Source organism: Haliotis rubra, unplaced genomic scaffold (assembly GCF_003918875.1).
Source record: "Haliotis rubra isolate DU_JTF1 unplaced genomic scaffold, ASM391887v1 Scf549, whole genome shotgun sequence".
Classification (NCBI taxonomy): domain Eukaryota; kingdom Metazoa; phylum Mollusca; class Gastropoda; order Lepetellida; family Haliotidae; genus Haliotis; species Haliotis rubra.
In genome coordinates this window covers 356,255-485,197 of record NW_025767245.1, presented here as the reverse complement: position 1 = coordinate 485,197, position 128,943 = coordinate 356,255, and the positions used below count along the sequence as shown (strand labels likewise).

At 41.3% G+C, this 128,943-nt stretch overlaps 5 protein-coding genes across 7 annotated transcripts; 2 read left to right on the top strand and 3 right to left on the bottom strand.

Moving 5' to 3' along the window:
- Nucleotides 1-8,148: 8,148 nt before the first annotated feature.
- On the bottom strand, nt 8,149-19,606 carry LOC124253664. The gene is made up of 8 exons (XM_046687476.1): nt 19,518-19,606; nt 17,719-17,767; nt 15,327-15,412; nt 13,670-13,741; nt 12,903-13,011; nt 12,079-12,170; nt 9,813-9,887; nt 8,149-8,431 (listed from the first exon to the last, which is right to left on the bottom strand). Exons 1-8 carry the CDS (start codon nt 19,530-19,532, stop codon nt 8,270-8,272), a joined length of 660 nt encoding a protein of 219 aa, XP_046543432.1. The 5' UTR covers nt 19,533-19,606; the 3' UTR covers nt 8,149-8,269.
- Nucleotides 19,607-22,826: 3,220 nt separating this feature from the next.
- On the bottom strand, nt 22,827-47,776 carry LOC124253659. The gene is given in 13 exon segments (XM_046687471.1): nt 22,827-25,202; nt 31,246-31,370; nt 31,866-31,942; nt 32,599-32,652; nt 32,654-32,730; nt 33,661-33,783; nt 34,487-34,610; nt 35,637-35,725; nt 39,727-39,756; nt 42,466-42,523; nt 43,685-44,266; nt 45,097-45,595; nt 47,497-47,776. Coding segments are annotated over 12 exon segments (1,959 nt in total). The 5' UTR covers nt 45,571-45,595; nt 47,497-47,776; the 3' UTR covers nt 22,827-25,056.
- Nucleotides 47,777-47,843: 67 nt separating this feature from the next.
- LOC124253660 lies at nt 47,844-52,140 on the top strand. Its single transcript, XM_046687473.1, has 5 exons — nt 47,844-47,978; nt 48,374-48,540; nt 49,538-49,621; nt 51,182-51,308; nt 51,947-52,140. Exons 1-5 carry the CDS (start codon nt 47,870-47,872, stop codon nt 52,027-52,029), a joined length of 570 nt encoding a protein of 189 aa, XP_046543429.1. The 5' UTR covers nt 47,844-47,869; the 3' UTR covers nt 52,030-52,140.
- Nucleotides 52,141-53,457: 1,317 nt separating this feature from the next.
- LOC124253671 lies at nt 53,458-78,266 on the bottom strand. Of its 3 annotated transcripts, none has more exons than XM_046687485.1 (14): nt 78,200-78,266; nt 75,882-76,019; nt 74,951-75,028; nt 73,379-73,556; nt 70,971-71,035; nt 69,162-69,312; nt 67,640-67,704; nt 60,690-60,815; nt 60,124-60,195; nt 59,392-59,421; nt 57,615-57,820; nt 56,405-56,677; nt 55,163-55,232; nt 53,458-54,014 (listed from the first exon to the last, which is right to left on the bottom strand). In XM_046687485.1, the coding sequence occupies exons 1-14, from the start codon at nt 78,254-78,256 to the stop codon at nt 53,562-53,564; spliced, it is 1,962 nt and encodes a 653-aa protein (XP_046543441.1). In that variant the 5' UTR covers nt 78,257-78,266; the 3' UTR covers nt 53,458-53,561. The 3 variants fall into 3 exon arrangements, with proteins under 3 accessions (XP_046543441.1, XP_046543442.1, XP_046543443.1); XM_046687486.1 differs by having other exon boundaries at nt 78,180-78,247; XM_046687487.1 differs by lacking the exon at nt 75,882-76,019 and having other exon boundaries at nt 78,200-78,246.
- A 284-nt stretch (nt 78,267-78,550) lies between these two features.
- On the top strand, nt 78,551-124,917 carry LOC124253668 (helicase POLQ-like). Its single transcript, XM_046687481.1, is given in 21 exon segments — nt 78,551-78,761; nt 81,516-81,752; nt 82,475-82,940; nt 87,065-87,243; nt 87,818-88,018; nt 88,907-88,982; nt 91,342-91,436; nt 91,934-92,047; nt 95,543-95,697; nt 96,383-96,622; nt 106,953-107,094; nt 107,728-107,832; nt 108,574-108,741; nt 117,949-118,222; nt 118,444-118,601; nt 118,935-119,033; nt 119,297-119,384; nt 119,387-119,469; nt 120,592-120,705; nt 121,574-121,708; nt 123,275-124,917. Coding segments are annotated over 20 exon segments (3,231 nt in total). The 5' UTR covers nt 78,551-78,761; the 3' UTR covers nt 123,377-124,917.
- The last annotated feature ends 4,026 nt before the right edge of the window (nt 124,918-128,943 follow it).

Genomic DNA, 128,943 nt, shown 5'->3' with positions numbered 1-128,943 from the left:
CGACTTTACTTCCAATACATCAGACATTAGTTTTATAATTAAGATAATTAAGTATAACACTCAATGTTTACATTTTTCATGGTCATGTAATACTATATATACATAATAAAGCCGTAGCAAAAAACAAGTTATCCAAGTGTTCATAATTCTATGTACCAATATAAGAAGTAAGTAAAACCACTATTCATCCCTGCAATAAACTCCTACTCATGTTTATGTTTTAATTCTTATTATGACATTACACATACCTAGGCCTGCTTTATGTAATAAAGCAAAAAGTGGTAAAATCAGATACAAAGAATAGTATTGACAAGCATAAAGACGATGAACGTTTACATGATAAACATTATCAATGTTCATGATACATTTGCATACTTTTACATAGTCTCATCATAAACACCTATAGTTAACTCCGACTTTGCATCGTTTGAAATCTTCCAAAAAGGATATAAGTTTGTACATTTTAGCCAGCAGTCAAGCAAATGTGCGTTCCATTAATGCCATTAGATGCTAAACACGGAGTTGAGCGCTCAAGATATTAACTTGTGCCTCAAGATACTAACTTGTGCGCTCAATATAACTAACTTGAGCGCTCAAGATATTAACTTGTGCGCTCAAGATAATTTTTATTTTATGAGGTGCCTTCAGCGCTTCCGAAGAAATTGGGTTTAACGCCGTGCTTGAGAATATTTCGCTCATATGACGACGTGCATGCGTGTGTATGTGTATGTGCGGCTGTTTGTACTAGCCCAGACTGAAGCTGGTTTTATAGTGCTAGCCCACTGAGATACCATGCCGCAGTGAAGCATGACTCAGACACATTATACTGACTCCGAGCCGACCAGTATTTTGGTATGACGCGGTCGGGGATCGAACCCGCGACCTTCCGCTCTCTAAATTCTAGGTACTGCAGTAGCGATAAAAATGAATAAATGTACTGTATATATTATATATCGAACCAATTATTTCACTAATCCAACCACTGAACATACACAGAATCTAGAGGAGGAGTAGCAGACATATTATTAAAATATCAGCATGGTAGAGTGCAACTGGCTGTTATTTTTCACAAGCATTTTCAGATATTAATTAAGGATTCTCATAATGTTGCCGTTCCTTGGAAAACCTCTAAAATTGTTCCATTGCCAGAAAAGAAAAATCCCTCTGTTAATAATGACTTCAGGCCAGTGGCCCTGACCTCTATGGCCATTAAATGTTTAGAACACATTGTTATAAGACCTTATTGTTGAATGAAGTCAGCCATGTTCTTGACCCATTACAATTTGCATACAGAACAAGGAGTGGGGTAGATGATGTATCAATCACTCTGTTAAACAATACACACACACGCACGTACACACACACACACACACACACATATATATATATATATATACATATATGCCATATAAGCATTTAGAAAACAATGGTACTTATGTGAGAATAATGTTTAGCTGATTTTTCATCTGCCATTAATACTATTCAACCTCATGTTGATAAACTTTTCAGAATGAATGTTAATTCTAACATCATCAAATGGATTAATTCATTTCTAGTTAACAGACAACAGTTTGTACAGGTTAATAATGTGAAATCATCAATTGTAAACACATCAACTGGCGCTCCACATGGTTGCGATATTTCACCGATTTTGTTTATATTGTACACCAATGACTGTGTATCCAACGCAGAAACATGTTTTACAATTAAATTAGCTGATGATGCTGCATTAGTAGGCCTTGTTAGGGAATCAGAATTAGTTACAGACCTGAAATTTCAAAATTTGTAGAAAAACAAAGAAATGATAATAGATTTTAGAAAAGCTAAGTCAACAATAAATGCTGTAAGTATTGAAGATAATGAAATAGAAAGAGTAACTGAATACAAATATTTGGGCACTGTCTTCGATTCAAAACTGTCCTGGAACGAAAACACTGAGAAAATATATAAGAAAGGACAACAACACTTGCATTTTTTGTGGAAGTTGAAACATTTCAAAATCGACCCAACTATCATGATGTTATTTTACAAAACATTTATTCAAAGTGTCAATACCTTTAATTTCTTGAGTTGGTTCTGTCCAGAATAAAAGCAAACTCTCAAAAATCGTAAACACTGCGTCTAAAATTTTGAGCTTCCTATCGAAAGTATTGGCAGTTGTTATGAGCAGCAAATTTAAAAGTAGGCAAACAAAATTTTAAGTGATCCTACTCACATACTTTTTTCGGAATATTCATCATTACCTTCTGGGCGCAGGCTGCGTATGCCGACTTTTAGAACAAACAGGGTTCGCCACTCATTTGTTCCAGCTAGTATTAGATGGATAACAACAAACTCAATGAATAACTTGTCCTCCATCTGTCCAAATTCTAGTCAATATCAATGTTTGTGTAGTAAATTGATGTATTTATATCCTGATTATTTTTAACAATAGTTTTATGATTATCATTTGCAATGTTATATATGGCTGCCTTATGAAAGAAAAACTAGAGAACTGCATATGATGCAAAACACATTTTACCTTGGGATAATAAAGGAATTATATTATCTTATCTTGACCGCCTCCGTGGTGTAGTGGTTAGAGCGTCCGCCCGGAGAGCGGAAGGTCGCGGTTTGATCCCCGACCGCGTCATACCAAAAGACGTTAAAATATGGTACTTGTTGGTCCCTGCCCGGCGCTCCGTATTACTGGGTACAACAAGGTCTGGTCGGCTCGGAGTCAGTATAATGTGTCTGAGTGGGGTATTGATGCTTCACTGCGGCATGGTATCTCGGTGTGCTAGCACTATAAAACCAGCTTCAGTCTGGGCTAGTACAAGCAGCCGCAGATACACACACACACGCATGCACGTCGTCATATGAGCGAAATATTCTCAAGCACGACGTTAAACCCAATTTCACCTCACCTATCTTATCTTATCTCATCTTAGTGTAACGACGTAAAAACGCGAACCATGCCTCACAAATTAGGGTTTTGTTAACAGTGAACAATTTGAATAATGAATATGAAGTCATTTTAAACGAATAGAAATTATCGTTTTTAAACAAAAACTTTCGCTCGTTTGATACCAAATCATGAACTCGTTTAATAAAAATGGGATTTCACAGAAGCGAGTTTACTATTCTATTTATTACTCTCCAACATAAATTGATAGAAATTGTCTACGGTGTGATGACTCAGCTTTCCGCGTGTCAAGGAAGGGCTAAAGCGGCCTTCACACGGCAAACTAACGTTTGTCAACACATGTCAAACTCGAGTTTAAGAGTGTGAACATTCCAACAATGTGCCAATTTCAGAGTAGTCAAACTGTTGTCGAAGTATTAAAAAAACTCGTGTTGTTCAGAAACAACGAATCGCAGTCAACGAAATTGTCACGTGACAGCACCGATATAGTCATGGCGGTCAAATGACACGAAAGTTTGACAACATGCGTTGGACGTGTGAAATTGCAAGTTTGACAACTTTTAAAATTTCAAAAATATCTTTTGTCAAACTTTAGTTAGCCGTGTGAAAGCCGCTCAATATTCGACAACAACCGTTGTTGAAATTTTAAAAGTTGTGGTTCAAAGTGGATTGTGGACTCCTGTATCTAATTGGCAAGCGTCTCTCCTTATCTTAAGGGATAATGCGACATATCTGGCATCTTTACCAACCCTTTAAGATCCTTTCTATCATCAATGAGCACAGATTGCAAACAAAATGCGCAAAATCTGCAGCAAAGACGGCAGACCGATCCCTACAGACGAAAAGCACCAGACGAACACAGATATTTAGAGCAATCTGTCCTTCACTAGTTTGAAATGGCATTCATATGTACAACTGAACGCTTCCAAACACTCTCAAACACCGTGGTAACATCCTTGTAAATGAGGCGAAGACCCAATAACATACAACATCTTACCTCTTTCAACCTAAGATTTACTGATGGTACCAAATCAGTTTCACGCCATACCTACGTCTGCGACTTGCTAATATATATTTTTAAAGCAAAGGAAATGGTTTCGAATGAACGAATGTAGCCCCAGACCTATCCCTGCCTAATTCCGTTCCTGTAACATCAAATCCTGCTTTTTGTGCTACATCCCAAACGCAACACACCCTCCGGCCGACTTCACTGCCCACAGTCTCTTTGTCTATGTCGTCAGCTGATTGTTGACGTATTCTGTCTATGATGTCATTACTTATGGGGACACAATAACGATGACGTGGCTCCATTGTTGACGCCACAAATTCCCGCTTGGCGCCATCACCACTGTGTTCCATACCGTTTGTGGACTCCTGTATCTAATTGGCAAGCGTCTCTCCTTATTTTAAGGGATAATGCGACATATCTGGCATCTTTTACCAACCCTTTAAGATCCTTTCTATCATCAGCGAGCACAGATTGCATACAAAATGCGCAAAATCTGCAGCAAAGACGGCAGACCGATCCCTACAGACGAAAAGCACCAGACGAGCACAGATATTTTAGAGCAATCCGTCCATCACTAGTTTGAAATGGCATTCATATGTACAACTGAACGCTTTCCAAACACTCTCAAACACCGTGGTAACATCCGTGTATATGAGGCGAAGACCCAATAGCATACAACATCTTACCTCTTTCAACCTAAGATTTACTGATGGTACAAAACCAGTCTCACGCCATACCTACGTCTGCGACTTGCTGATTTATTTTTAAAGCAAAGGAAATGGTTTCGAATGAACGAAGGTAGCCCCTAGACTTACCTCTGCCTAATTCCGTTCCTGTAACATCAAATCCTGCTTTTGTGCTACATCCCAAACGCAACACACCCTCCGGCCGACTTCACTGCCCACAGTCTCTTTGTCTATGACGTCAGCTGATTGTTGACGTATTCTGTCTATGATGTCATTACTTATGGGGACACAAAAAACAATGACGTGGCTCCATTGTTGACGCCACAAATTCCCGCTTGCCGACATCACCACTGTGATCCATACCCTTTGTGGACTCCTGTATCTAATCGGCAAGCGTCTCTCCTTATTTTAAGGGATAATGCGACATATCTGGCATCTTTGCCAACCCTTTAAGATCCTTTCTATCATCAATGAGCACAGACTGCAAACAAAATGCGCAAAATCTGCAGCAAAAACGGCAGACCGATCCCTACACACGAAAAGCACCAGACGAGCACAGATATTTAGAGCAATCTGTCCATCACTAGTTTGAAATGGCCTTCATGTGTACAACTGAACGCTTTCCAAACACTCTCAAACACCGTGGTAACATCCTTGTAAATGAGGCGAAGACCCAATAACATACAACATCTTACCTCTTTCAAGCTAAGATTTACTGATGGTACCACATCAGTCTCACGCCATACCTACGTCTGCGACTTGCTGATTTATTTTTAAAGGAAAGGAAATGGTTTCGAATGAACGAATGTAGCCCCCAGACTTACCTCTGCCTAATTCCGTTCCTGTAACATCAAATCCTGCTTTTGTGCTACATCCCAAACGCAACACACCCTCCGGCCGACATCACTGCCCACAGTGTCTTTGTCTATGACGTCAGCTGATTGTAGACGTTTTCTATCTATGATGTCATTACTTATGGGGACACAAAAAACAATGACGTGGCTCCATTGTTGACGCCACACACTCCAGCTTGGGCGACATCACCACTATGATCCATGTTCTTTCTGGACGCCTCTTTCTATTTGGCAAGCGTCTCTCTTTAGTTTAAGGGATAAGGCGACAGATCTGGCATCTTTACCAACCCTTTAAGATCCTTTCTATCATCAATGAGCACAGATTGCATACAAAATGCGCAAAATCTGCAGCAAAGACGGCAGACCGATCCCTACACACGAAATGCACCAGACGAGCACAGATATTTAGAGCAATCTGTCCTTCACTAGTTTGAAATGGCCTTCATGTGTACAACTGAACGCTTTCCAAACACTCTCAAACACCGTGGTAACATCCTTGTAAATGAGGCGAAGACCCAATAACATACAACATCTTACCTCTTTCAACCTAAGATTTACTGATGGTACCAAATCAGTTTCACGCCATACCTACGTCTGCGACTTGCTAATATATATTTTTAAAGCAAAGGAAATGGTTTCGAATGAACGAAGGTAGCCCCCAGACTTATCTCTGCCTAATTCCGTTCCTGTAACATCAAATCCTGCTTTTGTGCTACATCCCAAACGCAACACACCCTCCGGCCGACTTCACTGCCCACAGTCTCTTTGTCTATGTCGTCAGCTGATTGTTGACGTATTCTGTCTATGATGTCATTACTTATGGGGACACAAAAAACAATGACGTGGCTCCATTGTTGACGCCACACACTCCAGCTTGGGCGACATCACCAGTATGATCCATGTTCTTTCTGGACGCCTCTTTCTATTTGGCAAACGTCTCTCTTTAGTTTAAGGGATAAGGCGACAGATCTGGCATCTTTGCCAACCCTTTAAGATCCTTTCTATCATCAGTGAGCACAGATTGCATACAAAATGCGCAAAATCTGCAGCAAAGACGGCAGACCGATCCCTACAGACGAAAAGCACCAGACGAGCACAGATATTTTAGAGCAATTTTGTCCTTCACTAGTTTGAAATGGCCTTCATGTGTACAACTGAACACTTTCCAAACACTCTCAAACACCGTGGTAACATCAATGAGCACAGATTGCAAACAAAATACGCAAAATCTGCAGCAAAGAAGGCAGATCGATCCCTACAGACGAAGAGAACACCTGAAGAGCACAAACATTTCAAAGCAATTTGTTCCTATTGGAAATGGCTTTCGTTCGTGCAACCAAAATCCAAGCACTCCTTTCTTGTGCTACTTGTATCCGATATATGTTTGGATCCGATAAATGTCGTTTTTTCTACCATGATTATCATGTGTTTAACTACATGTATAGAGCTGATGGTTTTTTTTAACCCTTTGCTGAGTCTGGATATTCTAATCGTTAGTTCAAATCCGACGTGACTATGATCCTTGCCGTGTTCGTGGTTCATTAGGAGAGAGGTTGCTTTCACAAGATTATCGTTAATCAGTTGTCGACATAAATGGCTTGAATTAGAAGGTAATGCCTTGATGTTTTGGTAATCCTTGTCAGATTGTCACTGTTTCATTTCACCCCTACATCAAGCCCCGTCACCATAGCGTGTCATCGGGCAGTGATATTTCACATGACAGCATACAGGAATATTTACCTTCTTATACAATACAGTATTATTTGATTTTTTCAAATTAAGATGAAAATGCAGGGGGAGAGATTTCGGGTGATCCTGGCACAGTCAGGCTGGTAAAGCTCATTATCAGCTCAGGGCCTTTGCCTCCCTCTGCACGCAGCCCAGACAGCGAGTGGGACTTCTCCCAGGAAGGGCTGTCTAGTCGAACCCGCCAAGAATTTTCCGGAGAACATGAAGGCTCCCACAACACTGCAAGCTTTTGCATTACCCAGAGTGTCAGAAGTGCTGTGCTCCCGGTGGAGAACCCGACGAAAGTGTACATGGGATGCAAGCAAGACATTTCAAAAGCGAGGTCTGCATATTTAACATGCTTTTCCTGAATCTAGCCAATCACGTTGCTGTCAAAAGGGACAGAAAATTCAATGATAAAAATAAATTCATTGGCTTTATGCAAAGGACAAGATCAAGTCTGTTGACTGGAATTCTTTTGAGGCTGTATGTGGGCCTATTCTAAGAAGTTTAAAGCTGTCATTTTCCATGACGCCCTGGACATGTTCAGGGTCATACCATGGATAGACCTCGGAGTCTCAAAGCCACAGGCATGGCGATGACAGTAGTAGAAGCAACTAGCCATGCCATCATGTCGTTAAGATATGCTGTTTGTGCCAAGGAAGGGCATCCACTCACAAGCTGTTTGACAGTCTCTGTAAATTCATTACATAATCGTTTCATGTTAATACTTTCTTTAAAAATCACATTTAGGTGATTAGGTGACAGCAAAAAGAAAGCCCCCAGTTTCACATTTAAGACCAGCCGACTTCATCCAGGGGAAGGAAGATTATTAAACAGAATGTCATAACTAACACTACCTTAATACACATGAGCGCAGGAGAGTGAGGTCAATCTTTTTTTTTCTTTTTTTTGTGTGTAACCCAATACATCTGACATCGTTAATTCAGACACGAAATACTCATCTCCATTGTTTCAGTTTATGTATACTGTTAAGGGTTAATTTAAAACAACTCAAAACGTAAATGCTAAAAACAACAACGAGGCTGAGTGACGTGAAGACAGAGGTAACATCATGTTCGCGTGTTTAGGTTGACGTTGACGGTGTCGCTGTTGCTGTCGCCATCAGTGCCGTGCCATCATTACACATATAGCCGTCGCAGCACGTAGTGTTGTACCAAGCCTGGTGTTGAAACAGGAACCCGCCTTGGTGGGGGGTAGATGCTGACAGAGCAAGCGCATCGCAACGCTGTAACCAAAAAAGAACAACTGGAGTCTGGACTGGGTGGGTATAAAACCTGTGTAGTCAAATGCCTTGGTCTATGTGGGTGTTAAGCACATTCCATTCCATGGGCGCCAAGCTGTGTATCTGTTGTCGTTCTTGTGAAAAAAAACCCAAAACAATCATATGCCCCCTCATCACAGTTTTCCATAATAAATAAATTCCGATGCTCAGTGATAACTTCTGACGATATTGCGTCAGGGAAACACTTTTTATGCAGCCTTAGCTATATGCATGTATATACTTCCTAGGTTATTTTACTTCTTTAGGCCAGATTCTGAAATATTTAACACTGAGTGGTACTGTCCAGTAATTTATTTAATTGGATTAGTCTGAGGTACAAACAGTGGTTTATAACATGATAACGTGCCAAGTCTGTCGAGTACATTGAGGCATAATCAGAAAAATTACATGACAAATATTCCCTTGATAATATACCCTCCTGCGTGTAGATGTCATGGCGCTCAGAAACGATACGATACATACCGTGATATATGGCAAGTAACGTTTTAACGTGAATACGCCTAAATACTGGCGCTAACTGGTGAATGACACGCAAGGACCGGGTTACTTGAACTATCCATTTTATCGACTACCATGATCGGGTGTTGAGGTGAGGTGAGGTGAAATTGGGTTTAACGTCGTGCTTGAGAATATTTCGACGTGCATGCGTGTGTGTGTATGTGTATGTGCGGCTGCTTGTACTAGCCCAGACTGAAGCCGGTTTTATAGTGCTAGCCCATTGAGATACCATGGCGCAGTGAAGCATGAATACCCCACTCAGACACATTATACTGACTCCGAGCCGACCAGTCCTTGATGTACCCATTAATGCCGAGCGTCAGGCAGGGACCAACAAGTACCATATTTTAACGTCTTTTGGTATGACGCGGTCGGGGATCGAACCCGCGACCTTCCGCACTCCGGGCGGACGCTCTAACCACTACATCGCGGAGGCGGTCGATCAGGTGGTGAAGCTTGGTGACTTTGTTGATGCACGTTATCTTATTCAATTTGCGGGTGGTGGGGTAGCCTTGAGGTTAAGCGTTCGCTCGCCACGCCGAAGACCCGGGTTCGATTCCCCGCGTTCGTACATTGTGTGAGGCACATTTCTGGTGTCCCCCGCCGTGATATTGCTAGAATAGTGTTAAAAGCGGCGTAAAACTAAACTCACTCTCTAGCTATTCCAGTTGTGCAAAACTATGCTCATAAAGTCCATCATTCGATTGTTCGATTTGACTATTATGTCCAGACCGACATCTTATAATTGCAATATTGGCGTGTGTGTGGTGTTCAACTAGAAAGAAACAAACACTAAACGTTATCGGAAACATAATTGTTTACAGACCTGTTTTGTTGAACACCCCTGGTAGTACATGATTTGGTTAGTTTGAGGAACATGGTAGCTGTATTCGACACATTTCTGAAAGAGAACATATTCATTAGTCAACAATCTTGCGTCTTTGGACGGTGTGTGTTACTCATGACAAGTTCTGTTCAACGGACATACTGGTATAACATTAAAAACTCTCAAATCCAACAAACAGAAACCCGGTCATACAGGGTCTTAATTATAGAATAATCCTTGAGGTTCGAGTGAGCTGTCAAAAGTATCTGGGTGTCTGTAAATGGTTTGTTTACTCTCGTTAAGTCCTTGGAATATCAACATTTAATCATGTCGAGTTACATGTACTTCGGCACCTTGAATCAAAGATATTTTAGAGCATAGCGTAGATGCGAATTCTGACGAACCCGCATATATCGTCTTATACGGTTATCGGGAGTTTGCTATGTAAATATAACATCATGATGGTATGGGAAGCGAATCTTTACAGAACAGTCGTTTTAAAGGGTGGCCAGTTTGTAGTCGTTGCCAGTTTAATTCAATTCTTTTGAATACCATTTTTGTTTAAAGTATATATGATATGCCACGGTGAAGGAATGTGTTTTACGCCGTTTTCAACATTATAGCTGTAATATCACGACGGAGACACCAGAACTGGGCTTCACACATTGTACTCATGTGGTCTTCCGTTAATACATAATAAATATGTAAAATGTACGATTCTCGTATTTTCAAGTCTGTGATTTTGTGAAATTGTGCAAAGTGTCGAACACCTTATAAGGTGTGGCAGGAAACGATCTTACTTATTTATTTGAAAAATCAGACCCTCAATTCGACTATCTTTGTACATTCGTTATTTGTAGGGTCAACAGATATAATCCGTATAGGAGAACAATCTATTGTATCAGGTACCAAAGCCCAGTATAATTGTATCTGTTTCGTATGGAATCCGAGAAGGGACATTGTCGCGTTGTCGCATTGTCGCCCTCTCAAAAACAAATAAAATGAGGCAAAATAAACCAAAATGCGACACGCGACATCGCGACAATGCGACAAATGGGCAAAATGTAGCGTGTCGCGTTTTGGTTAGTTTTGCCTCATTTTGCTTGTATTTGAGAGGGCGACAACGCGACAATGCGACAACGCGACAATGTCCCTTCCAGGATTCCATAGTTTCGTCGAAGTAAAGACGAGATTATCCTGTTAGTTGTTGGGATTCCCCCGGGTGCGAAGTAGATGTCGTGACTGTGAGGTATCGCAGATGTCGTGACTGTGAGGTGTGGCAGATGTCGTGACTGTGAGGTGTCGCAGATGTCGTGACTGTGAGGTGTGGCAGATGTCGTGACTGTGAGGTGTGGCAGATGTCGTGACTGTGAGGTGTCGCAGATGTCGTGACTGTGAGGTGTCGCAGATGTCGTGACTGTGAGGTGTCGCAGATGTCGTGACTGTGAGGTGTCGCAGATGTCGTGACTGTAAGGTGTCGCAGATGTCGTGACTGTGAGGGGTGGCAGATGTCGTGACTGTGAGGTGTCGCAGATGTCGTGACTGTGAGGTGTCGCAGATGTCGTGACTGTGAGGGGTGGCAGATGTCGTGACTGTGAGGTGTCGCAGATGTCGTGACTGTGAGGTGTGGCAGATGTCGTGACTGTGAGGTGTCGCAGATGTCGTGACTGTGAGGTGTGGCAGATGTCGTGACTGTGAGGTGTGGCAGATGTCGTGACTGTGAGGTGTGGCAGATGTCGTGACTGTGAGGTGTCGCAGATGTCGTGACTGTGAGGTGTCGCAGATGTCGTGACTGTGAGGTGTCGCAGATGTCGTGAGAGGTGTCGCAGATGTCGTGACTGTGAGGGGTGGCAGATGACGTGACTGTGAGGTGTCGCAGATGTCGTGACTGTGAGGTGTCGCAGATGTCGTGACTGTGAGGTGTCGCAGATGTCGTGACTGTGAGGTGTCGCAGATGTCGTGACTGTGAGGGGTGGCAGATGTCGTGACTGTGAGGTGTCGCAGATGTCGTGACTGTGAGGTGTCGCAGATGTCGTGACTGTGAGGGGTGGCAGATGTCGTGACTGTGAGGTGTCGCAGATGTCGTGACTGTGAGGTGTCGCAGATGTCGTGACTGTGAGGTGTGGCAGATGTCGTGACTGTGAGGTGTCGCAGATGTCGTGACTGTGAGGTGTCGCAGATGTCGTGACTGTGAGGGGTGGCAGATGTCGTGACTGTGAGGTGTCGCAGATGTCGTGACTGTGAGGTGTCGCTAATATGTACGTACATCGTATCGTCCACAATGACTGGCTGCCTTACACTGCGTGGGGTCAGAGGTCGCAGGGCATGCGTAACACACCGTAGTTGGAAATAGATTTGCTGGGAATAAATAATTGGTTAAATAAGTCATGTGATATTTGTTTACATTTGTTTTGTATCAACATCAGTTTGCGAGCTAGTATATGTAATGATGGATACTTGACACAGAAATAAATATTTATGCTGTTTCATCCTAGAAAGTATATAATTGGGTGAGAGAAGGCTTTCTGAAGATTGATAATGACAGCATCATTCCATTCTGTGCAAAAATAAACTACATTGAAATAATAATTTCAAATTGCATCACCCATTACAAAGGGTCTGTGTTACAAAAGGTCTGTGTTACAAAGGGTCTGAGTTACAAAGGGTCTGTGTTACAAAGGGTCTGAGTTACAGAGGGTCTGTGTTAAAAAGGGTCTGAGTTACAAAGGGTCTCTGTTACAAAAGATCTGAGTTACAAAGGATCTGTGATACAAAGTGTCTGTGTTACTGTGTGTTACAAAGGGTCTGAGTTCGGGATACAGGATATTCATTTTCAGGAACTTCGAGTAAAGTTATTGACATAAAATCTCAGAGCTTTTTCGTTTCGTTTCGACTAAAATATAGAGCAAGTGTCCAAAACATTCGTTATATCTGTTCGTAATGCCCTATTACTCTATTAAACGCAGTATCTTCGACAATTGCTAATCTTGGAACGAATGGTCACACTTAGTATGTATATTTTAAAATTCACTTCAAAATATTATCATTGCTGACAAGAAAGTCGGCTAGTTATGCATGTGATCCCCTCACATTTGTCGCCGCAGAGACGACTGTTGCATCTGTCGTGATCACAGCAGGCTTCACAGACAACAGGGTCAACACCGACGGTGGCCTTCCGTTTGGAATAGGAATTGCATATCTGGAAGCAAAGTACATAATTTAATATCTCAATACTAACAATTTTCAATATTTTAAGACATCATCTTTGTAATTTATCGATTAAGTTAGAGGAATCATTATTTTTTAGATGAGACAGAAAAGGGTAAAGCAAATTGTAAGCTGAGTATTATATTACGCCGCTCTGAGCATTATTTCTGTTCTAGTGCGTCGCTCTGAACATTATTTCTGTTCCAAGGCGTCGTGTCAGATTGACGTGTCATGGTAACCATGACGACGTGGATACGTGGACATCCCTGAGGACGAGGCGGAGTGGGAATGGTCAGTAGGGCAATGTGTGAGTGAGTGAATTTGATTTACGCCAGGCTGAACAATATTTCTGGTCTACTGCGTCGTGTCAGCTAAATATGGAAAGGTCAAAAGGAGTCATGTTTTCGACATTACCACCTACGAGCACAGATAAATACTGACAGACCTAGAAGCATAATGTCGAACTTTTGTTTGTTGTTTAACGCGGTTTTTAGCAATATATCAGCAACATCAAGACAGGGGACACCAGAAACGGGCTTCACAAATTATACACAATGTGGGGCATCGAACCCGGGTCTTCGGGGTGACGAGCGAGCGCTTTAACCATTATTCGACCCAACTGTCCCATTGGAGAAATCAGTACAACTTACTGTCTTGTTCTGACAACCAGATCGGTAGCCTGTCTGACCTTTAACGGTAATGTATTTCTGAAGATAGCACATCTGTAAAAAGACAATAATACCTTAACAATAATATAGGCTATACAGCGTGTAGACAATACTGTGGTTTGTGATGTATATATATGTTACAGTCAATGTCTACAATCAGGCAATGTGTACAATGACTGAAATAACCAGTCAATGTGTATGATGTCTTTCAGTGGCATTTAGAAGTTGTACATTGATGTCCAAGATATTTTTTATGGATTAAACTTCTTTTTTTAATTTCTCTCACAACGTTTCGAGACCATTCCAGGTCCCTTCATCAGTCACAGTGTACATTGCCTGATTCCCTCAGTGAGTGTGTACATTGTCGAAAATTTCCACGCATTTTGTACATTGCCTGATTAATTAGTGCTTCAATTAATGAATTTGTTAGATATTCGCCACATATTTATTCAAACAGAACGAAACCCATGCTAATCTTGTCTTCACAATAATCCCTGTTCAACAATCAGTCAAGCTGATCAGTCAACACACTGTTCAGTTCAGTTTTTTACATACACCAGTCTAAGTAAACTTAGGCTCAGTATTATTTGTTACACTGCTTAATAGCAGTGTAACGAATAATACTGAATCTAAGTTTACTTAGACTGTGAGATACACTGCAGTTTAACCATGAAATATGGCATTGTAGATATTGGTAACATGTATACCTAAACCCGAATTTGTTTTAATTTAACGCCATATTCATATGCAGATAATCAGCAGACTATTGTGCATGTAACTGGATGGCTCACGTCGAAAAAATACAAATATATATTTTAGAGCCTAATTACACATTTTAGCTGAATAAATGAATGATTTGGGTTTTACGCCACTTTTAGCAATATTCCAGCAATATTACGACAGTGGATACCAGAAATGGGCTCCACACGTTGTACACATATCGAACTAGGGCCTTCAGCGTGAAAAGCGAATGGTTTAACCATTAGGCTACCCCACTGCCCCTCAAGTCGAGTAACTTAGTCGCGTTTAACGCTGCTATGAACAGTGAGTGAGTGAGTATGGTTTTACGCCGCTTTTAGCAATATTCCAGCAATATCACGGCGGTGGACACCAGAAATGGGCTTCACACATTGTCCCCATGTGGGGAATCGAACCCGGGTCTTCAGCGTGACAGGCCTACCACCGCCCCTGCCATGAACTTTATCTCAGTTATGTGATGTTTCAATTTGGGAGGAAATCCCATAGCAATACAGGTCTATCACAACAAAGCTCCTGACAAACTTCGAAACATACCTGTAATCAGGGCTAACCGGGATTTGAACACAGAATCAAAGGTGGCCTTGGTTTAATGTTTTGGGACAGCAGGATACCTAGGTACGACAGGTAAAAGTGGCAGTAGCTTTAGAAGTACACAGAGCGCCGTGTTGAGAGCCTTATCGTTCCAGTTAAAGACTAGGGGGCGGTGTGGTAGCCTAGTGGTTAAAGCGTTCGCTCGTCACGCCGAAGACCCGGGTTCGATTCCCAACATGGGTGCAATGTGTGAAGCCCATTTCTGGTGTCCCCCCGCCGTGATATTGCTGGAATATTGCTAAAAGCGGTGTAAATCTAAACTCACTCACTCACTTGATTGAAAGACTACCTGGTGATCGGGGCACTTGATTATGGACGGACAGGCGGTGTCGCCAGAACTTGGGATGTCACAGACGTAGCACCACGTAGTGTCAGCTGAAACCAACATGTATCAAAGAATGAGCGCTAACACGTATTTCTGTAATAAGTAATCTCCATCTTAGATTATCCTTTCTATCATATGTCCAGAATTTGATGATATACTCATGGAAACAAATAAGGGAACACATGAAAGTACAAGTGTTCCTTTATTCTTATCCAGCTTTCTTCACAATGTTTGCATTGCACTGTGGGTGAAATTCTGGAAATAAATAAAGTAATACTTGTACTTTCATGTGTTCCCTTATTTGTTTCCATGAGATGAGTATATATACCGTTGACTACATCCCAAAATACTCCCTAGTTTACTACCGTTACCATTGCTCTCCAATGCATGATTGTTGCCAATTCGTCGTTGGAGCGAGCCGATTGGGAAGCCTAGTTGTTAAAGTGTTAATTCGTTACGCCGAAGACACGGGTTCGATACCCCACATGGGTACAATGTGTGAAGCCCATGTCCAGTCTTCCCAGGCGTGATATTGGTGAAATATTGCTCAAGGCGGCGAAAACTAAACGGAGCCATGAGGTTTAAAGCATTTCGTGGTCTTTATACCAACCATTGATGATAATTTTTACTTTGTATTTTAATATAACCAAATCTATGGAGAGTGAATTGGTTTAAGCCTTCGTGTACAGCCCTGCCATGTCAGCTGAGTACGGGATTTAAGTGACAAGGCCGAGGGCCTGACACGACAAAGGGATGTAACTCTTGTGACTTGAGACACCACTGCGGGATGTTCTTGTTCTTGTATTTCCAGGAACCAAACCGCCGAGCACTGACGAAGGGGTATCAAGCATTCCTTCCTGTTCTCATTTCCTTTGTTACAGGAGGTCGCGTCATTGGATTGATTTCGATTCCCCACAAATATTGGTACAATGTATGTAGTCAGTCTATAGTGGCCCCACGGTGAGATAGCTGGAATACTGATAAATAATAATAATCACTCTCCAACCTATACCAATGAAACCTGGGACGGCGGGGGGTAGTCTGATTGTTAGGCCGAAGACCCGGGTTCTACCCCCTATGGGTACAATGTGTGAAGCACATTTCTGGTGTCCCCCCGCGGTGATATAGCTGGAATAATACTAAAAGCGGTGTAAAATCACACTCTTTTTGTACATAGCACTGACTGGGGATCGTAACGCTAGGGTATATAATTCTTGTACACATCATTGGTGTAGCGAGGGCAATACTGTCAATATAATAATTTACCTACCTTTCGTTTTCAAGTTAACAAACAGGTGTATGTAAATAATAAATAAAAAACAGACGCAGACCTACAGACATATCACCGTATTAAATCAAGGATTCAGGTAGATATTACTTTCAGACCTTGAATTTAATCTTGTATCAGGATTGTACAAGCCAAGTGAAAAAGTATATGAGAAAATGAGACAACCATGGTTCGCCATAACATAACAGATGACCTTGACGTTTGACCAACATATATGCATTTGACGCATGGTGTTGGAATTCTGATGATACGTACATGTGAAGTTTCATAACTGCAAAGATGTATGCATGCCTCGAAAACTGTTATTAAAAGATCGACTTAACCTTTGTCCTATATTATTAACCTTTTCAAATCAATGGCGCATTCTAAACAAGATAAAATAACTAGCACATTTTAGATACATGAATACGTTTTGAGAGGGAGAGGGCTCCTTTTTTGTACTTCTGCAGATACAAGTTTTAAATAGTGCCAGTTTAACACGCTCGAGTCTCATACTAGTCGGGTTTAGCATAGGTCCTTGGCACATGCTCTGTTTCACATTCCACACGGGGTACACCAGTAGACACAACATTCTCAGGACGCACTCAGCAATATTTCAGCTGATTGACGGCGGCTTGTCAACAATCAAGTCTTGACGAGACAATCAAATGACTGTTGTTGAGGACAACGATTCAGATAGCGGGCTACGATGGAAAGCTTTCTGCTTCGACACCAGGGGCTCCTTTCACGAAGCAACCTTTACTAAGGTTAACCTTAACTCCCATTCTTTAACATTGCACTAAGGTTACCTTGGTGACTTACGATCACCTTAGTGCTTTGTGAAAGAAGGCCCAGGGCCCCGATCCACAAAGCGTTCGTAACGCTACGACCTGTCGTAACTCTATAGTTTATCATAGACTTACGAACTCTTTGGGGATCGGGACCCTGATCCAGTTTGCCACCTCGTACATCCACCAAATGTTGCTGGAGAACGTTTGTCACCCGGAATGGCCATGGCATCAGTGTTCTGTTGTTCTATCATTCAATAAGATATAACCTGTAGGTTCAAAATAATAAATGATTACTTACTGATTTGGAAGAGCGCAGTTAATCCAATGAAATGCAGCAGCCATGGATTCTGCGTGAAGATGTTAAAATTAATCCCTTGCCCACCACATATATACATTTGTAGGCGTTTACTTCAGTGAGTCTAACGAGGTTGGTTATAAGGCAAACATACTCATCGCAGTTGGGGAGACCTTGACCACAGAACTATCCCAAATGAGCTCTTTACCAACACTTTGTGATTTGGTTCTTCGCATCGGATACAGATTCACCTTCTGTCTCTGATTATGTATAATTTTGATAGAATTTGTAAAAGTTCCATTAAAACTGAAAACGAATGAGAGAGGGGAATCAGAACCTGGTATGCGAGGTATGGGATGGATGTTTGATTGAACAATCTAATAGATTAGAAAAACTTCAACTTGAAGCAGCTCGCATAGTTATTGGTCTTCCAAGATATGCATCTTCCAGTTCATTGTATTATGAAATGGGATGGGATCTACTTTCTGAGAGAAGAACATTCAAAAAGGTCTGACACCAGTTTTTCTTCAGGATTTACTCCCACCCAGTAGGCAACCAGACAAGTCAACCATATACAAGACTGAGGTACTCAACGTCATCTTTTATTCCATCAAAAGTTAAAGTGTGGAATAATATTCCCTTAGCTATTAGAAATTGCGACTCTGTTCCATCGTTTAAATCTTATATCCACGTGAAGGAAAAATGCGCACCTATATATTATTCATATGGAATAAGGGAGTTCAATGTTATGCACACTAGATTAAGATATATGACGAGTACACTTAATCATGATTTATATAGAATAATGTGAAAAATGACGCATCATGTCAATGTGGCCATAGATGTGAGAATGTTTTTCATTACTTCCTTGAATGTCAATTGTATACTATTCAAAGACATAAACTGTTAAAATCTTTAGAAGATATTGTCAAAAATAGAACACTGATTGATATTAATCTTATCTTACATGGTAATCACTGAAAACCAGAATGTTTTCAAATATGTACATATCTATATCTCTCAAACAAAACGCTTTCTCAGTTAACATCTGTTGTACATATCCTAGACTATGTCTGCCACTTGTGTACTTTGTTGTAAGATGAATTGTGTAATTATCCGGAGAGGGCTTTTCTAAGACGGATGACTTGTGCCCAATCCTTCTCTTGAATGAATAAAATATGTTTTTAAAAAACCCCAAAAAAACAAAACAAACCTAGACTTGCTTAATTTAGTGCTGCAGAAAGGGTTGGCGGAAGGTAAAATAATGTGTTTCTGGGAATATGAGAGACTACATCGAGTACATAAGAAGTTCTTTCTTATTAAGTAGGTGAGTGAGTTTAGTTTTACGCCACACTCAGCAATATTCCAGCTACATGGCAGCTCTTGTTAAGAGCTTGAGTAGTAGAGATAGCAGGTAAATGTTTGTTACCATGCTACTGTGACAAGGGTTTGGAACTGGTTATGATAAGAGGTCAATGCGCCCAAAGATCTTTCACAAAGTATCACTTAATAATGACAATGACTGCTTCTCATTGGCGGATCCAGAGGGTGGGTGGGGGTGGTCGACCCCCACCCTTTGAATATGACTTAAGACCACATTGATAATTATAATTTGCTTTGGCGGAGCCAATGGGGGTTCAGGATTACAAGCGCCCCCAAAAAAAAAAATAAATAAATAAAATAAAATAAAATAAAATAAAATAAAATAAAATAAAAAATAAAACATTCCTGAACCCGCCCATGCTTCTGACAGATGGTTTCTCCTGCATGTTCACCTCAAAGTACTGACATAACTCACTAACCTTCACAGGATTCATTGTGAACTGTTGTGTTCTCCTGGTGTCATGAATGTTCCCAGATAAAGTCACAGCTGCCTAGGTCACATGATTACTTCCCTGTGCTGTATAGTTGAAGATAAACTTCAAGAATATCAGTCATATAAATAGGTCACGATAAATGTACATCTACACTAGAAACAAATTATCCAGGAGCACATAATTCTAAATTAATAGTTTCAACTGAACAAATATTTGATATATTGATATATTTACACTGTATGAGGTTTTCATTACAGCACCCTACAGCTCAGTGAAATGTTCGTGGTACAAGCAAGATGTCCTGGGACCAACGAGTGTGTCATAAATCAGTATACAGGTCTGGTCCTGGCTTTGAACAATATTTCAGTTCTATTTAAGTGATAGGGTTTGGTTTTCATAACTTTTAAGTAATATTCCTTCAAAATTATGGACCCTTGAAGATCCAGGTAAGAATTAGTCGACAAGATGACAAGATCGGGTGGTCCGGCTCGCTGACCCATGTCAACGTCTCCCAGTTGCGTAGATCGATGTTATGCTGTTGATCACTGGATTGTCTGGTCCAGACTGGATTAATTCTAGACCGACGCCATATGACTGGAATATTGCTGAGTGCAGCGTTAAACAACAAACCAAGCAACCAATCAAATGATGATAAGGGACACTAGAATCAAGTTTCCCACGTTGTACCCATGTTGGGAATCAAACCCAGACCTTTGGCTTGACAAGCAAGCTCTTGAACCCGAGACTGTACCACTCATTGTTCTCCTCTCCAAGTTAGCTGACACCAAGTGATTCAGGTCTCGGATGTTTACCAAATGGTGAGGCAGAGGGGCAGGCTGATAATCTTGATATACACGTATTAAAGATTCAGGACCGCCTACGTGATGTAGTGGTTAGAGCGTCCGCCCGGAGAGCGGAAGGTCGCGGGTTCGATCCCCGACCGCGTCATACCAAAAACACGTTAAAATATGGTACTTGTTGGTCCTGCCTGGCGCTCAGCATTAATGGGTACAAGGACTCGGAGTCAGTATAATGTGTCTGAGTGGGGTATTGATGCTTCACTGCGGCGTGGTATCTCAGTGGGCTAGCACTATAAAACCAGCTTAAGTCTGGGCTAGTGCAAGCAGCCGCACCTACACATACACATGCATGCACGTCGTCATATGAGCGAAATATTCTCAAGCACGACGTAAAACCTCACCTCACCTCACCAAAGATTCAGCCATAGAATCATGACATGTCTGAGGGACACATCATCTCATGGGGCGGTGTGGTGTCTTAAATAACTGGACCCATCACGATCCCGGTTAGCATTGATCTTCAGTCACCCATGCTTGTCGCAAGAGGTGACTAACGGGATCAGGTGGTCAGGCTCGCCGACTTGGTTGACACGATCCTATCCCAATTGCTCAGATCGATGCTTATGCTGTTGATCACTGGATTGTCTGGTCCAGATTATATTATTAACAGACTGTCGTCATATAGCTGGAATAATACTGAGTGCGGCGTAAAACTAAACTCACTCACTCACTCTTAAATGACTGACAAATGACGATACAGCCAATGAAATGATTGTTCCAACCTCATTACATCACTGGTAACAAACAGTGGACCTCACACTTTGTACCCATGTTGGGAGTCCAACTTAGACCAATGGCATCAGGAGGCAATACTTTATCCCAGCTCCACTCTTAGCCTTGATAGTTTCAATATATCAACTGTTTAACATACAAAATACACATCTGAGATATATACAGTTTATTTAAACAGTAACACAAACTTGCCGACATTAATGTGCAGCCTGTGCACATAAAGTACATGGTACAAACATTTACTATGAAACAAACTAACAACAGTAACAGATAACAGAATATACAGGTCTATGTGAAGGAAAACTTTCATTTCAAGACACTGGTGATGATGACTAAATAGTACCCTGTGTTTGCTGTATATCAGCAATCAGTCCAAGGCTATAGCATGCATCAACTTCACTGGATTAACAGCAGCATTATCGATCAATATTCCAGTGACATACTGTTGGTAGAAAAAAATCAGCCCTCCATTGGCCTTTTTATGTCTTCATCTCCCACAGTTCCTAAATAACTGTTTCAAATATATGAATTGTTTTCTTATCTACCCATGTAGAAGTAAAGGCTACATATTTTTACAGATGACAATTTCTTTATTCTAAGCTTGACAACAGTATAAAGATCTTCATTGAAATGTCACATCACAACAGAATAAAGAAGCTGTCATCCATGAAAGTATCTTGCCCCAACAGTTACTTAACAACTTCTAACTTGCAAATCAAACAGTTCCTATCCTATTTACCAGCATGAACAAATTTGATACCTTCTTTGAAAAAGGTACGCAGCTCTTCTGTTTCATAAAACTGATCACATGATGTATCTTACTGTTAAGGTATTTGAGAAACAGAAGTGACTCTGCGTATTGCTTTTCCTCTTTTAAAGCTGTAGGCTTTTTATTGTTAATTTGAATATAGGGTGTAGGACACCCTATTGTGAATCATTTTTGCAATGATGTTTAATAACAAACAAAATACTCTCAGCCATCGGAAGTTGGTGATTACATATTGTTTTGTTTCCTTGTGAGTCTGTGGTTTAACATTGCTTTGAACTCTATTTCAGTTATATACTATTCACACTTTGCTAAGGATCAAATCATGGATTCAACAGAAAAGTATGATCTGGGGTCACATTTGGTTTAAGTATCTAAGCTTATTGTAAGCATGGATCCTAGCTATCAGTTTGACATTTCATCTTGTGGATCCCATACCTGATATTGACAGGTGTTGTGTACTTGTCAATGACTCGTTCCATGATTTGCAAAATGGTGCCATGAAAACCATTTTTATGGTTACTCATGTATCAAGTGCATAAGGTTAGATTAAAGTGACTGTGTGCCTAAAGAGGGGTTACCATATTATTATTTATCCTGTTTCAAATGGATACCATTTCAAAATATAAATCTATGTTTAAGTAAAGTTGTGAATTCTTGTGATCCTTAGCAAAGTGTGAGTAGTATATTATGCTATGTCAATTTGAAGTGGGAGGCAATCTCGAAGTGGTTGAACATGGGTGAACAGCCCTACATCACTTAAATCTTTCCACCATCCAGCTGACAGTCTGTGAAGTCACTGAGATACTGTTCAAAGTGGAAAAAACAACCTCACTCAGTGCATGAAATAAGGCCTGTCCGACCACCCGAGACAGGCTAGATTTCTGATGGACGGTCTAAATTTACAGCTAGCCCTCCCAATGGTCAAAATTTTAGATAACTTGTCCCATACATCTGAGTAATATTCTTTGGGCTGGTGACATTTTGAAGTTACCAGCCCTGATGCCTGGTTTTGGGGTATATTTCATACACTGCCTCACTCACTCCTCCACTGGTGCATAACTAGCCTTTGTCTCTGGTAGATACAGCATCACATGATGTTGGCTTGTCCGATATTAACGAGTAGTATTGACATCAAACACTGACTTTTTATGTAATGTCTATGGGATGAATTTTTTCATCTAAACAACAAAATAATGTTTTTAAATTTTACATGATGATAATTTACATACCAGTGGTGGGAAACAAACACAATTTCACATATTAAACAGTAGTAACTAATCTTTTAAGCAGCCTGTTAAGTTTTCTTGGAACATTTCATTGAACATGTTGGAAGTAATTTCACAAATTTTTTAAATCTTACAACCTTACAAATTTAAATTAAAATGGAATTTATTTCTATCATGTATCACAAAAGATTTAATTTCGCCCACTGAAATGATAATATTTGAAAGCTAAATGGACATATGAAAAATACACTTGGACAGCCCTAAAATATGGAGCTATAATATTATTTTAACATGTTTTTCAAGATCTGTGTCCTTTTTTGCCATATATAAATAAATGTTTATAGTACACAAAACATGCCTCTCCTGGTTTTGGCCATCCAAACTGTGTTAATCTGTATGAGGAAAAAACATTATGCCCTTACAATGCTTTAATACACAATACCAACAATACTTGTCCAAAGTTTTATATGGTAACAGAGCTGTTGTACATAAATATCAGCTAGTCTGATGAGACAATATGTTTGCATATAAAAGCATAATTATGACACATATCTTATCACCAGGGGAGTTTGAACAGGTCCATAATAACATATCACAAAGCCATTACAGTCAATATATCACCTGAGTTGGACATAGGTTTTCAGGCAGGTTCCTTGTTCAGATCTTGTACTTTGATACAAGACCTCCCCATCAAGATCTATGGACACATTTATATCAGGTCGCGTAAGGTGAACTTTCTAATTAGCCAATGCGTCTAAGAGTCTTCTGACCACCCAGTCTGAATGAAGGATGGGTTTAGGAGCCAGTTTAATGTCAGCTTTCAAAATGATGCTCTTTCATATATCACCTCAAGGCTGATAATTCTCTCTGTGGACATGAATTACCAAACACAACACAAATATTCCTTCAACTGTATTCCTTTTGAGATTAGTTTTAATGACACTGGGGAAGTTGAAAATAAAAAATTGTTGAGGTCTGATGATGAAGATATAGATGCTCTCTGTATAAACATATTGGCAGGAAATATCATCTTTGGTACAGGAAACACTGTATGTACTCTTTGCCTCCAGAGCATCAGACTGTTCTATATTCTACAACTGATGGCAAGGGCACCATGACACCCCCTCATCTCCCAGATAAAAACATCACAACATAAATGCATATCACCCAGAATCACAGTTCCACTGAATCATCCCCAATACGTACAACATCCACATGACATACAACACAACTACAGTATGCATTGATACAATCTTTAGTAACTATGATATTCATTCCTCCATAAGAACATCGGCTACAGCACATCCTTCAAAACATACAGAATCACATCTACTGGACGGAAACATGAATTACACAAATGGTCCTCTAGAATTTTGTCAATGAACAGTAAAGTGTTCTGCCCCAGAACCTTGTCAGGTGCCTAACACATACACAGTGTGTCCCTTGCCATGTCTGTTTTGTAGAGGACATTGCTACCATGATTTCAGTTTTAAATACAATAATATACCAAAAGGAACAAACAAAGTTAATACACAAAGAAAAACATTCAATATGAACGTAATAATCTTTCCATCTGTTGTTGATCAAAGACTACTTGCATCATACATAACAATAAACTTGAACAAATTATAACAAAGGTAGGCATTTGACATTATATATGTTTTTCAAACAATCTTCTTTAAATTTTACTTCTTCTATATTTAAGACGTCTGTATTTAAAAATACAAAGTGTAAACATTTACAATAATCACACTGAGAAACTTTTCCTCCATTAATGATGTGGTAATATATCTGACCCTCTCACACACCCCTTCATTCATCTTCCTACACACACTGAGGAGTTCTTCCCTTAGTTGCTTCACCTTAAGTACAACACCCCATCATGCCAGCAGCCACCCACTCATCCACCCAGGGGAACCCCAGGTACCCCTCACTTCTCAATCATCAGCCTCTACCTTGCACACACTGAGGAACTCCTCTCTGCTGTCTTCCACAGCTACATCAGCTGATGGCTTCTTCTTTAAATATTCTTCCAGGTTCTTAAACACACCCTTTGTATTCTTCTTGGCAAGGCCTTCAACTTCTACAAAAATACAAATTCGCAAAAAATCACAAAGTCTCTTAGAAAAAACATTCATATGGAGAAGGTTTAAATTCTTTTTAGCTAAACCTGTAGAGGTTTCCAATTCTTTGAAGAGAATCATCCTTGGGGTACATATCTGCATTTTCTGCAGCTGAAAATGTCATGTGACAGTTGTATCAATGTTTAAATAAAAATATTGTACAATAAATAAAAATCTTTTTTATCTATTATACGGCCCACACCACGTGGAGTTACCTCCCGCTACGCATGCGCAGCCAACCAGGTAAGCACCAAGGCCCGTATCATCATTTCTTCTGCTGAATAAATCAATGAACAGAATTGCGGGAGGTGGGTGGCCCTACCCCAAGGACGATTCTCTTCAAAGAATTGGAAACCTCTACAGGTTTAGCTAAGTCTGTTTCATAGAGATCATCCTTGGGGTACATATATGCATTAACGCAGACTCCCAAAGACCGGAGGCTAGGGAGGAGGTAATTCTGTCAAAGTACACATAAATAGCGATCGTTAGGAAGAATGTAACAGACGCCACAACACTCACCTGTCACATGTCCTGAAGCTATATGATAACAGTGGATATATCAATTATACACAATTGAAAGCAGTGTCATCTGTCCAAATAACCAAGACTCGGTCAGGGTCAGAGCTGATAGTGCCTGATAAAAGTGCTAGGCCTGCTCCAAATAGCGACAGAGCATATCTCTTCAATGGGCAGTGCCGATGCAAAAGTCTTTGAAGTGGCCACTGCCCTGACCGAGTGAGCCTTCAAAACCTCAGGGGGAAGCTTGCCCATAGCCTGATAAGCAGCACAAATGACCGATACAAGCCAGCGAGATAGGGTCTGTTTGCTAGCCAGCATGCCAGCCTTCCCACCATAACAGCAGAACAGATGGGTACCCGTACAGATACCTTGTGTTCGTTTGATATAGAACTTGAGGGTCTTACGGACATCCAACGGGTGAGTGCTCGTTGCAGAGGTCCCCGAAGTGGAAGGCTGGGTAAGAGTAGGAAGTTTGATAGGAGCTTTCACATGGTACGCGTGATTGATCTTCGGACGGTAAGTATCCGGGAGGCGAATACTGATGTGATGATGGATGGAACACAGTCAGCGCCGGGTCTGCCGACATAGCATGTAAGTCGCCGACCCTTCGCCCAGATGTTACCGCCACCAGAAATACGGCCTTCCATGTTAACAGCTGAATGCAAATAGCTGATAGACGTGAGAACGTAGGACCGGACAGCCAATCTAGCACGATTGACAAATCCCAAAGGTGGGCTGGTTCGCCTTACAGCAGGTCGAAGCCGATCCTCGCCAGCTAAAAAGCGCTGCATAAGAGCGTGCTGACCCAGAAGAGCACCATCGACAGGGGTGTGGAAAGTGGAAATAGCGTCGGAGTAGCCACGAATGGTTGAAGCCGCCAAGCCTTCTTCCAAACGAGCTTGCAAAAACTCCAATACTCGGACTTAATCCGCAGAAAAGGGATCTGCAATCCCCCCATCTGAACACCAGCCCGCATAGCGGGACCACCTATCCTCATATTGAACGTTTGTCGAATCCCGCCACGAAGCCAGAATTGTGTCTGCAACTGCTGCAGGAATTCCGTGTGCTTCGAGGCTAGACCTGACAGAGGCCAAGCCACCCACTGAATCCTTGGATTGGGGTATGGCGCGCCGTTCTGAGGGAGAATATCCGGTCGCAAAGGTAATAGATCAGGAGGCTGAGCCAGAAACCTGAGAATTACCGGAAACCAGCTCTGTGACGGCTATAGCGGTGCCAGTAGCACAAGTAGCCGAGCTGGCTGGGTGAACAGCTGGGAGAGGACCTTGCCCGTCCAATCCAGCAGGAAGGCGTCGGAAGCCAACGCCCTCTGGTCTGGCATTCAAGAGCAGAACACGGGTATCTGATTCGTCCCGCCGGACGCAAACAGATCCACCTGGAATGATCCGTACAACTGGGAGATAACTCCGAATATCTGCCAGTCGAGCATCCACTCGTGCAGGGCCAGGATCCGGCGAGAGAGAGCGTCTGCTCGCATGTTCTCCAGCCCCAGGAGATAAACAGGAAGCACCTGACAGTCGTACTGGTCGCACCAGAGGAGAAATTCCCACGTCTCCCGAAAGAGCGCTAGGGACACCGTGCCGCCTTGCTTCAGGATGTACGTCATGGCCGTACGGTTGTCCAACTGAAGACGAACCACCTGGCCCCGAACATGCTCCCAGAAGCGCTCGAAAACCAACCGCACAGCTCTCAGTTCTAAGACATATTGATGTGAAGGTGGGCCTCGGACACCGACAGACTGCCCAGCAAACCACCCCCCACCCCCCGTGAGGGACGCATCGGTTTGAACTGTAAGAGCTGGCGTCGGGATTTTCAAAGGGACCCTCTTGGAGAGATTCCCTACATTGGTCCACCACTGAAGGTGAGGAGACAACCACCCGGGGACTGTGAGACACTTCTCCAGTTCCTCCGAGTGAGCCCACAGACTCGCCAAATCTTGCTGTATAGGGCGCATCCTCAACCGCGCCCGCCACATGACAGAGATAGTTGCCGCCATATGACCCAGTAGACGGAGCCAAGTCCATGCTGGTGCCTGGGGCCGGGAGAGGTACGAGGACACAATCTCCCGTACTCTGGTGACAAAGAGACAAGACCCTGTTGAGTTGTGAACCACGCCCCGAGAAACCAAGTCCTGGGTGGGTACCAGGTCAGATTTCTTGAGGTTTATGATCCACCCCAGTCGAACTAGAATGTCTATCACCGTGTGGGTAGAATCTAGGCACGCTGATGAATTAGAGCGCTGAGCAACCAGTCGTCGAGGTAAGGGTAACAACGCCTTCCTTGCGACCTTGCGTGGGTAGCCGGCACTAACATGAGCTTGGTGAACACCCTGGGGGCAGTGGATATGCCGAAGGGGAGCACCGTGAATTGGTAACACATCCCGTCGTAAGACAACCGATGGTACTGCTTGAACGAGGAATGAATTGGCACATGTAGATACGCAACCTTTAGGTCGATCGACGTAAGCCAATCACCGGGCTGAACAGAGGAGATCACCGAGCGAAGTGTCTCCATCTTGAAGGATGGAACTCTAACATGCGATTCGACCCCTTGAGGTTGAGAATGGGACGGAACCCGCCGTCCTTCTTCGGATCAAGGAAGTATGTGGAATAAAACCCTGCCTGTTCCTTGCCCGGTGGTATGCGCTCTATTGCGGACTTGTCCAGCAAAGCCTGAACTTCGCCGCGCAGTATACCCGCTTTGACCGGACATGACGGCACCTGAGTGTGCGGAGAGTAGCTTCTGCAGCAGCCTCCCGAATGACCTGCTGGGCCCCCGGAAACAACGTCACTCCCTGCTGAAACGGAAGGGCCAGCAAAGTCTGCTGTGTTGCTGCCGAATAATGGGATGTAGATAGCCACAGCTTGCGCATCCCCATGACTGCGCACATCACCATAGATGCGGCAGACCATAAAGAGTCTCGCGTCAGGTGGGCCTGTACTTCGGATAGTTGGCGGAGCAGAACAACCTCCATAGACTCGGCACCCGAGCCCAAGTCTCCGGGGCAGCCGAGGCGTCCGGACCCGAAGCCAAAGGCAAAGAATCGACAGACGCCTCTAGGCCAAGGGATCGAGCTGAGCTCAGCGATCCCACCCCCAGACTTTCGGCCCCCCAATCAGAGTGGGCGAGGAACTCCTGCCAGAGACCTCCAACAGACTCGTGAACGAGGGACTTTACAGAGTCCATATGCTGCTGAAACAATTGTGTGATAACGGACATATCAAAACCACTGGATGGATGGCGACCTATGCGAAGTAGACTTAGATTTAGTTTGCGTAGCCATTTTGGCCTTGGACGGGGGAACCTCCTGGGTCAAGTCCCCTCCTGCCTCACACAATTCCTTATAAAAAAAGGAAGTCAGCCGCCCGTCTCTTCTGGGCCCAGGGGGAGAAGCCCATGCACAACTCACAGATGTCAGGGTTATGCCCTGCCTTCTCCAGGCAGCATAAGCATTTGTCATGCTTATCAGAACGGGGAATATTTTGCCCGCAGGCAGCACACCCCGTAAACGCCTGAAAGCAAACACGCAAGCATGTAGCTAACGGAATAATACAACAGCATAAATATACACGTACAAAACATTGAAAATTACGTGAATGCCACAATGCGACATGAAATACTTGGTTAATAATGCAATATTTCAACCACTCGACATGCTAAACTTCCCGCCATGGAATAGCAACATGTGCGTAAACCACGGGAAAGCTAGCGTAAAAGTTTAATACAAAGTCACATAAATGAGAAATAACAGACTGCTAAGTCCATAAAACGTTTCTCAAAATGAATAAAGACCATACATACAGTTGTTGAAGTCTCAGACATTCTTCTACAAGAAGTAAATCAGCTAGTAACTCTTGGGTAAATACGTGTGAATGCTAGAGTGACAGCAGAAGGAATGATGATACGGGCCTAGGTGCTTACCTGGTTGGCTGCGCATGCGTAGCAGGGAGGTAACTCAGCGTGGTGGGGGTCGTATAATAGATAAAAAAGATTTTTATTTACTGTACAATATTTTTATTAAAACATTGATACAACTGTCACATGACATTTTCAGCTGCAGAAAATGCATATATGTACCCCAAGGACGATCTCTATGAAAAAGATCTAATGATTTGTTTGGTGTTAAGAACTACTGTTACTTGACTTACTTATCCACTTAGAAATGATTTGGTAAATATCCTTTCAGAAAACTGAACATAACATAACAATGCACAGCAAAGGTATCAATGACTAACAAACACTGATCACATGATATGAAGTAACTAGAGCTTATAAAGTTTGAATGTAAACACTGCAATGTATGTAGCACAATGAAGTTTCCAGAACACATACAGCCACCTAACGACTGTTTCAACTTTAAGTTACTCTCTTTCATTGAATATACACAGAGAGATCATTAATACCTGCAAAAAATATATAGTGTCACATAGCAAACAGACTGCAAAACACACCAGAGAAAAACAGTACAGAAGTTTACTTTTATTCAGTGATGGGTGAGGATGCAAAAACTAAACAGTTACAAGAATGTGAGAATGATCTTCAGCAAATTGAAGTTGTATAATCATGATAATGTCATGTTCAGAAGTTGACATTGTTTTTATTTATGTCACCAGTCATGTCAGTAGAACTTAAATTTGATTAAAGATTCATTGTTCATGGATATATATTAAACCCAAAACAAAGCATTTAAACAAGTTATGTTAACTTTATCATGTTCATGATATGTTTCTCATACCACCTAATCACAAATGAGTCCTACTATTTTGTTTTCTTTACATAAATTATTCAAAAGACACTGATGTTCAATTCTTTGATGGTAGCCTGTTTAAATAATGGTGTCTAGACGTTCCACAAATGTCATTCATTCAACTGTAAGCTGTGACTAGGAGTTCAAATGTTTCTTGCCAAGTGAATCTAACATTTGAATTTTTGGTGAATTTAAGAAAATTGAGTGCTGACATTAAAATTATTGACCTTGACTTTCAAAGTAAACAAATCATTTTAAAACATATTCACTTGCTTCAGAGGATATTAGGTGAGGTGAAATTGGGTTTTACGTCGTGCTTGAGAATATTTCGCTCATATGCCGATGTGCATGCGTGTGTATGCGTATGTGAGGCTGCTTGTACTAGCCCAGACTGAAGCTGGTTTTATAGTGCTAGCCCACTGAGATACCATGCCGCAGTGAAGCACGAATACCCCACTCAGACACATTATACTGACTCCGAATCGACCAGTCCTTGTTGTACCCATTAATGCCGAGCATCGGGCAGGGACCAACCAGTACCATATTTTAACGTGTTTTTGGTATGACGCGGTCGGGGATCGAACCCGCGACCTTCCGCTCTCCGGGCAGACGCTCTAACCACTACACCACGGAGGCGGTCAGAGGATATTAACTCATATAAAGTAACGATGTTTAAAAAAAAGATTTTCCCGAAATTGTACCTCTATTGCGAATCTTACCCTTAATGACATGCCCTGAGTCGGAGATAGACTTCCCCTTCCGCCAGATCTGATAAAGGTGCAAGTACGTCCCAACATAGAACTCATTCACGACTTCCATCACTTGCCTTCTCCTATTGCACTCCCTGATCAAAAGCAGAGAAAATAGCTAGTGATAAATTCTTGTGGGAGTCAGTTGGGGGTCACACTGTTTGCATTTCAGTGTCATTTGGAAGTAGGACATCATGATGCAAGTCATATTAGCTGCCATGACAAAACCTGCACGCCTGAAAATAGTACTGACAAATCGAGGATCATAATCAGGGAAAATTATTAATTAACAAAGCATACGATAATGAAGCATACAACTGTATGGATAACAGCTTCTTGTTTACTATATAGAGCGAAGTTGTTATCCATAAAGTTATATGCATTGCTATTGACTCATTAACTTCTAGAAAGCCGATAATACAACATTTTGGAATTCTTAGCAAAGAGGACCTGGGGAATTTCGGCATTTATTTGCAGTTATAGGTAATGTAATTAAGACCCCAAAACGTTTCTGTTACATCTGGATCACGGCACAGATGCAGACTTCCACCCTTGATGTAGAAGATGCTAATGTTAAGTCTATTACTCACTTGTTGAGAAGCGCCTCCCGTAGTGACTGGATACATATCCTGGACATGTTGATGCCCATCACACAGAACGGGAAGTTCTGAACACAACACAAGTACATACATCAGAACAGTGCAGTAGGGAATTCATCACACCAATTATGCAGTCTGTTTGTCTCCAAATAAGAACTTCCCCCATACAATTGTGATCTAAACCCAATTGAGTTCATATGGGATATCTATAAACGTGATGTCAGATGATTGAGCACAAACATCATTGGGATGTAAAAAGCTAACATATGAATCCTTTGGTCAGGTAATAGTGTTGACATGGCAGCGTTATGCTACCAAAGTCAACAATGAGATAGAGTCGAGATACTGGTCACATGATGGACTTCAACAATGAGTGAGTCAGACTGTGACAAAATGTATTATGAGACGACCCCTTCTTTGCTGTCATACCTTGTACTGTTGTATGCATGTGCAGTAAGTGTTTGTGCTGTTCCTGTTTAGATACCATTATGGCTATTAAAGCCTATTGACTTTTAAATACTATCAGCCATGGAAAAGTGAAACGGCAATCATGAATGAAATTGTCTCTATTTGAACAGCACCACACAGTTTAACTCTCATAATTAATTATTATATTCATCAGGCCATGATGAATGTATATATTAATTAAAATCATTTTCAAAATCAAGACAAATTTTGCTTTTTGTTTGTGTTTTTCGAGAAGATTCATTACAACAAGTCAAACCTGTGTGGGATGAAGAGACAGTTTATACACGTCCCGGGCGAGCGCCAGCAGTTTTCGGGTTACGCAGGAAGTACAGAAGCTGCAACAATCCCAGCATTCCTACACCACGCAGATCAGTGCTAGGGTCACGACCTGAGATGAACATAAAGAAATCCATGTCTTTATAGTGAATACACTTCCTGACCTTAAAGTTAATTCGTAATAGTCTTCTGATTTGATTGAATATACCAAGAGCTCCCCTGTATGAGGGTGTCTGAATAATGAAATATGCCTATCATGAGGCATTGTGATGGGTGTTTCCTGGACAATTCCTGTGATTGGCGAGGTGAGGTGAGGTGAGGTGAAATTGGGTTTTATGTCGTGCTTGAGAATATTTCACTCATATGACGACGTGCATGCGTGTGTATGTGTATGTGCAGCTGCTTGTACTAGCCCAGACTTAAGCTGGTTTTATAGTGAGAGGCCACTGAGATACCATGCCGCAGTGAAGCATGAATACCCCACTCAGACACATTATACTGACTCCGAGCCGACCAGTCCTTGTTGTACCCATTAATGCCGAGCGCCAGGCAGGGACCAACCAGTACCATATTTTAACGTCTTTTGGTATGACGCGGCCGGGGATTGAACCCGCGACCTTCCACTCTCCGGGCGGATGCTCTAACCACTACACCACGGAGGGGGGCTCCTGTGATTGGTCAGTGGTTGGTTTATTGTTTATTGTCTAACGCTGCACCCAACAATATTCCAGCTATATGGCGGTGGGTTGTAAATAATTGAGTCTGGACCAGACAGTCCAGTGATCAACAGCATGAGCATCAATCTACGCAATTGGGATACGGTGACGTGTCAACCAAGTCAGTGAGCCTGATCACCCAATCCAGTTAGTTGCCTCTTACAAGCATGGGTTACTGAAGACAAATTCTGTGGTGGCTAATGGTCGTTTCTAGTGAAATGGAGGATGCTATGGTGACTAATGGATCTATGTTACACATCATAATAAAACTGAATATATTTTCAATTAATCAAGGGTGACTTTATAAGCAGACAAGAGTCTACAACCTTGAAATCCTATCTCCTCCCAGTGACTCCCGAAGCGTTGACAATCGAAGCGAGATCCTGTGAGCGTGCGGTAGATAGATTGAAGGATTTGTACATGGGTTCTGTCCTCATTGTCCAGCTGAGCTACAATATAAAGGATACAAATGTCAATGGCTCTCTGTGTTAAATAGGCTTCTTCCAGGAGAGCACATTTCTATAAAGTAACTGATCTGAGAGTGTTACACCAGAACCATCTGATCTAACTCAGTTTTATAGTTACAACAAGCAGAGGGTTCTAGGTTTTCAGCAACAGAACACTTTATATAAAACACACACCATATTTGGATATACACGAGTGTATGTATCCTTCAAAGCAAACACGGCTGTACATAAACCATATGCACTAAATGTGCAGACGTTACTTGCATGTAATATCTGACTGGGAATCCATTCATTAGCCTGACATAGGAGAGTCAAACTCTTATCTAATCTTGGTGTGTTTTCAGGCTAACAATAAAATCGATATTTATAGGATATGAAACAGTGTTTTGATTAGCTGCTATGCCTTTCAGTGTCAAAAGTGTAAGGTTTTCTTCAGTTTGTTTACAAGTCCTATGCCAGAGTTCGAAATACCTGCCTGTCTGACCACCCGGGACGGGTTATTTTCAACACGGACTGCCAGATTCTCAAATTCACCTGCCTGACGGTCGGGTTAAAATTTAGACATGTATATGAAGATATATTGTGGGCAGGTAAGTTTTGGTCAGGACTGGCAAGTTTTACATCTAACCAGCCCTGTGGTCTGGCTGAAATTTTTGGGAGTTTCATACCCCGCCTATAAACTCACATCCAGCCACGCAGAAGATCATGTCTCTCTCAGGCAGCAAGTCTCTGTGTATCTTGGGAGGGCCAAACAGGAAGTGTGTCAATGCTGACAACCCACGCCTTTCAATGGATGTCCGCACGTTTGGCTGTAACAAGTATATGAATACATTTCTTTGAGTGTCATTTTAGAAGTTAGGATGTATAATATTGAAGAAACTATGGAAACCAACTTCTTTTATTTCGAAATAAAAGAAGTTGGTTTCCATAAAGTTTGTTCAATATTATATGAAGACATGTTGAACAAGAAAGATACACATGCTTCTGTGTCATAACACTGAAGTCTACTCCTTCACAAAGATTTTCAATACATTTCAGTCATAAAGGAAAACCAAGTTCTATGGATAGTCAACTTCTTTATTGCAATGGGTGCGATGTTTCGGTGTAGGTACTAACACCGTTATCAAGCAAGTGAGCGAGTGAGTGAGTGAGTGAGTGAGTGAGTGAGTTTAGTCATCACTTGCTTGATAACGGTGTTAGTACCTACACCGAAACGTCGCACCGAATGCAATAAAGAAGTTGACTATCCATAGATATTGGTTTTCCTTCATCTATAAAACTTCTAAAATGCCTCTCAAAGCAATTTCAGCTATAGTTTACAGACAGTGTGGACTGTCATCATTACTGCGGGTATGGTACCCAACATCCATTCGTCGTATGTTTTGGTGTATCTGGGTACCAGTATTATGAATTGTGCACGCAGTATTTAGTTTTCTCCTCGGTAGTCAAAGACAATAGGAAAAAGGTGGCCCTGGATTGTCCGGTCCAGACTTGATTATTTACAGACCACCGCCATATAGCTGGAATATTGTTGCGTACGGTAAGCGTACGGCGAAAAATAAACTCACTCACTCACTGTCCTCATATCCTTAATGAGAGGTAGTGTATCAGAAGTCAGTTACTCAGTATTACCATGTATTTGTACAAACAGTAGATGATTTTGGAAACTTAATCAGTTTTCTTTTCTTGGATCATTTCTAATTTAGAACAAATTCATGCAATCTTACTTGGGAATACATATCATGTCATGTGATACATATCATGAACAAAGTATTAGGATATGCACCAGTTCAAGACTTCAGTGAAAATACAATTGCTGGTTTATGTTCTCTAACCTTAACAGCAGACAGATCCGAGTTCTTGAAATGGTCAACCGCCTCCTTGACAGAGAGCAGGGGAGAAGGGTAGGACTGTGCTGTGCTGTCTGGAAGTGTGAAGCAGATTCACAAACCTATCAGTAGTTTGGCATTACTTGCAGGTTGCAAAGTACTTTTACTATTTGGTACCAATAAATTCACACCTCGAAGAACTGGTAATTATCACAAATCCTTCCTCATAAACAAGATCATCATAAAGAAATGTATCTCTGTGCTATTTGTAAGCGGCGACTAACGGGATCGGGTGGTCAGGCTCGCTGACTTGGTAGACACATGTCATCGGTTCCCATTTGCGCTGATTGATGCTCATGCTGTTGATCACTGGATTGTCTGGTCCAGACTCAATTATTTACAGACCACTTCCATACAACTGGAATATTGCTGAGTGCGGCGTAAAACTAAACTCACTCACTGTGCTATTTGAGCAACAATGAAACATCCTAAGAATGCTTAACCAAAATTCCAAGACAGATATTTTAGAATATGGAGAAACATGTAATTTTCTGACTAAAATTGATTTTTTATACTTATCCTGACTCATGCTTAATATGCTTGTCTCCTTCCTCTTGCGAATGATAGTGGAACACCTGAAATCCCTTGAAGTTCCCTTTTAAAAAGCGGACGTAAAATCACTCACCCATGAGTAGCGTCCCTTTCCTCCCTTTGGCGTCCAAATGGTCACATGATCGGTCATATTTGTCACTATCTCCGTATGTAAGCCTGACACCCGGATTTACAGGGAAATCGAGAGTGCCATAAGAGGGGAGGTTGGGAGGGCTAACCTCATGAGTCAGGATAAGTATAAAATATCAATTTTAGTCAGAAAATTACATATTTTTCCTTATCCTGACTCATGCTTGCAGAATCTGTCGGAAACGGTGGTGGGTCAAGCCACGTTCTGGAGTCCCTGGTTGTAGATTTACGTCCTGTATTACCCCCCTTGGGAACTTATGACGGCATTGTTGAAGATTCTTTCTACTTCTCTCTGATGAGTCTGGGGGGAACCACAACTTGTCAGATTTCTTCCGAAACTTCTCCTGACATTTTCATGTGGATTTTAGATATACTAATATTCCATTAGTTATCTATTGCAACTCCATCTCTTGATGCACGCATCAAGTGGAGATGCGACCCTTCTTCATATACGAGTATGTCCTATACAAGTACAGGGTCTATCACTCATGCTAGTCCGTCCTTGATGTGTGCATGGACTTTAACCATTTGCTCTTCAGAGCGTTGGTTTTCACAAGTCACGTGATAAAAAGGGTGAGATTTTCTCAGCGCCTTTGTGGAACCGTTAGTTGTTGTGCTACAACCAGTGGCCCAAACTGGTGAATGCTTGAGACGTCTTCGGTGGCAATGTCTCTGAGGTAGTGGTTGGCAAACACCGTGTTCGATCTCCAAAAGCAGCCCTCCATTATACTTGTAATCGAGCAGTTTCCATGCAGAGCAAGTGTTGATGCCAGGGTTCTGACTTCATGTGGATTGGAGGCTTGTGGAGGCTCAAGTCCTGCTGCTTTAAAGGCTCTTAGTATAATGGCTCTAATCCAGATAGATATTGTTGTCCGAGAGACTTCCGTGGGCGTCTCAGTGGATAAGGGGATGAATATGTGCTTGAATTTTCGTCCCCTTATTTTGTCCTTTGTAGATGATTCAAATAATGTTCGTTCGAAGTCCAGAGCATGTATTTCTGACATCCGGGCTGCTCTTGCTAGGGCGATCAGAAACAGCATTTTCTGAGTCAATAGTTCAAAGGATGTCCGATCTAGAGGCTCGTAGGCATCACTGGTGAGATGTAGAACTTATGTTGAGATCCCAGGCAGGAGCCTTGAATTTCTTTTGTTGGTCTTCCAACTTGAACTAGCGTAGTAGTGCCAGTATCTCTGGTACTTTGGTCAGCTTGACACCCGCCTTCATGGTGATAACTGTGCTGAGAGCAGCTAAGTACGTTGAGAGTGTTGAACCTTTTAAGTGTCTTGTCTGTCGCAGATGACACAGGTATTCCGCCACTTGAGGATGGGTTGCTTTACTGCTGTAAAGCCTTTCCTAGCTGCATACTGTTCAAATCTCTGCCACTTGTCGTTGTACAAGTTGCGAGCTGATCTGCGTAGAGCTAGTGTTACTGCTTTCACTGCTCTGGCGGGGTACCCTCTAGTCTTCAGGCAAGCTTTGATACGATCCACACGTGTAGCTGGAACAATGCCGGTTTCCCGTGAGCTTGCTTGGTGTGTGGATGGACGAGCAGGTTCGACCACTCTTGTAGTTTCAGGGTTGGACTTCCGAGTTCTTGTATGAGGACGGGAAACCATACCCTCGCTGGCCAATAGGGCACGACCAAAATCAGTTGCAGCGTTGTTGTCTGCTTGATTTTCTGTATTACTTGTGGGTAGTGCTGGAGGTGGACACGCGTAAGCGTTTAGTCCTTTCCATGAGAAGCTTAAAGCATCTGTTGCCCATGCCTGAGGATCCGGAATCGGTGAGACGAATGTTGGTAGTTGCTTGTTAACTTTGTTGCAAACAGGTCTACCAGTGGAGATCCTATTGTCTGTATGACGAACCGGAATGCTTCTGGGTGTAACATCAACTCCATAAGAGATGGTTGTAGTGGACGAGATAGGGCATCTGCTATGACATTCTTTGCTCCTGGAATGTGGCCTGCCTTCATGTAGATATTCAGGTCGTCCACGATGCTGAACAGGAGAAAGCTGAGTTGTAGCAGACTTGTTGATCTTGTTGATCCTTGTTTGTTGATATAGAACGCTACTGTGGAGTTGTCCGTTAGACATTTCCCTATCTGAAGATCCATAATGACGTGAGTCTCTGTATGTAGATCTGTATGTAGAGCTGCGTACAGGTGAACGGTCCTGGTGTGACTGTGCATTCCTCCTGGAGTCTTGAATATCTTTCTAAGCCTTCACGAAGGCTGATTGACGTAATCTCCCCTCTCTCTATGGGATGATCTGTATGAAGAGCAGGCGTTTGATCCCGATGCGATCTTGAATCCTTCCGAAGGTGGATTCCTGGACGTAGCTTCCCCTCTGTAGGAGTGCCTTCGCACAGGTTCTTGATGGGCATCAGAGTCCGATGGAGATGACGACTTATATCTGCGATGTCTGTAGGGTTCAGGAGAACGCCTCGATTCCTTCCTGCGTGGAGACTTCTTAGCAACACTCTCTGGGGCGTCTACTTCAGATGGGGAAGATCGTCGTGTCCGTGAGCCCTCGCGCAGGCTTCCCTCTTCATCCAGATGTGGTGGGGAGACTGTAGAGCCTTCACGCAGGCTAGTAGACGTAGCAGTCTTCATAGCAGCCTTCTCCTGAGCGAAGCGATGTTCCATCATCGACATCATCTGGTCTGTAAACTGTTGCATGAACAGTCCCGGGTTGAAGTTCTGCGTTGTCTGAAGAGACTGCTGCAGGGATGATGCATCTGATACTGAAGAGACGTCATCTAAGGCTCGCTGCACTCATGAAGAGTTGACGCTGCTGCTATCGCTGGTACCCGATGTCTGCGTTGATAGCAGGTCTTTTGTCAATGTCTGCGCTGATACCAATGCCGATGTAGCTGTAGAAGCAGGCTTTGTATTCTTACTGACGATGGTGACTGCAGGTATGAGGATGGGTAGATCATCATAAACATCTGCTTCTTCCGGAGGAACAATCTCGGCCGAGAAAGACCTTGTCTTCTGTGTAGAGCTGATCATGTGACCATTTGGGAGGAAAGGGACGCAAGAGGAAGGAGACAAGCATAATTAGCATGAGTCAGGATAAGGAAAAAAAATAATTAAATTCTCCACACAAAAATTCCCATAGGGTTTCTTAAAACAATTCTTCCCAAATTGTTTTGTGTTTTTTTCTGCATCTTTTAGCCAACAAAGATGTGTTCAGCATTTCAGCATTACTTTACATAGCCAGAAACAACCGGGAATGCAAATAAGGTATCTCAAAACAACACTTCGCAAATTGTTTTGTGATTTTTCTGCACCTTTCAGCCTACAAAGATGTGTTCAATAACAGCATTACCTTACATAGCCAGAAACATTAACTACCTTTTGTTGCACTCTTGTTCTCTGCAAACTCTGAAAACACAAAAGGATACAGTGATCAGGGTTTCACACTTGGGTTGAACTGCATTACCGGTGTGCTGGAATATGTTTAAAACGATATGCATCAAATATGCCTTCTGTGTTCATGTATAGTGGGTAAAACATTACAATGAGTGAGTGAGTTGGGTTTTATGCCGCTTATAGCAATATTCCAGCAATATCATGGCAGGGGACACCAGAAATGGGCTTCACACATTGTACCCATGTGGGGAATTGACCCCGGGCCTTCACTGTGATGAGTGAATGCTTTAACCACTAGGCTACCCCACTACCCGGTAAAATATAACCAACAATCTTCACAGAAATTTGGGGCGGTGGGGTAGCCTAGCGGTTAAAGCGTCAGCTAGTCACGTATAAGACCCGGGTTCAATTCCCCACATGGGCACAATGTGGGAAGCCCATTTCTGGTGTCCCTCACCATGATATTGCTGAAATATTGCTAAAAGCGGCGTAAAATCCAACTCACTCACTCGCTACACAGAAATTCATCCACAAATGATATTTTCCTTCAAAAAGGCCTTATTTCTCATAGCTGTTAAGCCAAAGACTACGATGACTGACATTGTAATGTTTACTGTTGTACGTAGAAGAAGACTAGTCCTTCATGCACAAACAGTATCATCATTAAAAACTTAAGCTCCCTGTACATCAAAACATTCATCACAATACATATATCTGTATAACAATATATTGATATGCAATTTGGGGGCCAATACACAGCCTATAATTAAGTGGACCATCTTACACTTCTAGCAGAATACTACATCATGTATGTGCTACAGGTATTCTAGATGAGTACTTAATAGGGGTGTCGCGATACGCGAATGTATCGATCCATCGATACATTTTTACTGACGATACGATACGCGATACATGCTTGCGTGTATCGATTCCTATTTTAAAACTTTATCGATTCAAATTTTTATGCTATATCCATCTCCTTCAAAGTCTTGATAGTAAAATTGTACAAGATCGCTCCGATAAATAGATGTAGCTAGCTTTACTTAAAAAATAGGTTGGAAACTAACAGCTTTTGTGACTGGCTAGACTATTTTGATGGACCAATCAGCAAGCGCGTACGTTGCCGGTAAGGTAATGCTATAAAAAGGCGCGAAAATTATATATCGCGATACGTATCGTATCGTGACCTTAAAATCGTGATACGTATCGTATCGTGAGATTGGTGTATCGTGACACCCCTAGTACTTAAGTACTTTATGAAAGAAAAATGTAAATATTGTATTCATTCGGTGTTTTCCTTCAACAATATCAATAACCAGACCTCACTCCCCTGGCCTGTGTGATCATGTTATCTATACATCCAAACAGAGGTCTTCCTAACACTGTCATTTTTATTTCATTAAGACCCAGGACTCACAAATATATAGACTTCAGTTATTCCGTTAATGATCAGTATGAGGTTCATTTTTTAAAATATCCTGATTTAACAATGAAAACATATTTAATTGAAAGCAGTCATTATAATCCACAGACATGACAAACTATAGTACTGTCGGAAAAAGAAAAAAACTGTATTTTCTCATTTATCTCTACAATTTATGTAGTTGATATGTGCAAGTGTGAAATATCTCTTAAACTAAGTTCGGCCTAACTACAGTCTCAGTGGTAGGGACACAAGAAACGTAGAAAAAGGACTTTACTGAGGAGAGATTAGTGCAGAATGAGCAATGCGATATTTTTCTAAGTCCAAAACGAATTATTTGGAACAGACCATGGCTGTATGCAAATTAGTGTGCGACGAAATTGTATTATAAAGGACACTTTTTAAGTGACCAATTTGAAATTAGACATAGCTTCATTATAAACGATAGCTGGCGTAAAAATAATAACTTTCATGCTGAAACTATTAAGGATGTAGCTACCATGGAGTCTCACTGTCACTATAAAAGAAACAGATAGGAGGGTTCGTCTCAAAAGCAAAACCTGGACGGGTGTAATGCAGACAATCGTTGGGGTCGGGCTTGGGGATAGAGATATCAGCTAAGATACGATAATCCTTTAGGGCAATTATACTGGGGAAGTACACACGGCATGTCATAACAATTTACAAATAATATCAATCCAGTCCTGTCGATCTTCGCGATCGGGTGGTCATGCCACCTATATATTTTGAGACATTTAATACGATGCGTTTCTATGGTTATCAGGTATCAAACTCTTTTACATATCTCAACATAAACTTTATGAAAGAGAGACACTTAAGCTGTTAATCAATAGATGAGGCATAGTCAAAGCACAAAATATCTTTGAGATGACCCCTTGGGCGCCTGGAGGCAGCACATGCATTTCATGCCAGGTGAGTCGACGGTCCGTCGTCATACCTGGCTGAGCGACCTAATTGCCATCTATAGTCTGATCTATTGTTTTCAGCAGCTATTCGTATTTTTTCTAAGTTTTGCCCGATTTTACGAGTAAACATGCTTTTCTGGATATCCTATTACGCATCCCACTGAATGCCAAGTTAGGCCCGAAGTGGGTTATTTCGACATATGCTATTTGCAGTTGTGTAAATTTTAGGGATACAGAGTAAGAGCCTAAAAACAGTTTTTTTCTATTTCCGACAGTACTATAGTATTTCATTTAGCAATGATAAATATATCCGAACACACACACACACACACACACACTGCATTCACTGTGATCCATAAGTGATAAACTCACCAGCTTGTATTGTGGTAACATTCTCCCAGTCATCAGAATTCTGAAGTTCAGGAACTCTCTGGCAAATAGAAAACAAAGCGGAATTTAACTTTAGCATTTAAGGTTTCATACTTAAACACTAACAACTTCAATAAAAGTTAATTAATCTACTTAAAATCAGGTCCTTTGCTAAGTAACCAAGTGCATTTCACATGAACATGGGGAAAAAGTGATATTTTGTAATTTTGTAATTGGGATTACATATTATAACCCTAATTACCTTTTCTACTGCCATTTTAACTCTGCATTAAAATGCATTTCATGAAATAATGTATTGTATGGGTGTATGCATCCGTTATTTAAAGCTGTCCCACAGTGATATATTTTATAACTGTCACTGACATCAGTCTAGTCACAGGGTTTCAGGTCTACTAAGTCACCTCGTACAAGCCAGCATACACTCTCACCCAGAATCCCAATGGGTTTCCAACTATGTCTCATCTTACAACATTCTACTCCCACTTTCAGCAGAATTTAATTTGCATCACAGATATGAAAGGCCTGTCACAGACATATAAACCTAGGAACACCGTCAGTGGATGCTGGGAGATTCCCACTGGCCTAGTTAAACAACAGCAGCACAATATCTGATGTCTTTACCTATCTTGCAAAGGAACCGTAGCATTGCATTTCAGAATGGGAAATCAGGGCTCCAGATAAGGGCTGTATCGGCGTATGTACGGATATAAAATAAGCACGATACTGTAGGAAATAACTTTAAAAACATAGCAGATATGCACCACAGCAATGGTGTACGGTCTTAGAATCATTTACAGATGTATTTATCTGAAAAAGTATTGTTTTATTGTTTATTGACCTATTTACACAAGAGTAGCAATGTTGTGGTGCATATATGAAACGAAACACAAAATTACTGATACTCCATTAAATTCCATTCAGTACTCTAAATGTACTCTTAAGGTTTTCCAGTACTTTTATGTTGAAAATATAAGGAGTACATACTCCTGATGTTGGAAAATTATCTGGAGCCCTGGGAAATAATTAAACAATATTACACCCTGTCATTTTTCATTGCATCTCAATTGCATTTCATCATACAACATGCACTGCAGATAGCATTAATCTCTGGTCCAGAGAGGCTGTCATATAGCAAGAATATTGGTCCAGCATTATACAACTAACATATAAAAACTCATGTTACAAGCCCCACAAAACTTACTTTCAGCTTTTCCTTCGTGGCGTCCAACACAGGCAGCGGAGATGAAGAACTGGCCATACTGGAGGAGATGGACGGTAGCCCTGATGATACAGAGGGGTCGGTTTCCCTCACTTGGGCTACAGGAGTTGGGCCAACACCCCCTGTGACTGAAGGCAAGGTGGTGGAGATGTCTCCTTGAGGTGGAGGTGTAACACTGGGCAGCTGTGGTGCAGGCTGGGATGGCACTTCGGGACAGATGACTGATGACGGAGATGATCCTGATACAGGTTGTGAAGGCAGAGCAGTTTGATCTTGGGACATTTTTGACAGACTTGGAGGGATAATTTCTTTGGACAAATCAATGCCAGTGTTTTCATTTGGACGATCAGGAACCTCGAACTCAGAATCAGATTCAGACTCCTCTTTCTGGATAACTTCCTGTTCTGCATATTCATCTTCGAACTCTGAATCAGAGTCTTCACCTTCACCAGAGTCCCTAGGCTTCTTCGTAGATGACAAAATATCAGGACGGGTATTCTCTGGGATTGGGCCAGATTCAACAATCACATCTGTCGAAGATCGCACACTCTCTCTCAGTAAATTCTGAAAGTAGAAAATACTAAATGATCATAGCAATCATTGTCATTTCTTTGCAGAACTACATTCTGATGAACCATTACTTCAAATTCCACTTAAAATGTTGTCAAATTGGCAGAAGACAGAAACCATCTTCTACACTGAATACTTCAACGTTTGTTCTCGCCTAAATCTTCTAAATTCTGATATTAGTAAAATGTGGATACTAACTGCTAAGTTTCATCCATAGTTTAAAATCAATCCTTCATTAAAATGTCTACTTTCTGTTAAGTGGGTCAATTTGAGTATGTCCACTGTGATCTATATTCTTTTCTGGGCTGGAATATATCCAAGCTAGGCAGGATAATCGCCAACACTCTTATATATATAATTTTACAAAAATGTTGTCACTGGTTATTGTCATGACAAATTAACAATATCAATATGGTCAAAACATGCCAAAACATATTCTGTTAATATTTTACTGAACACATTGAACAATACTTTAACTGCTGACTTAGTATTGTATTCTTTACCCAATATCCATATTTGTTACCCAATATTCATGGGCAGATCCAGGAATTTGGGGGTGGGGGTGATGGGGTGGGGTGTGTTTTCAAGGGGTTCGAACCCCTGAATTCCCCCCATTGGCTCGCTCAACGCAAAAGAAATCTTCAATGTGGTCTTAAGTCATTTTCAAAAAGGGGGGTTCGAACCCCCCAACCCCTCTGGAACCGCCAGTGATATTTGATGCCCAATATTCAAATTTGTTGCCTAATATTCATATTTGATGCCAAATCTTCATTATATGTAGTATATCCGTCTCACAGTGGATTTTTTGCAGCCCAACTATTTACCTGATCTTTATCCTGTACCTGAGAATTCTCATCTTTCACCATGGCTTCTTCACCCTGTCCACTGTGCACACCATTCTGACTATCTGCTGATGAATCAACAGATTCATTCTGCTCCATCACTTTCTCATCAATCAGGATGTTGGTGAATGCATGTGCATCACCAGCATGATGTCCATTCAGTTGTGCTTTCTGGTCTTGTGCAGCATCCTCTTGCTGCTCTGTCCCCTCCTCCTCATGCACCTTGACATGATTCTGTTCATCTACGAGACCCCCGGGAAATGCATCATTGTTCATACTGACTGGGATGAGGTCTATGAGTGCTGACTGTTCTCTCGAACTGTCATTGTTTTCTTCGATCACATCACCGCTGAGAACTATGTCTGCATCTGATTTACCACTGAAGTCAAACTGAAGTTGGTCTAACTCTACTGGGCCTGACATACTCAGTTCAGTGGGACCCGTATCTCCAGACATTTTGCTGTTTTAGTAATTCAATCAGCTGAAATGAAACATAAATTATTAATGTGTTGATAGACCTGCAATATAATCATTATCTACTAAACAATTAGATTAGAGCTGTTTCAGTCAAAACCTATTTGTTATTTAATGCCTGTCTGCTTATCAGTGTCACTGAGAAGATATCATCCTCAAAATAGTAATAAAATAACAACTGTCATTAATGTTAACTTTCATGCATATAAGAGATAAACTTAGTTGTATTATAATATATTATCAATATGGTACACTGTATACTGGGCAATTTTTGCCCACAGTCGTTTGATGCTTCTGACTTTGTACCAAGAATATGCCAATTCTTAAAACATGTTCCTGAGCTCAACAATAGTGAACATCTCAAAATTTACTTGAAAATTAGTCTCATTGACAAAAATATGACAATGATGCAGAAGTGAAGAGCTCTCATTACTTTAATAATTGGAGATGAAAAATACAGTTGTACTTGTAGAGGTATAAAAAACGCTACATCAAAATAATTGGGTGCAAACTAGCAAAGGCTAAAGAGAGAGTACTGCAGTGTACTGGCTACACTTTTTCAGATTTCACTTGCCACTACTTTGGGAAGCGAACTTACTCATATAATTAGCTCATAGGCGCCCGACTCTGAAATACACTCACATGCCAAATGCCAAAACTTTGTCAACATTCTCGACTTGGCCGCAATAACGTGTGATGTTTCGGTATTTCAAACGCGTCACGTTGAGCGAGTTGGAAACGTATCGCACTAAAACCTAGCATGAAAACACACTAGAGGTAGAGGTAGACACAATGGGTCGTAGGGGTAAAGATCTGTCGATGTCTGTGAAAACAAGCATCGTATCGCTAACTGAGAGTGGATTAAAACAGTCAGAAATTTGTAAAATATTGGATTTGTCCAAGGGCACAATCAGTAAGTTTTTGAAACGTTATCGCGACAGGAAAAATATAAATAACTCTGCTCAAAGCGGAAGACCGAAAGTCATTGGGATTCGTTGCCAGACACCATTATCAAGGATTGTTAAGAAAGGAAGGCGCAAATGTTTGTCTGACATTACTAGTGAATATAATACTTCAGTACCTGTACCTGCTTCAACTAGATCCATTTCGACGATTGCATTGCTCGCGCTATATCGGGTGAGTACGTGTGCGATCGGAGTGCACAAGCAGTTTCATCGGTAGGGCGGGTGCCCAGTCACCGTCGTGAGAAGTTTTATTGACAATGGAAATCTGGAAGTTAAGTTATTTAAAAAGCAAACAAACATCAATATTATTTACCTGAGATTGTTAATACCACTTCAGATGCAAAATCAATTGACAATATAACAAAAAATAGCAAGCGAAACTTCAGTAAGATCAGTCGTCTGCTAGTGACAGGCAATATATAAAAATAGGAAGCCACGTGATCACAACACTCCCTCGCAGTGTGGAGCGAAAAGTATGGCTCATCGTCGAAAACCTCTACAAAATACCTGGATGTGGAGAGCGGCAACAATTTCGTCGATATGATGTCATGAACGCTATTTTTGTAGGCAACACTTGATATTTTTGCGTGAAATAGATGAATATATCCTTTATCACTCAGGGTTAGTAAAATAAAAACTTTAAATGATATTAAAGATAAAAAATACGTTTTTGGGTAAGAGTTCCGCCCGTAACCCCCGCTTGACATGTTTGCTATTTATTATGATTATTTCTAGGGGTTAGGATTTAGGATAAGGGTTTAGATTTAGCATTATGTCAGATTTAGGGTACGGTTTAGGGTTAGGGTCTGGGTAGGCTTTCGATAAAAAACATCTTTTCTTAGGTATAGAGTTATTTAAAAAAACGGGGTTACGGGCGGAAATCTTTCCGGAGAGTTGCTGTCATCGTATAACAAAATGTGTTGATGATCACGCCTTAACTTGCCCAGTCGAGAATGTTCCTGTACTTGTAATCAGTGACTACATCGATGACAGTTTAGAGCTAGATTTCGATGCGTCTTCTACAATCAAACTGACATTGATAGCTACCTTTGATCATCTGTCAGTGTCACTGACAAAATATTCACAGCAAGTTGGTTGGATGCAGATTATGACAACATTCGCCATTTGTAAACACAACAGAACCGCAGTGACCGCTTTCGGGCGAACAGATTAAATTAGGACCACATACAAACAACCAATTATTTTTTCAGGTATTTTTAACATCGCTCTGTGGTTTGCGGGAGGTCATTTATGAAATACTGTAGATATCGAGCAAGTTTAATTTGGTTCAATTATATTTACCGCGTGACAGTGTCATGGCCGCGCACATGGCCTCAAGACAAACCATGAGCGTGCCGTTGAAAGTACATCGTGTTCTCAAGTTAGGGGGCTTCACAAATTTATCTCATACACAAAATGTCCAAGGTGAGGATGTTGGTTCCGATCTTCGTATCGTGCAATTATATATGAAATCGTGATGCCGTGTCAGCAAGTCATTAACATTGGTTATAGTCAGGCTTTGACAGATGCTTGCTTTCACCCCCTTGGTCTGCAGCAATCCATGCTTGTCATGAGAGGCGACTAACGGGATCGGGTAGACAACCGCAATGGATGGAATGGCACCGCAAGAATATTGCTAATATTTATATAGCAGACGGTGGACAATATTAAGGGGCCGTTCATAATTTATGGCTGAGGGTGGGGGCGTGATGATGATTCCACCCATTTTGTTCTTGGGAGGTAGGGGTACACATAAATAAACTAGGGGGTGTCATTCACATTGTACATGCTTTTCAATAAAAATCATTCTCTTTGCTTAGGTGTGATATTTTCACGACTGTTCTGTGCACAAAGCCAGCAACCTACTGCCGCATCAAAACAGAAGGCCACTGTGACTGAAGAAAAGAAAGATCCAAGTCTCAAATACGTCCAGCAGTTCAATCCACAGCTTGTCAAGCAGCTCAGTGAACAAGTTGAAAATGACATGGTTTGACTTATACGTTACTTAGCATGCTTTAACAGTTTAGTGTTCTGAGTTTTACAGCTTAACAGAGATGAGTTTATTGTACATGAAAAGACAAAATGATTTTTTTCTGCCATCTTTGAGCAGATTAGGACATTTTATTTGACAGTTAGTTCCCAAGATGAGTACAATTTGCAGAGGCAGTCATAATGATGTGGAAGTGATATGACTGGAAGTTGGTATGTTGCTCTATGTGGTGTAAACCATACCCTCACTCTCATCAAAATGTTTGAACTTTACTTACAGTTGTGACCGCCTCCGTGATGTAGTGGTTAGAGCGTCCGGCCGGAGAGCGGATGGTCGGGGGTTCGATCCTCGACCGCGTCATACCAAAAGACGTTAAAATATGGTACTTGTTGGTCCCTTCCTGGCGCTCGGCATTAATGGGTACAACAAGGACTGGTCGGCTCGGAGTCAGTATAATGTGTCTGAGTGGGGTATTCATGCTTCACTGCGGCATGGTATCTCAGTGGGCTAGCACTATAAAACCAGCTTCAGTCTGGGCTAGTACAAGCAGCCGCACATACACATGTACACGCATGCACATCGTCATATGAGCGAAATATTCTCAAGCACGACGTTAAACCAAATTTCACCTCACCTCACTTACAGTTGTATTGATGAGCATTAAGAAAAATATGACATGATCATTATGATACATGAATGTCGACGATAACAGTTTACCTGCATTCAGGTAACTTCATGCTTGAAACCTGGGATTGTGGGCTCAACTCACAGTTTCCACCAGTTACGTTTCTAAGTTTGTCAACACCATACCTGTGCCTTTCATGAGTGTAAATGTCCAAGAAATGCTTCACATAGACCCATGAACAACATAATTTTTTTTACCCAGGTAGGTGTCTTTGAACTCAACTCAAACTTTTTTTCACTCATTCATTTGCAAGTTCATCTAATCTCAGGACAGTAGAATGGAAAATGATGTGAACTTGTCATTTTTCAGCCTCTGCATCGGATGCCAGACCCTTTTGAAAAGAACTTTAGAAAATGTCTGCTGTGTGAGAAGGATATAGATTTGGATTGGAAGGTATGGTGTAATAAGTTACTAAAATGTTTTAAGGTAACCATAAATATTTGGAAAAACTTGGCCATGTTGCCCAAGATAACACATAGTGTACCCTGGTGCACCGCTGCCTGTACCATCCTAATGTAGATGACCGCCTCCGTGGTGTAGTGCTTAGAGCGTCCGCCCGGAGAACGGAAGGTCTCGGGTTCGATCCTCGACTCGTCATACAAAAGGCGTTAAAATATGGTACTTGTTGGTCCCTGCCTGGCGTTCGGCATTAATGGGTACAACAAGGACTGGTCAACTTCGAGTCAGTATAATGTGTCTGAGTGGGGTATTCATGCTTCACTGCGGCATGGTATCTCAGTGGGCTAGCACTATAAAACCAGCTTAAGTCTGGGCTAGTACAAGCAGCCGCACATACACATACAGTGTACGCGCATGCACGCGTCATGTGAGCGAAATATTCTCAAGCATGGCGTTAAACCCTATTTCACCTCACCTCACACGTTTCTAAGTTTGTCAACACCATACCTGTGCCTTTCATGAGTGTAAATGTCCAAGAAATGCTTCACATAGACCCATGAACAACATAATTTTTTTTACCCAGGTAGGTGTCTTTGAACTCAACTCAAACTTTTTTTCACTCATTCATTTGCAAGTTCATCTAATCTCAGGACAGTAGAATGGAAAATGATGTGAACTTGTCATTTTTCAGCCTCTGCATCGGATGCCAGACCCTTTTGAAAAGAACTTTAGAAAATGTCTGCTGTGTGAGAAGGATATAGATTTGGATTGGAAGGTATGGTGTAATAAGTTACTAAAATGTTTTAAGGTAACCATAAATATTTGGAAAAACTTGGCCATGTTGCCCAAGATAACACATAGTGTACCCTGGTGCACCGCTGCCTGTACCATCCTAATGTAGATGACCGCCTCCGTGGTGTAGTGCTTAGAGCGTCCGCCCGGAGAACGGAAGGTCTCGGGTTCGATCCTCGACTGCGTCATACCAAAAGACGTTAAAATATGGTACTTGTTGGTCCCTGCCTGGCGTTTGGCATTAATGGGTACAACAAGGACTGGTCGGCTCGGAGTCAGTATAATGTGTCTGAGTGGGGTATTCATGCTTCACTGCGGCATGGTATCTCAGTGGGCTAGCACTATAAAAAACCAGCTTAAGTCTGGGCTAGTACAAGCAGCCGCACATACACATACAGTGATACACATGCATGCACGTCATGTGAGCGAAATATTCTCAAGCATGGCGTTAAACCCTATTTCACCTCACCTCATCCAATGTAGATGACCCTTTCTTTGTTGAAGGGTTAATGACATACCTTGAAAAGGTTGATACACCTGAATGTCGACAGGAGAGTCGTCTCATGTCTGTTCCTGATAATGCAGTGCCCCATCCTGTTTTCACCAGCACCTTTTATCACATTATGCATATATGATATAGGGAATAATTTACTTACAGCACATCAGATCTGGTTAATTGATTCACATTTTCAGTATTTAATCTTTATGAAATATTTGATTCTATTACTTTGTGATAATTGAAAAGGTGTCTTTATGTTTCAGAATGTGCGTCTCTTGAGTCAGTTTGTATCACCTTTCACGGGACGAATATATGGCCGCCATATTACACAGCTGTGCATTCCCATGCAGAAACGGGTGGCCAAACTTATCAAACGGGCTCGAGTGCTGGGTAAGTCAATACCAGATCATAAATACTGATGTGAAGATATCCTACAAGACTTTTGATAGGGATATTGAAATATGTAAACATAGGTGACTACACTTAGTGTTTCATTTAATGTCGCTTTGAACTTGTTATGGCATGTTAGCTTTGACATGTAAATACCATAAAATTAGAATTTAGAATAATGGTCAAAACATTGTAACCTATAATTTGTATTTTTTCGAATACCAAATTTCATTACAATGTTTCAGTTTTCAGAAATGCAAAGTTCAATTCAAAGGCAAAATTTGAAAATTCTGTAAAAACAGAAAAACATGTTCAACTACCATTTTCCCTGCCAACCTTGATAAAGACTTGTAAGAATCTACTTTGAACTAGATGTTGACAAATGTGTCAAGGGTGATCAAAAAGGGATGTTCGTACTGGTGGTTCATTTGTAATGGGTGCTTAAACTTTGTGATAATAATGGGGTGTTTGTTTGGAAACGAGATCAGTGGATAGAGTTGTGGATAACCAAACTGAATCTGAAGGATCGAGGAAACATGTGAGAAAAGTCACAGCTGGAACACTAGAATTGCTGCATCACGCAAACTGCAGTACTTTGTGATATCCTTTAGATATTCATAAATATGTATTGTTTTCAGGTTATATGGCCTACATGAATAAAGACCCTCATTATCTGAATGACCCCAGGCTGTTCGACCCACTTCGTCGGCATAACAAATAGACCAAGTCCAGTTCATAACAGACTTCAGCAGAGTATGCATTTGTATGTGTGTGAGTGAACCCAGAGATGTGTATATATGTAGTTGTTACTAGTAAACAAATCTATGAAGGTCTTGTTTGTTGTCACTGCTTGTCAGGGAATAAAGTTTTTCAGGAGATATACAGTACCCGGTATGTGTTTCCATATTTGTATTGGAATACCCAGCAAATTTCATTGTGCATCATGCACTCAATAACAGGTGGTAAGACTCACGGACTTGGTTGATGCATGTCACCGTATTCCAATGTTCAGGAATATCGGTGCTATCACACCTGATAACCAAGCATGTTCCAGCACCCTTGGTCCGATTCCTCATATTTTCTAGGCTAGGCTACTGCAATAGTTTATTGTCTGGAATATCACAAGAATCCATTTCAAGACTTCAACGCCTACAAAACACTGCAGCACGCATAGTGACTCTTACACAAGTTCTCCCACATACAGCCAGTTCTAAAGACTACATTGAATTCTATCCTGGCTTGAATAGGCAACCAAAGTACTACCACTCACATATAGATGTCTACATGGTAAAGCACCACCGTACCACTGAGCTGATATCACCCAACATTATGATCTGAAACTCAGTTTCTCTTTATTGTCCTTAAGTGGTGACTTGAAGGATTTGGCTACAGACGATATTCCACTCAAGCTGCAATCATCTTCCAGAAGAGTTGAAAAGAGCGGGAAGTCTTGATGTTTTCAAGTCAGATGAGTGAACTAGTCAAATATGTAGCGCTATGAGCATACCTTCTTGCATGAAGTTATTATTATAATGCTCATGTCAGTCACTGGATTATGTACATGCCACCATCATTGCTGGAAAATCACTGAACCAGCCCTGAAAATGGATGGCACTAGAGCGTCGGGCCTATACTGGACCGTTGCGGCACTAAAGAACCCCTCGAGGGGAGTCACGCCGCAACGTGTAGGAGGGTCGCGTGGAAGCTTGGGGCTCACGCCTAAGTGGAGCCGCCTCGGGTGCAGATCTTGGTGGTAGTAGCAAATATGCTGTATTTTGGGTTGACTCCACTCAGTCTGAGCACACACTCTCCATTTTGGTTAGAGGGGGCCTATTGCAGTTGTGAATCAACAGGCAGAATATGAAGTAAATCTTTTATCTCAAATGCTTTTTCAGCTTGTATGTTAGATGATCATGCCAAAAGATTTGGGTTCAGATCCCCCATGTGGGTATAATGCCTGAAGCTCATCTGTGTTGTGATATTGGTTGACATGGCCTCAACCCAATATCTGTCCAGGTTGCCTGAACCATTCTCATTCACACTCAAGCCTGATATGATCTACCCATTGATACATCAAGGTTAATAAACCTGAAAAAAAAACGGTGCAAAGAGAAAGCAGTAGTTTGAGAAAAACAAAATGAAACCTTCCCATTGTTAATGATATTTAATCATACAATTTCAACATCAATTTCAGATATATAGAACAGTATTTGTATAGAAAATATAGCACCATTTATTACAAAGATTTGTCATTCAGTCAAAGATTGAGTTCAGCACATCACTTACACACTTCCTTGACCTGAGGTGAGATTCCTCTGTATCACCTTCCCCTTGAACCCCACTCCTTCCCTCCTCCCCGCTGTTTTCTTCAGAACCCCCGACCACATCCTCGACCAGTGCAGGAGACTCCGGCTGTCTCCTCCTCCCCAGTCCAGGAGATGCAGCCTCCACAGTCCTCATCTTTGCTGGAGATGGAAGACCGGTGGATTCACCTGCAGAATGTTCTGGGGCAGGCATCCGTCTTTTTCTGGGGGAGGCAAGATCAGTGGACAGTGTTGGGACAGCCAGCATGTCTTCAAACTCTTCCTCCGGTACAACCTTTGACTTGTGTGTTTGGTCCTTGTTTGGAGTAGGAACACCAGCAGCTATACCTGTCTCCTCCTTTGCTTGTTTTTCAAAAACCTCAAGCAGATCTTCTCGCCCACCCTGTCAAGGGGAGGTAATTGTTTAGTTCATGCCACATAATCTACTTCAGGATGCCCTATTAAATCAGGAGTTTAGGTATGGGACACAACTCTGCACTACAATCTGCCACAGACAGCTTTTGCACAGTCACTTAAAATCGACAGAAGAGCTCTGATGATTTCATGTGACTGTGCATTATTTGGTTTTGTTGCAATTACTAGATTTTGGGTTAGTGAGCAATTCATCAGCCTCAAATGAAATCAAACGGACTGTAGTTGCCTTTGTACCCTTGTGCTGTAGATGATCATTACAGTTCAAACAGACACCTGATTGTTAGGCCATTCAGCTCTTGGTTATCACACCCACCCCCTTACTCATTTCACTGTCACATATATTACTTATCCAATAATACATATGAATGTTGCCTTGTACACTTCTACATTTACTTCGCATGAATGGGAAATGAAGAAAACCTGAAATGTCACAAATGATGAAGTTATCCTTGAAATGTTCAAAAACTTGAACCAGACTTTACAATTAATGTCATTTCACTTTATCTGCCTTCACAAGTTAAACCACAGCAAAGATGACCTCCCAGTACAGTGTACCTGTGCATGCATGGGTGTCCATGGCGTAGAGAGTGAGTGAGTTTAGTTTTACGTCGCACTCGGCAATATTCCAGCTACATGGAGGCGGTCCGTTAATAATCGAGTCTGGACCAGACAATCCAGTGATCAACAGCATGAGCATCACACTGCGCAACTGGGAACAGATGACATGTCAACCAAGCCAGCGAGCCTGACCACACGAGTCTGGACCAGACAATCCAGTGATCAACAAGCATGGGTTAGTGAAGGTTCATTCTAACCCGACCTTCGGAGACAACATGGGTTAGTGGGAACCCGATAACATGGGTTAGTGAAGGTCATTCTAACCCGGACCTTCAAGCAAGCCAGTTAGTGAAGGTTCATTCTGACCTTCACGGAGACAAGCATGGGTTAGTGAAGGTTCATTCTAACCGGACCTTCATAGACAAGCATGGGTTACTGAAGGTTCATTCTAACCCGGACCACGGAGACAAGCTTAGTGAAGGTTCATTCTCCGGACCTTCAACGAAGACAAGCATGGGAAGGTTCATTCTCCCATGGCAGTGGCAGTATGATGGATACCTGTTTCAGAACTTGTTTAGCTGCTTCCACCAACTCCAGTTCTGTCATTACATACACAGTGTTCCGAAACCTGGAAGACCAAACACACAAGTGAGATTACCCCGCTTTCAAATGTATTTAAGTGATATCAAGGCATTAAAACTTCATAGGGTATGAAGACCAAGTGTTCAAGTCATAGATGTTTACACCTTGGTGAAACCCACATTATGGGTTTGTAGCTGACAGATCTTGAAATATACCATAGGTTTTACCATCCTAGGATCAAGTCGGTGGACCTGAAACATCTGTCCTACAAAGGATCACAGGAAAACAATAAGGAGTTGGGGTAAACTACCTTTGTGGAACTAAGAAAAGTACTGACTGGCATAAACACCAGACATACGAAACATTAATTATTGTGCAGTGAGATATCTGAAAGCAGTAACATCACAACTACTACTTGGTCCTGTGTACAGTACACTAATCACAATCAGACAAAGGTAAGTACCACGGCACCGGAGAGTATGTGAATTAGTGGTGGTCCAAATAATTGAAGATTGGTCGCAATGACTAAAAGACCAAACAATTTTAGAATACCTGTTTGCATCAGCAACATTTTTCACAAGGTTAGTTTTGTCTGTTACATTTCATAGCACTACAAGCTCGTTCCTTGTCATGATTGAATTTATCTTAAAGACTCCAGGAAATTTTTGTTCCTAACATACTACCTAGATAGCATTCGGACGTTGGCCTAACGTTGTGCCAATGCTATCTGGGTAGTCATCCTTTAAGATGTGAAATTTGTAAATGCATTTTGTGCAATTTGCAAAAAAACCCGAAAGAAATACATGTTTTTTCTATATTTGTTGTGCATTAACAAACATAACCAATTATTTTCGATGATTGATCAGTTGTAATGAACCAATCATCAATTTTGAGATTTTAACCAATTCCCAACACTAATGTGGATGGGTGAGATTTCTTCCTGTCATTCTAGACTTTGTTGCTGCTCCACCCTGAAGCACCCATCACATTTGGTGCTTAAGCAAGTAACTTTGTTCAGCCATCAGTAAATGGGTACCCAGTAGGAAGAGATCGTAATGTCACATGTTAACCTTCTCATGCCTCAAAGACAGCTTGAGTTAATACAACTCATGGAGCTGAGAATTAAACTGAAGTGGATACTGATCCACTGACTGGGTAAAAATATTGTGTAGCACCACTGAGAGCTATCCAAAATGTATATATGATATATTATCATACCTTGATCTTCCCTCTGTAGAGCTTGCACTGTCACTCTTGGACAAAGATGGCGCTGGGCTCTTCTTGGACTTCCCCAGCATCCAACCTGGCAGGTCCCTCACAAGGGCTGCTGTTGACCCTGTGCTGGAGTCACTGGACAGGGTGGGGACATCTGACACGGATGTCGGGGATGGGGGTGTTTCTGATGGTACAGATCTGTTCTGTCTCTCGTTATGGATTAAACTTCCAGCTTGTCCAACATGTGTGGCAGACATGAGGTAGTCATTTTGATAACTGCAGGATGAAGCAGTAGAAACATTTCATTTACCCAACCAAACAAATTTAGCATTTCACAACAAGACCTACATGAGTGGGCAGAGGAGAAGCCTAGTGGCTTTAACAGTTTGTCAGATCAAAACATGGTTTCTGTTCCCCACACTGCTACAGCTACAGGCTCTTCTTGATACTGCTTGAATACTGCTCACCTTCATCAGTAAGAAATCAAGCTGCAATGTTTCAAAGACATTTCTTCATAACATGTAGTATGTCTCACCTACCATATATGCTTCTCTTTCACTAATTAAGACCGGTGTAGTGGTTAGAGCATCTGCCCGGAGAGCAGAAGGTCAAGGGTTCGATCCCCGACCACGTCATACCAAAAGATGTTAAAATATGGTACTTGTTGGTCCCTGCCTGGCGTTCGGCATTAATGGGTACAACTAGGACTGGTCGGCTCGGAGTCAATATAATGTGTCTGAGTGGGGTATTCATGCTTCACTGCGGCATGGTATCTCGGTGGGCTAGCACTATAAAACCAGCTTAAGTCTGGGCTAGTACAAGCAGCCGCACATACACATACACACGCATGCACGTTGTCATATGAGCGAAATATTCTTAAGCACGATGTTAAACCCAATTTCACCTCACCTTTTACAATTAACAACATTACAAACTGTTTGCAATAATTAACCAATTTTTCAGATAGGTGAGGGCAACTCATTTTGAACAGTTTTCTAGCCATATCAAGGTATGACTACTAAATTTCGAAGGAAACCCATGATTGTGCTCACAATCCTAGAAACCTCATCAGGGCTGCCTGGGAATCGAACACAAGGTCATAGGTTTCTAGCCTGCCCGGTGGACACAACATCGCCATATTGTTGCACTTTAGCCAAGTGTAACCAGCTGTGCCCCTCCAGCTTTTAGATGAGACAGTTAAAATCAAAATTACTTTTGGACAACTTGAATGTTCTTTGCAAACAGCATTTCCCTCCTGCCGCCAGGCAGCTCCATCTTGACGCAGCCGTTCTCCATGTCATCCAGGTGACTGTAGAGGGGGATCTCTGCCGGCTCCTCCTCCTCATCCCCGGCCTCCACCACCAGGTGCTGCAGCAGCTCAGGTATCCTTGGGGTTGAGCTGCTATGAGCTGACACAAGCTGTAATATGAAGATTGAACCAAAAACAGAGTTTGCACAAAGTCCTTAAGTATAAATGACTTCAATGGAATGCTTCAATATTTTGGTTGGCCGGTTTTAAAAATTCCTAATTCCTGGGTCTGTGACTGAACTTCTGGAAATGGCTCATCAACAAAACAGCTTTCATCTTATCTATCAAACTAGAAATATCCATTCAACAAATGTTTTCCTCAAGTCACAGACCGTCACTTCAGTGAATCTAAGTCATAATTCTTGCAAACCAAGTATTACAGTTGCAGCCAGTCTAGGATTCACACTAAGAGGCGACTAAAATCGGGTGGTCGGGTATTACAGTTGACACATGTCAGCCAGTTCTAGGATGCTCATGCTTTTGATCACTGGATTGAGTGCTAACGATTATTTACAGACCGCCGCCATATAGAAACTATTGCTCACTCACTCACTCACTAGGATTCACACACAAATTACTTTGATTGTTTGTTGTTTCCTGCTTGAATCACTAATATTTTAGTCATGAATATAACAACCACCTGTAAATAATGGAGATTTAATGGAGACAGTCCAGTGATTGAATTGTAGGCCACGATCCACCCTGTCACATACAGTGACACATGCTGGTAATCAACCAACCCTTCCAACTGTAGGGTTGGGTATTGCCAAAATGTTCGTATTGCGATATATTGCTATATGTGTTGGCGTATTGCAATATGTATTGCAATATATTGTGAAAGTGTAAGACATGGGTTAAGGTAATGAAATTACTGTTTCCTTTCTTTTGAAACGATGCCACTGGCCACTGTAAGGACTCAGATGTGATTGTACAAGATATCAATTGAAAATGTTTCCAAATTAAAGACTTCCTCTAACGTTTGGAACTCGAAAAAAGGCGTCAGTTACTCTGCAGCGGCATCCACCATTTTGGTTTGTTTATCCTTACAACGATGCCGGTACCAATCTACTTTTTTATTTAAATGGTTTAAAAGTCACGCAAATGCAATTATATGACCAATAAACATTCTCAAAACTATTAATGTATAATAATATCAAGAAAATATAATGGTATTAGTAGTTTTGACTACATGACGAAAATTACCGATCGTATTGGGAGAACCGGTTCGCGAAAGGTGTACCCCAATATATAACGTATTGGGATGTTCGAATTGCAATATACCGGTTAACCGGTATTATCGCCCACCCCTATCCAACTGATCCACCTGACCCATTCAGCCAGCTCATGAACAGTATAGTTTCCCTCACTAAATAACATATGTATTCCAAAATATGACTAGTTTTAGATAGACTACATGGAATGGGGACTGGTTTGAAAATTCAAGGCCCCTTTAACACATTTTCATTTTCATAGTTTTTAAGGAAGCATAGTAGGCCCCCAAATTCAAGGCAAATTCAATGATGGTTGTCCTGATGACAAGCAATGATACTGCCTACCTGGCAACAATCAAACTGAGTAAATACTGGAGTCTTTCTTAAGGAAACCATACTGAATAGGACATTGTGCCAGATACAAGCCTGTTATCCTTCATTAAAGCAAGGCTGAATGCAAGACTACCTACCAGCTTAGGATGGTGGAGAACTTGAGATATCTGGAAAACAAGCAGACGTGATGACAAAATCAGTTTCAAAAGAGTATACATCTGGAGTTTGCAAGCCTTGCCATAACATAATAATATAAAATGAGCATTTAAAATAAAAATAGGGTTTAATACTTGGTATGTATTGTGCATTACGTTTGTGCTTCTATCAGACATGTTTCAAAGGTTTCCTGTTGAAAGCATGTGCTAAGTCATTCCATTTGTGTGTCTGACAATGAGTAAGTAGATGACAAACAACGAAGTGGGTAAGGTGAAGCCTGGGTGGGCTGTCAGTCATGATGACCAAAATAAGCCTAAAACCCTGTTTATGTTACAAAATCTAACTTTCTACAGGAAAACATCGAAAGATGTCACAAGGGGTAAGCACTGTGTTGGCCAAGATAAGCTGATACCATAATGTTAAAAAACTGATGAAAATTGAATGGTACATATCATGGTTGGAGCAGTTAATGTGTTTGGCTTTACACTATATGGAACAAATAGTATTTTGGCTTTCTGCAAGCTTAGATTTGGAAGAAAACCTGAAATGATGAAGGACTTGAATGTTTACCACTTTAGTGAAACCCATGTTCACAACAGACAAACCTAGAAACAGGATGAATTCGGCATTAGAACCCATGATTTCAGGTTTCTGGCACAACCTATAAGAAGCAGGTAGCACATAAGATTGGATTGAGGATCAGGAAATCTTGCCTTGATGTGTCGAACTCCTGCCCTCTCGGCCATGGCTTTGTGTGAGGCAGTGGCATATATATACTGGGTGGCCTGCAGTGGAAGATGATGGAGTGAGTTGGTGATGGAGTGCTGTCAACAGCATTTCAGAGATATTATGTCATCTTCTAGTGAGAAAGGAAAGCCAAAATGCTTGTCTTAGACATTTACTGCGTTGGAAAAAAACACAAGCAGAGGAATGATCTGAGGAAGCAAGAATAACAATCAGGGACCCGTTCCTCAAATCTGATCGTGAACTCCCATACTTTAACATAGACTGCACGAGTGTCAGACTGTCGCTTTGAGGAACGGGGCCCAGGACAAATCTGTTGTGTCTCTGCACTGTGAGTACTGAGTGAAATACTGAGAGAAATATAATGCTGGAGATTTGATGTGATTTTTTATTGTGTATTGCAATTGTTATTCTCGATGAAACTTATTATGTATAAATATTAGATTAAATTTAGTCTTTTATGGTCAACATTGAAGTTATTGTAAATCTGGGTTAAAATACTCCATAACTTTGTTGATCAAGGGACACAACCTACCCTACAGTGTAAGTGGAGACAGTGTCTCTTCTGTAAATAGGCCAGTATTCCTGGTTCCTGGGGGACACAGAAACTCCCTGCCTGTGCCAGGTCCGTCAGCTGCACTACATACACTGGGATGTTCACCTGATATAAGAAATGATGAAGTTAGCCTTATATCCAGAGTCACAAAGATTTAGCATCACAGCCTATAATAACTTGGCCCTGTAGCCCAACGATAAGTATAAAATATCAATTTTACTCTAAAAAATTACATATTTTTCCTTATCCTGACTCATGCTCTTTTCTTGTAGAATCCTCACGGAAACAGAGGTGGGAAAGAACAGAATACTTTGGATTTATAAAATTAATTAGTGATTTATATATATATAACTGTAATAACCCCCTAACGGGAACTTCATAATGGCACTGACTTAGGATAATTCCTCTACTATAAACCATAAGTTTATACATTGCCATAGATGGGGTATTACAATAATAATATACTATGATAATAGCAATAAAGATATAAAAGCGACTCCGACACGGAGAAGCTATACAACTGAACATAATCATCAGTATAAGCTTAAAGCTGAGTAGACTTAAGCTAAGTATATAAATAGCCCTAAAACTCCGTAGAGTTATAAGCTAGATAATACTGGTATGAATATATACATAATAATCTCGTAAGACTATGTGTTAACGTCTACGAGGGACTGTCAACTGCTGTGCGAGGACCAAGGGACTGAAATGGTGAATACCTGAGACGTCCTCGGTGGTGATATCTCTCAGATAGTGATTAGCAAACACCATGTTAGATTTCCAAAAGCATCCTTCCATGATTGTATTTAATGAACAGTTGCCATGTAGAGCGAGTGTGGAAGCCAATGCCCTGATCTCATGGGGATTTGATGCTGTTGGAGGGTCGAGCCCTGCCGCCTTGTAGGCGCGAAGTATGACAGTTCTTATCCATATAGATATGGTGGTACGAGAGACTTCTGTCTGAGTTGTTGCCGATAAGGGGATGAATAATCGTTTGAGAAATCGTCGCCTTGTTTTGGAACGTCAGAATAGATTTTGAGAGCTCTGACTGGGCATAGAGATAAGTCCAGTGTATCTTGAGATCCGAGAATCGAGGAGAGTCCAGGAATATGGAATAATCTGTCTGGTTGACTTGGCAATTGATTATTGGCGATGAAATCCCATCTTAATCCCAGGTGCGCTGTGTTTTGATTGTCATCAAACTGTATCCTCTCATAATCTAGTGCGTGAATTTCTGACATCCTGGCTGCCGTGGCTAGAGATAACAGGAAGCGTTTTCTGTGAGAGAAATTCAAAGGTTGTCGATTCCAACGGTTCATAAGCCTCACTTGTGAGGTGTTGGAGCACTATATTCAGATCCCAAGCTGGGAAGCGTGGAACTTCCGCTTCTGATCCTCCAATCGGAAAGCACGTAGTAAGGCCAGTAACTCTGGCGTCTTGGTTAGCTTGACACCCGTTCTCATAGTTATCACAGAACTAAGCGCGGCAAGATATGTTGACAATGTCGAGCCTTTTAAATGTTTGTTTTGGCGTAGGTAACACAAATAATCTGCAATTTGTGGATGTGTAGCATCTCTCGCTGTAAATCCCTTATTTGCTGCGTAATTTTGAAAACTGTGCCACTTGTCGCCGCATGCCACGCGGTAGAATAGTGTAAGGCAAGCGTGACTGCTTTTGCCGCTCTGGTTGAATACCCTCTCTTGTTTAAACACATTTTAATACAGTCCATACGTGAAGTTGGAATACTTCTGGGCTTCCGTGCACCTGTTTGGTGTGTGGATGTACTAATAGATTCGAGCGCTTTGGTAGCTCTAGTGTTGGTTGTCCGATTTCTTGAATTAGAATGGGAAACCACGTTCTGGCTGGCCAGTAGGGCGCGACCAAAGTGAGTTGGAGGCTCTGTGTTTGTCTGATTTTCTGTAACACTTGAGGGATTATCGCTGGTGGCGGAAACGCGTACGCATTGAGGCCTTCCCAGGATATGCTTAGAGCGTCCGTTGCCCATGCTTGTGGGTCCGGGACTGGTGATACGAATGTCGGTAGCTGATTGTTGAAGCGAGTGGCGAATAGATCTACTAGCGGAGCTCCTATTTGCTTGATAATCTGTGCAAAAATTTCTGTATGGAGCATCCATTCTGTCGGTGACGGTAGATGTGGCCGAGAGAGAGTGCGTCTGCTAGTACATTCTTGGCTCCGGGAATGTGACATGCTCTGACATGTAAGTTGAGATCGTCGATTAGATCGAACAGTTGAAAGCTTAAAGTCAATAGGTTCAGTGATCTCGTTGAGCCTTGTTTGTTCACATAAAACGCCACTGTCGAGTTGTCGGTATGAATCATCAGATGCGCATTTTGTAGAATGGTGCTCCAATGAAGTATGGCGTTGATTACCGCTTTCATCTCTAACATGTTTATATGGAGCTTGCTTTCTTGCTGATTCCATAACCCTGAAGCCGTCCGGTTGGCGAGATGAGCTCCCCAACCCTGGAGCAACGCGTCTACATATAGATGGGTTTTGAATTCCGGCTCTGCTAAACAAATACCTTCGCAGACATTTGACCTCCTGGTCCACCATAGCAGATGAGGTCTGAGATGTTTCGGTAGACTGAATGGTTGTAGGTCGTCGAAATGTGCATTGATGAAGACCTGTAACGGACGTAACTGTATTCTGCCTCTGACTGTCATGTCTTGGGCTGACGTGAGGAGACCCAACAGGCTCTGCCAATGTCGTAGTGGTAACGGAGAGAGTAGGGCTAGAGGAATGGTCTGTTGGATCTTGAGCCATCGGTCTTCTGGTACGACGATACGGTTGAGAGTCATGATAAATCGAATGCCTAGAAATTGCAGATCTTGCGATGGTACTAGGTCCGACTTGAGTAAGTTTACTAACCATCCTAGCTGTGTTAGTAGCCTTATGATGTAGTTTAACTGTAGTTTGAGACGCTGTGGATCTTGATCTACTTGTATCCCGTCGTCGAGGTAGAGCGACTGCGTAGCCCTAGGCGATGTAGATAGGTGACGATAGGTTTCGTTATCCTCGTGAATAGCCAGGGGGCTGATGAAATTCCGAATAGGAGTACTTTCCATTGGTAATGCAGCCCGTCTAGTGTAAATCGTAGGTATTTCCTGGATTCGGGATGTATCGGGATGTGTAGATATGCGTCTTGCAGATCTATACTGGCCATGTAATCCATGGGACGAATCAACTGCCGTTACTGAGGGAGATGTATCATGCGAAACGTTGGCGGTTTGCGTAGATAATCTCTGTTGAATATGCTCATGTTGTAAATGAGTCTGTATTTCTCCTTGGAGTTTTTCTTGGGTACTAGGAAAACTGGGGAGTAGAAGCCTGGTTCGACGTTTACTTGATCTAGTACTTCTATGGTCTGCTTGGTTAAAAGCGATGTAACAGCCTCTCTTAACTTTGGTAGTTGTTGTGCCTGGAAGTCGAACTTGTGAGGGTTGACTGTCAGTGGAGGCGTGGCCTGTAGTGGGATACGATATCCGTGTTGAAGAATGTTGGAGACATAAGGGTCTTGTAACATTCCCCAGTTCTCCCAGTGTAGTTGAAGGCGTCCACCCACTTGTGACGGTTGTACTGGAACGGCTGGGGGTGGAAGACTCCAGTCGTTCCGAACCTGTCTTTCAACGTTTATAGTTGCGGGAACCTCTGGGTGCCCTGCCTCTTCCTGATCCTCCTCTGTAGTTGCCATATGGGCGACGAAAAGAATCTTTTCCCCTGGAGCTGGCCATCTTCCCATCCCGTGCTCTCTGTAATCCAGTGAATTTAGATTTCCCTGAATATCTTTGTGAAGTCTGCCTGATGACGCTGGCTAGCGTGTCCATCGACTTAATCATAAGGACTTCTCTAGAATCCTTAGTGACTTCCTTGGAGGCTTTCTCTATTCCTCCGTCAAAGATGGATGGGGAGGACCACGGGGCTGTATAGAGTGGAGCTGTAAACTGCTCACCCCAGCTGCAGGAAGCGAGGAGGCCTTGACGACGAGCTAAGGTTAGCGCTGCTGAGACTGATGTGAGATGATCCGTTAGGAACTGCTGGTCCTTCTTTTGCATCAGTAGGGCCGAGTAGATCATCCTATCATCTTCAGAAGTCGTGTCACGAAATCTGGTGATAAGAGTCTCATTGATCGTTCTAGATCTATTAAGGCCAAAGAACATGCGTCTCGTCATGGTTTCTATCTGCACCAGCTTGCGATCGTCAATCTTGTAGTTCTTATTCTTGACATCGCTGATCATCTTGTAATTGTCATCGATGTCTTGTGCCTTGAGGAAGGGGTCCATGTTATGAGTTGAAAACTTCTTAGCGTGAAAGTTCGGTAGGTGTGGCGTCTGAACTTTCGTGGCTTTATGGAAGGCTGTGTCCAGATTCTGTGGCACCGCAGCAATCGGGTCGATCGGAGGTAAGGTGACGGCGTCTGCATCGTCCTCCTTCATCAGGTAAGTATGCGCCGAGTTACCACTCTTGGAAGGTGAAGAAAGGTCTAGGTTGTTTACCATCCAATATCGTATCTCAGCGTCTGAGAAAATGATGCCTCCATCATCTTCTACCCCAGGATCGCTGATGAGAGGTTGATGCTCTTCAGATGGTGGACTGTGTGCTTCTACCACTGTACCGGGTGACGTTAGGGGAGACCTGACTGTGGACTTCTGTGAAGACTTGTGTGGTGACCTGCGAGGAGATCGACGTGGTGATGTACGAGGAGATCGGCGCGGTGAACGGCGAGGTGATCGGCATGGAGAATGGCGAGGGATGCGTCTTGGTGAGCGTCCTGGCGATCTGCGTCTATGGGTTGACCTTCAGCGGAGATCTGTGAGGTGAATGTTGATAGCCAGCGAAGCTCTTGTGGAATCCCTCGATGTCCTTCTGGGCGAAGATGATTTGGAGCCTGATAAAGGTGCCCTTCGCGAAGCCTTGAAGCTTCCTCTGCGTCGGTCCTGGGGAGCGGCGACTTGACCTTCAGCGAAGGCTTTTCGTGAAGTCTGGTGGTCTGAGTCCGCATCTAAGGATGAAGCCGAGGTAGGTGATGATCTATCCCTTCGCCCGAAGGCCTTGGCGAAGGCTGTACATCTGGGTCCGCCGTCGAGGTGGTCTGTGACTTCCGCCGCGAAGGTGGCTTCGTCGTGGCACTACGTTGGCGGGGGTCCCTCTGGGGTGTCGTCTGCGTTGGAGCCAGCGAAGCTCAGGCCCTGGGCTGGTTGTTTCTCCAGTCTGTAGTGGTCCTCCATCATGATCATGATTTGCCGCATCAGTTCATCTGGGACGGTCTGCGACGATGTAGTCGGTGCCCTCTCTGCGATGTTAGCGGCGGGGCCCTCAGGGAGATCGTCCGACATCGGTGTAGACACATCAGGCTGCATGGCGATCTCTGCTGACGTCACTGTAGCTGTCACCGGTCGTTTCTTGTGGCGTAGGTCGGGGATGATGATCGGCTGATCATCGTAGAGGCCCAGTTCGGCGGCTGGAACGATCTCGGCTGAGAAGGTTCTTGGCGACCGTAGACTTTCCCTTGGAGGTAGGAAGCTGCCCTGGGGGTACGGAGTCTGCGTTGAGTAGGCGTCGAGGCCCTCTTAGACTTTGGCTGCGATGATGGGATGTCTGGGGAAGCAGGACGCTTCTTGGAGGCGGCGGACTGCATCCCACGGCCCTCCTCCGAGGGAAACTCTAGCGGAACACCAGACGGGAGGGGGTCGACCAACAGCAGCTGACTGGCTAGGGGTTCCGATGTATCGGCCATGTCTAACCCTTGTTTGCGTGACCTATCTGCTGCACGTCTCAAGACGCAAAGATGATATTTATTAAAAGCAGAATTAGATAGATTAATGCAGTAACTGCAACGTGAATCAAATGCACAAGGCGTAGAACAACTAGGGCATATTACATGCGGGTCAGCAGCAGAAAAACGTAATCTACAAATAGTACAGATTTTCATCAACGTAAAACTAGCTGAACAATCACGAACTCCCGTGAATAAACAGTAGAAATACGAGTAATTATCAATACATATTAATGAAGGATACTAGCTATACCTCTATAGTAACCTATAGGAGGTAACTAACTAAGAATAACCAAAGGATATAGTGTGTAAGGAGACACAGGCGCTCTCACATCCTGCTCACTGGGCGAAGAAGGAGAGAGTGAAGCATGAGGCCAGAAGGTGGCGCCGCCTTTCCCGCGCAGGGGCAAAGGGAGGCAACTCTTGGTGAGTACTAATTAGTGATTTTACATTGAAGGGAGCTTCAATTAAGGAGATACAAGTGTTCCACTATGTTCGCAAGAAGAAGAAGACAAGCAAAAGAGCATGAGTCAGGATAAGGAAAAATTTAAGTTATTAGGATTATTATATTAGATCATAAAGGCCTTACAAACACAAAAAAAAATATGAAACATAAATTCCACAACTTTCTACGCAATAGATATACCCCTACATATTATCAACTGTCACATTGAAACACTGAGACAGAATATTGTGATGAATAAATAGACATTTGAAAATCAATAGTACACAGCCAAATGAAGCATACGATGGTGGGTTTACCACATACTGAAAGACAAATTTCACAGTGACACTTATGGGTATATTCAATAAGGCTGCCTTGGTGGCCATATTCAAAACTGATCAGAGTTTGGTAAGCAAAACCTCCCAGAGACACCACAGCTTGAAGCATCAATGCAAAATGTTGGTAGGTCAAGTTGTTTCAGAGGAAGGGTAAACATTTATGACGGGCTGGAGATGCACAACATGCCACACATTAAGCTGAAGTTTCAGGAAAAATCAATGTGAACATTCTACCTCTGTATATATCTGTTCATCAATAAAAAAAATAGTGCGATTACCAGTTACTAACTTTACTTTCAATATGAATTTTTATCACATCTATTCTTAGAATATTCAGTCTGAGATCTCTTACCTGTTGAGCAACAGCTTTTGTGAAAGTTCTCACAGAAAAGTTTTCTTCTTGTTGATTAATTAGACCTGAAACATACTCACAACATGAACACAAAATATTAAATAGTGACGTCACGATACAGGTGCTTCATAATACGAAACATACATCAATACTGAGGTCGCGATACGATACACATCAACATACTCCATTACTGACATTTTGTGTATAAAAAGCAGCCATTACCTGGATTGCAAGGAGATACCATAGCTCACCAGTCACCAAATACCTGTCATTTTGTTTGTAGATAGATATTACTAGAGGAAGGATAAGTGACCGTCAACCAAGTACCCATCTACACACTCACCAAGTCAAATCATATCTGGTGTTCTGTATAAGAAAATATGTGACATGTATGTTAAGTTAACTGGTTTAATAATCTGTCCTGTTTGTATTTGACAAATAACCTTTTACAGTTTCTAGTGCAGTAAATATTCACTGAACTGTCACAACTTAAACAGTCCTCATGTCAAATAATTCACAGTACTATGCACATTGCTGAATACTGTGTGAATGAACTCTTTTCTAACTCATAACGATTAACCAATAAAGTAAAAGTGTCACTTAAACTTGCTCATTCTCTCTAGAAAGTAACATTGTACAAACGACTTGTAATAACTGTAAGTGTAGACAAGCTACAATTATCAAAACAATAAGTCGCACCAGCTTTCCACAATTTTCTATTTTTATGTAAATACCACTACTTCGAATATCATAAGTCACACTTCATTTTTCTAAGATAGATTACAAACAGGCTTTAGAATATGGTTTCATAGGAGATACCATTGCAACATCAAAATAACAAAAGTTGATATATGTCAAAAATGAATCAATACCATGAAAGTCAGGGTTAGAATGAGCCTTCAGTAACCCATGCATGTCATAAGAGGCGACTAACGGGATCGGGTGGTCCCGCTCACTGCTTGGTTTACACAGCGGTTCCCAATTGCCCAGATCGATGCTCATGCTGTTGATCACTGGATTGTCTGGTCCAGACTCGATTATTTACATACCGCTGCCATATAGCTGGAATATTGCTGAGTGCGGCGTAAAATTAAACTCACTCACTCACTCAATACTAAAACAATTGAATCATTTATCATATTGCTCTTGTAGTCGGTGATGCATCATTGTATCGGTAAATCATGACATTACTAGTAGAAGACTATTTAAAAAATCGGCAGCTAAGTGCAGTAAGTAAAATCATTTCCTCATTAAAAACGGAATATAAATCTTTCTGAAATAGAAAATGATGTTATAACATGTAAAGAGTATACATTGCAAAATAATTTGCCTCTTTTCCTCACATAAAATGTGCTGAGGTGTGTGTCTCCAATAACGTTTATGCAATTAAGTCACCAGACCTGGCATCCATGTCCATTATGTCACCTCTTACGCCAAGCATTAGTTTTATAGGGATAATGGGACATGTCATGGTAGGAATATTGCTGCCTGCAGAATAAAAAACATTCACCCACTTACTTACCTTTGCTGACATTCTTTCCATCACAAACAATGAACACTCTCCCGCATTTGTTAGCTGTAGCCCATCCCTGACAAAGCTGTGCTGTGAGAAGGGCGTTTCTGTTGTCTGTGTTTAGGCCCTCCCATTGGAAGAAGAGAGCTGGTACCTCAAGCTGCAATATACATATATACTGGTAGTATTATGTAAATCATTCTGTTTTCACTGCTTGGCTTAAATATACTGAGAAAAAAAATATGGGATCGCATAAAATTTCAGATTTTAATCACGTCAGACATAACAGACTTGATTCATTGTTTTCAGTTGAAATTGAGAAAGTCAGTATCGGGTATGTCCCCTACATGCTCTCGCAACTGTCTGGCAGTGTCAGGGCATACTTCCAATCAAGTTAAGTCATTTAGATATCATTCTCAAAGATAGATGCGATCCTTTATTTTTTTCCTTCAGTATATCTACGAAAAACTTGAAAAAAAAAATGAAATGCAAGTTTCAACCTTTAACACAAGCCTGACATCATGCTAATGAATATAAAATTGGTCAAATGTAACATATGCTGTCTTTGGGACTAGACTCAAGGACTTGGGGAAATGTCAGGAGTCTATTGGTTTTATATATAAGGGGAGCTAACTCTTGTCTGATCGCGCATTACACCCAAGGTGAGGTGAGGTGAAATTGGGTTTAACGTGGCTGGAGAATATTTCGCTCATATGACGACATGCATGCGTGTGTATGTGTATGTGCGGCTGCTTGTACTAGCCCAGACTGAAGCTGGTTTTATAGTGCTAGCCCACTGAGATACCATGCCACAGTGAAGCATGAATACCCCACTCAGACACATTATACTGACTCCGAGCCGACCAGTCCTTGTTGTACCCATTAATGCCGAGCGCCAGGCAGGGACCAACAAGTACCATATTTTAACATCTTTTGGTATGACCCGGTCGGGAATCGAACCCGCGACCTTCCGCTTCTCCGGCTGGCGCTCTAACCACTACACCACGGAGGCGGTCCATTACACCCAAGGTTACAAGAAGACCGATTGTGTGGAGATGATTCTTAAGTTGGATACTCAGCTTATTTGTTGCAGTAAGATGAGTGCTACCATTACCATCTTTATTGCTATAATCACTGGTTTTGTACTATACTGGTTTTGATCTTGTACTGCCTATTTTATACTGCCACTGTAATACCTTTGTAGCGATATGCATTAATTTGTAAACTGAGCTAATTATAAAATACAATTGTCAATCATATCATATTGTTATTTGTTTGTTGGTTGGTTCTTTTATGGACTGATTCCCGGTTAACTATTGCATTAGTTTCAGCATGGAAATCAACAATATATTGCTATTGTTTCACTGAATACAATAAACAAACATCAGCTGTTGACTTGTTATTGTATTTGTTACCTAATATTTGAGATATGTATTGTATTCGCCTCTCAATAGATTTGCTGTAGAGCTAATGGACATTTACCACTTCCGAGAGCCCACAAGCATGTGTATAATGTACACAAATCTGGAAGCATATACAAGGCAAACCAAGATTTGAACCCATGATGATAGGGTTCTGTCACACCTTTCCGACATAACTGTATAAAGAATTTCTGTGAGACTGACAAGTTAACAAATAAGTTAACTAATGTACTCCCTTATTTATCCATGTTAAGAACCATGAAACTGTTACATACATTATACATATTTCTACCTCTACAGAATCACAAACCCGACAAGAAACATGACATGTAAATACCACGTTTACTTCAAAAGACAGCAACAACAAATATGCCAAGCTTGTTGTCTTGTACTTTACCTTATAATTAGTTACTGCTGTCAAAGGAAGGCTTTCCTTTACCACTGTCAAACTGTCTGTGGTTTCTGTAAAATACACAGAAATAGGATTAAACTAATCTATCCTGTAACAGGTTCCTCGTCAGTGTCAGTGCAACCATATTTCATGGATTCCTTACCATTACCACACTTACCATGCTTAGGGACTGTTCACAATTTATGGCTAGAGGGGACGATAATGATTTTAAAGGGTGAGGTGGGGTGTGCGTGTGTGGAGAGGGGTGTGTGCGTAGTGTGGGAGAGGGGGTCCCATCCATTTTGTTCTGGGGAGGTAGGGGATCATCAATTTTTGACACATGTTCTTGGGGGTGGGTTCAGCAATTTTGTACATTAAAAATGATAAAATTATGCTTAAAAATTATGGGAAGGAGGAGGGGGGTCGTTGATTTTGTACATGTTAAGCAAGGGAGGGGGTCACTTACTTTGGCGTTACATTATTATCGGTGGATGGAGGCAACGTGAAGGGAAGTAACTCTAAGTTTGTTTTCCGATACAAGGAAGTGGGCCCACATTCGAAAATAAAGCAGCTATGTATTATCAAACAAGTATAATCAGGTATTGCTAAGAAAATAAATTCAATTAACTGTTGTTCTTGTTTCATTATATTCATTATAGTTTCATTTCCCTCAGCATGATTTAAGTGATAAGCCTGCATATGGACACACTCAATAAAATCAACCTGATGATGTGTCTAAGGAATTCAACAAGTGCAAATACATTCTTGTTCATTGAGGGGAAATTAAAGTTGTTTTAGTTGAATTTCATGCAGTTTGTGTTATATTATAAAAACCAAAAAAACATTTACAGAATACCATTATTTTCGGCTCCTATAACAGGTGCTGAAGTGGGCCCACATTTTGGAATGACATTATTTCCGTTATATTATAAAAACAAAAGGGCATTACAGAATACCATGATAAAAAAGCAAGTTTCTAAAATGTGGGCCCACTCTTTTTCGGCTCCTATAACAGGCGCCGAAGTGGGCCCACATTTTGGAATTACATTATTGCCACTGTATGCACTTGGTTCAACAATATATATGGATGGAAATAATGATGCTACAAAATACTTCCCGATATATGAAATTTTACAATATCTCATTACTTCGTTCGGTAATTTCAAACTTACCGTGTTGGCACAAGTGGAGCCAAAACAGCAAATACGAAACTAAAGCGTTTAACTCCTAATGCGGGAAACATGCTCAGAGTTACTTCCCTTCATCCAGCGATAATAATGTTTCGCCCTTACTTTTAGGGGTGGGTATTGCAGAGAATTTTCATATTGCGATATATTGCGATTCAAAAGCGTATATTGTGATATGTATTGCAATATATTGCAAGATCAAATAAAAACTATATAAATTTTTCAACAAAAACTATGATTTAATACAAAAATCAAATGTAAATAATATTTGACACAAATAAAAAGGAAAGGAACAACTTAAAACGGAAATATAATGCTTGATTTAAAAATGCTTGATTTTATAAAGCAAAACACAACAAAATCACTATGCTTGATTAAGATTTAATAAAACTTTTAATCATGACAAAAACAAATGTAAATAATATTTGACACAAATAAAAAAGGAAAGGAACAACTTAAAACGGAAATATCCAAGATTTTAGTGTTACAATGCTTGTCATAATACCGGGTTTTCGATCAGCGATCACAATACATCGCTTTACTTTGTAAACGTTATATTGTGCAATTTACTTTGTACGTAAATTTTAGGGGGGAGGGGTGTGTGTGTGGTCCATTCATATTGTACATGCTTCTGCATAAAAATCATCATCACATCCCCTAGCCATAAATTATGAACGGTCCCTTACTTCATCAGTCTTAATCCAACCACAATCCCTGTCAAATACTTTGTGTACCCAAGTCAGTGATGCATCCCTCTCAGCCACTGTGGCTTTCGCTAAAATGGAAGTCTAACAGCTGGGAGCTGTGCCAGTTTACACTTGTCAGAGGGGCACGCGACATATTTACTACTTTTTACTACTTTAAGATGCCTGAAATGACTGGTGTCTGCATAATCACCTAATGTAGGCTGTCGACATAATTGAAGACAATGGGTGCAATGTTTTATGAGATTTCACGTTAACAAGACGTTGAAAAGTTGTCAAAGTGTCGTGGTGACCTTGAAGATAAGGTCAAGGTCACCCAAATCATCTGGTGTGTGCGTAATCCCCTAATGTAGGCTGTCACCAAATTTGAAGCCATTGGGTATAACAGTTCATGAGATATCGCGTAAACAAGAATTGGACGTACGGACGGACACCGCTGAATACATAGTCCCCCGTTCCGCATTGTGGTGGGGGACAAAAATGTTCTAACTCTGAAACATTGTGTCAATTATAGTATCTATACCTTGTGAATCTGATGCAGCTGGATCAGACTCAAACCACTTGTGTATCTCAGCCTGTTTGTTGTCCAGAGTTTCCCTACTGTCTGGAGTGGAGGCCACGGCAAACTGGGCAGCCCACTGACACTGAAACTCCCCGTACTTTGGGCGGATTTGGACCACCTTCACCTTGCAGGCAGGGAACTGGATGGCAATGAAAGGATGATATCTTTGCACATTAAATCGAAATTTACAGCTTCTCTTAGATGACAGGCTGTTGGCATTTTTTCCCCTCATTTGGGAGTCAGATGGATATATAATAAAAACTAAAACCTGTCTTCACTAAACTTGAGGATTCAAACTGGATGAGAAAGAAAAATGTCTATTTATCTCTATCATCACTGAGACAAGGATCAACAGTGAGAGGTGATCCATCTAAGATTGAGTTATTTTCTCTCGTGATCAGAACCAGCCAAGGTCCTTTAACATGTTGCACGAAACCATGAGCATCCAGTATCCCCAGAACAGTTTGGGCATCTTTGTTCAGCGGATCCTCAAGATGGAATTTCTGATCCCCGCCAATAACAATCTCCTGTGGGACAGTGGTTAAATGATCCAGATACGACTAGACGCCTCTGAAGAATACATCATTCTTGAAGCCATTCAGCTTGGATGGTGGAGGACGATGCATTACACACAGTCTGAACTGTTTTCCATCTGTCTGGATTAAACACACATAACAAGGAGTGACTTTGTTCACAATCAGGCCTCAAACACCTGCTCCACGTTTGCCTATCCTGGCTACCTGCAGTATTGCTTATACCACTGTGACGTGATCATCAATTATGTTACCCAACCTTGTTTCTGTTACTGCTGGGATATCAATGTCATGTGATGTTATCATATCTAGCTATAAGCAATTGGCCAAATACTAGGTGAAATATTTTTGGGAAAGTGAAAGTTTTGTCAACTAGATATATATTTTCAGAATTGCTCCAAAGCAATATCACGGCGGAAGACACCAGAAGTGGCTTCTCACATTGTACCCATGTGGGGATTCGAACCCAGGTATTCCGTGTGACGAGCCAACGCTTTAACCATTAGGCTACCCCACCGCCCCGCTGGGATATCAATGTTATGTGATGTTATCATATCTGCAATTGATAGAGTCTTGTTCTTTTCCAATCAACAGTTCACAGAGAACAACTGCCACTGGAGGGTCTTACACCATAGATACGGCCCTGGTGATGCTTGGATTTACACCATGTTGATGTATATGGACCAGGGAGTTCATTTAAAAACAGGAATACAGTATATAAACTATGTTCATAACAAAGGCAATATGGCTAAATCAAACCAATATTTGTGGTCCCTTAATGTTTGTCAAAATCATAGTTTACTGCATTAGAAAGAGAAGGGTCAACTTTTGACAATTATCCAGAAAACTGTTATTTGGACTTATTATATGTTTAAGGATCAGAAAATTCTTTTAATCAAATAAAGGAAAAAGAAGCTGACATTTCCTAACTGATACATCGTTTACAGGCACACTGGTCAAATACCAGTATCAAAACATCTGTTACTGTATGAGTACTTACCTTTTTCTTGATGGCTGTGAAATACGCCTTTCTGGTGGTGTGCTGATCACTTACATCATCTATGACAACCCTCTTACCCTGTTGAAATACAATAGGTTCTACACATAGAGAAACAAACTGGAGCATTGTCTTGATCTGTGAAATTCATGATCAAGCTTATCATCGGCTGAAGGTTTCATGATTGAGGTCATAATAAAATTGGAAACAAGATCATGCAAACATGTGTCATTACACCACAAACAGCATGAATATTTACATTGACAGTACCATGAACACTTCTTGGAGACTACAAATAATTACAGAGATACCAACCATAAACTGAGGCTGGGGTTCAAACCTATACACAGATGGGTGTGTGGCCTTCTTGCCTTTCAAAGCTGTCTTTCGATGCAAAGCAATGCAGTATTCAAGTACATTCCATGAAACATCACAAAGTATTGGGGTTAAAAGTTTCATTCAGGGTTTCATAATTCAGGCAGGCTGTGAGAATGACCCTCTCCCCTGCCCCCATGCTGTGCAGGGTTAGGGCTCTACACTCATTTAATGCTGACATCACCATGTTGAAGATTATATTTTCAGAACATAAGTGAAATTTGAATTTTCACATATGCTAATCAAATTAATCAATTTAGTCATCAAAATATGTAGTGAAAGGTTGTTGGACATTTATTTTAAGGCAAATGTTTATTCTAGTAGTAAATTCCAAGGTTAACCTTTGACATCGCCAGGCTCTAGCCAGGCACCCATAGCCATTAGAGTCCTGTCACTCATGGGCAGATAACATCTACACTGTTGAGGAGTAGCCAGTGGGAGACTAACTGGAAACCCATGGGATTTTTCAGGTTTGCACTGCGGTCTTTAAGAATATGTAAGGGAATTGACACCTATAATCAATAATTTAAAGCACCTTTGTTGCTATCTGTGAGAATACCTTTTTCAATAGACCATATATGTGCAGACAGATATCCCTCAATCCAAATTCTGGATTTTCTTTGTACAATTCAGCTGGGCATACCCTGCAAAAGTCTTTCTGATTCTTGTACATCTTCTTATAGTATTGAGACTTCCCCTAGAAAAGAAATTATATATAGTCTCCTCCCTCTCTGTTGTTTAGAGACGGTGGGGTAGTGGGTTATTGCGTTCGCTCGTGACCTGGGTTCAGTTCCCCAAATGGGTACAATGTGTGAAGCCCATTTCTGGTGTCCCCCAATGTGATATTGCTGGAAAGTTGCTAAAAGCAGTGTAAAACTAAACTCACTCACTCTGTTCTTCAAGCAAATATAGAAACAATAATAAGGACTTACTGCATATAATATCACACACAGTAGATGAACCTAACAATATATTATGACATGTAAAGATATCCAAATATTTCATAGATACAAAGTGGTTATTTCTGTTATTTTCTTACAGTTTGATTAAAGTTGACTAATTTAATTAATTAAAATTTGGTTTGAATTTGTTTCAGTTCACACAGTTATCTTAACTGATTTGTTGCAACAGATGTCCCTCGCGACACTCTGTTTGGATGGGCAATGTTTGGTTATTTCCAGCTCCCCTCGCGACACTCTGTTTGGATGGGCAATGTTTGGTTATTTTCAGCTCCAGTATTATATTCTGAATTAACTGTATTGGCACACTCGCCCCATTCCGTAATCTACAAATTAGCGATGGTGGCGTGGAATGAGCGAAATGCCTCAAACTGAAAAGGGTTGTTGGCGTCAGGCGTAGATTTCCGCGGTGCATGCATGAATGACGCCAGCTTTTATATAAATCGTTGATTTTGTGACAGAAAAGTGATGTAGGGGAACACTGTAAGGATAATGTGGATACTAAGGAACGCAAAGGGAGACATGAGCCGTACGAGGGTGAGTTAGCCTTCGAATTATTACTTTACAAAATTTATGTTGCGTGTGAAAGAGGCTTGAGTGCAAATTCCAGGCCAATTTCCATTAGCCCAAAATTTCTACATTAACCCATTTCATAATGTAACGTTTTGGATTCCGTTTTGTGTGAAAAAAGTGTTAAAATGCAAAAGGAAAAACAACAAATGGTACTCACGCGTATTTCTCATGTACCTGCTATATTGGATTAGGTCCATAACCCTAACCCTAAACCCCCAGCCCTAACCCCTTGAAATTATCCTAATAAATAGAATGCATTGACCGAACCACCGGACATGTACCTACTATATTGCATTAGGTCCCCAACCCCAACCCTAACCCTAACCCCAATCCCTTGAATTAATCCTAATAAATAGAATGCATAGACCGAACCGGCACAAACACAACTGACGTGTCTAGTGTAATGCATTATTACCGCTTCGAAAAATATAATACTAATAAAACACTTTTCTATGTAATGGTGCAAATTACTGAATGACAAAAATATATATGTACATTAAAAAATTACAAAATACAAAATACACAAAACATAACACCTCAGCAGCCCGTAATACAAATAAATATGAGCGTATTAGTGAAAAAAGAAAAATATTTCAAACTGGTGCTTGCCAAATATTGCGCATCAGCCGGTATACAACTATTGGAAACTCTCAACATCGTTGGGCTTATGCAATGACATAGCTCGTAGAGATGAAACACCAGTGAGCGGAGCTTATACGCACTCGCTGAGCCAGACAACCGTGTTGCCATGCAGGCATCATAGGGCATTGTTTTGAGAACATGCTTTCGAACAAAATAACATTACATTACGTAAAGGGGTATTATGACGTATTTTTAAAGTTTGTGGTGCTGTATTCTAAAGGTGGGCCTAAAACAGTTATTGCAAATAAAAGTGCTTCATAAACTAATGCTTTCTTTAATTGCTCTGCCACACAATTTATTGAGTAAACAAATATTAAAAACAGTCAACATTGCTGGTCTTATTTAATGACGATGCATGTAGTGAGGAAAGATCACATAGACTAGAGGAGCTTATTCACTGGGCACCTGCAAACAAAAATTCACAAATTATGTCATAGGGTATTGTGACGTGTTTGTCAAGTTTGTGGATGTGGTACTGTATTGTAAAGGTAGCACCCCTCCCCTACAGTTACAGGTGACACACTGGCACACTCGAGAACAGCTGATGTATAAATTTGACATTTTGCTGTTCCAAACTGATCAATGCAACTTCTAACAGCGACCTTTCTTTTAACATCTTTTATCGATTGTGTCCTATGGATCCTCCTAATTTTAGTTGTTGCATGAATAATAGTTTGTTTTACTACAATCTGACTTGACTTACGGAGCACGGTGGACCAGACAACATAACGACATTTTCTAAACTTGATTTTGCCGCCATCTTTACTACAATTCAGCCCCTTAAACCATATATATATTCCATTATTCTTATGGATCAACATTAAGGCGTTTCTGTGAAACATTAGGAGGAATAACTTTTGAAACATATTAATTTATGGTTGATTTTCTCCGTGCTTTAAAACCGATAGGGTAGTTTTGTATTTACGTTGATGTGAGCGATATGTTTTCGGGTCGGGTGTAGTTATCTCCCTTTAAGAAACGGTGGTAATTTTGAAGTTTTCACATTGGGTCTATTTCCATAAACATAGAACTGTGGGCCCGAACTGTGTCATGACAACCATCGCAATATCTGGCTCATCAAAATAAATAACCCTGATCGACTCGTTGAGAAGAACTACATATAATATACAGACTATTTGTGCCAACATCAGTGTCTTAGTTGAACGTGACTTGAGTCATTCAACATACAATTTCACACCCGCATCATTACTATGTATGCTACAGTGTAAGAACGTACATGAAGAAATTGAATAAGGATTATACTGGTAAGTTAATGTTTTATCATATCTTTGTTTGATATTTTTCTTCGATGACGTCATCATGATAACCTGTTATGGTGATTATGGCGTCTTGTGTAGCTATTCGAGTCAGTTGGTGAAATCATAACCAAAGTAATTTGTAGGGCTGGAGAATTCGTGGATATTCCAATTATTGTGAACATGTCAACTAAAAGAAAAAATATTTTGAAATATACTTAGACTTGAATATCAATTTAGGAACCACTAAAATAATGTTTGTAAACACAACCCTAACTCTGACCCACATGTGACATAAGCAAAGTATGACTGTTGATGTCATAAGTACACTGGGTTGTAATGTATGCCAAAGCTGGAAGTGCTCTATGTCAGCGTCAGCTCGTGGAAATGTTACCTCCTAGCCCAAATTGCTGTATATGGAGCACCTAGAGTATAAGTAAGAAACTGGTTGCCAAACATTTGTAATTATGCAATTGAAAATAAATAAATAAATATATTTAAAATATTCATGTAGTTGGGAAATCTTTCACAAAATTCTTGCAGTTTTAAGGCTGAAGTTCATTTAATTATTTGCATGCCGACTTATGATATTTATAGGTGGAGGACAAATTGTATAATTGTGCCTGAATTTATTCATATACATACTGTATTATTATGAAGAATTACTCCAAAGTTGATGTTGTCTCTTTCTCCCTTCAGGGGTTCAAAAATCTTTTTAAAAGCCACTTGCCACAGGGCAAGTGACTTTAAGAAAGTAACTTGTCCTGGCTATTTTTCCACTTGCCCTGATTTTTATGACATAATCATGATGATGTAATTATGAAAGAATAAATCAACATGGTATTTGATGTTAATGTTCACTGGACTATTATAGAGAAGTGATAAATGGCAAAGAAGGATAACTCTACTTAATTATCATTGCAAAATTTAATAGCTACATTTTGAGCAGATATGAAATTAAATCTAAGTTTATTTGCAGTTTGAAACCGCAAGCAGAGATTATCTAGTAGCCCACGGACAAGTAAGATACCATTATTTGATTGCCCGAAATGAAAACTGTTTTGTCCCGGGCGTCGGGCGATGGGATTTTTGAACCCCTGCCCTTCTTTCTTACATGATAAGCTATTCGCTATTTCAAATGGAATGATAAATGCCTGCTTTTTTTGTTTTAGATATTTCTAAGGTTACGTCCTGCCATGGCAATTTCATCTGTATATGGAGGCATTCATCAGATTTCTGTTTTTCTGTTCATAAGATTTTCTATTTTATTATTGAAATTGACTTTTAATTTTAGAAACTGATGAATGCATGTGTTTACACAAAATGAGTTTGCTGTGAAATGCGTTTCCACATGGTTTATGAATTCACTATATCCCATTACAGCATGTTACCTGTTTTACTGTTTTCTTTAAAATGGAGAGATATTTATCTGAGTGAGTGAGTGAGTATGGTTTTACGCCGCTTTTAGCAATATTCCAGCAATATCACGGCGAGGGACACCAGAAATGTGTTTCATACATTATGCCCATGTGGGGAATCGAAACCGGGTCTCCAGCGTGACTTGCGAACGCGTTAACCATTAGGCTACCCCACCGCCTCCGATATTTATCTGAAATTGGTCAGCCAAATCAACTCTTGTTATATATATTTCCCTTCACCAAATATGCACATTTGTCAAATATTACTTTGCACATTTTGGAAAAGACATGTTGTGACTAAATCACATAACCAAAATTCCAATAACTCACAGGACATATACTTCAGTCTTTTACTATCTGTCTGTCATTTCTTTCCAATAGTATAATGGGGTGGTGGGGTAGCCCAGTGGTTAAAGAGTTCACTCATCACACAGAAGACCCGGGTTCGATTCCCCACATGGGTAAAAAAAATACCAGCGCCTTGAGCAAGCACTAGTTGCCTCGATATGTGGGCTATATGAATATCATATAATAATGTGAGAAGCCCATTTCTGGTGTCCCCTGCCCGATATTGCTGGAATATTGCTAAAAGCGTCGTAAAACTAGACTCATTCACCCAAAAGTATGACCTAGTTTGGGAATTTTGATGAAAGAGTCAAAGCCAGAACATATAATGAAATCCAGAGTATATAGATTTATTTATGATTTGTTGTAGTGGTGTTCCGATTAATTGAAATAATCGAAGATTGGTCGCAGTGACCAAACGACCAAGCAATCGATCATATTTTTCTCATAATCGAACATAAACAATTTTGGAACTACTGTTTTAGTGTTTGAAATACTTGACGATGGAACATATCTTAGAAGGTGTCAGGTCCTGAAAACATGTTTAATTCTTAGAAAAGTCACTTCACTAACTGAAAAGTCATCACTGAATATTTCTCTAAGACTCCAGGAAGTTCATGTTCATGATATATTAGTCATCACTTTAAAGTAGCAAGTTGCATCATGTTATACTTTTCTGCAATAACAACCTGGATAGGAAAATCTGAAAAATGACACTAACCAATTTTTTTCGATGATTGTTCGTTGGTAATGAAGCAATCATCAATTGTGAGATTTCAACCAATTCCCAGCACTAATTTGTTGCCAATCAGAGATGTTAAGTGTGCTGTAATTCGAATGGTGCACATTGGCATATATTTGTAAGGGGCATTGATAGACCTCATCTGTGGTTTAGAAACTGAGTTAAAGAACAAACAGATTACAGGATGACATAACCTCAGCTTCCTTCAACAGCATGTTTTCTATTGCCATGATAATAAGGTACAGTTACTGGATTCAGATGGAGAGTGATGAAACTGGTCCAACTAGAAGGGTTGCTCGTTCAAGGAAAAGGAGTGCTTCATCTCTTCTAGACTCCAGTGGTATTGTTAGCAGTGCCAAGAAGCATCACGAGAAAACCACGACACAAACAATGCACGCAGAGGCACATGACTCCTTCAGTATTGAAGAAGACTGGTTCATTAACTCATTCTGTAGTGACAATCACTCCTCTTATCCACAAAAGAGTCATTCAAATGTGAGTTATTTGGTATCATTTAATCAAACAAATGTTTGCAAGGAACCTCAATATTTTACAGTGTTCCTGTTATTAAGGGGCCTGGAATCCTTGATGTAGTAATATGGTTAGGAGGTAGTCTGGTGATATGCTGTTAATTTTCAATCCTAGTCAATGGCTTACAATGTTATTTCTACAGGATTGGTGGTCCAGTAGCAGTGTATGAAATAAGCCAAAATCCAGCCAGACATCAGGGATGGCAACTTCAAAATGTTACCAGCCCAAAATGGATTTAAACAGACCAAAGATGGTGAATTTACTCAGATGTATGGAACATCTAAAAAATTTACCAGACCATCGGGCTGGCTAGCTGTAAATTGAGACCATCCGTGAGAAATCTAGACCGCCTTGGGCGGTCGGACGGGCCTTATTTCATACACTGCCATAAGCAAGGCTGACAAATATGCTGTTCCAGTAGACGCAAAACAATAAACACATTTAGGGTTTCCTCTATGGCTGGTAGACATAGTGGTTTAAGCTCAAACTATTATCACAAATGCAAGATCAAAATGGGTTCTACTGGACTGAACCTTTGGACAGACTGTTAAGACACCTCAAGCAGAGATGTTTTGAGAAAGGATGTATGAACAATATGAACTGTTTCTTTATCATCATAATCATTTGGGAACTAAGAAGAACACACAATGCATGTGTGATTGCTATTTACATTTTGTTGTTGACAGATACCAGGGAAGAAAGGAGCACTGGTAAGAAAGTCAGAGAAATCTGACTTACCAAGTGTTCATGCAGCATCAAAAACATCAGATGCAGTTGAATCTGTGACATGTGGAATTGACAATGTCGTAGTTAAGGCAACAAGCAAACAAAACAGAGGTTTTCCAGTTGATGGAGGAACCTCCAAAGTCTGGCCAGCTGTGAGTGATGGGAAAGGAGATGCGGAACAGGGAGGAGCCAAACATCTGTCCTTGAAGGACAGACTGAAGCAGAAGATGAAGCGCAACTCCATGGCTCCGTCTGGAGTCAATCATGCCGTGGATCTGCTCCGTGAGACGGTGTTGGAGCAGGCTCAGATGGAGGCGCTAGCGATACAGAAGCAGGGCACGGATGTGGATATAGGGCCGTTCTATGGCCTTCCATCCAAGGTGCAGAAGTTGTTGGAGACTCACAGGGGAATCACAAAGTTCTATGGTGAGAGAATCAGTCTGTAAATATGAAATATAGAAGGAAATTTATTTGCAACAGTTTGTGTCCAATACACACAACAAACTGGGTTCTCACAGACTGGAAAGTGCCATAATTTAATGCAACTTACATAGTCACCTGCTAAACCTATTTCAGGTGTCCCCTGCCATGATATTGCTGGAATATTGCTGAAAGTGGCGTAAAACCATACTCACTCACTCACATAGTCACCACAAACAAAATTGCATACAAATCCACAAGTTGTTAAACTGTACATGCTATGATTTAATTGAAACATATGGCAACATTTCCAGAAAACTTTCTGTAGAATCAAATATTCAAACATTTTCCATTTGCATTCATGTTTCTCCATCTTCTAACCAGGATTTTGCACATAGAAATATGTAAACCAAGTTAAATCCAACTTTTGTCCATGTGTATGTAGAGGGATGGTGACTTCCAATATAACAGCAGACCCATGAAGATCCAGATTAGAATTGGTCTTCAGTAACCCATGCTTATCGTAAGAGGTGACGGGATCGGGTGGTCAGGCTTGCTGACTGGGTTGATACATGTCATCTTATCCCAATTGTGTAGATCAATGCTCATGCTGTTGATCACAGGATTGTCTGGTCCAGACTCGATTATTTACAGACCGCCACCATATAGCTGGAATATTGCTGAGTGCGGCGTAAAACTAAACTCACTCACTTCGATACAACAGCAAAATACATCAAAGACATTAGTATACCTGTTCTGACACTGGTAGTTCACTGTTGTTGATGTTGGTGTGACACTGGTAGTTCACTGTTGTTGATGTTGGTGTGACACTGGTAGTTCACTGTTGTTGATGTTGGTGTGACACTGGTAGTTCACTGTTGTTGATGTTGGTGTGACACTGGTAGTTCACTGTTGGTGATGTTGGTGTGACACTGGTAGTTCACTGTTGGTGATGTTGGTGTGACACTGGTAGTTCACTGTTGGTGATGTTGATGTTGATGTGACACTGGTTGTTCACTGTTGGTGATGTTGGTGTGACACTGGTAGTTCACTGTTGTTGATGTTGGTGTGACACTGGTAGTTCACTGTTGGTGATGTTGGTGTGACACTGGTAGTTCACTGTTGGTGATGTTGGTGTGACACTGGTAGTTCACTGTTGTTGATGTTGGTGTGACACTGGTAGTTCACTGTTGGTGATGTTGGTGTGACACTGGTAGTTCACTGTTGTTGATGTTGGTGTGACACTGGTAGTTCACTGTTGTTGATGTTGGTGTGACACTGGTAGTTCACTGTTGGTGATGTTGATGTTGATGTGACACTGGTTGTTCACTGTTGTTGATGTTGGTGTGACACTGGTTGTTCACTGTTGTTGATGTTGGTGTGACACTGGTAGTTCACTGTTGTTGATGTTGGTGTGACACTGGTAGTTCACTGTTGTTGATGTTGGTGTGACACTGGTAGTTCACTGTTGTTGATGTTGGTGTGACACTGGTTGTTCACTGTTGTTGATGTTGGTGTGACACTGGTAGTTCACTGTTGGTGATGTTGGTGTGACACTGGTAGTTCACACGTTGTTGATGTTGGTGTGACACTGGTAGTTCACCGTTGGTTGGTGATGTTGGTGTGACACTGGTAGTTCACTGTTGTTGATGTTGGTGTGACACTGGTAGTTCACTGTTGGTGATGTTGGTGTGACACTGGTAGTTCACTGTTGTTGATGTTGGTGTGACACTGGTAGTTCACTGTTGGTGATGTTGGTGTGACACTGGTAGTTCACTGTTGTTGATGTTGGTGTGACACTGGTAGTTCACTGTTGGTGATGTTGATGTGACACTGGTAGTTCACTGTTGTTGATGTTGGTGTGACACTGGTTGTTCACTGTTGGTGATGTTGATGATGACACTGGTAGTTCACTGTTGGTGATGTTGGTGTGACACTGGTTGTTCACTGTTGCTGATGTTGGTGTGACACTGGTTGTTCACCGTTGTTGATGTTGGTGTGACACTGGTAGTTCACTGTTGTTGATGTTGGTGTGACACTGGTAGTTCACTGTTGTTGATGTTGGTGTGACACTGGTAGTTCACTGTTGGTGATGTTGGTGTGACACTGGTAGTTCACTGTTGGTGATGTTGGTGTGACACTGGTCGTTCACTGTTGGTGATGTTGGTGTGACACTGGTAGTTCACCGTTGTTGATGTTGGATGTGACACTGGTTGTTCACTGTTGGTGATTGATGTGATGACACTGGCTGTTCACTGTTGGTGATGCTGGTGTGACACTGGTTGTTCACCGTTGTTGGTGTGACACTGGTTGTTCACTGTTGTTGATGTTGGTGTGACACTGGTAGTTCACTGTTGTTGATGTTGGTGTGACACTGGCTGTTCACTGTTGTTGATGTTGATGACACTGGTAGTTCACTGTTGTTGATGTTGGTGTGACACTGGTTGTTCACTGTTGTTGATGTTGGTGTGACACTGGTAGTTCACTGTTGTTGATGTTGGTGTGACACTGGTAGTTCACTGTTGTTGATGTTGGTGTGACACTGGTAGTTCACCGTTGTTGATGTTGTGTGACACTGGTAGTTCACTGTTGTTGATGTTGGTGTGACACTGGTAGTTCACTGTTGTTGATGATGTTGGTGTGACACTGGTAGTTCACTGTTGTTGATGTTGGTGTGACACTGGTAGTTCACTGTTGTTGATGTTGGTGTGACACTGGTAGTTCACTGTTGGTGATGTTGATGTGACACTGGTAGTTCACTGTTGTTGATGTTGGTGTGACACTGGTAGTTCACTGTTGTTGATGTTGATGTGACACTGGTAGTTCACTGTTGTTGATGTTGGTGTGACACTGGTAGTTCACTGTTGTTGATGTTGGTGTGACACTGGTAGTTCACTGTTGGTGATGTTGGTGTGACACTGGTAGTTCACTGTTGGTGATGTTGGTGTGACACTGGTAGTTCACTGTTGTTGATGTTGATGTGACACTGGTTGTTCACTGTTGTTGATGTTGGTGTGACACTGGTAGTTCACTGTTGTTGATGTTGATGTGACACTGGTTGTTCACTGTTGGTGATGTTGATGTTGATGTGACACTGGTTGTTCACTGTTGTTGATGTTGGTGTGACACTGGTAGTTCACTGTTGTTGATGTTGGTGTGACACTGGTAGTTCACTGTTGGTGATGTTGATGTGACACTGGTAGTTCACTGTTGTTGATGTTGGTGTGACACTGGTTGTTCACTGTTGTTGATGCTGGTGTGTTAGTTCATGTTTGATGTTGGTGTGACACTGGTAGTTCACTGTTGTTGATGTTGGTGTGACACTGGTAGTTCACTGTTGGTGATGTTGGTGTGACACTGGTAGTTCACTGTTGGTGATGTTGGTGTGACACTGGTAGTTCACCGTTGCTGATGCTGATGTGACACTGGTTGTTCACTGTTGTTGATGTTGGTGTGACACTGGTAGTTCACTGTTGTTGATGTTGATGTGACACTGGTTGTTCACTGTTGGTGATGTTGATGTTGATGTGACACTGGTTGTTCACTGTTGTTGATGTTGGTGTGACACTGGTAGTTCACTGTTGTTGATGTTGGTGTGACACTGGTAGTTCACTGTTGGTGATGTTGGTGTGACACTGGTTGTTCACTGTTGTTGATGTTGATGTGACACTGGTTGTTCACTGTTGTTGATGTTGGTGTGACACTGGTAGTTCACTGTTGTTGATGTTGGTGTGACACTGGTAGTTCACTGTTGTTGATGTTGGTGTGACACTGGTAGTTCACTGTTGTTGATGTTGGTGTGACACTGATGTTGGTGTGACACTGGTTGTTCACTGTTGTTGATGTTGGTGTGACACTGGTAGTTCACTGTTGTTGATGTTGGTGTGACACTGGTAGTTCACTGTTGTTGATGTTGGTGTGACACTGGTAGTTCACTGTTGTTGATGTTGGTGTGACACTGGTTGTTCACTGTTGTTGATGTTGGTGTGACACTGGTAGTTCACTGTTGTTGATGTTGGTGTGACACTGGTAGTTCACTGTTGTTGATGTTGATGTGACACTGGTTGTTCACTGTTGTTGATGTTGGTGTGACACTGGTAGTTCAATGTTGTTGATGTTGGTGTGGACAGAATGGCAGGATGAATGTCTCCGACTCCCAGCTGTGCTGCAGGGCAGGAACCTGATCTACTCCCTCCCCACCAGCGGAGGCAAGACTTTAGTTGCCGAGATCCTCATCCTTCGTGAGCTGCTTTGTAAGAAGAAAGATGCCATCCTCATCCTGCCTTATGTCTCCATCGTACAGGAAAAGGTATACACAAAAGGCAAAACTTGTTTTACCCAGTGGGAATTCTGGGTAAGAATTGGTCCACATCACTGTATGTTTGTAATTTTATTAATGGTGGTTTGAACTGGCCAATGTCATTTAGAAAATGAAATAAAAGTGTTTTTATTTACAGGAGTGTTTGTTGTATCCTTGATGGATAGGACAAAGAAAGGATAGCTTTAAAAATTAAACAAATGGTGTTTCTTAGTCTGTGGATACACAAAGTCTTGTAGAAAGTGGTCAAATGTAATATTGTATGTTTGCGATTACATTTTTTTATTAGTATGGTACAAACTCTAGTACTGTTTGGAATGAGTCCCCTCTCAGTGTGAGGCATCAAATCACCAGCACACAAAGTCAGTGATCTAACTCATTCTGCTTTTTCAATTCCCGGATGGGACTCAAAGCTCCCCAAACTAAAGCCTATTATGCTTCACCAGAATTAGCATTTCCTTGTTGTCACTGCATTGAACATCATGTGAAGTGAGTAATAGCATAACATTGACAATACAAGACTGAGACATCAAAGAACATATGTTGTTGTTACCATGGTTACTAGGTACGGAACCTGTGTCAGTTTGCCCTGGAGTTAGACTTCCTTGTTGAGGAGTATGCCGGCAGCAAGGGTAGGTTCCCTCCCATCAAGCGGCGCCGCAAGCGGACCCTCTACATAGCAACATTAGAGAAGGCCCACTCCTTGGTGAACAGCATGATAGAGACTCACTACCTAGACTCTCTAGGCCTTGTGGTTGTGGACGAGGTGAGCACTGTTTACCAGCACATTGAATGTCATCAAATATTCCATTCACAATTTGTTCATATATGTAATGATATTAAAGAATGTCATTTAATTAAATGTCATCATTCTATTTGTCTCTGGCAGCGACACTGGGTAAACAGGTTTAATATCATTCTGGAAGCCATTGGGTACTTACTAACCACATGCACACATTATCATTCACATTTGGTATTGACAGTTTTCTTTGAGTGTTCACTATAGTTCTACATCTTTGTACCTAGGCTGTTTGATATTTCTGAACCAGTGACTATCATTTTAATGATAATTCTACTTAAAATATTTATTCTTTTTATGACTTCAAATTTGCATCTTTTCATGACCTGTCCACTGTACGTTGCATGCTGGTGTAGCTTAGAACAACAATACATGTTTATGTCTGAGTACAAATAAGAGAGGCATACAGCTTTTTGTGCATTATTTACAGAAAAAGTTTTATGTACATGTGATGTCCACATAATATTGCCATCCTCGATAACTCCAGCGTATACGTTCCGATAACCCTCCACTATAGAGGGTTATTGGAATGTATGCCCTGGAGTAATCGAGGATGGAATATTGCTGACTCCAGTAATAAATAACCTTCACAATAATAATATGGCTATTACTCCAAAAGAGTTTTAGATAGAGTATTAAAGTGGATTTTCAAACTGAAGTCTCAGAAAATATGCATCAAAGTCAACAGGTCCTTGTTGTAACCCTTATGTTATGATTACGTTTGTTTCTGGTCCTAGCGATCGCTAATGACGAACTGAAATTAATTAAGGGAAACGGTTTGAATCAAGGAATACACGATTAATTCGTATGAGGTAAGGGTGAGGGACAGGATTCTGATGATGTGATTTGTTCCAGCTGCACATGATAGGAGAGGGAGGGAGCCGAGGGGCCATACTGGAGGCGGCCTTACTCAAGTTGCTGCACTGTGGGGGTGAGTAGGGCCAGCTGCACTTGATAGGAGAGGAGGGGAGGGAGCGAGGGGCCATACTGGAGGCAGCCTTACTCAAGTTGCTGCAGTTGCTGCACTGTGGGGGTGAGTAGGGCCAGCTGCACATGATAGGAGAGGGGGGGAGCGGAGGGGCCATACTGGAGGCAGCCTTACTCAAGTTGCTGCACTGTGGGGGTGAGTAGGGCCAGCTGCACTTGATAGGAGAGGGAGGGAGCGGAGGGGCCATACTGGAGGCAGCCTTACTCAAGTTGCTGCACTGTGGGGGTGAGTAGGGCCAGCTGCACATGATAGGAGAGGGAGGGAGCCGAGGGGCCATACTGGAGGCAGCCTTACTCAAGTTGCTGCACTGTGGGGGTGAGTAGGGCCAGCTGCACGTGATAGGAGAGGGAGGGAGCCGAGGGGCCATACTGGAGGCAGCCTTACTCAAGTTGCTGCACTGTGGGGGTGAGTAGGGCCAGCTGCACGTGATAGGAGAGGAGGGTAGCGGAGGGGCCATACTGGAGGCAGCCTTACTCAAGTTGCTGCACTGTGGGGGGTGAGTAGGGCCAGCTGCACATGATAGGAGAGGGAGGGAGCGAGGGGCCATACTGGAGGCAGCCTTACTCAAGTTGCTGCACTGTGGGGGTGAGTAGGGCCAGCTGCATGACATGATAGGAGGGCCAGCTGCGTGATAGGGGAGGGAGGGAGCGAGGGGCCATACTGGAGGTAGCCTTACTCAAGTTGCTGCACTGTGGGGGTGAGTAGGGCCAGCTGCACTTGATAGGAGAGGGAGGGAGGGGCCGAGGGGCCATACTGGAGGCAGCCTTACTCAAGTTGCTGCACTGTGGGGGTGAGTAGGGCCAGCTGCACATGATAGGAGAGGGAGGGAGCGAGGGGGCCATACTGGAGGCAGCCTTACTCAAGTTGCTGCACTGTGGGGGTGAGTAGGGCCAGCTGCACTTGATAGGAGAGGAGGGTAGCGGAGGGGCCATACTGGAGGTAGCCTTACTCAAGTTGCTGCACTGTGCACTGTGTGGGGTGAGTAGGGCCAGCTGCACATGATAGGAGAGGGAGGAGGGGAGCGAGGGGGCCATACTGGAGGTAGCCTTACTCAAGTTGCTGCACTGTGGGGGTGAGTAGAGGCCAGCTGCACATGATAGGAGAGGGAGGGAGCCGAGGGGCCATACTGGAGGTAGCCTTACTCAAGTTGCTGCACTGTGGGGGGGTGAGTAGGGCCAGCTGCACATGATAGGAGAGGGAGGGAGCCGAGGGGCCATACTGGAGGTAGCCTTACTCAAGTTGCTGCACTGTGGGGGTGAGTAGGGCCAGCTGCACATGATAGGAGAGGGAGGGAGCGGAGGGGCCATACTGGAGGTAGCCTTACTCAAGTTGCTGCACTGTGGGGGTGAGTAGGGCCAGCTGCACATGATAGGAGAGGGAGGGAGCGAGGGGCCATACTGGAGGCAGCCTTACTCAAGTTGCTGCACTGTGGGGGTGAGTAGGGCCAGCTGCACGTGATAGGAGAGGAGGGTAGCGGAGGGGCCATACTGGAGGTAGCCTTACTCAAGTTGCTGCACTGTGGGGGTGAGTAGGGCCAGCTGCACGTGATAGGAGAGGAGGGTAGCGGAGGGGCCATACTGGAGGTAGCCTTACTCAAGTTGCTGCACTGTGGGGGTGAGTAGGGCCAGCTGCACTTGATAGGAGAGGAGGGTAGCGGAGGGGCCATACTGGAGGTAGCCTTACTCAAGTTGCTGCACTGTGGGGGGTGAGTAGGGCCAGCTGCACTTGATAGGAGAGGGAGGGAGCCGAGGGGCCATACTGGAGGTAGCCTTTACTCAAGTTGCTGCACTGTGTGAGGGGTGAGGGTGGAGGGCCAGCTGCTGCACTGTGGGGTGTGAGTGATGCACATGATAGGAGGAGAGGGAGGGAGCGAGGGGCCATACTGGAGGCAGCCTTACTCAAGTTGCTGCACTGTGGGGGTGAGTAGGGCCAGCTGCACTTGATAGGAGAGGAGGGTAGCGGAGGGGCCATACTGGAGGCAGCCTTACTCAAGTTGCTGCACTGTGGGGGTGAGTAGGGCCAGCTGCACATGATAGGAGAGGGAGGGAGCAGAGGGGCCATACTGGAGGTAGCCTTACTCAAGTTGCTGCACTGTAGGGGTGAGTAGGGCCACTGTGCTTGATCTGTGTTAAAGTTAAAATTGTATTGCAATTTATAATTCTCTGCAACAAAATTATTCTTTACACTCATGAAGTGGAAGGGAACATCCACCAACTTACATATCTGCAAAACTACATGTGCAAGAGTGGAAATTATTAATCATTGGTTCTGACTTGTGGAATCTGTGTCTGTTTGTTGTCAGGGACACAGATTATTGGCATGAGTGCAACTCTGAACAACATCGGAGACATTCAGACATTTCTGCAGGCAGAGGTGTACTCCAACAACTTTCGCCCAGTGAGTATAGACATGTACAATCTACATGCATGTAATCAAACTACCATGATGGAGATACACAAAACTAACTTCAGTCACCACAAAGCATCCCCACCAGCTTGAGTTTGTTGAGTCGACTTATTGAGTTGATTGTGTTCAAGCAAGGTAAACAGTACTTCAAGTATTAAATTCTACAGCTGATGGAAGTGAGTTTGTTTTCTGCCTGTAATGGAGGGGTTCTAATCTGTATTTGAGCTCCTAAGGGTCATCACAGGTCATGACCAATGGACTAGTATATCAACTGTGTTGTTGTACATTTAGGTAGTTAAAGTGATCTGCATGACAAATTCCGATGGTTAATCACCATCCCTGCTCGCATGTTTATGTTAGTTTTGTTTCTTGTATCTGTCCAATCAGGCTTTTCATTGAGAGAAATAAAATATGAAATTACTGGTATGTCCTTTGCCTTTAGAGAACACAGGGTGATGTTCAAATGATTCATCTGTGATTTCTACCAGGTGAAGCTGACAGAATATGTGAAGGTGGAGGATAGCGTGTTTATGGTGGACAGTGGTCAGGTGGCCCTGAGGGGGCAGGACATCCTCAAGCATGACCGGGTCACCATGTTCCCAGTAAGTGGTCTCGATACATTGATACATCGATACTTATTCTAAGACGATACAATTATCGATACATTCGAAACTGTGTCGATATTTAGTTTTGAAAGTATCGGTTTAAGTATGTTTATGTATCGTTTACATTTTGCAATTGTATCATGTTTTTTGATGTTATGAGAGTTATAAATGATTATTTTTGATGCACAAAGATGGGAAATTAGACCTTTTGATATCGGAGAATTAAAAATGTTGATCTTTTCTTGGACAATTATGAAATATGAAATATTAATGTTCAAAATGTAACTAAATTTACACAATAATGATGCAAAAATAGGTATCGTCATACATATCGAAATGTGACATGGGTATCGTGATACGTATCGAATCGTGACATGGGTATCGTGTTACATGAAACTTGTGTATCGTGACATCCCCAGATGTAGGTGAGATAGGTACCCAGCCAGTCTAAGTAAACTTAGGCTCAGTATTATTTGTTACACTGCTATACTGAGTCTAACAAAACCTAGAAGAAGGTCACGTCAGCTAACCTTTGAGTGACCTATGACCGTCCAATCAAACGGAGACGGCCGAACGGTTTAACCAATCAGACAACGACTACTTGTTAGAGTTCAGCGGGACTTACAAAACGGTTTTGGGATTTTCTCTTCCCTGCTCGCTGACACTGATCTATCAACAAACGAAAATCCATATAAAACAGATATTTGACCTGCAGTATATATGCTTAGGGGTTTCTAATGACATGGTTACGATTTTATTATATTTTCGCAAGATGACATCCTTGAATATTGACAAAAGCGCTATTTTCGAAGACTGTTTACTCATTGCGTTTTTCACTCGGAAGCGATCGTGCAGAAAATAGCATTCGGAATCATTTGAGTTTTTTAGGTAAAGGTTCAAACCGTATGTGCGAATGTTAAGTTTTGTGATTTGGTAAGCTGTGTTCTGATTGGTCAGTCCAAAAGTTAGCTGACACGACCTTCTACTAGGTTTTGTTAAACTCAGTATGGCAGTGTAACGAATAATACTGAGCCTAAGTTTACTTAGACTGGGTACCCAGCACTCCTGTCAGTTGAAAAAACTAAATTAGATTGTGGTTGTGCCATTTTATTTCTGTTGTTTAGCCAGTTATTTACAGGCCACTGTCATTTGGAGTTTATTTCCCACTTGTGTATTATTATATCTTCACCATGTTCACTTGAAGGTAGCAGTGAGTAGCCTAATTGTTACATCATTCACTCATTGCATGCAACAACAATGTTTAATCCTTTCAAGGCAATGGTGGTACAACATTCTTCTTTCAGGAATGACTCCAATGTCCACAGCTTCAGTAAAATGTCCACTGTTTCAGTACTGTGTCTCCTGTATGACTCCAATGCCCACTGTTTCAGTACAATGCCCACTGACTCAGAACAATATCCAATTTTTCACCACAATGCCCACTATTTCAGTACAATGTATCCTGAAACACTCCAACGTCCACTGTTTCAGTACAATGTCCTCTGTTTCGGTACAATGTCCACTGTTTCAGTACAATGTATCCTGAAACATTCAACGTCCACTGTTTCAGTACAATGTCCACTGTTTCGGTACAATGTCCACTGTTTCAGTTCAATGTCCACTGTTTCGGTACAATGTCCACTGTTTCGGTATAATGTCCACTGTTTCAGTACAGTGTCCACTGTTTCAGTACAGTGTCCACTGTTCCAGTTCAATGTCCACTGTTTCAGTACAATGTCCACTGTTTCGGTACAATGTCCACTGTTTCAGTACAATGTACACTGTTTCACCACAGGGCCCACTGTTTCAGTACAATTTCCACTGTTTTGGTACAATGTCCACAGCTTCAGTACAATGTCTACTGTTTCACCACAATGCCCACTGTTTCAGTACAATGTCCACAGTTTCAGTACAATATCCACTGATTCAGTACAATGTCCACTATTTCACCACAGTGCCCACTATTTCAGTCCAATGTCCACTGTTTCACCACAAGGCCCACAGTTTCAGTACAATATCCACTGTTTCACCACAATGCCAACTGTTTCAGTACAATGTCCACAGTTTCAGTACAATGTCCCTGATTTCAGTAAAATATCCACTGTTTCACCACAATGCCCACTGTTTCAGTACAGTGGCCACTGTTTCACCACAATGCCCACTGTTTCAGTACAATGTCAACTGTTTCACCACAATGCCCACTCTTTAAATACAATGTCCACTGTTTCAGTACAATGTCCGTACAATGTCCACTGTTTCAGTACAATGTCCACTGTTTCACCACAATGCTCACTGTTTCAGTACAATGTCCACTCTTTCAGTACAATGTCCACTATTTCAGTACAATATCCTCTTTTTCACCACAATGCCCACTGTTTCATTACAATGTCCACTGTTGCAGTACAATGCCCACTGTTGCAGTGCAATGCCCACTGTTTCGGAACAATGTCAACTGCTTCAGTACAATGCCCACTATTTCAGTGCAATGTCCACTGTATCGGTACAATGTCCACTGTTTCACCACAAGGCCCCCAGTTTCAGTACAATATCCACTGTTTCACCACGATGCCCACTGTTTGAGTACAATGTCCACAGTTTCAGTACAATGTCCATGATTTCAGCAAAATATCCACTGTTTCACCACAATGCCCACTGTGCCAGTACAATGGCCACTGTTTCAGTACAATGTATCCTGTAATACTCCAATGTCCACTGTTTCAGTACAATGTCCACTGTTTCACCACAATGCCCACTGTTTGAGTACAATGTCCACTGTTTCACCACAATGCCCACTCTTTCAATACAGTGTCCACTGTTTGAGTACAATGTCCATACAATGTCCACTGTTTCAGTACAATGTCCACTGTTTCACCACAATGCTCACTGTTTCAGTACAATGTCCACTATTTCAGTACAATATCCACTTTTTCACCACAATGCCCACTGTTTCACCACAATGCCCACTGTTTCACCACAATGTCCACTGTTGCAGTGCAATGCCCACTGTTTCTGAACAATGTCAACTGCTTCAGTACAATGCCCACTGTTTCAGTGCAATGTCCACTGTATTGGTACAATGTCCACTGTTTCACCACAAGGCCCCCAGTTTCAGTACAATATCCACTGTTTCACCACGATGCCCACTGTTTGAGTACAATGTCCACAGTTTCAGTACAATGTCCATGATTTCAGCAAAATATCCACTGTTTCACCACAATGCCCACTGTTTCAGTACAATGGCCACTGTTTCAGTACAATGTATCCTGTAATACTCCAATGTCCACTGTTTCAGTACAATGTCCACTGTTTTACCACAATGCCCACTGTTTGAGTACAATGTCCACTGTTTCACCACAATGCCCACTCTTTCAATACAGTGTCCACTGTTTCACCACAATGCCCACTGTTTCACCACAATGTCCACTGTTGCAGTGCAATGCCCACTGTTTTGGTACATTGTCCACTGCTTCAGTACAATGCCCACTGTTTCAGTACAATGATGACTTAAAGAAGCAGGACCCTGACCATCTCCTGGGTTTGGTGATGGAGGTGATTCCCAATAACTCCTGCCTCGTATTTTGCCCCACCAAGAAGAACTGTGAGAATGTGGCCATGATGTTGTCTAAGCTGATGATCAAACATCACAGGTAAGTGTTTCCTTATGTTACAAGGCCATAACGATCTAGTCATTCAATGCAAATCTCTGTGAATAGGTGCATACCCCAATAGGTTCCAATCCCAGCTTTGCTGTTTACATTTCTTAGTTTACCAGCTTTATAACCATGCTTGTGGGATGATCTTTAGTAATAAACACCTTAATCTGCAATACTGTCCTCCCACATCAAACTGGCATGCCATCCAACTTAAATAAGGTTCAGCATTAAACCATACTAACATCAAGGTCTTCTGTGTCGGGTTGGATGTGTTTTGTGTCTTACATTATTTGTTATTCAGTTGAATGATACCGTGTCCGTATTTAGAATATGTCTACAGCTATGCACCTTTTGTGCTTTTAAATCTCCCCATATATGTCACAATGGCTTAATATTTAAATAATGGTGTCAAAAGATATCAAACCAAACACATCTTCGGCACTTTGTGGTATTATTTATATTCCAACAACAAACAAAATATCATTTACTAATCATACTGGTCACACAGTGACAGAATTATTGATTTTTTAGTAAAAGTGCAGATTTTAATGAGATAATTCCTGATGTTTTCTGTGACCGGCGCCTGATGTTTTCTGTGACGGCGCCTGACCAAGATAATTCCTGATGTTTTCTGTGACTGGCGCCTGACCAAGATAATTCCCCATGTTTTCTGACACAGACACCTGACCACAGTAAAACGCACAGAGAGGAAGCAACTGCTCCGTGAGCTGTATCGTGACGGCAATGGTCAGATCTGCCCCGTCCTGGAGTACACCGTCCATCTGGGTATTGCCTACCACCACAGTGGCTTGACCATGGATGAGCGGAGACTTGTGGAAGATGCCTACTCCGAGGGGACTCTGTGTCTCCTCACCTGCACCTCCACCCTGGCTGCCGGCGTCAACCTCCCCGCCAAGAGGTCAGACACCTGGGGGGTTACCAGCATTGATGCGGGGATTTATGTGGGATTCTAAACTAAGTACTATGGGAGATGAAATGATAAAAAAAATATGGAAAATTACAACTGGGATATTTTAAAAGTTGTTATTTTTCCTTATCCTGACTCATGCTCTTTTTGCTTGTCTTCTTCTTCTTGCGAACATAGTGGAACACTTGTATCTCCCTAATTGAAGCTCCCTTCAATGTAAAATCACTAATTAGTACTCACCACGAGTTACCTCCCTTCCACAAGCGCGGGAACAAGAGCGCCACCTCCACCCATGTGCCTCACTCTCTCCTTGTTCGCCCAGTGAGCTGGACGTGAGAGCGCCTGTGTCTCCCGACACAATTATATATTGATATTTAGTCGTGTTTCTACTGTTTATTCACGGGACGCCGTGTTGTTTCAGTGGATTACGTTGATAAAAATTCTGTACTGTTGCACATTACGTTTTTTATTCTGCTGCTGATCCGCATTTAATATGCCCTAGCTGTACTGCGCCATGTTTCATTTTATTCACGTTGCAGTTGCGGTACTAATTTATCCAATTCTGCCTTTAATAAATAATTACTTTGCGTTTGAGGCTGGCGCAGCAGATAGGTCGCGTATGCAGAGAGTCTAGCCATGACTGATACACCTGAACCCTCGCCAGTCTACTGCTGTTGGTTAGAGCCCCCTCCCGTCTGGTGTTCGCTAGAGTGGTGGAGAGTGGGGCGTAGTCGCCGCCTCAAGAAGCGTCCTGCTTCCCCAGACATCGCATCGTCGCTAGCCGAAGACTAGAGGGTTTCTACTGCATCTCAGCGACCTCTGAGGGGAAATCAGCGAAGTCTACTTGAACTTTCTCAGCGAGATTGTTCCCGTCGTGAATTTGGGCCTGTAGAGTGATGATCAGCCGATCATCATGCCTGATGTACATCAAAGAATGACCGATGTCGGCAACAGTGATGTCAGCAGATCAACATGCAGCCTGATGTACCAGCGCTAATATTCTATGATCTTCCTGAGGGTCCGTAAGCTACCAACACTCCAGCGCAGAGACTTGGCACCCCAGGGCAGCGTCGACCTCTGAGGGGAAATCAGCGAAGTCTGCTAGGACTTTTCTCAACCCCGAGATTGTTCCAGCAGCTGAACTGGGCCTCTCACGATGATCAGCGATCATCATCCCGACGTCGTCGCCACAAGAAAATCTAGAATGGATACTTGAGCTTTCTGCGAAGTCTCGGCGTCCACCGAGGAAATCTCCTCAAGGTCTCCATATATTAGCCACTTTCGTCATATATAGCTACTTCGTCAGTCCGTTCAAGACATGCATAAGTTGTCTATCAACGCTGTATGCCATATGCGATCTATAAGCCTCCACGCGAAGACAATTGCACAGGCTATTTACAACACAGAGCGCGATGGCTGTATTAATTAGTCAACGGCGTTTCATAGATCTTCACAGGAATCAACCTTTCCGTATAGATTGCTAGAATATGCAATCCCGGACTACGATACGATTATCTACATGCGTGACCATTACGCACATCTGCAGACAATTCAATATCGAAATTGAACAGCAGCCTTGTTACAGCGAGTATAACTCATAATCGTCAAAGTTTCTGAGAAGAAATATGTACAACAAGTTCACCCAGCAGGCACATCAACGTTGTTTCAACGTTGAGAATAGGTTGATCCTCAACGTTGAAAATAGATTGAAAATAGGTTGTATATGAAAGTTTTTTTGACGTAGATATCCGACGTGGAATCAACGTTGAAGTTTAACTGATTATCAACGTTGAAAAAAGGTTGATCCTCAACGTTGAAAATAGATTGAAAATAGGTTGTATATGAAAGTTTTTTGGCGTAGATATCCGGCGATGGAATCAGCGTTGAAGTTTGACCCGATTATCAGCGTTGAGAATAGGTTGATCCTCAAGCGTTGAAAATAGATTGAAAATAGGTTGTATATGAAAGTTTTTTACGTAGATATCCGGCCCGATGGAATCAATGTTGAAGTCTGACATATTATTAGCGTTGAAAATGGGTTGTTTAGGTGTGATTTTGTGTCTGGGAGGTATTACGCTTTCCTGTACATACTTCGCATTTCATCTTTAAACTACAATAAAAGTAGCACCAAACTCCTGCATCAGCTAAAATACCCAAAAAGCTACCTGCAATAAACAGTGTTCAAACTGAAAATTGCAGTAAAAGCTCTTACCTGATAAAATACTTGGATTTAAATTCCACATTCAATATAATGTTCATTTAAGTTTTATGTCAGTTGGACGTATAATTCCAGTAAGAAGAAAAGAGTATTCCAAATTAAGAAAAACTATTTACTGTTGTATTGTTACCTTGAAAAGGTGAAAATTGTCGAGAAGACATTTTGTCTGAATTTCAGCTCTTAGACAGACCCCTGAATAAACACAATGCAATTACTTTCACCATATGAAGGGATCCAAGATGACCAGGAACTATACCTGAAGACAGCCCATAAAACAAGTCACTTTTCATGAAATCTTTATGAACACACACGCACTTTACAGAAAACATGGTTTAATGCATAATGTAAAACATCACACATGACATAGTCTGTAGGTGATCTCTGTTGTGCTAATAACACAATATCATCTGCATATAGCATCAAAGTGACATTTCGCCACCAATTTCAATACCACAGTTCAGATTTTTCAACACAATTACAACTCCAAAAACACAATTATCAGCTCCTCCCCTTTCTGCCACTCCTGCCTGGCGGTCAGGTGGATACTTCAGAAACGTTCCTAACTCTTTCTTGAAATTTGCTTGGATGCATTCCCATCTCATTCCCTTGAGATAGGACACATTCTGAAATTTTATATTTAAATACATGAATAATTTATATGGAAGATATATTGTCTTAAATGATTCAAGTATTTGTTTAATCAATCACTTGAAAGGTTCATTTCACTGCTGTAACTTGGCATGTGAACATATGAACAGCATCAATACAAAATATGGCCGAAAAGTGTAAACAATTTATATTTTCAACCGAAGGAATGGAAGTTTTCTTTAACATTTTCAAAGAAAATCCTCAATTGCAAGTTGATTATTTAATTAGACTATGAATTACTGGTAGGATGAATTAGGCGATGCTTTACTGTCATATTATTTGCTATGGTCATGATGAAAATGCTGCACTTGGTAATTAACTTACCAGAGATGATTGAATACAACCTTGTACTCTTAAAAAGAAAACTTGCCGTTTGCCCATCAACATTCATTCTTGACATCAAATTGTTTGACATCGTCCTGCAAAATAATGGAAGATTGTTGTTATTCTGTCAGATTTAGTTTTCTTTAGAGATTCTAGGAAATGATTATTTCAAATTAATAGGAGTTGAACTGATGTAGCAATTTTGCTACCAGGAGTCATAAATTGTAACAAAGCCATTTTACATTAAATGATAAGAAAACAAAATGGGTGGTGGTTCACAGGTCAAAGAACAAGTCTATTGTGGGAGGTCTCCCAACACCATTTGTTCCCAAACACAAGGAAGTATGGATCATGAATTACTGAAAACAATAATGAGCTCTCATAAGTATACAATATATTCTCTATTATCTACTCTCTCTCTCTCTCTTTGTCATTTGTACAATCATAAAACTCAGATAAATAACTTTTTATAATTCATAAATGTTTACACTTAATCTCTTATAGGGCAGCTTAGAAAATCTCTCATATAATGAATTATGTGTGCGTATTATCTCTGCGACGTCATAACTATGCTTCTCTGAATCATGAACAATACAATAATGAGATTAAACTCTACATTGCCAGAAATAATCTATCATACCATGAATAATAAGACATTGAATAACATCTCTTACAACTCCAATCTACACTCAAAAAGACTTAAATGTACTCGTAAACAAACATCGCTGGCTAAGCAAATTCTTGGAAACAGTGCATCGCTGACTCTCAATTCCAAGAAATGGAAGTCCTACTCTATTTGACCAAAGGGGTGACAGGTGGCCAAAACATATTGAAATGTAGGTCATACACTGAAAATAACTCTGATTTAAAACACTACAAATATACACCTTCTCTCTAATATACTCGATAGATGATCTTAACAAGGGAAAATGTACATAAAATGCTGATATCTAACAACACCTGTACTTTAAATAATGCACTCTTCTAAATCTCAGTATGTTTCACTGCAGACATATTAGATTGCAAATAATGAAAAACCTACCCTTTGACAATAATAAAAAACATCATATTCAAATTCTACAGCTGACTAAATACCTGAAGAGTGTGTTTCCCAGCAATAAACATCTCTAATATCTATAAATGTATGACTTCTGTCCTCTCGTGCTATCTTGCATCCAGCTGTTTTCTGGGCGAAAAACAATATGGCAAGCAAGGAGTGCTCATTAAACTAAACATCTCGGGAGAAATCATTGTCAATTTTTCTCTTAAATGATCAACCTTAATATATAAATGAAAATAAAGACCAACTATTATCACCAAAAGACCAAACATTATCACAAATATTCAAAACAGGTGGTAATGAAAGAGCATTATCATCTTTCTCTTAAACTTTGTGGTGGATATACTGGAAAAAAAGTGAAATGTTAAAAGCGTGTTACCTTAGCCTTGCTCCTTTTGTGTGATCCACAAAATTGCTGCCACCAGTCTTCGGAGATGAGATTTCTGCAAATTCCATTATAAAATCTTATTTCATAATTAAATGTTCCTTACATTAAAATTACTTCTTTTGTATGTAAGATTTTAACCTTTAAGAGACATGAATTATCATATCCCTTCCAAACAAGTGTGTAAGAATGAAAGTCTGTGGGTGCAGTTTTGTTAATTGTCCCATCAAAGAATCATTAAGCGAAGTTACACTTTTGTAAATAAATAAAAGTTCAAATAAATTATATACAATTTCATCCTTAACAAAGACTTTCACAAGACATTTTAAAGTGAAAATTTTCGTTGCATTTCCTTCTGCCATTCTCCACCACCCCTCCCCAATAATATACATATGTTGATAGGGTTCAGGAAGCGTGCTCAATGCATCAGTTACTGATAGATCTATTCAAGCGAACAAATGTTCATAATAATGGGGTGCAATATAAAATGTTGATTAATCTTATCCGATTTTGTATAGCTGCCCTTAGGGACCGTTCATAATAGTGTATGGCTTTGGGGTGATGTTGACACTACATTACAATGTGAATTACACCCCAAAGTGTATGAGTATGTACAGAATAAGAGGCGGCCCACCCTGCATGTCATGTACATTATCTATGACGCCTCTCCCCTTCCCATAATTTCTAAAGCATGAGTGCGTGTGTACTAAAATGCTGACCCCTTAGCTCCCCCTGAACAAAATGGGTGACACCCCACCCCACCCACCTCCAACCCATACAATCAACACCCCCACCCGCAGCCATATATTTAATTATGAGCGGTTCCTTATATTGATGTACTTCATTGATTATTTGAAAATGTATGTTTGCAAAATTCAAATCAGGTGATAGATGCGAAAGGAAATCTTATTCGATTATATAATAAAATGCCAAATATATGCATGCAAATATATTGAAAAATAACAAAACAAAATTTTGAGAAACATGTACTGTGACATACCGGTAACCTTGTGAGATAAAACATGAGCCCTAATTGGGGTTTCTTGCTACTGCTAGATTTAAGCGGCATTCCCTACGTTTTCATTATACATGAAGGACATACTTACCAAATAAACACCAGCTTGCCGTGAAGATGGTGAAAATAGAAACGATATTGCGTTGAACTTCCGCCAAAGTGAACTGATAGCGATCAGCTGCCTTGCTAACGTGATGCGATAATTAATAGCATGTCGGATATATGGCCAAGCGAGGCGTCGAAGGTCAACATCTGGCTTGTGTTTGAAAGCAAATTGTCGGAATTATACAATTTTCACAGTTTTGTGGGAAAATATCAAATGTAATGCAATTTGGATAACTGATGACTTTTATACCTAAAACTGCGATTTACGTAATATTTCCGTCCGTTGATCGATGCACAATCAAATAATATATAAGATTATATCTGTCACTAGCTCGATCTTGATCTTTTATGAAAATAATGTTCGAAAGGATAGTTGCTAAGTTGGATACCTATTACCAATATGAATTATGTGTCAAATTTGCCAAAGAAACAATTAGTTGACATTTTGTTGGTTCCTTACGTTGAAACAACGTTGACAACTAAACGAATCTCGACTTAACTTTCTTTGGTCGCATGATAAACGTTGAATCAACGTCTATGAAAGGTTGATCAACCAAACAACCAAAATTCAACGTTGATTCAACGTTGATTCAACGTTGTGTGCCCGCTGGGCAGCTTTAATTCTACAATTATGACGATACATTCATGTATACAGTCTACAAGCTGACAACTTGCAAGTTTATTGTACCTTTATATAAGGAAGTCGGAATTATATTCAAAACTTAAGTTACTTTCACGACAGCCAGGAAAATAACCTACCCAGCATTAAAATTACAGGCGGTATTTCGGCGGAGTTTTAGCGTTTACCTTTAACCCTCGAAACCGTGGTCACTTTCGGGTAACCGGGGAAGCTTCACGGTGAAGACCGGCGATTATGCTAATATCAGCGGCGGCAAGATTTTATACAAGGTTTTTCCTGCTACACGGTGACATCACAGCGGGGGTATTCTACAGAATCAAAATGCCTTGTTCTGATTGGACGCGTTGGACAGCGACCTCGCGAAGTCGATCTTAGATTCACAGTTCAAGACTTACGTTACAAGTGACAACTATATATCAGTGAGCGAGCAAGCCTCCTTACAGTCCAGTTAATCTGAACCTTCATGATTGGGCTGCTTTCTTCAGATTAGAGACCTCCCCTGTCAAGTTAGGGCGAGACACGGCAGTCAGGCGATTTTACATGAAGTTCAAGCGAGGACAGACACACCTGGTTGTGCACCTACATCGTCAAGGACTTACGCAGCGAATAACCTAGACGACGGGATACAAGTGGATCTAAATCCTGGCGTCTCCAGACTACAGCTGAATTTCATCATCAAGCTACTAACACAACTAGATGGTTAGTAAACCTACTTAAGCTTTCTGATTGGAGAATTAAGCGGAAGTTTCACCCTCCAACTTGGGGATCTGAATATAGTGCTCCAACACCTCACAAGTGAGGTTTTGAACAACGCCTGGATGACATACTTGGACTCCATGATCACGATGATTCTATCCACGATGGCCAGCAAGAGCACTGTAAATTTATCTCCACCGAACCAAACAGGAGGAAAAAATGCAAAGATTATTTCCTCTATCATCAACTTGCATAGAATGAAGTCTTACGTACTATATCTCCGTTTGGATCAGAACTGTCATACTACGTGCCTACAAGACGGATGGACCCAATCCGACCCTCCATGAGCTTTAATACTCATGATATTAGAGCTAACTTCTACAATTGATCTACACAAATGTTATTTGAAATAATGGAGGGTTTATTTCTGGAGATCCGATATGGTGGTTGCCAACCATTATCTGAGAGATATCACCACCGAGGGCGTCTCAGGTATCCACCAATTCGATCCCATGGTCACTGAAAAGCACAACAGTTGACAGTTCCTCGGAGAAGATAAGTCAATCTTACAGATTTTTACTTATCTTATAACAGTACTAAATAGCTACATGCTATATATAATTTGCTTAAGTTCCTTTTATCATCACAGTACTATGATTATTACATCATACAATATATAAGTTAACAACTCTACAGAGTTTGTTATTATATATTTACCTTAAGTTAATCATATCTTAAGAGTAGTACTATGGTTACATGATAAATGCATTAGCTAACAAACTCTACAGAGTTTTTGGCTATTATATACGTAGCTTAAGTTAATTATATCTTAAGCATAGTACTATACTCATATTGTAAAAATATATTAGCTAACAAACTCTACAGAGTTTTTGCTATTATATAGGTAGCTTAAGCTTATTCATATCTTAAGCTCAGTACTATGTTTATATCATATAAGTATATTAGCTAACAAACTCTAAAGAGTTTTTTGCTATTTGGCTTAAGTGTCATCATATCTTAAGCAATATGGTTACATTATAACATGTATTAGCTAACAAACTCTGAGGAGTTTTGTTATTATATATGTAACTTAAGCTTATTCATATCTTAAGAGCAGTACTATGTTTATATCATATAGGTATATTAGCTATCAAAAATCTAAAAGAGGTTTTTGCTATTATATATTTGGCTTAAGTTTCATCATATTTTAAGCTTTATGGTTACATTATAACATGTATTAGCTAACAAACTCTACAGAGTTTTGCTATTATATATGTAACTTAAGGTTTCCTTCATAAGCTCAATACTAGGTTTATATCATATAAGTATTTTAGCTAACAAACTCTAAAGGTTTTTTGCTATTATACAATTAGCTTAAGTTTCATCATATCTTAAGCAGTATGGTTACATTATGAAATGTATTAGCTAACAAACTCTCTGGAGTTTTGCTATTATATATATAGCTTAAGTTTAATCATATCTTAAGCTCAGTACTATGTTTATAACATAAAAGTATATTAGTTAATAAACTCTAAGGAGTTTTTGCTATATACATTTAGCTTAAGTCTAATCTTATCTTAAGCTTAGTACTATGGTTACATTATAAATCTATTAGCTAATAAACTCTACAGAGTTTTTGGCTATTGTATATGTAGCTTAAGTTAATTATATCTTAAGCACAGTACTATACTCATATTGTAAAAATATATTAGCTAACAAACTCTACAGAGTTTTGCTATTATATATGTAGCTAAAGCTTATTCATATCTTAAGCTCAGCATTATATCTATATCATATAAGTATATTAACTAACAAACTCTAAAGAGTTTTGCTATTATATAATTAGCTTAAGTTTAATCATATCTTAAGCTTAGTACTATGTTTATATCTTAAAGTATTTTAGCTAACAAACTCTAAGGAGTTTATACTAGCATATTAACAAGCTTAAGTCTATTAGTCTTAAGCATTGTATTAATGTTATATATACTTTATCATAATAAAGAACATTGTAATAACCTTTATATGGCAGCTGATAAGTTTGCAGCAGGAATTCATCAGTTCAGTGCCTTTATGAAGTTCCCATAGGGTTATTACAATCATCACAGTTCAAATCACTAATTATTAAAATCAAAGTATTATATATTCCCACCTCCTTTGCCGTAGGATTCTACAAGCAAAAGAGCATGAGTCAGGATAAGGGGAAAATATGTAATTTTTAGAGTAAAATTGATATTTTATACTTATCCTGACTCATGAGTAAGCCCTCCCATCCTCCCACATAACACTTTGGATTTCCTGTAAATTCAAATGTTGGGCTCAGTATATGAGGAGAGAGTGAGGCACATGGGTGGAGGTGGCCCTCGTTCCCGAGCTTGTGGAAGGGAGGTAACTCGTGGTGAGTACTAATTAGTGATTTTACATTGAAGGGAGCTTCAATTAGGGAGATACAAGTGTTCCACTATGTTCGCAAGAAGAAGAAGACAAGCAAAAAGAGCATGAGTCAGGATAAGTATAAAATATCAATTTTACTCTAAAAATTACATATTTGAACAAATTAAGAGATTTTTAATATTACAGAGATTGCAATAATGTTAAACTACCAGTAAGCATTTAAGGCAATTCCTCTCTGATTGCCCCTATTGCCATGCAGTGATATGCCAGTCGCCTCAATAAAAGACCATAATACTTATTGTTCTGTTCTTCCTGTCCTGCTTGTTCTGTTTTGCTCTGGCAAGATTACTGGTGTTAGATTTGACTTCTGTTTATGTCATCTACTTGTATCTTAAGGACCTTCTCTACCTTGGTAATCAGGAAAACCTGTTTGCCATGTGTCCCCATGCCGTGATATGCTGGAATATTGCTGACTGATGTTGTTGGAAATAGCGTAAACCAAATTCAGTTAATCAGCCAGTCTCTACCTTGGTCATCAGGAAAACCTGTTTGCCATGTAAATGTTCCTGAATGACAATAGACTGATTCAGTTCAGTGCATGGAGGGCCAACTCACACATGACCATATTTGGAAGAGTGACGAGTAACAACAAATGAAGTTGCAGTTCATTTGTCACGGATCAGTGTTTATACTCTCAACCACTGGTTCAATGTTCCTGTGAATGATGTCACCCCGTTCCTTCACCCACCAAACATCCTTACTGTGCCTTGCTTGCAGACATCTACTTTACAAGATCTTCTTTTCATTAAGTGCTTATATCAATCTTTGCACTGTTTCAGAGTGATCCTGCGAAGTCCGTATGTGGGTAGTGGTTTCATCAACCACAGTCAGTACAAACAGATGACTGGGCGGGCAGGGCGGGCTGGTATTGATGACTCGGGGGAGAGTATGCTCATCACAAAGAAGGCTGACGCTCCCAAGGTAATCCAGCAACGTCCTCCATTGTATGAATGATTGCAAATGGCTGAAAAACCCACATGTGGGATCTGCATCACTTCAGACTAAACATTAGCTGATATACGACACATTTCTACCAAACTCTATCTATTATGTAACTAGATCTCAAACACTGGGTCATGTTTGTGTTCAAGCTGGTCCACTATGCTACCTGCATCCCAACATGTTCCTTAAGTAACTATTTGAGAGGTTATTCATGAACAACTCCCAGCCCTTGTATGTAGTGTTGGGAATCGGAAACCAAATCCACTATCGATTATCGGAGTACTTGTGGTGAACGATTATCGAATATAATCGAAATATATACATTTTTAATGTAATCGCCAATTTTAAGGGGTTTTCCCCGTGTTTTTTCTAATTAATGTTTTTTTAATAAAAATGCGCATAGCTTTATGCTGTTGAGCGCATGTTTGTTCGTGAATATTCATCAAATTAAATGGTTAGTATACTTAATTCAAGAGTGTTATACAAAAACAACAAAATTCCGATTAAACAAATTATTTTTTTACAATCGATATTCATTCTTAATCCTTCTTTCGATCGATTTTCGATTTTTTTGGATCATCGGAACCCCACTACTTGTATGTGTCTGGCCAGGTGCGTGAACTGCTGACCACGACTCAGGAACCCTGCCACAGCAGCCTGATGTACGATGAAGGGAAGGGCATCCGCAGTCTGCTACTCTCCTCCATTGGACTCAAGGTAATTGTCACACTATGGGTAGAAAATAGCATTGCAGATTTTACTGGATGTAAAGTATATAAAATTACCTTTGACCTTCATACTTCCGTAGTACAATAAGTATGGTTGTATCACTCATTTACGACAATGAAAAGCACATAAGATGTAATCTTGATAAGGGCATTTGTAATATTATGTTATGTTTCGTCATGACCGTACACTTTCTCGTTTGCTTCACCAGTGGTACACAACAAATACCTGCATCATACAGTAGAGCTGTATTCTTGCACTGATATAATAAGTCTAGTGCTGAATCTGAAAGTTGGATATGGAATCATTAGCTTCAGGATTCCAACACTGTTTTATCCCCCAAGTTATTACAGTGTGTATCAATACAAAACACAGTATATTATCCATGTACATACTCAAATCAATATGGGCCTGACAGTCCGGGTTAGAATATTGACCTTCAGTAACCCATGCTTGTCGTAAGTGGTGACTAACGGGATCGGGTGGTCAGGCTCGCTGACTTGGTTGACTCATGTCATCGGTTCCCAATTGAGCAGATCAATGCTCATGCTGTTGGTCACTGGATTGTCTGGTCCAGACTCGATTATTTACAGACCGCTGCCATATAGCTAGAATATTGCTGAGTGTGGCGTAAAACTAAACTCACTCACTCAAATCAATAACACAAATCAATGATTGATATAGTAAGAACAGTCTGTAATGACTGTTGACGGAATGTTACTTCCATTTCAGATTTTGAAATCAACTGATGAGATTCTGAGGTTCATGAAGCAGACCTTACTGTCGGTGCAAGCAGCTGACCTGGGCTGTGATCTGGAAGCTGTCACCAGAGCCTCTCTCAACCAGCTGCTGAAGCTGAAGCTGGTACAGCAGGCCAGGAGTACACCTAACTCGTCTCAGGTGGGTGGACTCACATGTACAGGTGATGTGTCTCAGGTGGGTGGACTCACATATACAGGTGACGTGTCTCAGGTGGGTGGACTCACATATACAGGTGACTTATCTCATACAACTGTACACCATACTTGCATACATACGGAGCAGTGTGTCTATTGTTTCATTCAGTTTCATCATTTTTCCTTATCCTGACTCATGCTTTTTTGCTTGTCTTCTTCTTCTTTGCGAACATAGTCGAACACTTGTATCTCCCAATTGAAGCTCCCTTCAATGTAAAATCACTAATTTGTACTCACCCTGAGTTATCTTTCCCCTCGTAAGCGCGGGAACGAGGGCGCCACCTCCCACCATGTTCCTCACTCTCTCCTTCTTCGCCCAGTGAGCTGGACGTGAGAGCGCCTGTGTCTCCCTACACACGGATATCAAATACAACTCAAGGCCACACCTCCGTTAACAGTCACCCCTCCAAGGTTCGACTTTCAACCGGCTCAACTACCTATGTTAAGAGAAACAGTAGCTACTCTGCTAAGCAAACAGGCCTTAGAAGTTCTGGATCAGCGAAACATCGTACCAGGTTTCTACTCCCCAGTTTTCCTAGTGCCCAAGAAGAATTCCAAGGAAAAGTTTCGTCTCATATACAACATGAGCTATATCCTTATTTATATTTAGTTTGGTACCTCTTATATTCATCTATAGAGGTGTAACTAGTATCCTTATTCAACATGCATTGATAATTATTCGTGTTTCTGCTGCTTTATGCACGGTTCGCCGTGTTTGCTCAGCAGTTTGCGTCAATGAAAAAATCTGCATTGTTTGTAAATTACGCAACCTAGAACCAACGCAAGATCTGCAATTTCTAGGCATACGATTTTTAACAGCCCAGAATCGTATAGTAGTCCCGGAGGACAGATGGATCAAGATCCAACAGTTAATCCCACAAGCCTTACTTTCTCCGCTACCACTACGACAGTGGCAGATCCTATTGGGACTACTCACTTCAGCCCAAGACTTGACAGTCAGAGGCAGGCTTCAATTACATCCGTTACAAGTCCTCATCAATGCGCATCTCGAGGACCCTCTACCGTTCAGTCTACCAGATCACGTCAAACCTCATCTACTCTGGTGGACCAACAGATTGAATGTTTGTGTAGGCGTCTCCTTATTAGAGCCGGAATGGAAACACATCTCTCGTGAGGCGCGTCACTACAAGGTTGGGGGAGCCCACCTCGCCTACAAGACAGTGTCAGGCCTATGGAGCAAACAAGAGAGCAAATATCACATAAATCTGCTAGAGATGCAAGCAGTCATAAACGCCATAAATCACTGGAGCAACTTTCTACAGAACACTCAGTTGATGATTCACACAGACAATTCGACAGTGGCGTTTTATGTGAACAAACAAGGCTCAACAAGGTCACCGAACCTACTGTCCTTTGTTTCCAACTATTCAAGCTAATAGACAATCTAAACATACATGTCAGAGCTTGCCACATTCAGGAGCAAAGAATGTATTAGCAGGCAGCTCTCTCTCGGCCACACCTACCGTCGCCCGACAGAATGGATGCTCCACACAGAGATATTCACTCAAATAATCATGGAAATAGGATCTCCACTAGTAGACCTATTTAGCCACTTGATTCAACAAACAACTGACAACATTAAGTATCGCCAGTTCCAGACCCACTAGCATGGGCAACAGGCGCACTAAGCATATCGTGGGAGGGACTCAGCGGCGTCGCTTTCCGCCACCAGCGTTAATCCCACAAGTCTTACGGAAAATCAGTCAAGCGCAGAGCCTCCATCTGATTTTGGTCACGCCCTACTGGCCAGCAAAACATGGTTTCCAAATCTTATTCAAGAAATCGGTCAACCAATTCTACAACTTCCAGAGCGCTCGAATCTATTGATACATCCGCGCACCAAACAAGTGCATGGGAAACCAGAAGTATTCCAACTTCACGTATGGATTGTATCAAGGCATGCCTGAATAAGAGAGGTTATTCAGCCAGAGCGGCAAAAGCTGTCACGCTTGCACTGCGTAATTCAACTCGCAACTTATACGATGGCACAGTTTTACCATTTATGCTGCAAAGAAAGGATTTACAGCCAGATATGCTACTCATCCTCAAGTGGCGGACTACTTATGTTATCTACGACAAACTAAGAATCTGAAAGGCTCAACTTTGTCCACTTATCTTGCAGCATTAAGCTCTGTCATAACTATGAGAGCGAGCGATCAAATTAACAAAGACCCCAGAGTTACTAAGCTTTGCTCTGAGCATTCCAATTGGAGGATCACAAGCGGAAGTTTCAAGCTCCAGCTTGGGATCTAAATATAGTGCTCCAACACCTCACTAGTGAGGGTTATGAACCATTAGAATCTACATCGTTTGAATCACTGACCCAGAAAACTTTGTTCCTGCTAGCCCTAGCTACGTCTGCCAGGATGTCGGAGATTCACGCCTTGGATTCTGAGAACACGGCTTTGATGATATTCATAACGCCGGCACACCTGGGACTACGGCTGGGATTTTATAGCTAAGAACCAATTGCCAGGTCAACCAGACAGATTATTCCACGTCCCAGCTCTCTCATCCATTCTTGGACCTCAGGATACGATGGATCTATCACTATGTCCAGTAAGAGCACTGAAAATATATCTCCACCGATCCAAACAGAGAAGAGGAAAATTCAAGAGATTATTTATCCCTCTATCTACAGCTCATGAGCGGAAGTCTCGCGTACTACTATCTCAATTTGGATCAGAACTGTCATACAACATGCCTACAAGGCTGCAGGACTCGACCCTCCAAGAGCTGCCAATCCCCATGAAATTAGAGCACTAGCATCAACACTAGCTCTATACGGCAACTGCTCTTTGAATACCATCATGGAGGGCTGTTTCTGGAGATCCGATATGGTGTTTGCCAACCACTATCTGAGAGATATTACCACCAAGGACGTCTCAGGTATCCACCATTTTGGTCCCATGGTCCTCGCTCAACAGTTGACAGTTCCCAGGAGAAGATAAGTCAATCTTACAGATTTATACTTATCAGATATCAGTACTAAATAGCTACATGCTATATATATATTTTGCTTAAGTTCAATCTATTATCTTAAGCTCAGTACTATGTTTATTATATCATACAATATATTAGCTAACAACTCTAGAAGTTTGCTACTATATTTAGCTTAAGTTTCATAATATCTTAAGCTCAGTAATATGGTCACAATTTATATATACATTAGCTAACAAACTCTACGGAGGTTTTTGCTATTGTATAGCTTAAGTTAAATTATATCTTAAGCTCAGTACTATACTCATATAGCTTAAGTTTATGCATATCTTAAGCTTAGTACTTTGGTTACTGCATAAAAGTATATTAACTATAAACTCAAGGAGTTTATGCTATCACATTAACAACTTAAGTCTACTAGTCTTAGGTTTTGTACTAATGTTGTATATACTTTATCATAATAAGTATATTGTAATAGTTATATTGTAATAACCCATATATGGCAGCTGATAACTTAGCAGCAGGAATTCATCAGTTCAGTGCCTTTATGAAGTTCCCATAGGGTTATTACAGTCATTACAATTCAAATCACTAATTATCCAAATCCAAAGTATTATATAATCCCACCTCCATAGCCGTTGGATTCTACAAGCAAAAAAGCATGAGTCAGGATAAGGAAAAATATGTAATTTTCTGAGTAAAATTGATATTTTATACTTATCCTGACTCATGAGGTAACCCTCCGTCCTCCCCACATAACACTTTGGATTTCCTGTAAATTCAAGTGTTGGGCTTCGCTATAAGGAGAGAGAGTGAGGCACATGGTGGGAGGTGGGCCCTCGTTCAGCAGCTACGAGGGGAAAGATAACTCAGGGTGAGTACTAATTAGTGATTTTTACATTGAAGGGAACTTCAATTGGGAGATACAAGTGTTCCACTATGTTGTTAGAAGAAAGAAGAAGACAAGCAAAAAGCATGAGTCAGGATAAGTATAAAATATCAAACATGTTTTTCCTTATCCTGACTCATGCTATTGCTGTCTTCTTCTTCTTGCGAACCTAGTGGAACACTTTGTATCTCAATTGAAGTTCCCTTCAATAAAAAATCACTCATTAGTACCCACCACGAGTTACCTCCCTTCCACAAGCTTGGGAGCGAGAAGCCACCAACCCATGTGCCTCACTCTCTCCTTCTTCGCCCAGTGAGCAAGGCGTGAGAGCACCTGTGTCTCCCTGCACACTATATCCTTTATTTATATTTAGTTTGTTACCTCTTATATTCATCTATAGAGGTGTAACTAGTATCATTATTCAACATGCATTGATAATTATTCGTGTTTCTGCTGCTTGATTCACGGTTAGCCGTGTTTACTCAGCAGTTTCGCGTTAATAAAATCTGCACTGTTTGTAAATTGCGTTACTCTGCTACCGATCCACATTTAAAATGCCCTAGTTGCATTACTCCATGTTCTATTGTTTCTCGTTGTAAATTATGTATTAATTTACCAATTTCTGCCTTTGATAAATATTTATGTTCCGTTTTGAGGCGGAAGGCAGATAAATCTTGAAACAATCTTCAGTCATGGCTAATAGATCGAGTCAGATATATCCTGAGTTACCTTCGGGGATAAGCGTGGGGCCTTGATCCGCTATATCCTAGAAGCGACCTGCTTCCCAGGGCGTTCCTTCATCACAGTCTAAAACTAGAAGAGCTTCCACGTCGTCTCAGCGTGCGCTCCGAACCCCCAGGTCTACAGCCTCGTCAAAGGGAAATCCACGAAGGCTACTAAAAACTTTGCTTCTGATATTCAGAATTATGTTTATATGATGATGACATTCCGATTATCATTCCAGATGTATGTCATAAGAAGTGACCAGTATCGGCTACCGTCACTTCAGCACAGATCAACATGCAATCAGAGATGCCTCACGCTGGCTGGCCGGAGATTATAACTGAGGGTCACCGTCACTATCACAGAGGACACCCTCAGCGCCAGACCATCCCAGACCATCCCAGGCGACCTGGTCAACCAAATCATGAGGCTGATGGAAGACCGTTCACGTCTTACAGAGGCCTCAGAGCCACGGGCCTCAGAGCCCACCCCATACTAAGTCATACAGGGCCTTAGAGCCCGCCTTGGCTTCGCATAGGGGCCTTTGAGCCCACAGACGCAGCCTCCGTGAAGGGCAACCCAGCCCGTAGCGAACACTTCGCTATGGAAGTCCCATGGCACGCCTCGCGAAGAAGAGCAGGAGCCTCACTAGTTCACGAGGGACATCGCGGAGAAGGGCTTCAGCGGGCCTACACCCTGACTCAGAACACAGAGGTCGTTAAAGCGAAGAAGCAAGAGGCTCAACGGAAGCAAGCGCCGGAGAGCCCACACCCTGTAGAACACAGAGGTGGATTTCGCGTAAGAAGCAAGCTCATATATGAGTTGCGGGAAGCGCCGGGAGCTGTACAGATCGAGCCCACACCCTGTAGAACACAGAGGTCGATTCGATGAAGCAAGCTCATATATTGATCGGACTCTAGACGCCGCTAAGGAAGTCCCAGGCGCCTCAGCGAAGAGCTAGAGCCTCACCAGTTGAGAGGGACATCGCGGAGAAGGGCGCAGCCGAGCCCACACCCTGTAGAACACAGAAGGTGGATTCGCGAAGCAAAGCTCATATATTGATGGGACTCTGACTTCGATGCCGGCGAAGGTCGCGAAGGCTAAGTGGCTCAAGTCTACTTCACCCAGAAGATCTAGAAGCGTTGCCGAGATCTTGGCGAAATCCCGTTCGCCGAGGAAGTCTCCTCAAGGTCTCCATATACTAGCCACTTTCGTCATATATAGCCACTCGTCAGTCCATTCAAGACATCGCATGAGTTGTCTATCAAGCTGTAAGCCATATGCGTCTACAAGCCTCTGCGAAGACAATTGCACAGGCTATTTACAACACAGAACGTCGCTGTATTAATTTATCAACAGATGAAGAGCCTAATTAAGGATCGTACTACGATACGATTATCTACATGCGTGACCATTACGCAGATCTGCAGACAATTCAATAACGAAATTGAACAGCAGCCTTGTTACAACGAGTAAAACTCATAATCGTCAATGATTTCCTGAGAAGAAATATGTAAAACAAGTTCAGCTTTAACAGTCTACAAGCTGACAACTTGCAAGGTTTATTGAACCTTATATAAGGAAGTCGAATTATCTTCAAGACTGAAGTTACTTTCACGACAGCCTGGAAAATAACCTACCAACATTAATATTACAGAAGCGAGGTATTTTTGCGGAGGTTTTAGCGTTTACCATCAACCCTTGAAACGCGTGGTCACTTTCGGGTAACCGGGGAAGCTTCTACGGTGAAGACCGGCGATTGTTCTAATATCAAGCGGCGGCACTATATTATACAAGGTTCCTTTTCCTGCTACACGGTGACATCACAGCGGGTACTCTACAGAATCAAATGCCTTGTTCTGATTGGACCGAGATGGACAGCGCCCTACATGAGAGGTCGATCATAGTTCACAGTTCAACACATAGGTTGCAAGTGACAACAATATATCAGTGAGCGAGCAAGCCTCCTTACAGTCCAGCTAATCTGAACCTTCATGATTGGGCTGCCTTCTTGAGGTTAGAGACCTCCCTGTCAAGTAAGGGCGAGGGCGCGGCAGTCAGGCGATTTTTACATAAAAAGTTCAATGATGGCAGTCACCTGGTTGTGCACCTACATCGTCAAACGCACTGCTTAGCGAATTTACCTCGACGGCGGGATACAAATGGATCCAAATCCATAGGCGTCTCAGACTACAGTTGAATTCATCATCAAGCTACTAACACAACTAGATGGTTAGTAAACCTACTTAAGTTGGACCTAGAACCTTCATGAAGATCTGCTAATTTTAGGTTTTGATTTGTAACGGCGCAGAATGGTAGTAATTGTACGGAGAACCATGGATCAAGATCCAACAGTCATTTCCACAAGCCTTACTATCTCCGCTACCACTCACGACAGTGACAGAGTCTGTTGGGGTTCGCACTTCAGCTCAGCTCAAGACATGACAGGCAGAGGCAGACTACAATTACATCCATTACAAGTCATCATCAATTAGCATCTAAGGCGAATCTCTACCGTTCAATTCACCGATTCAGGTCAAACCTCATCTACTATGGTGGACCAAGAGATCAATGTTTGAATAAGGCGTCTCGTTAATAGAGCTGGAATCGATAACACTTTCTCGTAGATGTGTCACTATAAAGGTTAGAGCCCATCTTGCCAACAGGACGGCATCAGGGCTATGAGCAATCAAGAGAACAATTACACATAAATCTGCTAGAGATGCAAGCAGTAATAACCGCATAATGCGCTGGAGCAACTTACTACAGTATACCCAGTGGATGATTCACACAGTCAATTCGACAGTGGCGTTTTATGTGAACAACTAAGCTCAACCAGGTCCCCGAACATATCGACTCTGTTTTCAATTGTTCGATTTAATCGACAATCTCAACATACATGTCAGAGCATATCACATTCAGGAGCAAAGAATGTGATAGCAGGCGCTCTCTCGACCACACATACCATCGCCGACAGAATGAATGCTCCATACAGAGATATTCACTCAAATTATCAAGGAAATAGTAACTACACTAATAGACCTATTTACCACTCAATTCAACAAACAACTGACAACATTACGTATCGCCAGTTCCAGACCCACTAGCATTGGCAACAGGCGCACTAAGCATATCGTGGGAAGGACTCAGCGTGCGCTTTTCGCCACCAGCGTTAATCTCACAAGTTTACTCAAAATCAGTCAAAAGCAGAGCCTCCATCTGAATTTGGTCACGGCCTACTGACCAGCGAGCGTGGTTTCCAACTCTTATTAAAATGGACAACCAATACTACATCTTACAGAGTGCTTTCGAATCTGTTAATACATCCATACACCAAACAAAGCGCCCGCGGAAAGCCAGATATATTCCAACTTCACGTTTGGATTGTATCAAGGCGTGTCTGAATAACAAGTTATTCAGCCAGAGCGGCAAAGCAGTCTTGCTTGCCCTGCGTAACTCAAATGGCAACTTATACGATGACAAATGGCACAGTTTGTCAATTATGCTGCAAAGGAAGGATTTATAGCTAGATATGCTACTCATCCTCAAGTTTTGCTATTATATATATAGCTTCAGTTTATTCATATCTTAAGCTTAGTACTATGTTTACTTCATAAAAAAGTATATTAGCTGATAAACTCTAAGGAGTTTTTGCTATTATATATTTAGCTTAAGTTTAATCATATCTTAAGCTCAGTACTATGTTTATATCATAAAAGTATTTTAGCTAACAAACTCTAAGGAGTTTATGCTATCATATTAACAAGCTTAAGTCTATTAGTCTTAAGCATTGTATTAATATTATATATACTTTTATCATAATAAGTAAATTGTAATAACCTTTATATGGCAGCTGATAAGTTACAGCAGGAATTCTTCAGTTCAGTGCCTTTATGAAGTTCCCATAGGGTTATTACAATCATCTCAGTTCAAATCACTAATTAGTAAAATCCAAAGTATATATAATCCCACCTCCTATCCGTAGAGTTCTACAAGCAATAAGCATGAGTCAGGATAAGGAAAAAATATGAAATTTTTTAGAGTAAAATTAATATTTTTTATACTTATCCTGACTCATGAATAAGCCCTCCGTCCTACCCACTTAACACTTTGGATTTCCCTGAAAATTCAAATGTTGGGCTCAGTATATGAGGAGAGAGTGAGGCACATGGGTTCGGGTGGCGCCCTCGTTCCCGAGCTTGTGGAAGGGAGGTAACTCGTGGTGGGTACTAATGAGTGATTTTTTATTGAAGGGAACTTCAATTGGGAGATACAAGTGTTCCACTAGGTTCGCAAGAAGAAGAAGACAAGCAATAAGCATGAGTCAGGATAAGTATAAAAATATTAATTTTACTCTAAAAATTTCATTTTTACTCAGAAAATTACATATTTTGATATATGTGATGTCACCTCTTGATGAAGTGAAACTTTATGTTTCACATCACTAGTCTTGACTGCATTATTAATAGAAATGCTGTGGTGTAGCTTGAATACTGCTGATTCAATGTTAACCAACATTTTCTCACTTTACCACCTCCAATATATTATTTCATTCTGAAGTAATAATCTTTTTTCTAGAATGGCTCTCAGAAATGCAATCTGTCCAATCAGGTTGAAGGCCTTGACAAGTCGAAAATATTCTCTCAAACTAGCCCTGGATCGCAGCAGGCCAAGAACAGGTCAGGGGCAGGATCGGACAAATCTGTAGCTGCTTCTAACAGTACTGGTCATGACAACCATGTTGCCATGGGAACAGTTGCCAAGGAGGATGGAACTACTTTAGATGAAGATATGTCGAACAGTCCAAATGTCCATCTAGAAGTCACTGCCCTTGGTAGGGCAACATTTAAAGGTGCTTGTCAAGGAATTGTTGTGAAGAGAGTTTTAAGTGTTGTTTAAACAGTTTCCTATGCCTTGTCTGTTAACCAATGAAATGTCTTCTCATTTATCCAAAGGGTAATCTGTATTGTACAGTACGTGAATATTGAGGTTTACTTCTGTTTAAGAATTAATGCACAATTGCAACAATTATAAAGGCAGTGATTTAATAGTGACAAACTGTTTGCCCAACAGGGTCCATTGACACTGACAACAGCCGGCTTCTGTATGACGACCTGAAGAGGGCCGAGGAGTCCTTGGTCCTTGCCTCCTACCTCCATCTCCTGTACCTCGTCACGCCCTATGACATGGCACGTGACCTACACATACCATGGATGGTCTACTTTGAACAGGTAAAGTCTGGAATGTGTCCTTGTTATAATGATTAATCTGTTGGAATCCAGCACTCTCCATGCTGTTGGCAAAATGGAGGGTGAGCTTTACATGAGTTTGAGTGTACTATGGTCTAACTTGCTAGTCCAGCCGAAATTCCAGCAGGGGTTTGCGGATAATTTGTTGAGTATATTTCAGGAAGTTGGGCTCAAATCAACCTTGACACCAATCTATCCTAACTGTCACATATTGACTGAGAAATCTAAGACAACAAGAATGTGATGTGGATTTACCCTATGAATTTTGTTAACATGTATGTTGCACAAATGTAATTCTTTTGTGTTCTTCTCAAGATGAACACCCTGAATGCTATGGAGATGCGTGTGGCTTCCCTCATCGGCGTCCCTGAAAGCTACGTCGCCAAGAAAGCCTCGGGGCAGAGTTGTAGACAGGTAACTCTAACAACATGTTACAGGCTTACAATAGATCTTTTGGCTCCTCATTAGGGCGATTGAGTGGAGGCTTGATGAATTTGTGGTTTGAATGGAATCGTATGGTAACAGCATGGGTCATTGATCTGAATATCAATCACATGTTTGTCTGGTCCAGATTACTTACAGGCAGGGGTCTTAGACATTTCAGACTGAAAAACAAAACAATTGTTTTGTCAAATAAGAGACAAAGATAAAATGCTGCAACATCTCCACTGTTACAGAAGGTGAATGAGTTTGTCATCAGCCGCTTCTACCTGACTCTGATGCTGAACGAGCTGTGGCAGCAGAAGACAGTGTGGCAGGTCGCCCGCGCTTCCAGGTCAACCGGGGCTTCGTCCAGAACCTCCTCTCCTCTGCGGCCAGCTTCGCTTCCTGTGTTTTCCATTTCTGCCAGGTGTGTAGGGGTTGATGTGCCTGTCTTACATGTGTCATGTGTTCCTTTAATCTCTGATTACCTATGCAGACATCAGTTCATTAATCAGATCACTAGCAAGTGTTGTTGTAAACAAAGCTTTCACTTAGATCTGATACCTGTTTACATAAGTCAGAGAACACCTCCTTAGGATGTCACATCAGTTGAACTCGAGTGAACTTTGACTGCTCAGTCTAAATGAAGGATGCATGTTTGCAGCTTTCTACTTAGATTCTTTTTTTTTACTATCACCATTGGGAATATATATACAAATGAAACCCATCACAAGACAAGTATTCCTTAATGGTACCCCCTTTTTGCCATGTCACTTGAGTCAAGATGGTGTATAAAGTTGCCACAACAATATGAGAATGCTGTTTATTATTACCGTTCAGAACTAAAAATACAAAAATTAGATATGCTGAAGGGATTTACAGGATGCGAATACCTGTGTCCTATACACATAAAAATTGACAATGGATGCAACAAAATTTTTAGCGCATCCACAGGGACTCGTCGTATTTGTAAAAATTTGAATCAAGTGACAATAACTTATCACTGAGATTGTTACTAGCTGGGTTATAGTATTATTTGCAATTTAATTACTGTAAATGTGATGATCATGATACACAATACAATAACAGTAGTAATAATAATATTTAAGTTTCTGGGACCCCCATTTTGTATTCCGGGACCCCTGAAAATTAAGAGTATGAGTCCCAGGGACCCTCAAATACAAGACTCCATGTAAATCTTATGTATGCTGGTTTGAATTCTTTTCGTCCCTGCACTGCGAATTAAGAAGCCGCAGTGCTCATTGTTTCATAAGAAAGTTCACCAGATGTGACCTCCTGTGGAGGTATCATCAGATCTTCATGCAGTGAGGTTTACTATCGAGCAAGAGATGTGATTTTAATGAGAGTGGATCACAAATCACCAACATCTGTCTGGCTGTTGGTGTGTCATCATTGGATAGTTGCTCTTGTTTTCAGCCATTAGTTTGTCAATTTGCTGTGATGTTGACATGGTACTGCTTGCAGCATTCTATTACATTCACTAATTCACTTAGTGCAGAGACAGGTCATCAGTGGTTGGTTCTTGCAGGAGCTGGATGAGTTCTGGGCCTTCCAGGACCTACTAGGCAACTTTGTGAAGCGTCTGTCCTACTGTGTGTCCATGGAGCTGATCGCACTGCTGGAGATTCCTGGAGTCAAACTGGTAAGAATGCCCATCAACACCCACACTTGAGTACACAAAATTTCACAGTTAGGGTTTGTGTCCCTAGGCTTGCCTGGATCATCTGCTTATTGATTTGAATACCAGAATCTGGTTATGGTCCCTGTTTTTTGGCGTGCCTGTGCTCTGGTTTTAAAAAAATAGCTGAACTTTGTCACTGTGGGCTCTCCTGTTACAGTAAATTGCGGAATCACTTTTCAAGAATTCTGTAATTGAGGATCAAAACCCCTTATTTTCCATGATTATTATTCCTGGTTTGACAGGACCAAACTCATGATTGTGTGTTTTCAAAGATCATTATGCATTTAGCAGCTGCTTTCCTCCCATGTCACCAGATGTGCTGTCATGTACCTGAAAGAGCATATAAAATCTATGCTAAGCTACACCTCTCCACTCCTATCCTTTCCCATCTTTTTGCTCCATACCTCTCCTATCCTCAGCTCTCCACACCTTGCCTTTCCTTTCATCTCACCTCTCTTCTCAATTGCTCTAGGGCCGATGGGGTAGCCAAGTGGTTAAAGCATTCGTTCGTCATGCCGAAGACCTGGGTTCGATTCCCCACATGGGTACAAGGCGTGAAGCCCATTTCTTGTGTCCTCCGCTGTGATATTGCTGGAATATTGCTAAAAGTGGCGTAAAACCAAACTCACTCACTCAATTGCTATGCATTCCTGTAGACAACTATCCTCTCCTTTCCTTCCATGTCCTCTCCACTCTCCTATCCTCACTTATCCACTATCCTCCTTTCTTATCGTCTTCTACAGGGACAACATCACAAATGTAGGAGGTTGTATTTAGAATGGTTTGTGACATACAACATTCTAGAACATCACATCACTGGTAATTCTAGGGTCGAGCTCGCCAGCTATACCACAGTGGACTACGGACACTGCAGGATGTTGCTGCCGCCGACCCAGAACAGCTGGTCAAGAACATTGAGCACATGCCAAGGAAAGCAGCCAGGCAGATTGTGGCCTCAGCCAAGGTGAATATTTCCTTTGCGATGAAAGGCCAGGTTTTCTTTGGGTGTGGGGAGGAGGATGGGGTTAAGGATTTTGTTAGTTAACATTTTTCTTATATCTGAACATCAGAGTTAACAAAACAATTTTTCATTTTCACACTTTTTCTAGGTTTTGAATTTGGAAATTCATAAACAAAATTTAAAAAGTCTGTTCTAAAAAGTGTTTGGAAGTGCATACTGAAATGAATCAAGAACATTGGACTAATCTTTTCAAATATTATATTTATTGGCCCCCGCCGCAATGCGGAACGGGGGACTATGTATTCAGCTGCGTCCATACGTACGTACATACGTCCAGCTTCTTGTTAACGCGATATCTCATGAACTGTTGTACCCAATGTCTTCAAATTTGGTGACAGCCTACATTGTGGGATTACGCAGACACCAGTTGATTTGGGTTATCTTGACCTTATCTTCAAGGTCACCACGACACTTTGACCACTTTTCAAACTCTTGTTAACACTACATCTCATGGACTGTTGTACCCAATGTCTTCAAATTTGGTGACAGCCTACATTGGGGGATTACGCAGACTCGAGTTGATTTGGGTGACATTGACCTTATCTTCAAGGTCACCATGGCACTTTGACCACTTTTAAAACCTATTTAAATGCGATATCTCATAAAACATTGCACTCCCCTGTGTTTTCAATTATGTCGACAGCCTACGTTGGGTGATTATGCAGACACCAGTCATTTCAGGCATCTTGTATGTGACCAAAAAATAAAAAGTAGTACATACAGATATTCTATTCTTTAGCGGCGGGGGACATTGCCTTATCATCCAAAACTGTGTTCCACAGGAGATATCGCTTGTATGAGATCAAACGATATCTCCTAGGAGATATCGTTTTGACAGTAGATTTTGTACAATGCCCTGACAATGCTATGACGTCATGTACTTGATGACGTCACAATGCTATGACATCGCTGCACTGCAAGACTAAATGGTAGTACCATGTTCAGAGATGTACATTTTTCATTGAAAATTAATGAAGAGTGATTTTGGATGATAAATAGAATCTCACCCTCGTGTCTTCTGATATCAAATATATCAACACTCGTTGATAAAGTAAAAATATCCTCGGCAAGCCTCGGATATTTGTAACTTTATCAACTCATGTTGATATAATTGATATCAGAAGACACTTTGGGTGAGATTCTCTATATATCAGTGGCAAACACTTTCATAAAGTTCGCATTAGAATTTTCCTAGGCACAGTTAGGTAGTCTCGGGCTAGCTGTATGTATATGTGGATAAGATGTTATATTTAGTTTATATGAAAGGGGCTCAGGTCTTCATTCATGTATATTTTGCATGTATCCCAGAATCTCCTGTGCATGATACGGTGTCAACATCTTCACTGTTGAAATCAGAATGACTCTTGAGTTGGTCTCTATGTTGGTGGAATATGATATGATTCTATTGTGTGAAAGCTTTTCAAACCAAAGTGTATCGATTGATTAAAAGAATCTTGTCATCATGTCATATCATTACATGCACATGTTATTTGTGTCCATTTGTTTCAGGTGATGCTAAATGAGAAAGCAGAGACCCTATGGGTGGAGGTTGAAAGTCTTGTTGCCTTACCCATGGTTCAGTTAGGGACTTCATCAGGCACTAGTCACTAGTCAGTGAGGAGTATGATGTCACCTGTGGCATATGTCCAGCTGTCTACATGCTGCAAGTCTGTGCAGGACAGATGGATGGAACTATCCTGTCTCATGCAATGCACTGACCAAGTTGTTGAGCAGCCTGATTAGCCTAATGTAATCAGAGTAACTTAATGCTTGAGGAACCTGTGCTAGCATAGTCTGTGTCACCATCTTGTTACTACCCTTTGCCACTGCAGGATCCAATTGTCATGGTTTAATGTCTCACATTTCCCTGTTGTGATCTTAGCGCAGTTAGCACCGTACCTGTACTCATGGGTTTCAGCAAAGTGGTGTAATGTCAAGGTCTTGTAACCCATGAATATCCGGGTTAAAACTGGTCTTCAGCAACCCATACTTGTCGTAAGAGGCGACAAACGGTATAGGTTGTTGATGATCGCCGCTGTATAACTGGAATATTGCTGAGTGTGGCTTTAAACTACATGAAACAAACAAGGCCTTGTAGGACTTTCGGATTATGCTTCCTGAACAATCTCACACACCGTGGTTGAAATACCGCTGAGGGCAGTGTTACACTATATCACTCACCGACGGGACCTCTGTTTAGGAATGCTCATGGTAGTACTAGTATTGTGTGTCATAAAAATTGGACTTGCTTCTGTTGGTGCAAATCATATATGATTTATGCATTAACTGAAATTATCTACACTGGTTCATGTATGATTAAATTATTTATTAACAAGTTGATTTGATGATGGTTTATTGTCTGATCATTTTGTAAATGCCTCTTCCCCGGTTTCCCATACTCACTCTGATAGCTTTCACCCAATGGGAAGTCTGAGAAGAGTATGATCCCAAGCAGCCTATTCTGGTTGTATGAGCTGGAGAGTCATGATGATCCAGGTTAGGATGGTCTCGAGCAACCCTTGCTTGTTGTAAGAGGCGACTAACAGGATCATGTGGTCAGGCCTGCCGACATGGTGGATGCATGTCATCATATACCATTAGTGCTGATCAATGCTCATATCCACCACTGGATTGTCTGGTCCAGACTTGATGATTTATAGATTATTTATATAGCTGGAATAATGCTGAATACAACATTTAAAAGCAAACAATGTAGCATTACTTTGTTGATTGTATGACATTGTTCACTGCATGAATCGTATCAGACTCGATTATGGACAACTTGCCATGATATAGCTCTCATAGCTGGCATGTAGTTAACACTGTAGTTAACTGTGATAGTTACAGTTAACAGTAGGATCTGTGGGGACAGCAATGGTAATGGTACATCAATCTTCATAAAGATCAGGGTACATTTGAAATTTCAGTGAAACGTTCCTGTATACAGGGATGAGAATTGTCCGTGGAATTCCGGAAATTTCATAAGGCCAAGGGTAATTTTTGTGAATCATCTAAATCCGTTGCCCCCAGACCCCCGGCTAGTTTTTTCTCAAAACTTTATTCTCATCCCTGTGTATAATGTATAGTGTACTGAATCTGAAATATGTTTCATTAATAACATATATTTATTTCATTAAAGAAATACATTATTGACAAGTAACGTGTCTTGTTATTACTCCTATTTATTCAAACAGCATAACAATGTTGGACAAAATCAGTGGGGAGACCTATGTTAACTGAGAACATGGGAGGTGGGAATCTGCTTGTCTTAAAACCATACCTGTGTTGTCACCAGTTCAGTTTTCAAACTTGAAGCATGCAGGAAGAATTTGTGCTCACCTAAATTTTGGTATAGCACTTCAAGTATCCCTCCCCCGTTGGAGGAAGTTTTATAAACTGGAAGCTTGGGACTTTCCTAAATTGATCATTAAACGTTTAATAGGTGTTCGGGCAACTGGGCCCATTTACACTTTTGCCATCATAACGGTTTGCTAAATTTCAATAAGTAGCAAAGCTGCCACATGCTTTAATATAACCAAAGATTACATTCTGAACTTCATGGCGAACGACATTCCTTTAACATGATAGTCCAGCCAATGAGAGGTCAATATTGAGACCTCTAAGAGATTCCACAATAGCCTTGCGTTGATTTACATATTTTTGGCAATGCCGTAAATAATGAGCCACATTATCTAGCTGATTGCACACAGTACAATTGACAGAAATATTTTATAAAAGAAACTCTCCTCTAGGATAGTTTCCAGATAAGTTTGATTTAGTAACAAAAGGCTTGATGTTATAGAGATGACGTCCATTAAAGGATGAGGCCGATCTCTGTTGTCATTTCGTTTGAGCATGGATCTTACTGGCAGTACATAATTCTGCAGGATAAGGTAATATTGTCATCCTGTTCAGCTTTTGGCAGGTTATTAGCTTTCTCATTTCCAAGTAGTTCAACATGATTGATAACGGTGTAAGAATTCCACCGGGCTCTATGCCATAAACAAGTGAGTGAGTAAGGGAGTTCATAGTTAACGTCACATCGGCAATATTTCAGCCATATCGTGACGAGAACATCTTACATTGAAATGGAATATGTGTATATTATAAAACCTGTCATCGAAGGACAGTAAAACAATTAGAATATCACAATTATATTTAAAACTAGTGTGGATGGTTAAAACTAATAGCACTATTAGGACAATACAAGATAAAAACAGGCTATAGATCGCCAACAACTGAAGGTAAATCACCATACTAGGAACCATGGGGACTTACATTACTTTTGCTACCTGCATGGACTCTAGTTGGATTTACACCATCCCTTCAGCCGCTGGCGATTGTAGGAAAATTTAGCCGGCAGTTAAAAGAACAACGATACTACGTTTAAAATATGGTAAAGTTACATTTTACTGTGAAAGTTTTGGGACTTGCGTACCATAAACAAGTAGTTATCCATGAAGTCGTATGCTTTATTACTGACTCACCAACTTCTTGAATGCAGGTCAAACAATTAAAAAACCTGTGCACTACTTTGCAGACTTTGCGCACTAGTATGAAGTTCTTACACGTAAACGTCAGAATCAGTTCAGTTAGATCCCTGCCCATGTCGGTACATTTAGCAACGAACATGCCGACCAAGCAGCCAAAGCGCACTTAAATCCCCATAAGCTAACCTAAACATACTATTGTCTAAAAACGAAATCCAAAGCCCATCAAAAAAATAATAATAAACATCCCCAAAGTAAGTCCAAAAATTCAAATTCTAAACTAAAGAATCAACTCACCCACCCCCACACACAACCCCCTAAAAATCCACCATATCACCATAACACTAAATGACATTCCCTCCTACCCCCAACGTGCAAATACACACACTGCAACGAAACAAACGCGCGAACATGTCCTACTACACTGTACGCACAACTAACAACACAGACTGGTGCTCCAGAGTGCACACATACCTAACACTACTAATCCCCAAACCTTGGGATGTTTCTTATACGAAATGGCCTTCACACACAACCCCACATAACCTACAAGTACCAATGATATAAGGTAAAACACAACCTACAAGTACCACTGTTATAAGGTAAAACACATACCCTGAAAAACCCAAATACCAAACTAGCCAACCCGTATCTCCGCACCCCCGACCACTTCTGTCAAATTCAAAATTCATACCAAAAAAATGATATATACATTTTCATCAGGTTGAAATATCTTTTGGTCATAATCAGCACACTTTTCCGATCAAACACTCCATCGTATGGTACCTGGCTGATTCGAGCCATTGCTCAAACGCCCTGAAAAAACCCTAAGCGAACATGATATTACGATACAACCATAAAACGAATAGCGATAACGACACGATATGGCAATAACACGACAAGATGCCGATAACACGGCACATATGCCAATAACACGACATGAAATGGCGATATGACGTAAAGCGACATAGCGACACGGTAACGCGATGACGGTACGGCGATGCGATATTGCAATACAGCGATATATTCACTTGTTAGATCTGGGCATACTCACCCAGGAGTCGCCATTTGTAATGTAGGTTCATACTGGTAAAAATTCAGCCACCCTACAATAGAGACAGGAGTGATGGTAAGATTTTAATATTATTTCTAGAGATGATGTCGGAAGTAATTTACTGGTTTTTCATCAGCTAGTAACTGTTAAGCATTCATATTGTTCTTATATAATCTTTGTATTTGATTCTTGGGGTAGCCTAGTGGTCAAGAAGACGACGGTAACAAGGGACCAAATTATCTTGTACACATATATTTTCCATCAAAAGTTTAGACTCCCTTAAAACACTCACTATATGTTATGTTATATACGGTTACATCGAAGATTGATTTCTCCACTAACTTGGGGGAACCATCTGCAAATTTTAGTTTAGAACAGTTGCCTGAAGTAAGTGGCTATGTTTACTCTGGTGAGTCTAAACTTTTGATGGGAAGTATAGATAGACATGACAAGATTACACCATTTGGTTTTGCCATTCAAGGCGCTATTTGCGGAGTTCATATTCGATATTATATACTGAACATCATTGAAAACGAACCAGTCTAAAATTGTCCATATTTTCATCAAGATGGATTTCAGCATGACAATGATCAATGAATATAACTAACATGAAGTCGAAGGGCATGTCCAGTTGAAAAAATGCTTTAGAAACAAATTCCTGTCCACAGTATGACTCTTTAATTCCAAAATGCATCAACATGCATCAACGCCATGAAAAAAGTGCGAATTTCATTCTGAAATCATACTGACTGTGACATTAAAAGCAGGTGTATGAGAACCGATTCTCACTGCTTCACTAACGATTGAGAAACGAGGAGTGAGTGAGTGAGTGAGTGAGTTTAGTTTTACGCCGCACTCAGCAATATTCCAGCTATATGGCGGCGGTCTGTAAATAATCGAGTCTGGACCAGACAATCCAGTGATCAACAGCATGAGCATCGATCTGCGCAATTGGGAACCGATGACATTTGTCAACCAAGTCAGCGAAACTGACCACCCGATCCCGTTAGTCGCCTCTTACGACAAGATAGTCGCCTTGTTATGGCAAGCACATGGGTTGCTGAAGACCTATTCTACCCCGGATCTCGACAACTTGGACTTGGCCACTCCACCATCGTAAGGCTTCATAAAAGACATCAGTAGACAGGCAGCACCCGTGACCTTCAATGACCTTGGCAACAACGTGTTACGACGCTCCATCATGGATTGCCATATTGACCTTGTCCATATCAGTGATTGAACACTGCCGACTGCCAGGACTGCTGCACTAGTTCAAGGTTGACGTGGGGGGTCATCAGCGCTGACTCCATGCGACGCCGTCTACACGCTACAGGGCTCCATGCTCGACGTCCTTACATTGGACCAATTCTGACTGACAGACACCGTAATGAGCGTATACAATGGGCTAGCAGGCATTTTCAGTAAAGGTTACAACAATGGCTTGGTGTGGTAGTCACTGACGAGTCACGTCTTCATCTACGTAATGCTGACGGCCGATTACGTGTTTGGCGTAGACGTGGTGAACGTTATGCTGATGAGTGTGTGGCTCAGACAGACCTTTGGCTGGTGGGAGTGTCATGGCCTGGGGTGGAATAAATTACAATCACAGGACTGCCTTCATGTCTGTCAAGGGA

What these genes read in the sequence shown, in the direction of transcription:
- LOC124253671 (XM_046687485.1), bottom strand. Translation starts at nt 78,256, where the DNA reads ATGGCGGCAAAATCAAGTTTAGAAAATGTCGTTATGTTGTCTGGTCCA. An exon ending in AACATTCAAGTTGTCCAAAA is followed by an intron (nt 56,678 to 57,614) that starts GTAATTTTGATT and finishes TTCATCCTGCAG; the next exon opens with TTATCAAAATGACTACCTCA. An exon ending in TCTACAGAGGGAAGATCAAG is followed by an intron (nt 55,233 to 56,404) that starts GTATGATAATAT and finishes TTGGTCTTCCAG; the next exon opens with GTTTCGGAACACTGTGTATG.
- LOC124253664 (XM_046687476.1), bottom strand. An exon ending in CTGGTTGTCAGAACAAGACA is followed by an intron (nt 13,012 to 13,669) that starts GTAAGTTGTACT and finishes CTTTGCTTCCAG; the next exon opens with ATATGCAATTCCTATTCCAA. An exon ending in GTCATTGTGGACGATACGAT is followed by an intron (nt 9,888 to 12,078) that starts GTACGTACATAT and finishes GTTCTCTTTCAG; the next exon opens with AAATGTGTCGAATACAGCTA.
- LOC124253660 (XM_046687473.1), top strand. Translation starts at nt 47,870, where the DNA reads ATGGCCGCGCACATGGCCTCAAGACAAACCATGAGCGTGCCGTTGAAA. An exon ending in TCATACACAAAATGTCCAAG is followed by an intron (nt 47,979 to 48,373) that starts GTGAGGATGTTG and finishes CTCTTTGCTTAG; the next exon opens with GTGTGATATTTTCACGACTG. An exon ending in CAAACGGGCTCGAGTGCTGG is followed by an intron (nt 51,309 to 51,946) that starts GTAAGTCAATAC and finishes TATTGTTTTCAG; the next exon opens with GTTATATGGCCTACATGAAT.